Below are 105,287 nucleotides of genomic sequence, written 5' to 3' on the forward strand. Positions count from 1 at the left end.
GCAAGATCATCTGTAATGGAAAATGTTAATTACTTAATAGTTCTATTTCTCAAAAAATAGTAAAGTTAGATGTAATGGACAAATTTTAAACAAATCGCTGCAATTACACCACAATTTTACTAGTCTGATTTGAATGGATTACATGTCTGAAAGACCATCAACTTTTGAATCCATGCTGTGGTCTATTATTTACCACTTGCCAACAAAAATTTTCAAAGCAATTTTATATTTTTATGGGGAAATATATATACAGAGAGAGAGATGAACCTTCGAAAAAGAAAGGTTTGGAATAGACAGTGTAAATTTGACATAGTTCGTATTTGTTAGAACAATGAAAACATTAAACATAAAAATGTAATAAATGCTTTGTTTTTTACAAAATTGCTAACCACTAGTTGTAGATAGAAACAAATCAAAATAACAAAACTGCTATATTTTATGTTAACAGGTATTAACCAGTACATCTGTATTAATCATTTTATTTGCAAAAGGTTATTACACCAGAATGCAATTTAACTTAAAAGATTGACTTTACTAAGACACTATTACAGGCTGAGGCTCTTAGGAACAAATTTGTAACCTACAGATTTTGACTATTTTTGCACTGTTAAATGTCTAGCGCTTATTTTACATCAAACACTTTAAAACATGTTTCACAAACTACACTTCAGACATATTTCCATAGAAGTGCCTACATCCGTCAATTAAAAGAAGGACCCAGTAGTTAAGCATTGTTTATGTGGGCATTGTTATGTGAAAACTAACATGGTGGTATTTGTGTGTAATGGTATTTAGAAAAATAGCATGCTTTCTTGTGTTTTGTTGTTTTTTTTGTTAGAAGAACTAGCTGCCCATACACGTAATGTTCAAATCTAGTCAAGAAACTAAAAACCTATGCTCAATCAGCATCTCAGAAAAACACAAATGGGTGACTGTTTCTACAATAATCAATCCCCCACTACCCCAGCAAGGATGACCTTCGCCCATAATCCAGATTTCAAATTTCATTCTTGAGAAGTTCTTTAAAAATAAAAAAAGTTTCTGGTAGAGAAAAATTAGCTAGCCTAATGTACGAAGTCCCATTTGAAAATTCCAAGCTAAAATGCTAATAAAAAGGACACATGCTTCTTTTTTTTGCTTTTAGTGTCTATTGTTATTTGAGGAACATGTGTCTAGGAGCTGATTAATGATACTGAACTTGACTTTGCAGTTGACATAGGTAAAGAAAAGACATGGTAGCATAGCTTCTAGGGTTTTATTTTCCTTTGTTGTTTTTACCCCATGCTTTTGGATAAGTCTTTTGTTTAATATTTTGCCTACATACAATTTCTATGGCAAAACAACATCTCCTATTTGCACCAAGTTCATATTTGCTTTAAAATATTTTAAGTAACAAAATTCATATTATTATTTGATATGGCTAAACTTGTAGTGAACAGGCATATACTTTTCCATTCCTGTTCTGGGGATATGTTCCTTTCCTTTCCTTTTTTTTTTTTTTTTTTTTCCTATTCTTTTATTCTCTCCTATATAGTATTTGGGTTTTTTTTGCCCTTTTTAGAAGAAGAAAAAAAAGTCCTTATTAATCTACCTCCTGCCTGCTTCCTCCTTTTCCTCTAAACTGACCTTTCTGTCCACCCATCACTCACCCCAAGGTGTATCTGCCCATGTCTCAAGACAAAAGAATTACCTTGATCCTCATATTAGAACAGTGGTGTTCATTTGTACATTCCACCATTTTTCCTGCCCATCAAGAAAAGCTAATCCAGTCTTGATGGCTCACTGGCAAGTGCACAGTTAGAGACAAACACCCATAAGGCAAACTTCTTTGACTTAGTTCTATTTGACATTAGTTTTCTTCAGGTGTTTTATCAAAGTGTCACTGCTAAGATTCAATTGAAAATATTTGAATACATAAATGAAGTTTGCCTTTATTTATTTTTTGTCCTAACCCTGGTATCATCTCAATTGAAAAGTAACAACGTACAGTATCATGAACTTTTTCTTATGCAAAGTTTTTCTGCTTTCCCCAATCATAGGTTTTCATCCTGTACTGGGGCTCTGCTGTATCAAGCATGACACTCTTCCTGTGGATCTGCAGGCTTCAAGAGGATCCCCTACCACATGTTGGCAGCTCATGGGGGTAATTTTCCTTTCTGTTTGTGTGTATGCAAAGGGAGTGTCTGTAGGAATCCTGCTGGGATCACTCCCTGATAACTGTCTATTCAGAGCCAATGAGGAGGAGGGGACATTTTTCACCACAGTTCCAATTTGTCTGCTTGCTAACGTAAGTGAAAATTATAATCTACTCTTCTTCCAGAGTAACGGGTAGCTTGCACAGAGGACACTAGAGTTGCCCTCACATTCATTTGATTTTAATGAAAAACCTTACTGTACAACAAACCTTTCCCAGATACATAGATTAAGGGAGGAAGGAAAAAACAAAAACTAAGGCTGCAAAATATGGAGATGTTTTAAATGAATTGGATGTTCTTACAGTAATTAAAATTCTTGATATCAGCCAGTAGAGTGACAGAAAGTTCTCAACAATATTTATAGGTTTCTTCCTCCTTAGGTAACAATGCTTTGGAACAACCAAATTAAAAGCTGCCTGTGATGGAGGAGGAGGAAGAGACCGTGAACAGGAAGCACTTATGAAGAACTCATGCATGTGTTCACTCATATCTTTACAACTGAATAGCATGCAGTCTTCGCTTCATAAGGTTTGTACGTTGGATTTTCTTGGAGAAAATGGACAATTAATAATTTGCATATAGGCAGTTATTACTGAGAACAGCAAAATTAAGATACTTAAGATACATTTTTTTTTTAAGAAATATTGAAAAAGCAAATGTTGAAATTTCTCGTGCCAAGGAACATGTTAATGAACTCTACCTGTGCGTGTTTTGAAAATAACAGTAGCTTTCTACTATTTAAAAAAATAGTAATCAGATTTAGTATTTTAGAAATAAATTCTATAGAATATATTCTCTCAGTTAATTCTAGCTTTTCTAAGTATTTTACATCAAATGTTCTGAAACTGTAATAAAGTAGATGACATAACTACTCTTGAGCCCCAGTAGGAAAGCGTAACACCCCTAAAGATTAAGAATTTCCCATATCATTGTCTTCTGTGCCTGTCCTGACTGCTTTTGGAAACTAAACTAGCATAATGCATGAGTTTATATAACTCATTAGTTATACCACAGGATTTTTTTTTGTTCTGCAAATGCCTTTAAAACAGTACTGTGGGTCCAACTGTCTCTTTTGCTTAAGGTTAAGAGGACTCTGGCTTCACCAAAGAAGCAGCCTCAGCAAGAAGTTTAAACTCAGAGGATTCAACTGGCAAAAGAAGATACGCAGAGGAGTAAGATTGCCTGTTTGCCTGTTGCTACCAACTATGGTGTCGTTGACAAATTACAGTCTTGCTGCTCAAAGGTAGGGCACTCAATAGGTAAGACGAACTTTTATTCTGATTTTCTTTACAAAATTCATTGTTAAATGTTTGCTTATTAATTTGGTCCATGGAAAAAAAGAGCTTGCTTTTGTTTGCTGTTTCACATTAGTGATGCAATTTCTATTCACTTCTGAGCTGGACTGGGCTTTATTAGGAAAGTGACTTAGTTTGCAGTACAGAAGTTTAGTTACCAATTCAGAAAAAAAAAGAGGACAAAATTGTATTCTGTCTGTTCTACAGAATATTTTTATCACAACATCTCCAAGTACCTTGCAAACCAGAGCACTTCCAAGTGATAGAGCAAGACAAATGCAAAGCCAAAAGGTCTCCTCTGCCTTAGCCAAGTACTCTATCCAGTATATCACATTTCCATCAAAGTATTGTGAACATCTGAAATATTTAAAAACATAACACGTTCTGTTTTGCTTACAAATGTATGTATTCAATCTTTAAAAGTGAGCTGTGTTTAGTGAAGACAACCTCTCAGTTGATTATGGGGCAGGGAATGTTACAGGATCAGTTTGGTAGCACATTTACTGAAATACAACGCCCAGATAAGATTGGAAACTGGATCTTAGAGTAACAGCAGCATGAATACTACACGCATTTTCTGCGTGTACTTATACAAAAGGCAGGATGGCATTGTTAACTGATGCAGTTAACAGAGCAGTGAGTGGGATGAACCACAATTATAGCAATTGATGGTAATCAATAGCCTTAAAAGACATAAATGTCAACTCAAATGATTCACTAGCAGCAACTTATATAAATGCAAAATAGTAAAACTTTACAAATTTAAACCTTTCTTATCTAAATGACATGTACCTGGTTTAAAAAAAAAAAAAAAAAGTTTTGAGAAGAAATCATAGAAACTTTTGCTGATCGGTTCTTTGTTTTTTTTTCAAAAATGTTTCAATGGGTATGAATTGAGTTACAGCTCTTAGGAAAAAATGTGATTGCTGCAATTTTGCCACTAAAGCGCCACTTTTATGGCTAACATCAGTTAAAGCTTTATATATAAACTTTAACAATGCATTTTTCCAAGACAGGCAAAGTTCACATTATGGGCAAAAAGGGATTCAGTTTTATGTGCTATTTCATTGATCTTCTGTTTGAAAATCCAATTTTATTTTAACAGAGGGAGGCATGCTTTTTTTTTTTTTTTTTAATGTATTTTTCTGAACTACCTAAGGTAATCATAAATTATCTGCCAGTTTATTATCTGGCTTCTTATGAGTGCTTATCAGTAGCCAAATACATTAGGAGAAAAACCTGATACAGCTATCAGTAAAGTAAACATTTCCACAAATGATATGCCATATCTATATAGAAGCAAACACTGCTGTTTATCACTTAATAACATAATACTTTTATCACGTATAAATAAGCTTGCCCAAAATGATAGGACCTTGTTATCAACATTAATATTAACTAACTGGGAAATGGGACGCAGCATATGTAATTATATACTAGCCCAGAATATAAAGACTAGAAAATTCTCCAGCCCACAATTTAAATTTATTTTTCGCTACTTGAAGAGTACTTTGGTCTTCTAAACAATACATGAAAATCAACAGATATGAACTTTAATTCTCACCTGGTTTCTACAGCCTACACTAGATTTCACAGTTAAATTAGCGTACCTCTTTTGGGCAGGGCTGTGACTATTTCTTTTTCACTCTAGTCAACTTATAAATGACCACAAAGGGTTTAGCATAATATTTTGCTGGTTCGTAGTTTGGGGAACAGGTTGAACTATACTGGAAAAAAATATACTTGTTTTTGTTTGTTGTTGGTTGTGTTTTTGTCCTCCCCCTCCCCCATAGTATGAGTTTATCTCTTTTAGAAGGCTTGTTGATATTCTTAGTATAGCTACCAGGATATCTCCATGAATTACCAACAGACTTGACTTCTTAACTTGTTGCAAGAACTAAACAAGATTTCTTTAGTTTGTACCCTGAGACTGAATCTTGATCACAAAACAGTAGATCAAAAGAAGAGTTATGCAGTCTGCGTTAGCAGCAGGTAGTTAAGAATATTTTTTCAAAAGAAATCTTTATCCTGCACATTTTATTTTGCAACTCCCAGGAATTAGGTACTTTTAAGCAAGGGAAAATAATGTAGCAAATGTTCTTTCATAGTCGCTCTGCTTTTATCCTATCTACTTGTTGTCCTATGCTGCAAGCTTTAGAGAATTTAGCTGTATTTACCCAATGCCCCTAGAAACATACACATCTAAGTATACTCAGAAATGTATAAAGATGCTAATATTAAGGAGGCCAGGGGTCTGAAGATTTTGCCAAGACATAATACTGAACTAGCATCTCAGTATCTTAAAGCTAGCAGAGATGTATTTTATAAAGTTAATCACTTACTGTGCTTGCTAATATTATTAAAGGTATTTATCATTTGAAAGCATAGGGGCCAAGAAAATAACCTCTTATTGCTCAGTTAGGGGGTGAATAATGAAACAAACATATTTCATTTAACTTACCCCTGAGAGTAATACCGTGGTAAAGTGTGCATGATTCTCCAGTAGCCAACACACTCTAAAGTTAAAAAGCTGTTATTGAGTCACAGCTATTCTCCCAACTCAAGAAGGGATTTGTGCTTTTGCTGCTGGTGTTGAGTGAGATTGCCAGATTTAAGCCTGCTGTTAATGCAAGATACCTACATACAAAGAGACTTGTTATGTTTGCCTGTAGAATAACTTGAGCAGAACCATTCTTATTCTTGCATGCAAAACTTTTGATGTGCTGAAGTGTTTTCCTTTAAAAATAAAGATGGGTATGTGCTATATGGAAGTGGCGAACACATGCGTTTTACCTGGCTACTCAGCCTGTACAGAAAGGGATTAGGGTGTTCTGCGACTGGGAGGAGCAGGGCCTGCTGAGCCAGTTAATCAACATCACTGCACTTTCCCAGGAGATGGAGTCTGTTGTTAATGTGGAATTCAGTCCCTAGAGAACTAAGGACATGAAACAATAGAGGGTTTCTTGTGGAAACAAAGAAATAAAAAAACTTTCCAGTTACTACATGGAGTAAAAATATTTTGCTAATTTAGTGTAAAAATAAAAATCAGAAATCACTGATCTCAAGAAATGAGATACTCAGATCTCATTAAAAAACATTGCTAAGCTTATTTTTTTGAAAGCATATTTTAAATCTGGCAATTCTTCTACTGGAGTACTATACATGATGTTGTGAAGATCTTCTAACCAAAACAGTCAGTGTTACAGAGCTGAAATATACGCTGTGTTTATATGCATACTGCTAACTATCTAGATTTGTCACAGGTAAAAACTAAGATGCTAATCCTTATTTTGGCAAACGTGACAGATCTACATTCCAACCTATGTATAATAAAATTTCAGTATTAGAAGAAAATACTAAAATAGCTTCTGAAGTCAAAATAAGGCAATAGAGAATTATCAGTGTATAGAAAAAATAGGCTTTTACAACATCCATTTCTTGAAGAAAGCAATGTTAATAACCTAAAGACTGTAAAATACAGTAGGTATTCTAATTTCCATGTAATTTTAAAACAAATGGAGTAGAAGTTAATGGATATCCTTATGATGAGCATGTTATTTTGCTTGGAAACTTCAGCAGATATAAGATCTCTGAAGCTATGTTCCCTCATTGAATATACTGGTTCCTAATTAGACCGAGTGACTCTGGGAATCTGGGATACAATCAGAAGTCCACAAAAACCTTCTTATTTCATAAAAACTGCTTAATGGGAAAATACAGACACTTTCACATTATTTTTCATGCTTCATTTAAACTGTGATCAGCAAGACTCTGCTATTTTAAAATTACTTACTAGCATATTCTTAACCTGACTTGGGAAAACATTTTCTACAATGAATTTTGGAGATCTTACGTATGCCTCAGAGTCTGGAGCTATGGCATTTCTCCAAAATAGTTCACAGTTCTCACAGTTAATATAGTACTGCAAAATGGCACTAAAGTGCATAAGTATCAGAATGTTTGTTGGGTTAAAAGGTGCTGTGCAAGCTTAAGCTACTGCTTTGCTATTATATACAAGATCATTCTTTGGGGAGGGGGGTACTAGTTCTGAAAATGCCACTGATTTTAATTTTGATGGAGGATTGTCTACCTTTCACCTTCCTAAAAGATACAAATGCCCCCTTTCTGACTCTTCTGTTGGTCAAGAACAGTAAAAAGAGAAAATAGTACTTTAAAAATGCATTTCAAGATAATCTATCAGAAATAGTATTTTTTAAAAAGGAAGAATACATGGTACTCCAGATGAAAATTGAACATGCTCTTTGTTACTAGTTATGGATCTTCTGTTCAAATGAACATGCTCTTCATTTTTATCAAAACATGACTACTAAACTACCATAAATAAAATACATAGAGTACAGAACAATTAAAACCTTTTTGTACAGTAATTACTTACATTAAACTTACCATCTTTTCAGATATGTTGAAAATTAGGACTCTAAACATGATCATTTCAAAGTATCATTTTTAACAATCTTGCACAGGCCCGACAATCAGAAACGTGAAGCTTTGATTCAGATAGCTTGGCAGGTTTCACATACTTTGACAGGTAGGCTACTGTGAAATATGTTGGGTGTGGTTTTTTACTTACGTGTTCTATTTTTATCAAAAGACAGTTTGATGTGTTTGTTTCTTTTTTGTTGTGTGTTTTTTTTTTTAAATCTTTACATTACAAACTGACTTTGTGCAATGCCACTGCCAATGTAGCTTGAGAAAACAAAATGTGTCTGGAACACTGATGATAGTCCAAGTGTTTTCTACCTCTTAAAAAAAGTAAGACTCTAGGAAATCCAGTTTGAGTGCATTTCAATACAGGAAGTCAGTCCTAGGATAATTTTAATATTAAACAGGTACCGTTTCTACCACTGGTGATTTGATGCACTCTTCGTGCAGTCTGCTCCTTTCTGGGAGGGTTAGTGAATTCTCAGCAGGGTGCTCTTGTACACGACTCTCGCCATTCAAAGCTGAAACAAATCCATCTTGAGAAGGACCTTTCAAGTATGAGTGAAATTCCACTTGAGAGTGACTTGGCCTATGCTCAGTGTATAAACTGTTACATGGAGCACTGCTATCACCTTCAGAAGATGAGCAGCAAACAATCACTGAGGGATTTGCAGAAGGGTAATGAGGGCTGCTAAAAGTTTCCTCTGATTGCCGTGTGTAGTCAACAAACTGTTCTGAAGTCATGTTGTAAGGCACCAGAGAAAGACTACCATTCTTTACAGCATCCCTTTCTGAGTAAGTCTCACCAATCTGGTTAGCAGTGCCAGCAACATGGTTCTCTATTTGGTAATACAGATTTGAAGAGTTAGTATAGTATGAGGCGTTTTTAGAGTGGTTTTCATGCACAGCAGTTCCATCAGAGTAGCAAAGGACAGAAGGAAGAGGCACCATATTAGCATGGGAGCCCATGCTTTCTACAAAATCATCTGCTTTTTCTTCCTCCTCATCTTCCTCATCTTCCTCTTCCTCTTCCTCATCATCTGATTCACTAGGGGCTAAACTCTGAGTGCTAGAATCTGTAACTCCACTACAAAAGCTACTCCCATCTTCCTCTTCCTCCTCTTCCCCAGGGCAGTCCAAGTCCTCGGCTGACTGAGAATGCATAACTGAAGCCTGAGATTCAGTTTCAATCTCAAAATTTTCTGCAATTGAATATTCAACCGGATGGGGTCCTGGACTCATAGAACTAGTGTGTGCACTTATCTCACTGTGGCAGCCATTTAGTGCTGGAACTTGCTGCTCTCTATTTTTCTCCAATTCGAGTTTCATTATTGTGTGCAAAAAGTGAGTCCGTACACGGATAGGATTAAATTCAATTCTACCTGCTGTATTGCTACACCCTTCTTTAGTGCAACCGCATGGAAAAGACATACGATCCACCTTTTAAAAAAGAGAATACAGATTAACAATATTTAGCAGAAACCTGGTGATACAATATAACCTAGACAGCCTAAAGAAACACAGCAGTGAAGTGGGATTCAAATGGGATTCACCTCACAACTACTTGTAAGAATAATCATAACTAATTGTAATTTAGAGAGTTAACCCTGAAATTTAGCAATACTGTTGAAAACATAAGGGAATGATGTGTACCAGTGTTGCAAAGTAGGAAAAAAAAAAAAAATTTCCAATTCATGGGTAGAGCTTTACATAGTGGAACAAAAAAGCGGTTATTTTTCTATTTATGGAGCTGCTACAGCTTTACATAATATCGTGCTCAAGTCCAGGCAAAAGTATTACCCAGAAAAGTCTTAACATTTTGATAAAAGTCATGGAAACTACAAATCTATTGAAATAAAATGCATTATCTATAAAAAATGTTATAAAGTTGCCAATAGGGGGCACCTGGCGACAGAAAGCATGAATAGAAGCTCTATTATGTTTTAAAAGATACTCATTCAATTGTAGATGCAATATTTTACATGCAACGGACTGTAGGCAGAACTTACACATCCAATAATATCCATTTAAGTATGTAAAAATGTGATTGAATCCACAGATCAGGTAGTTTACTTAGATAGCTTAAGGTCTATGATTTTCACCTACACTACAGTATATCAAATGTGATGCAGAGGAAAGCCATGTAAAGCAAACTAGTACATCTTCCCCATATGTGAAGATGAAAACAGAAGTAGCAAAGGGAATACATTATTTAGAATAGCAGTGAAAATTTAGCTTGGATTTAAGAAATAATGAAATATGCATTTATGAAGAAATCAACTTGGCTGCATACTAACTCAGGAAAATTAGCAGACATCTTTTAGGAAGCATTTTGAGACATTTACAGTTGTACACAGAACATCGTGTAAATGTACAATATGCAATATCGTTTCAGTCTGCAGAGAAGAACTGCCTGCTAGGTTAGCAGATATATATTTCGTTGCCTACATGCAGTTTTTCATGCATGCATGTTAAATATCATGCATGCTAAATAAAGAACAGTACCACAGTGTCATATATTGCTTCTTATTTAGTTTGGACTGTAATTCACATTTGGACAGCATGTGAATTGTCTCTCAAACAAAAGCTACCTACCCTTGTGAAATCTGTGGGCTACTGATCCTTCTGTTGTTCCATTTGCATGTTTAGATAAAGGGCAAAGGGGAACATGAGCAGAATATTTATGTATGAACAAAAAATATTAAATGATGTATGTGCCTAAAGGATCATAAAATAAATGTGTTTAAGGAGATATTTTGTATTGCACACTATAAACTCTTAAATCTGAAACTTAAACTAGTTTGAGATCCACAAGTGTTATTGTTTAACAATTCACTTACTTAATGAGCTCCCAGTACTTACCACATTAACAAGAACAAAAAGTACAAGCACTTCTCCCTCCTCCCCTTCCTATTTAAATATTGACAATAATATAGACATTTACCTGACATTTTATGCCTGCAAGACTGCAAGTGCAAGTTTCTGGATCACAAAACACACGGCAGTCACAGCCACAATCCTCTCTGGACAGCCGGATGGCTCGCAGCTCATGTTTTTCTTCCACATCAATCTTCTTCACTCCAGAAGCTCGTAGCAGTGCCCTTCGCTTTTTTGTCGGCAGGGGTTGTAGAAAGAAGTACTCGTCTACTTCAGTGTTGTCTAGATCAATATCATCATCAGAAATGTCATCCAGTGTCAGGGTATTCGCCTCTTCAGATTCCACTGTACCATTCTTTGTCATCTGTTATACAGAACAAATAACAAAGTGCTTAAGCTATCCTTGTATATAGTTGTTATATATGTAAATATATGTAATGAACTATGAATGTGGAAAGACATCTGTTAAAAAAAAAAAAAACAAAAAAAAAAACAAAGCCTATTGCATTTCACCCTTTGTTCTGATCTCCATGAATGCCAGTAAAAATTCCATAATACAATTACAGATGGGGTGAAAAGGCAGTTCTTTCACACTGTAATTCACAAGTTAATTCATTTTTAGTTCATGTTTGCCCTAAAGCTAATTTCTTTTCTAAACTTCCAATTTCATGTCTGCTTTTTATATCCTTCATTATATATTGTAGTTTGCCACATCTTGTGCCTTTCTAAAATTCTAGTCTTTTCCATATTGCTTCATAGGATAATTCTTGAAGCCCTTAATTAGTTTTAGTTCCTTTCTCTGGGCTTTTGGAAATTCTTCAATAGCTATTTTGAGATAGCAGTTATACTACTAATGCTATTTCAGGTTAGGCCGTGTCACATCTCTAAAACAGTGCATTTCATGTATTCTATCCTGTTCCTCATGTAGCATGACAAGTTGTTTACTGTATGTACAGCTAAGGTCAAACTATAGTCTTTCCACTGAACTTGAGCACATACCTGTATTTCCTTGAGTTGATAATTAATTTTAAGCCTGGACGTCACTTAATTTTGCCCTTTTCTACCTAAATTATTTCACACTTACTTTGTATTACTGAGGCCAAGAAAAAAGGGGTAACAGCACCCTAATCAATTCTCTGTGGCCCTGGAGCAATGGAGAGTTTATTTACATAATAAATTCAATATATTAGTTCAATGAGGTAGAAAAGACAACATTGGAAGTTTTCCTTTTTCTGTGTAACTTTCACTATAAAGTTACAGTGAAACACAGGTATATCCTCAGAGCATCTTGAATTAGCTGTCTAAAGCCAGTGGGTGGGAATAACCCTCATTACATACAATTCAGCCTGAATGTTCAAATCTAGAATGGCAGCCTTGATGTTTTATTTATTTACTTATTTATTTCTTACCTAGGTACAACTAAGTACAATGTATTTATGTTGCTTTTTGTTGTTGTTGTTGTTGTTTTGTTTGTTTGTTTGTTTCTTCATTTAATAGGAGAATGGCCTACTTAAGAATTCTGACTTCTCCGGTTTTAAATATACATGGTTCAAACCAGTCCTTAAGCTGGTTAATTGTCCATCATAATTTAAATTTGAAACTGGGGAAGAATTCTAATCCCTGCTTTGGTAATTTTTTTTATTATTATTATTTCATTCAATGATTGTTTAATACAAATCAACTTTCTGGTGTCTTACCTATGAGGCAAATGCTGTAACTGCTCAGTTTACAAAAGGCACCTACAGAACCATGCCAAGCCTGTCACATACTTCTCCCCCTCCTCCTGCAAATCTGAATTGTTTCACTACAAAGCAGTAGAGCATTTAGGAATGAAAGCCAGCCAGGCGCTGAATGCTTTAGGCATTCCGCAAACTGTAAAGTCAAATGTGTGGGCATCGAGTGAGATAAGACAGCAGTCTGTAATTTCAAAGCACCTTAGCTCCTTTTGACTCAGTTGCTGGATGCTATTCTCGTCTCCTCTGATTTTTTTTCTCAATTTCGTCATGCAAAGAACAAATGAATTAATGAAATGGAAAGCTTTGACCATCTCTTAAACAAGTAATTGGGAAACTACAGAGTGAAAATTATCAAGAACCATCAAATATATTTTTCAATTCAAAACTAAAGGACAACGTTATTTTCTCTTGTCATAATATTGGTTATCTGAATTAAACTAGATATGTAGATGGGTAAAATTTCTCGCATAAAGCTAAAGGTTAATGCCGTAACAATGGGATAAGGTACCAGTCAATGAATACATGAAGTTTCTGGGTGAAAATCACCTCAACTCTGTAAAACGTGAAAAAAAAATAGGTTAGATGCCTTTGCTTGCTCTAGCTGGAAGCTATTTCTTATGGTAAGAAGCCAAGACAAAGGAAGCCAACACAGAAAATGTATTTTTAGTTTCTCCTGCTGTTCACCATGGAAAAAGTGAACTATCTATTCATTATAATTTTGTTACTACTACTGGCTTCCATTTTTACTGTCCAACTACATGATCTGAGTAAGTTAAAGACTTCTGCATGTTCCTAGACAGGACTACAAAGCTGAAATCTGAATAGTCTGCCCAAAGATTAAAACTAATTTACCAATTACTGACAGTACCATGATCAACTTGAATAAATTCAGTTAATTCTCGTATGTCTAAAGCAGTTACTTACAGTGTACTACAAGTTTCTTTTCTTAGAAATTGTTAAGCATATATGCTTCCACATGCACCACCATAACCACATTTAGGTTTCATAAGTTTACCTAGCCTATAGAAAATGGTGAAATGGCATAGATTTTTCATAGAAGCTACTCAACATTTCACCATTCCTTGACAATACATTTCAGGAACATTCCCCAACAGCTGATAGAGAGAAAAAGATAGAAAAAGTGCTAGAACGCTTTCTACACAACTTTTAAAAAAATAAAAATTAAAGATTAAAAGGCTCTAGAGTAATTCTGTTCAGAGACAAACCCAAATCATTTTACATTTGCATTTGTCTTGTTTTCAGAATAATAACAATCTGCACTGATTTGTCTGTTGGTCCACAGACTCAGGAACCTTAACAGCACCAGGCTCATGCTAACTGTTTTAAAATATCTTAATCTGAAGAGACATTATGAGTTAGCAATAAGGACTACTGCAGCTAACCTGTTGTGTTTACTCATAATGTTTCCTCAAATGACAACATATTTAAGTAAAGCCTACCTTGTACCTTTCATCTTGACAAGATGGCTTTCATGCACAGACTGCCATTAGAATTTTCACACTCTGCTGCTAACAGTGTTTATGCCACTGTCAGCAATGTTTACACTGAAGTGTTATTGCTAAATGGCTAAAGTGACTTGAAGATGATTTTAAAGTCTTTATCTGCTTTTAATTAACAGAAATTTCTTATTTGGCTCTTTACTTTTAGCAAGTAAAAACATAAACAATACCTAATATTATTAAGACTCTATTCCAATATACTCCTGTACTTCTTCTCTTTTCATCAAATTCTACAAGAGAGAATGCTTTCTACCTACAGGTTTCATATTTTAATCCTACAGAAAAAAAATTAAATGGGGAAACTGAAATTGAAAACAAACAGGCTAAAAAAAAAAAACAAAACAAAACACTGAAAATGTTACTGTTTGCTTATTTGTTTTAAAACAGAAAGCCTTTTTTGAACAAACTTTGCTGTGCTTCGGTTTCTAATTTTCCTAATTTTTCTGTGCAGATGGACAGTAATTTACATTCATATACTGATTAGTAGGTTTTCATTATATCACTGACATCACCTTAGAATCTACAGCCTTTCCTTTTTGTGTTCATTTAGAAATCATGTGAATAGCAAAACACCTCTTCCTGGAAGTCAGCCAAGGGATCTACACAGTTACAGCTCAATTCACACTTGATGCTCTGAAGATCCTGTGATGCGAGATGTTTAGAGGTATATTCTATCTCTATGATAAATCACAAGCTCTATCCTTTTGTTTCCAGCCTGTCCAAGTATCCATCTTTAATTTACCTTTGTCTTGAGTGGTTTTTATATTTGTTTTCATTATGACAGTTCAAATTTTATGAACTATCTCAGAATGTTTCACAGTTCAAATAAAAAAAAAAAAAAAGAAAAAAAGTAATTACAACAGTAAGGGTCATATGCACTTATTCAGGTATTCAGACAAAACCTATGAACAAAGTTCATTCTAGGGGAAAAATACTGTGAGATTTCTTAAACTGGGAAGGTGCCAGTTTGTTTTATGCATATGTAGCCTGAAATACCTGAAATAGAGATAATGGTATCAGAGAAGGAAAAGGAGAAGGAGAAGCTGTGGAGCACAGCAGTTCAGCTACAATTGTTGATATTGTTCACTTTTAATTACAGAATTATTCTGAAAACTAGTCCAAAACACAAGCCATCATATAGGAAGTTTTTTCATTCACTAAACAACATAACAAAAATGGAGCTTTTGCCACCACTTTTAGGGAGGCAGAAGAGACACTTCCAAGAATGCAATCCCCTTCTCTCTTCTCCTATTCTTTTTGTTCTCCTACACAATTTGTTTCCTCTGCTCTGCTAAATTAAAAAAAGATAGCTTTAAAACTATAGCTAAGATTTGCTCTGACTAGCTAAACTGATATAGTGGGTTAATTTGTCTGATGATTCTTTAACACAGACAACTTTTGGTAAAGTATTAAAGATGCATGAATAAATATTTGTATAAATATTTGTATAAATTGGTACATTAAAAAAAAAAAAAAAAAAAAAAACGTATTCTGTATTGCTGTTACCAAATTTGGTCAAGTTCTCCAAGAAAATAAGGTGTCTTGTTTTCAGTACTTAGCATGTTACCACTGCTTTCTCTAACAGGGCACTGTGCAAGGGCTCAGAGGACTTGCTCACTTCCTGGCACTTCCAGACTCTGCTAGATACCCTGGCTGAGGTTAAGTTCTGCTGTTTATCTGCCTTTGTCATCTTCTCTGTGAGAAAACAGGGAGTACACAACCATACCCTAGTAAAGCACTTTAAGTACTTTAGTACACATTAGTACTTTAGAACCATATCAGCACTTCATAATATCTAACAAAAATATATCTTCAGTAAAATAAAAAAAGAAAAAATGTCATTGTTTCCATTGAAATCAGACTGGAAAGCAAGGAAGGGGTTTTGATTAAAGCATTTACATCATGCCCATATCACTCTGATACTGTTCATGGAAATATATAAGGGCAGGGATCAAAATCAAATAATTTTTACCTTTAATTTTAGAGAATTGAGTTTTTCCTCCCTTAGATGCTCTCTTAGCATCTCCCGGTGAAGCCTCTCCTGTTCCATTGCAAACTCTCCAAGCGTGTACTGGCGCACACTGTTGTGGCGAGTGGACATTCCCAGTGTGCTTCCTCCTTGGCTAGGAACACTGGTGAAGCCTTGCCTTCTCGTGAAGTAATACACAGTAACACAGTTAAAATGGACATTTTTTGTTCTCTTCCTCTTCTCTCTTTTAAGGATTGATGAAGCTGGAACAGATGCGAATTACAACATTAATGATAACTTGTAGTCATATAACAGATGACTACATAGTCAGGTAGTTCCATTTACCTTAACAATACATATGTACATGCTAAAGTTTAGAGAAGTGCAGTCTAAATGAGGGAATAAGATTAGAAAAAATGACCATATAGATAAACCCAGAAGCCATTACAAACCATTAAAATGAACAATATAAATCCTTGTCCAGGACAGCTTTTTTCCTCTGCATTTTTTAAATGTTTATCCATTTCAATAAGAAAGGAAACAAATCCCAGCAAGAAGAGTTTCTTTTATAGTGTCACCTCAAAGCGACTGATCAGTCTACTTGTACCTCTTTAAAACCCAGTGAACAAAATGACGCTGCATATGAGAGCAGTTAGAACAGCAGACCAGTGCCTCCCGCAGATCTATAAACATGATAATTATTATGTCAGCAAGGCTCTAGTAGAGGTCTAACACTTGATCTTTAAAGTATTGGGTCACATTAACAGAAAAGATTCCTATATTTTATATTCTAAAATATGTGACATCAGTGCGTTAGGGTAACTATAAAGGTAGTATGTTTTGTGTTTCTGAAACTCTTATTATCACAGAATAATATAGGAATAATGCTGATTTACAATCAGATCCTTTTTTCCTTCACCTTCATCCTTTTCTGCTAACATCCACTGAATATGTCTGTATATATATATTCCTGATATGTAGAATTTTGACCCCCCCCAAAAAAATCTATTTTTTTTCTAATTCTTTTCTGATTCCCTTCACACTCTTGCTTGTTTTTTCTTATAAAAATATGCAGTTCCATATGAAAGGGATTTATTTAAAAATATATGCCAAATTTTAACTGTCAATTACTGTTCTTTTCCTACAGACATTCATAATTCCTTTCAGTGATACTTATCTATTGTCTCTCTCTGGTAACAGGGGTAAGCCTTTAGTGCAAAATACAAGATACAAACATTGGAGAGACACTCCTTGATTTTTAAGATGAAACAGCAGACTGATTTATTTGATTTATTGCAAAATGACAGCAGGTTGTCAAGGAAGTAGGTAATACGTTACTGCTTTGCAACAACTGGGCAGGTATGACTGAGAGACCAAACTGCCAGAACTCAGGCAGTAAAGTGATTTAACAGGTGCCTGAAACCACTTTTGAAAGATTTGAAACCATTCCATAAAAGCCGTAAGAGCATTGTGATGTACTCTGCTAATCTAAAATTGCACCATCTAGAGACTAGAAGTACTTGGCCTTCAGCCTTGGTTTCGTAGCAGGTTTGGTTTATTGTCACAGTTAAAATACAGTTCATTCCCTAATGTAGCAAAATGCTAATCATCAGAAATCTAAAAAACTCAAACTTTCATGTTAATTAAGTTTAAAAAAAATAGAATGATCTAACTATGAGAGAACAACATATTGGAAAATACATTCTTGTAGCCAAACTACAGCTGGTATACCCTACTAACATAATCATAAAAACATTTTAGGTTCCATGAAACACTGAAATAATAAATTTTTCCTAAATATTGTCAAGCAGCTGAAAATATAGTAAGTAACGTGTACTTTTTCAGAAAAGCTACAGATGTGCTAGAGTAGAAGTATAAAACAGATAAATAAGCACAAGTCCTACCATTCACTTACCTGTTCTCAGTGACAGGTGTTCCAAAAAGGGTGTAGGATGTACACAAAGGAATTAAAACAAATTGTTACATTAGGCATGTTTAAACTTACAACCACTTTTAAGCAAATCTCTCAACAGAGCCTATCAAAACTAGTTATAGAAAGGTTTTACTGGGTGCCAAGTGTTATTTTATTAGAAGAGAATATTTGATAGGTTTATGCCAATTTTGCATAATATGAAATACTGTTGTAATGTACTGTTTCTTCATTCACGTCACGGTTTCAAAACAAAACTGTTTAAAAAAATGAATAGAGTTTGGAATATGGGTATTTTGGTATCGTGACTCTTTCAATTCAGAATGAAAGGAAATGTTCTCTGTATCAAAGTTCATTGCCTATATGCTCTTACACATTAAAAAATCCTGCTCCTAGTGAAGAAGGCTTCTAAATCATTCCGGAATGTATCCTATATAATATCCTATATATCCTATATAATTACCCGATATAACAGTATTGATATTATTTGGATTTCAACTGGATCTTGCCTATATTTGGGATGAAATAGTGAAAGACACTGAAGGGCAAGCACCAGTATTTTTACGAAGTAAAAGATTCAGCCACAAATGGAATAAGAGATAAAACTATGGTAAAATATTAAAGTAAATAAAATATAAAAGGTTAATTTTACATAATTTGTCTGCTTCATGCAGAAATAGAAGGTTCCTATAGATCACACAAGCTGGTGAATGGTTTGAATTTTCAACTTTAAACTTCAGTATCTACTACATGAGGTTTAAATGTATAGCAATTAATTTTAGACCTTAGCTACGGAATTCTTGACATGGTTGCTTACTGGCAGAAATACGAAATGTTGGAATAAAAGTGATAAAAGTGTTTCTTTTTTTTTTTTTTTTCCCCCTTAAGTCTGTCAGTTCTATGGAAGAACTAAATTACAGTACTTTTTATACATAAAGAAATCAACCTGAATTTTTATTCACCCTTTACACACTAACAGTTAAATGAAACTAGGCAGAAGACCAATCTAACAAACAAATTCCAGTTGGAAAAAAAATAATGTAATCTATGACAAAAATTAGATGACATGAATAGGCTTTTCAATTATGTGGATTTAGAGGGAGGAGCAAGGATGCCCATACGTGCATGTGTGTGTTGTCAAAATTTAGAACAATTTAATACATTACCATATGTTTATGCCTAAATGTTTGGTCATCTGTCTCTCTCAGTAGACTGTAGTTGCCATGAGCCGTCTGAAAGAACCCATTAATGCATTTCCTCAACTTTTTTTTATAGTTCTTCTCACTTTCAGCAATTAAGTTATCAGCGCCACACCGTCAAATGTTTTGTTTGCTTGTTTTATATGTCACTGGCAAAAACTGTGTTAAAATGGAGCTAAGCTGAACTTCAAAGAGATACTGGGGTACTGTCACTGCAACACAACCAGCACTATAAATCCAGCACTATACAATTGTACTAAAGACAGTGAGAGCTGGCATGCATTTGTTGTAAGTCATTAAAAATCATGCTTTTATTTATTAAGATCGTAGATCCTAGTCAGACAAATTATATGCTAATCTGTGTAAGCAAGCAAGCATGTAAACAGAGACCTCAGACTATATGCAGTTATTTTTTTCTGAAACACATCCTATCTTTTGGGTTTGCTTTTGTCTCAACTAAGAGCATATTAAAGGAAGAGCTAAGGATCTATGAATAACTCTACAGTTACCTCTTCTGTGTTACTGCTAGGACCTAGTCAGAGTATATTCATATTTATGAGAATGTTGTTTACAAGAACAGAGCAGGCAGGAACTGCAAGAGATAACAAGATTTGATTTGGTTATCCAGAAACATTAATTAGAGATGTTCAGGTGCCGGCCCCCCGCCCCCCCCCCCCCCCCCTTTATTATTTTTTTTTTCTGAAGATACAATCAGCCTTCTGTCAGTGAAGGCATTGGAGAATTGTGATCACCTCAGTAACAAGGACACACAAAGAAGCACAGTCAGCGCTGCAAAGGCATTATGTTCTTGTTCTCCTGTACTTCCTTAAGTCTCTGAGTAGAGCACTGCCATAATGTGATTTCTCAAAGGTTATTATTTGATATTGAAAGGAAGTGTTAAATATTTTCCAGCATCTGGGATGGAGTGCTCTATAACTCATTCAGTCCTTTTGTTTCAAGGCAGCCAAAACTCAGATTTTTATATCATCTTACCAGGATTCAGAGCCACATGTTACTTTGCATGCACCACACCTTAAATAGTAAGTTTGAATCAGCTGTAATTACTGCTAAGGACACTGCTTAACTCAAGACAGAGCACAAGGACATACAGAATATTTATTTTCTGATATATCAGAAATCAGGAACATTTGCTAGGCATCTGTGGAGTCAGTTTCAAAGGTGAAAGAAGGCAAGAAAATTTTCAAAGGCAGGAAAAGCTTGTAACCTAACAATTTATCCAAAAAGACTGTAATCAACAGGCTTCCCTGCTTGGACAGTCTCAGAAGTACTTACAGGACATCTGGCTGTGCAACAGTGATACCCAGGGATGCCACTATCATCCGTTCTGTGCAAAAGGGGCAGTATTAACTCCAGCCAGCTTCTGTTATGCAGAGATGTGGTCGTTTAGCATCTGCTGGACACACACTGTCAACAGGAACCAGAAGGTGGTTTTTGAAAATTAATGCCACCGTCTTGGGTCTAGCAGTTTATAATGTGCAAGGATACCAGTGGGAATAGGAATATTCACCACCATCTGAAACTACCCAATGGATCACGCAATCTTTTAATATATTTACATATTACAGGTCTGATACATAAGTCAGACATGTATAAATACCTTTCCTGGTATCCTCCAGGAAAGGAAAAAAAAATACTCCATTTTCACAAAGTTAAACAATGAATATAATTTGTAGTTCCACGTTCTAGGATTATATGGAATGTAATATATTTGGCAGATACATAAGTACCATAATGCACAAAATCTGTCTGTTATTAGAGGGGAGGATGATACTGTTAGCATAATTACTGCAATAGATCTGTCCCTCAGAAAAAGTCACTTTAAAAGTAAAGTCTGAACAAGGTCTTCAGACATACATGTCTTCAAAAAGCCCTGCCCAGAATTTGTCATCTGAAATGTTAACAACTCAAATTTTGATTTGGGGGATTTGACATTTAAGTGGTTCAGTTTCTGGGTTTAGCAGAACAGAGCCCAAGATAATAACCTGCTTGCAATGAGCTGCAGCCCACAGAATCGAGCCTTCTCCCACAGGTGTCTGCCAAGCCAGAGCGGTTGTTGCACTTTCAGGGACACCGTGCAGCGCTATTCATGCAGCACTCAACCTGCACTAAGCCACAGCACAGGTCATCTGCAGCACAGGCTATTTATGGGAAATGGGAATCATCTGCAAGCAAACTTCCTAAAGGTGAGGCCAGACTCAAAGACTTAAAGTAAAACTTTTATAGGCAAATATGGATGGTTAACCCATCCTGGAAACACAGCCTGCTCTTTGTCCTTGTCCTTTTGTTATCCTTGTTCATGATATGCATGCACATATACATTGTAGGATGCATTTATTCATCTTTTCCTCAGCTGTTAGATTCTCTGTCTCTCTTAACAATTCTGTTTATCCACAGCAGTTATAATTACTTCATGACTACATATGGTAATTCTGATGTTTCTCTTCACACGCTGCTCTGGCTATCAAACATACAAGGAATGTCTATGGATTCCAAAGCTGAAGAACATCCATATGGCAAGCCAAAGAGGAACAGAACGCTACAATGCCTAAACATCAAGTTTTTTCATTATAGCCCTTCAGTTTTCCGTGTTTCAATAGGGCCGTTTTTCAGTCATTGACATACATAACATGTCCTATATAACTGTAGTACTGAACAGGGACAACTGTTCAGTAGTAATTCAAGAAATTAAGATTTCTTTCAGTGATTTTTCCATAAGGCTACACACTAACATGCATGAAAATAGCTTTGTCACCTGCAAGACAACACACTTTTCTATACACACACTCCTACGAATTACACAGGTTAAGGCTTGACTCAGTAAAGCTATCTTACCCAACATGTGGTTTACTAGACATGGAAAGATAGATCTACTAGGAAATGGCAGTAAACATAAAATGAGTAGACACACAAATGTAATCATGATCATTCCCATTAGTGGCAAATTATAAGCATGGCTGGAAACCATGCTGGGCCACTAAGTCATACCTTCTACTACCAACATTTTTATTAAAATGGTTGCAATTTGAAATGGTAACTTTTATCTATCAGAACAAAAAGTACTATTTTTATACCTCGTTGAAAAAAGACTCATCAACAAAGAAGATGAAAATAAGCATCCAAGCCATGTGAGGTTGGAGAATAATAAAAGCCTTTGTTCATCAATAATTAATAACAGTTAATAACAGTTAATAAGAAAGAATGAAGCAATTTGTAAGGCAGAAAAGTTTAAACATGTATAGAGAAATGTGTGAATAGACTAATGGTGAAAAAAGATGTAGCACTACACAGATTTTTGTAATATATTTTAATGTAACTAGGACACTATGGTTAGAGACTGCCTCCTCAGTGGCATCATTGTATGAAAAAAAACAAGTCCTGCAGCTAAATTAATTTCAAATAATGGCTGCCATCATATCGTTCTTACCAAAAGGCTCGTAAGATTTCTTGCACTTACCTTCTGTATTGCAAAGAAAATTTCTTTTTCATTTTACATCTCTTTGCAGGAGTAAAGGTTACAGTATCTGAGAATTTTATTATGAACGCATTTTTCAGTTTTTTCAAAGCTGTATATCAGCATCTCTCTAGCTTATGTAATTGTACCCCTTATTTCCTGTCTTAATTTGGCCCTCCCTACACCATACCAAGGGATTCTCAAAGCACGGAGCAGAAAATTCAGATACCCATAGGATACTTCCAGACCTCTGTACATTGGGGTGAACTGTTTACCTGTGAGCCCTCCCCACCCTCTTCAGCACCTCAAGCTATATTGTGTGCCCCGCCCTGAGAAAAAAACATTGTCAACTTGTGAAAAAAGAAAGATACAATCACAACTCATTCCACATTTGAAAAATTCAGGTTAAGCTCTTTCTTATGTGCTGGTAACACATCTTATGATGCACATCCAACTCTCATGTATGAATAAATTACAACCACAGAATCACAGAACTGTAGGGGTTGGAAGGGACCTCGAAAGATCATCAGGTCCAACCCCCCTGCCAAAGCAGGTTCCTCAGAGCAGGCTGCCCAGGTAGGTGTCCAGACAGGCCTTGAATATCTCCAGAGAAGGAGACTCCACAACCTCCATGGGCAGCCTGTTCCAATGCTCTGCCATACTCACCGTGAAGAAGTTCTCTCACATGTCAGTGCAGAACTTCCTGTGCTCTAACTTGCAGCCATTGCCCCTTGTCCTATTCCCACAAACCACTGAGAAGAGGTTGGCTACGTCCTTCTGTCCTCCACCCCTGAGATATTTATATACTCTGAGGAGATCCCTCTCAGTCTTCTCTTCTCCAGGCTGAACACACCCGGGTCTCTCAGCCTTTCTTCATAGGGAAGAAGGCCCTGTATCATCTTTGTGGCCCTCTGCTGGACTCTTTCCAGGAGATCCCTGTCTTTCTTGTACCGGGGAGCCCAGAACTGGACACAGTACTCCAGGTGAGGCCTGATCAGGGCAGAGTAGAGGGGGAGGATCACCTCCCTTGACCTGCTGGTCACAATGGATTAAGTAGGTAAGCAATACTGTAATAATGTACTAGCAGACAAAGTACTCTCATATGCAAATAATGAATGTTCTATACATCTGCACTTTTCATCTGCTTTGAACATCCTCGTTTTGCTCTGAGTAGTGTACCTAGAGCAGGGTAAAACCTGAGAAAGAGAGAGCATTTAATTCCACACATCTAATGGCCAAAATAGAACCCAGAACTCCCATATGAGGGAATAGATCCTGCTACAGCTGTATTCGTGTATGAAAAGAAAAACATGTTTCCTAATTTTACAAAATCCTGATAGGAATAACATTTTAAGCCCATAATGTTTTTCAAACATTTTTACTAAGCAAACTGGTAGTTCTTCGATTACTAAACATAAATAATCTTAGTTCTGGCTGAACTCCAAATCATAAGCACTTTTTTCTGCTGTATCAGCTATTCTCCTGATGTCAAAGACCCATTAAAATAAATGCGAACCATATGGCTACTCGGCAGATTACAAGCACTTGCATCAATGAGGGCAAAGCAATTCATTGTCACCATCATGGAAATATCTAAGGCACATGAAAATTTCAAAAGGCTGGAAAAAAAATGTATCCTTTTGTATTAAAACTCTATCTGAAACAGGAAGAAATGCTAATTTTCTTAAACCCTACAATCCCATTTGTGTACTTTTTACATATTTTTAGTGCCACATAAACCACTATGGCAAGGAGGATTAACACCATTCTCCTGCTCAATGACTTTCTCATGTAGTGTTTCATCAAGTCTAATGACACAGAACAGCAAAGACCCACACATCATAGTAACGTAGGCCAGAACATCACTGACAAAAGCCACCTTGCTTCACTGTCTTCCTAGAAAACAAAATATTCCAGAAATTTCTTATACCACTCCCCCACTGCCTCCCAAAAGGTATTTTTCTAAATAGACTCTATATACTAACTTAGAAATGTAAAACCCTTAAAAGTGAAGTGCTTCCCCTTCATGCCTGGAAACCCGCATTAAAAGGAAGTGCTGTGTCATACTATGTCCCACCCCAAAGAAACACATGGGCTTGAGGGCAAGCAGACACTTTCTGAAATAAAAACTGAATGTGGAAGTCTTTAAGGGAGCTGCATACTCAAAAAAGAGTAAATTGAGTACTGGAAATTCGATGGGACATGGACAACATTGTGGAACCTACTTTAACAGTATTTCACTGCTTCTTCCTTCTAGTGCCTTCCTCAGGTAAAATTAAAGCTAAATTAATCTGACAGGTGTGGCTGGATGGGAATGTTTGCTTAATGCCACATTTATGTCACATTTTAAAAGGTTTTTGAAAAATACTAGTTTGTAGAGAAGTTTGGCACGAATGGGACAGGTATTTTATTTGAGCTTCAGTTAAACATTTTACCTCACTGTCAGAGTTTTCTTTAAAATCTTACATAAATGTTAAATTCTTTAAATACATACTAAAAGCTGGAAATTTACTGCTAAAATTTCAATGAAAGCTGTAAGTTTCCTTCTTCATCACTCTTTATCTGATGAATGCTTTTCTTTGACATTGGCTACAACAGTCCAGTTTCTCCATTCTGCAAATATAATCAGCCTACAGGGAGAAGTTAACTGCTCTCTGCCTCAACATTTGCTCTAAATGCGACCTGCTGTTTCTTGGATGATTATTTCTGACATTGGCCCTAGCTTCAAGCACTGTGAGGAGGAAAGCTGCCACCGCGTATCCTTGCAAGAAGGCCCAAGCATAACAACTGTAATTGCTGAACTCTCCTAAGACGTTACAGTCAATCCTTTGTCCCATCTTATGGATGACTTCTGTGATTAGCCATTTGATATAAATGCAACTACCCATTTACCTGTCCACTAATTTGCATTTTCAAACATTCTGTGTATGTTACAAACATCTTCAACAAACACATCATTTAAGGCAAAAACTTCCCCTCTGTAGAGTGTGTGAAATGCACTAATTTAATTGAGAGAAATCTTCAAAAACAAAGACATAGAATTAATCACACAAATCCTTCTAAAAATCAGTGGGAGCCTGCTTCCTAATCCCTCTTTACGTTTTTGAAAAACTTCTACAATAGTCATTACTCCAGATGCAAGACAGCTGCCAGGTTTCTCTTGAGGCATACCCTGACCTATAATTTTGTATGAACATTTGAGCTAAAACATTGCACCACATTTCACTGAATTTCTTTCAGTTTCTCGGTGTTTACTGCCCAGATTAACCCACTTTTAAAATCAAAAGTGAGACTCTCTCAACTTGTTTGCATTTCCTAGTGTTAGTCAACAAATGACAACGAGAATGTATTCCTCATTAACAAGGAAATTCCAGGCCTTGTGGCAGGCAGTATAAATCACTGCAATATGCCACAAATAAAGAATGGTTGCATTTAGCTATGCTTCTACGTGTTTTCCCCTAATAAGCCAGCATCACCACATTTAAGTCATTGAGATTTCTGTCTCTTACCAGTAATAAAATACAAAGTTTAAGCTCAAGGCTCAGGCCTTATGTTATGAACCTCATACCAAATAATACTTTATCCTTCACATAAAGAAGACCTTCCTAGTGGAATCCTTCCAAGGATTTAATACCTTCTTCCAAATGCTTTGTGGCCACACAGATGAGACAGCTCAATTTGTTGGTGACCATAGAACATTCAAAACAGTAGTTTTAAGGGCATATGGACAGAAGTGCACGGAAGATTTGTTTTTGAATACTTTTGCTTATCTTTGATTGCAAAATCAAAGATGGTAAGAGTACTTAGATACTGAAGGGTCTTCTCAAAACCTTTAATAACTAGCCACATTCATAATAAGCCACATTCATAATAAGCCTCATTCATAATAAGCCTAAGGCATCTAATACTCTACAGACAGCACTGCATCCACCCTACTCAGCATAATGACAGGACTTGTGATTATGGCTGGCTGTAGGATAACCTTGTTAATGGCAGTGATAAGATTTAACAGTGAAACACAGAAAACTGACTGAAGTTCTATTGACGGTTGAAGATCATCTTGACAGACGAGCTAGTTTTGGAGATTTCATCTGCCTGAGAAGGTTCTACAATAAAGGCATTAGTCTGAAAGTTTCAGCTTCACTACACTGAAGTTGAAATGGCACAAGAAAGCAGCAGTTCCTCAGAGTATATTCCTTAAGAGATTAATCCATGATTAATTTGGTGTAGAATGTTTTTAACAGCACTAGAATGCAACAGCTCTTTCAATGGCATGTAATTCTGCAACTTAAATTTGGGTATTTTTCTTTATCAGAAAAATGGATCAAGCATTTAGGGACATGTACATCCGTAACACCATAACACAGGAAAAATCCCTCACATCTGAGCTAGTGCATGGAACCCAGTGTCCCTCAGCACACAATTGTAGGAATGGTCAGGGAGTTGTATAGATATCCTGAAGGGCAACTCCAAAGAAAACTCACTGTGGAGCTGATGAACCACAGCAGTGGGGTGAATCACAGCAGTGAACCACAGCAGTTGCGCGCTCAACGGGGCAATTTAAAGGAGCTCAAACAGTGAGTGTACTCCCACTCTACGTGCAACAGTGTCCCACAAAAGAGAAAAAAGAATGGGGTAGTAAGTGTCAAGAAACAGCTTAGAGAAGTAACTTCTGTCAGTGAGATAGTCAGGTATGTATTACAGAGGCAAGAAATCTAGCCAGCTTTTCTTCTACATTGGCTCTTTTCAGTCTGTTTACTGAAAAAAAATTGTACAGAACTTTTTTTCCATATGTCCTTAGAAGTACTGTTTTGAGTATTCAACATCAAAAAGCTCCCATCTTTTATTTTGGGAGATTAATGTGTTTAAAGAATTAACAGAACATCATTCAATGTACATAATTAACAGTTTTGTTACTGAACAACACACCTGCATGTAGTTTGCAACTAGTTTTCAACCCCTTAGCATCTCCATGCAACACCAAGATTCAGCAGGTAACTGAAATGACACATTGACAATTTCTAGATATTTTACTTCTACAAAATGCTGAGTACCTCAAAAGGATCAGTTCACTTCTTACCCCTTCCTAGAACTCAAAATATGCTTTTTCAAATAATACTGTTTAAAAAATTTACAAGTTAAAAAAAAAAAGTACATAAGAAGTGTTCCTGTCCTGAAAAACACAACACACACGACTGATGTCAACCAATACAAACAAAAATGAAAACAAATCCTGTGTTTAAAAAAAACACCAATTGTCCAATTAAAATATTGCTTCTAGAATCAAAGCACTTGAAAATTGAAGAATGTGAAAATAATAAAGTAAAATAAAGATTAAATCTCAACAAAAGAAGTTTTATTTTTTTAGACGTAGTCATTTATCAAATTTAAAACGTCTTTCAGCATTTGACAAGTATCTTTGCTCCTTTGCATCTATTTTAAATGTAAATGCAGGTATTTTTTATTGCAAACATATTAACTTTTACCATCAGACATCATCACCTTTTTAGTACAGAGTTCCTAGTATATATATCGGATGTGCCTAAGGCTACCAAATGAGTGATTTTTCTAACACTGCTCGATTGGCACATGTTGACTGTATAAACATGAAAAAACAATATATGATAATATTAAGAAGGAGCAACATCTCACTTACAGTGTCTTAACAATAAATGAATAAAGCCTGACTTCCCCATCAGATGCAAAACTGAGTGTTTTTGCAACAGTTATGAAATTATAATGCATACTAGGAGAGAATTTGGATGCAAGATGCAAGTTTTTAAGTTACAAAGGCTGTGCAAGTATGCTGTATACAATAAGAGTAAAGCAGAATGTCAGATACCAAAAGATGCCTCTGTCATATACCAGTCTGCAAAAGTCTTTTCCTTGACTCCTGTTCAAATGTAGCACCTAAGCCACTTGCTCAATTCCTTCCCTCTCAAACCAGCTTTATGTAATACTATGAATATTCTGATTGAGTTCTTGGAATTTAGGCCACTGCATCTGTATTAAAGAAAATACTGCTTAAAAAGTAGTATTAATGATTCAGACAATTTTCTTTTCCTATTTCCATACTGCCAGCTGATGTATATATGTATATGTGTAAATCTATTGTGTACAATTTGTGTATATATTTGTGTGTGCACGCATACACGTGCATGGACCACATTTATTACGCTGGCTACAAATATCTCAGTTACATGGATCATTAATCATAACACTCAGAAATCCTATAGTTTCCCTTCCAGGTATTATTGAGAAACCAAACTATGTATTGTGTCAACTATAATCAAAGCTTATTGTTATATGCATGTATTACAACTTTCAAGATGTTCCTGTGAATTACTAGCTTTCTTTGTATTTGTGTATTCACAAAAAAATTGCTGTCTTCTATGTGGGTGGCAATGACTGATGTAACAGGACTGCTTTCAGTCTGTGATGAATAATCATGTAAGTCTTTAAAGAGACACAAAGTTAAAAGAGCAGCATGCAAGTAATATTGCCACCAAACTGTTTCTTAATACTACTGAGATTTATTCGGTCGCTTACTTCTTTATAGCATTTTAATAATAGAAGATTCTGTATTTGTAGGGGACCTTAAATATAATATGCTTCATCAAGATTTTTACACATACATATTTCTGAAAAGTTTTGTCTGCATAACCTTTGCACAGAAAAAAAGAGGAGATTTGAACCTTCATATCGAAACCCTATCTCAAAATGCACAGCAGCATTTGGCAGAAAAATCAATCATAAAAACCTTCATATCACATGGTACAAACACAATTTCTAGGCACATGCTAAACCACGTATTTGTAAGGATCATGTTGTATATGGGTGGTGACAAGGAAACTCACCTACTCCTTGGCCCACAGTTTTAAGAAACAGCTTTACAGCCACTGACTCCGGTGGAGAGATTTGTATATAGCAGAGCTGAAGGATGGCAACCCCAGCTTTTTAAAACATGCAGTTCATCATTAAAACAGCATAACCACCACCAAGTATCATAAACTACAAAAACAAAACCTTAATTAATTCCTCATATACATATATGCTGCCCACATAATCTACCTAGCTTTGCTAACTTAAGAACAAATGCTTATCTGTACACAGAAGAATTGCTGAGTACAGAGATACCATCCCCTGGCTGAAGAACAAAAACTACTGCAATGATAGGTGCCTCTGTGTCTAATACACAATGTTCCACAATTCGGGAGAAAAAAAAAAAAATGTATGCTATTTTCTTTGAAGAAGAACTCTCAGAATACAATACTGTAGATAGCTGACAGCTGCATTACATTTGTCCATAGAAATTAAATAAGCTTACCTAGAGCATCTTCCCTACAGTTCCTGCTTGAAATACCTTAAGCACAACTCCCAACGTTATACAAATACATACATGACTCAAACAGCAAACAGTCAGGGTCTTCCAAGAGACTTCAAATTTTTACAGTGACAAATAGATTTATATAGATAACATGAAGGCAAAAAGGTACAGGTCTGCTAAGTTGTTCTGAACAAGTCACATACTCTGAAAGTCAGCTTTAGCATCTGTTCAATTTTAAATCGTCACGTTTATCTAACTACGGTGTTTGTAATTATTATTATAGTTTTATTTTGAGGAACAGAAATAATTGTTTAGATACACAACATTAGTACTTACGGGTAAAATGATTAGAAGTGGATGGATTGACACTATCACCACTGTCAGCACTTTCACTGCTAGAAATGTCATCATCTGATTCCCGCACAGAGGAACAAGGTGAGGAGCCATCAACTTCTTCAAACTTCCTCTTTAAAATTCCACTCATTGCTGCAATGCTGTCACATGCACCTGTAGCAGGAACAGAGGCAATGAAGCATTGAAACATCCAACTGCAGAATATGCAGTCATAGTCTCCAAAGTCATTTTTATTTAGAAGTACCAATAACTTGCCACTTCTCATCTTGAATAGCCATTTAGTATGAGATTAGGTATAATTAATTAGGAGACAGTGAAGCCACAGGAAAGAAAAAAAACTTCATAAATCATACTCTCTAACTTGCTACCTGTGGAAATGGTTAGTTACATTGTTAGAATAATGGGTAACAGACTGGTTTCAGGGTATGTATTTTGCCGTTTGGAAGTTATCCCTTTTCATGTAAAAACAAAAATTTAATTTGAAATATAGACTCTCTTCAGGTCAGGGAGAACTGTGTCTGCAACAGCCTGATGCTGTGCATGAGTTGCAAGGTGCTTAGCATTCCTGATTTCTACGGACATCAGCCCCAATCTAGGTTATGCTGTGAAACGAAATGAAAAAGTGGGAGTTTCTCTTCTAAAACTCTCATTTTGGAGGAAGAAATGTTCACAAACAGATGAAGAATAAAGAAGAATAAATCATACTGAACATTATAGTTCACACTGCCAAATATGTGATCTAATTAGTGCTCACATCACACCTAAAAGAAATCGTAAGTTAAGTATTATCTGATAATTCCATATTACAGAGAGAGAAAAGGCAATGAAGTCACGAAGACCATGTATCAGTTTCACACTCGATAAACCCTTACAATTCAGAAATTCCCCACTCCAGTCAGAGATACTAATTGCTTCCCAAACTCTCTCCTCCCCATTTTAAGAAATGAGATGCCTAATATGCCCCTGAAGTTACATAGAAGAGTATAAGTATTTAAGCAGGAATTTAGCATCAAGGGTAGAAATTTACAATGACTATCACATAATTAAGGAGAAAGTGTATCCTTAGTGTAACCAAGGAGAGATGAAGGGCAGCTGTAGCTTGTTCAGAGGACACATATCTGCTCCAGTGCCTCCTGCAGCACTGCAGAGGTAAATGGTGCTAATACTTATCCAAGGCAAGAAGTTTATCTAGGACTGATGATATCCTAGACGAGCAGGATGCAAAATCCAGAGGACACCACAGAGTACTGCCAAATCCCACTAAAATCAAATCACATCCCTCCCTCGGATAGAACAACTTAAATCCCTGCAGCTACCTCTAGGACTAACTGCTTCCAAGCCAGGTACATTCTGCTTCAGACAATGAAGCCCCAGAGCTCCCTTCCAACCCAAACTTTTATGATTAAGTTTGTCACAAAAAAAAAAAAAAAAAAAAAAAAAAAAGCACCATGAAACTGTCAGGAAACTAACATATGTCAGGCTAAATGACTACTAATAAAGGATACAAGGTCAAGGCACAGACTCCAGTTGTGGCCATACTTCTTAACAATTAGCACGTGTCACAGCTTTGGCCCAGGCCACCTAGCACTCTCCTGGATCCTGCAGGGTGCAGCTGGTACCAGAGCCATGCCCAGTAGGCAGCCTGGATGAGGGCACCCTGTTTTTGGTGGAGGGCTGACAGCCACTGTGGACAAGAGTAATAACCTGCTGCTTCCATCAGAAGCCAGAGAATGCTGTCCTCAGCCTGCATCTTCTCATCTTTTTAATTATCACAGAGGTAGCCTTACTGAAGTAGCAGCTATGTTCTGATCCTGTTCTGACAGCACTTTGATAGATCCTAAGATATGCTTGCTAAACCTCAGAGGCAGTCTAGTACCAAATAGATTGAATGTCTCCTCTGCATCCCATAGCTCCCTTCAAGCCCTAAGATGAGTTTCCTTCTGTGAATAATCAAAGGCAGCTTGTCAGAGGTTTGCAACCAACTTTTGGCCTGATATGAAGCTAGAACAGGACAAAGATGGATGTATGAAGCTGACAGCTATGAAAAACATATTGATGGATTCATCAAGTCACAGAAAGTCTGTAAGACTAATTCAAAACGGTAATTCAGCAAACAGATCTGTCTGCAGGAAATGCTAGGAAGGAGACTGAAGAATAGTACAGCTTCACCCCAGTGCAACAGAAATTAGTTCGAATTATTTGCTTTGCTTTGCTGACAAAGCATTTTACATTGCCTGCCAGATCCTAAGCACAGCAGGATGAAGTTATGGGGAAGTTTAAACTTGCTTTTGTAAGCCAAAACTAGAAATTACAGATACATTATACAAAACTTTCATTATGTTATTTAATTACAAGGGCTAGAAGAAAAGTTTTATAATAAAGGAGATCATTCACCTCTTAAGGAAGTAAAAGCTCTGAGAAGCACATACACGATTGCAGCAAGTTTAATATCCTGTCTCCAGTAGCAGTCAGTATTTAATGCTTCAGTGGAAAGCAATGGAATGAGAAATTCAGCCACAGCCCACTGCAAGATACACGGCTCTGCTTCCTCATCCTTGCAGTCAATTTCCCCTAAGCATAAGGCTGAAATGTTGCTATATTACTGTGCACAGCCTCTTAAATTCATTTGACTTGCTCTCCCAAGGCAACAAGTTTCATATTAGTTTATCAGGGAAAAAGACCAACAAAACAAATCTCCCAAAACTATAGCCACAGACCCTTCAAAATCACAGCAGTTCCAGCCTTTACGATATTTTGGACAGTAAGGAGCAGCAAAAATACACCAGTGTCCAGCAATATGCTTTACCAGAGAGAACCCCACCTATACTGGTATTTCCCACAAAGTGGAAATAGCTGAAGAGAAGTCAATGAGATCTTTTTGCATTTATATAGCGATACTTACATTTCAATCCCCAAAAGCAATTAGATTACAATGGATGTGCAGTGCACCCCATGATGTGTATGGAGTTAGGAAACACGGTTATACTTGGGGGGGGGATGTGCGGGGATACAGGGAGGGCATGGCGATGGAGACACAAACAGAACCACAAAATCAAGTTCCTCAGCCCAAAGCTGAGCCTGTCAATCCACTGAATCCACTGCAGTTGCCTGAATGTGTGTTACTGTCTACATTTGCAGTCTCATAGCTGCGTAACTCTTAACATTCTCAGCACTGAGGCCTCACTTGGAGTGCTGTGTCCAGTTCTGGTCCTCTGGTACAAGAGAGACGTGGACATTCTGGAGGGTGTCCGACGTTGGGCCACCAAGATGATCAAAGGACCGGAGCACCTCTCCTATGAGGAGAGGCTGAGAGGGATGTTACTGTTCAGCCTGAAGAAAAGGAGGCTCAGATGGGATCTCATCAATGTCTATACCTGAAGGAAGGGTGCAAAGATGATGGAGCCAGGCTCTTTTCAGTGGTGTCCAGTGCAAGACAAGAGACAGTGGGCACAAACTGCAACACAACCTGGTAGCCCTGCTTGAGCAGAGGTTTGGAACAGGTGACCTCCAGAGGCTCCTTCCAGCCTCAACCATTCTGAATCTGTGATTCTGCTTCTGGGAAACTTGCCAAAGCAGCGCAGCCAGAACAAGGAAGAGAAAGTGGGGGGAAAAATCTGCAGATCTGAAAGCACTTGTACACACAGTTACTATTCAAACAGGTTCTTCACAATTCTGAGTTAATGATTCCCAGAACAAGAAACAGATTCCCAACAGAAGGTACCCAACTCCTGAGTGTAACGTACAGGGAGCTCTGGTCCCTAACACAGCCCTCCTGATTCTGGGAACTGGTGCTGTGTTCAGTAGGGCAAGGGAGAAAAAAAAAAAAAAAAAGGCAAGCAGACCTGGTCTGCAACCTAGGCAAGTGGCAAGTACACACTGCCAAGCACACACAGTACAGCATCAACTAGTCACAGTTGCACATGCTTGTTTTACTCCTTGCACTGGCACAGGGACACAGAAATGGCTGATTACTGTCTGCTGACTGGAAAACAGTGGCTTTCTGCTAAGAAGCTCAAAACTTTTGAACCACTCCAATGCCCCTGTCTTTTGACTGTTTTCCTGAAAAAAACTGTTTTCCTAAAAACTACTTTCCTGAAAGACTCTACCTGTCACACACTTCTTCAAGGGCATCTAAGCTTTTTCATGGTCTCACTTTCAAGTTCCCCTGGCGTAAAGGCTGCATCTGCACATACTCAAAAGTTACAGAGCTTTGAGATGCTTGAGTAACTCATGTCCAGGTCTCCCTGGGAGCTGGAAACTTGGTGTTCTTCCAAGCAAGGTGTCTAAGAACAAAAGAAAAGTGGAACATGATATTGTAGTGCATGTTGAAAACTGACAGAAAGGGTTGGGCTGGACCCAATCCCATGAGTGATTGTTTATGTACCTGAAGGCTACTTAATACAACAGAACACTTGGCAAGCTACCTGTGCACACTCTCTCTGGCCTATGAATCTTGGCATTATTTTCTACAGAGTGCAACGGTCCACATCTAGACAGAGGACTAAGAGTCTCTCTAAGCTATAGCTCAGAGGCAGCAATTCCTGAAAAACAGATTCAGGTCTCTAGCGTCCTGGTGAGCTCTCTTGAACTGTTAAACTACTGTGTGAAAGATAGGACACCTATTCAGCAGCAGATTTTTAAAATAAAGTTGCTGTAAGAGTGACCTAGGCTCTGTTCTTGAAGATACATGGGCCTGCCGTCAGGACAGGGGTTTGGACTGTGGCTGCGCAGCACTGGGATCTCACATACCAAACAGCTGAGTTGGGGGTTCAGTGCTGAACGGTAGCCATCCAGAAGTTATGGATTAAAACATTCAACCATCTAATTTCTAATTACCTTGCTTCTTATTCCACTAAGGTGAGGTGACTTAGGGACTAATTTTGAAACCTTACTCAGAAGCAAAAGATCTGCAGTCCTCAAAAACCACAGGCTATCCTTACCACATAACAGAATGTATTTCGGTCAAAGAGAGTTGCTGGAAGTACAGGGTATTTTACAGCCGCCTCAACACTACTACAGAACACGTGCTCCTCCCCACAGCATGTTACTGGACTGCAGCATCAGTAACTCCTGGCATTGTACACATGACTTGTCTTTAAAAACGATGGGAGTCTGACAAATTCTAAAAGACTTTAAGAGGAAATATTTGAAAACAAAAGCAGATGTATTAAATAATAGAATCTCTAGGGCAATGATAGCTTGGCCTGCTCATTTCATAATTCATTTTCTGATCATTGATCCCCCTTCCTCCCTTCAGTAAAAGGCAACTGAATTCCATTAATTTGTTTTCTGGACACCTTAAAATCAACTCAGCTTTCTTAACACTCTTAATTAGATACTTTAAATGTTACATTTACATATCACAGTTAACATATAAGCAAGATTACAATATTTAGTCGGGAAAATACATCCTCTACAAGAGGGCTTGATTTAATTGAGAGGGCATTAACACTTGAATTTAGACAGTGACACAGAATTTTGTTGTAGCCTATAGACACTTTCTTTCAAAAATATTTCCAGCCATTATGATTCCAAACATGGAGGAAGTGAGGTGGCAACAATGAGGCTGCCAAAGGAGATGGTCAAGTGAAATGGCTACAACAACTTAAACGGCTAAATAAATACAGGCTAGAAGTCAAGTCAAGGGTAAAGATATAAATTCATACTGCCTCTGGCAGGAATCAATTATGCTGGCTATTCTGACCTCTAAATATGTTCTTCTGGAAACAGGAACACAAAGAGCTTGCTCTTATTCTCTCACTTCTTGCCCATTTATTTTAAGACTTATTTTCAGTTCTTTATTAGTCCAATTACTTTTGTGAACAAACAGCAGGGAATGTTCTATCTGTGTTAAAAAGTACAACAAACAAAACAAAATCTTGCAACTCTTGTGGTTGAAAGAACTCTCACTCCATAAGACTTTGAGGAAAAGACCTGAAATTATTAGTGGAGACATCTCTCAAATATTAAATAAGTGCCTTAACAAATGAACATTTGTAAGTTCTTGACAATTGATGGCAATACGGACTGAGTAACAGCACAACAGATGAGGTAAAACTGTAGAGAGAAAAAAGATGAGAGGATTTTTAGGCTTACGTAAAAAATTCCTACAGAAATTGGAAGCTGATCCAAAAATGCTGAGTTTCAATTTTTCTCCACTGTTTAAGAAAAATTATAAATCAAATAGTGCAGCCATGTGCTGTCATGATCACTGAAGGCCAGTTATAAAGGAGATGGTAAACAAAGCAGATATAAAAAACACAGACATCCTTGAAGTTGTGTTATCATGCCACAGGTATTCATCTATGCTATGTTTTTGATCATGTAGCTAAGGATATGCACTAGCTTAGCTCACTTTCAGCAAGCCAGCACAAACGGCAGAAGCAGATGAATTGTACCAATATACCTTGCTTCTCAGCAGAACTGATTTGTCCAGCAGAACGGTGCCCTAATACAGTCACAGTACTGTGAAATGTATTCGTAGCTTCAACAGGCATCTCTAAAGTGTAAACATACTGATTTGGATACCAAAATAAATACAAAGTAAAGGGTCATATGAGTGCAAGAATTATGCTATTTCCCAATTATTCATTGCTTTGTTTTACAAATGTTGTTGCTCTTCTAACATAGGTTTCCTTTTGTCACACACTGAAAAAATCTAATTACGTATACACATTGGATGCAGATGTTTAATATGCCTTACCAAATATTGTTAATAAGAAATTGTAGCATAAGTAGAATGAAAAATGGTCTTAGTTTATTATGCACCAAATCCTGAGATATTAAAGAGCTGCCTGTGCACAGCCAGCAGCCATTTGCGTTTTAGTATTGCTGCAGTTTGTTATACAATAGGCATGCTCAGCACGTTCCCTAATGGAGGCTGTTTCAACTTTCCTCTCCTTAATTCAGCGTTCAAATTCCAGCTTGGCAGATGATTGTGTCCAACCCAATGCCTTTGCCTTGTCACAGCCACTTAAGAAAAGGCACAGCTGCACGAATACCTTCTCATGTGCCCATGCAAGTCCTAATACAGACCTGGAAGTGCCAGCAGCTTCCAGGTTTTCTCTGAGGGAGAACACACAAATTTGCGTGGAGCCCAGATGGTTGGATCATGTCTTTTATGTCTTTCCAACTTCAACAATAAGTCATTTAAAAGTTACAGTGTGAGCTTTTTTTTTTTTTTTTGGGGGGGGGTGGGGAGGGGGGAGGAGAGGGGAGGGGAGGGGAGGGAATCTGGTAACTTACAAGCAGCCAAGCAAGAGATTTTGGTTTGTTGTTTTTGTCCCTTTTCTCTTTTTTGAAGACCAAAGCCATAAAAAAACTCCCATAACATCTTGTTTTTAAACAGAAAGAATAGAAAGAACAGTATTAAGCCAATTAGCTAATATCCTCGCAAGGCTGTGAGAATTTTTCAGATACCAAATACATATTTGTACAGTCATTAATAGTAGTTTGGTGACATGGTCACAGATTAATGTCTATGGTAGCTCAAGACACTTCTTGAAGAGATTAACTCTGACACCTTTTTCTACCAGTAAACTGGGGAAAAAAAAATACTACAAACTAAACAGCAGCTCAAAAGTATCAGAAAAAACATTACTTCACATTACTTTCTTTAGCAGATATATTTGTTGAACAGTGTATATGAAACAAGCCCCTGTAAACAAAAATAATTTTGTTCAGGAGGAGATAACATTCAATTACCACCGAAGAAATAAATGAGCATGCTCCATGGCATGAGCATAAAGTCATGTCTTCGTTCAAGGCTTAGCCAAAATTAGTGAAAAGATGTTTAAGTGCATCTTCTTCTCCGGAGAACGGTCAATAAAACTATTCAGACTGGAAAATATAAAATATTAATATCTACTGGAAGGCTGTAATGTTTTGAAACTACTATCTTCCAAAATAGCTTTACGGCCATAATAATTCAAGCTTTCATGTCTAAATCAAGGACAAAGTACAACCAACATAAAATGTTACAATTTGCAGGTTTAATGCACACCCAAGACAGTACTAAGGAGGCATTCAGGCCCACAAAAATCATACTTAATTTAAAAGAAGGTTGTTGGGTTTTTTTTTCTTCTATTATTTACCTTTTGATGTTTCACTATCTACTCAACCAAAAAAAAATGTTGTTTTTTTTTGTTTGTTTGTTTTTCTTTTTTTTAGCAATAATATGTTGATAATAAACACTAAACAAGAAAATTCACTGAAAAACCCATAAGATGCACAACTCATTACTGAATGCAGGTAATACTTAATTGATATAATAAAACAACTGACAAGTTCCCTCCTGCCACTGAAATGTATGTAGTGTTGACAATTCACCTGTTCTTCTACAACTAGCACCAGCTAAAAACAAGCTACTCAGTTATCAGCTAGAAATACAAGCAGAATTTAATTTCAGATTTAGAAAAAAATACCCTGTGAAACTAAGGGAGCCTGATTCTTTACGGATGTGCATCTTGTCGCTAGATTACCTAAGGCACAGGAGGAGGTTTGGTTCACTGATACTCTTCCCCAGAGCATTTGATGCATTCTGTGTGGTTACCTTGATATTCAGGGATTTAGTCATAATGAAAACTTTTTTTTTCATCACTGTAAAATACCATTCTCTTCTCTACCTCACCACATATTTGTGGAATACTTGAAGACAATCTACTACTCTTTGAAACCCAGCTGAAATGAGGTAATGGGTTAAAAAAATAATAAGGAAAACATAACGGACATATGGGACAATATGACAGGCACAATGAAATCATAACTGCATAAGCCTATTTCCTTAAGAAATCAGTCAAAAAGATCAGCTAAACTCAGATTTCAAATTCCTGAATTTAGTGACCACAGAATGAAAAGGTCGATTTTTAGGTAGAGGCAAAACGTGTAATCAATAAACTGAAACATTTGTCTATAATACTGTTTTCTCAGTATTTTTTTATGACTGACAAACTCAAAAGGTAGGATTTTTAAAGCATATGTTCAATTACAACCAATCTTACCCTTAATAACTTTGTGGTTTTGGCCAGCAAAAATTATACACTGGTCCTCACTCACTCATGAGATTGCATCTCAACACAACACCCATTGAAGGAAATGTACAACACTATCACAGCAGTAATATGTAAAGCTATAGACCACAATGAGATTGATCTAAAATTAGATCCTAATTGTATTAACTCGACTGTTAACATTTATTTATTTATTTATTTATGTAATATTAAAGAAAATCTGGAATTTTTGGCAATAGTGGCTTGGAATCAGAAGAAGCATGTCTAAAAATCCTTTTCAGTTCAGTTCACTTTATATTTCAAAGCCGAAAACTCTTCCAGAAGGCTGACCAAAAAGCTGCAGATCTAATAATAAGTATGTGTACCCATCCAGTTCCCAAGATACTTGCCACCAAGTCAGTGATGAATAAAAACGAAGCAGCTAGCCCACAATGCCATAGCACTGCCTGACTTGTAAGCACCTTGTGACCATTCGACATCTCAGCCAGAGGATTCTTCTGGGACAAAATTAATTATCTGCCCTATGCTCTCCTGAAAAGCCCTGCTGTGAAGGTATGTGGATTACACTTTCAAACATGGGTATGGTGTTTTTTCTTTTTAATTTGATATAATTTATTCTGCTTTATCAAATCTCTTATTATTCTGTCTTTTCCAGGGGAGCTGACGAAGGTTAATACTCTGTGATTTTCACTTTGCCATGTTAATGTTGAAGATGCTTGCTTAGAAATCTGAGTGGGTGAGGAGGGCATAATGGTAAACAATTGAGCAACTTAACCAAAAGCTACAAAGTTAAACCTTAAGCTACTCTGAAAGCAAAGGTTCAACAAAACCTCTGGTACTGCAGGAGAGCAAAACAATGGGGACTCTGCGAGCACTTTAAGTCCCCCAAGAGTCATGGGGTTTCCCTCCCCACACAGCAATTAAATACTTGAAGACAAAAACGTTGGCTTGAGAATAGACTGCTCAGCTCTCACGGTTTGTGTTGGAAATAAGGAAATAAGTAGTGGTATCATTTATTATGCACACTAAAAACAATGAATAAATAAATTTTGTGGCTTTCAACATTTTTTTGTTTACCCTTTCACCCCCAGACAAATGACGCTTGCTAGAGATTTGCTGTTTCTTAGGAAAAACAACTGGAGACAGCTGCGATCCAACTTGTTTTTTAACATATCCATGCTAGGTTAAGAGTACACTCTGTTTAATTGTAAGAAAGAGAAAACTGCAAATCTGGTAAGATAACTGCTGAATTCAGGCTCCTACTCAAAAAACAACCTCCCACCACCATGGCTGTATCAGCCGAGTTCACCCTGGCAGCAGCAGTACCCAGACACTCCCGGGCACTGGAGGAGCCTTGGCCTCCGCCTGCAGGAGCCCAGGGAGATGGTTTCAGAAGCAGCTGCAGCGCTGGTACAGAAATGTCAGCCCCGTTTCACAGTCAGCAGGGCTGTGTGGCAGCAGAAGTGGTGACACAAGGGCAGCTCCCTCTGCTTTAAGCAGACAGCACGTTTATTGCAGTGTTTTATAGATCCCCATGCTAGCTTTATGCCTGCTAGCTAGGGCACTGACACTAGAATAGCTGCAGCAGCATGGTGCTCAACACAGACCGATTTATCCTGATCTGCAGCACAGTTGAACAAAATGACTTATTTATAGGCGCATGTAAAAATGATTTACCAGTAAGAAGTAAGTAAACGTAACACCAAACTCTTCTTGATGCCCTCAAAGAAGCAGAACACTAATGAAAGCTACCATTACCCAGAGCCTTATTCACGCGACGGTCTTACCCTACATAAAAGCATCAATTGATTACATTTCCACAACAAAATCCAAGGACTCTGCGGGCTGGTGAAGCTACAGTTGGTAAATGATGTTCTAGTTGCTGCCCAGATCCCTAAGAAAGACTGGTGAGGGTCAGACTCCATACCTTGTAGCTCATGTTTTCTATTTCACACTACTTGGTGCAGGTAAATATGCAAAGCCCAATTGTTTATGAAAGAGAAGGATACTAACCAGCCCTACACTGAGTCAGAAAATGAAGATAACTATTTTATAAATAGATTTATGTAGTAGTAACTGAAAGATATTTATCTTTTTGTTAGAAAGGCTAAACATAGGTGTTCTGATACATTTCAGTGTTAAATTACAAGCAAGGATACTTCTTAAATTTTTACATTTTAACTTAAAAAAAAAAAACTGAAAACCTCAAGCAGCTCCTTTTCATTTTTTTCCTGATTTTGCTTTTAGAGAAGTTAAATATTGAATGGATTTTCCATCAACTTTTTATGTTGATACATATTTCTGTTCCTCTTCCCATTTTCCCTATTTCATTATGAAAAACAGAGACACAGCTATGAAGTGATGGAGAACTGATGCCAAGGGCCTAGAAATACAAACATGGGGGTGTGGGGAGAATAAGACTAGGGTAAGGGCATGTGCTGGAGAGAATTACATGTACAAATGAAATAGGAAAAAAAAAAAATCAGGTTGTTGTTGTTAGCAATTATTCACAGTTTCTCTTTGCTACAGGTTTCATTAGAATACGGTATCCATATTGTGGAGAATTAAAGCCCTACTACTTATTTCAGATCTCTTTAACCAAGTAAATCTTTCCAGTTTTGTGTATTTGCAGATGAGTCATCTGTCTTTTTGCTACATTCAATCCCTTTCTCAGGGTCAAAAAACCTACAAAAGAGCAATGTAACAACAGTGATCAAATCTCACTAGAAGGACTTCATATGGCATCAACATTTTAAAGCTGTGATGGTGTTTGGTGATATTTTACTGAGAAAATGCCACATTGATAAATCTAATTTTTCTCAGCATCCTAATTGGTTCAGAGCAAGGATAAAGATAGACACGGACAGACTACATGTAAGTTTATCTTTCAAACAGCTTTACTGATCTTGCAATAGATTATACCTGCCTTGCTACAGCATGACCTTCTATCTACTTGTTTGGGGAGGAAAAAACCTAAAGTTCAGGGTTCAGTTAGCAGAAGTATCTCTTAAGAGCAAGTAAGGGCTTTATAAAGCAGCATCTGTTGCTACTTGGGAGAAAATATTTAAGCTTTAGAATGAATTTCCGAACACTCTCCGCTATGTACCCTATGCCAAGATTTATTAATCCAATTAATAGTAAACTTAAACCTTATTATTTGTCTTTTACATCTGCTGAAATCAACATGTTTTTCAACAAAAGTGTACTTCTCCTTCCAATAAATAAATTAGACCACATATCTAAGACACTGAACATGATAAACATTGTGCATGCACAAACCAAAACATTATACACCAGACCTGGACTTCTCAGCTCTTCAAGTAAATTGGGAAGAGCAGAATTATCACTTAATTTCAGTAATGCAGGAGGTCAACGTTACATTTCTGTCTCCAGAATGTCTGATGCAACAAAAAGACTTGGTGCTATTCATGATGCTCAAATAAGTCCACTATCAAGTTGCAGCAAAACGTTTCTGTAAGCCAGTTTTAATGGAGTTTGGATCAGGAAAAAAAAGCATTTCAAAATTACCGTAACTTGAATATGTGAACACAGAACACCTGCTTGCTCCAGGAGTGTTTTTTTTTTTTTTCTTTATATTTTTTAAAATAACTTAATACTGGGAGAAATTCAGAGCATGAATCCCTGAACCATGATAGTTTTGTCCACAGGAAAACTGTGGTTTATTTTTCAGTGTGCTTGTATGGGAAGGGCAAGCATACGTATACGTAAAGATTCCCTTAAAACAGTGAGAAGGCTGTTCTGCAGTGATGTTCCTGTTGTTTTTAGTAGAAAACAATAATTTCATCTATGTACACACTTACTCTGAGTACCTAACTGCCTCAGAAATCTGATCTTGAAATCCATGTTTTTTGTACAACTATGGTAATTATGATAATTGCAAGACTCGCTATTATTTTTTCCATTTAAATTAGCTTGGAGTGGTAAGTTCAGCACATGCCATCCAGTCGGATGGTTAATACACCGCAGACGTTACTGGGATTTAAGTGTTCCCCATTAGAGAGACTGCCAGCAGACGCAAGAAATATCACGAAGCAAATACCTCTCTTTTAGAGCAACCCCCCCCCTTTTAGACCCATTGTCTAAAGCGCAGGCCAAGCTGTATCAGTGCTTGCTCCAGCACCGGTTTTTACAGGAGAAACGCCCGTAGGCAGCGATGGCGAGGCACCATCACGCAGGCTGGGGCGCTACCCGCAAGTGGAGCCCGGCGTTTCCCATCGCCGCGGCCGTGCGGTGCAGGAGGAGCCGGGGCCGGGCGCGATGCGAGCCCCACAGTAGCCTCCCCGGCCCGCGCCGCGCCGCGCTCGGCCCCTCCCCGCCGGCAGCGCCCGGCCGGGCCCCGCGGGCGCCGCCCCGCAGCAGCGCTGCCCTCCCGGTGCCTCGTTTGTATGGCCCCGCCCCCGCCGCGGGGCACGCTGGGCACGGCCCGCCGGGACGGCGGACGGGGAGGGCGGGGGCGCGCCCCCTCCCCCTACCCCTCCCGTAGGGGCAGCGCGGCCCGTGCCGGCCCGCAACGGGCCCCGCGCCGCCTCCTCCTGCCCTTACGTTTTAGCCGGCGGGGGCGAGCGGCGCGGCCGGCAGCAGCCGAGGGGTCGCGAGGCCCCGGCCCGGTGCCGCCGGGCAGCGGGAGCGGTGCAGAAAAGGGGGAGGCTGCGCACAGAAGCGCCTGGGGGCAGGCGGCGAGGGGACGCGGGACGGGGGCGAAGCGATCGTAGCCGCGGGCCGCCGAAGGCGCCGGGCGGCCTCCAGAGAACACCGAGTGGGGTCGGGGTAGCCGCGGCCGAGGGGACCGACAGCCGCCGGGAAATAACAACGGAGCCGGTGCTGCTAACACAAGAGCGGAGCGAACGCAGAGATGCAGCACGCCGGTGCTGTCGCCCTAGAAGCGTATTACAAACAGCACAACCACCACCTTCAGAATCAGCTGAGCAGAACCGAAAACACATCCCCGTGCACCCAGATACGCTGCGGTGGTCCGTTATTTGAGACACTTCAAACAAACGCTACAGCTCTCCCATCGAGAAAGAATTAGGCTTGAATACATAGCAGAATAATAGATTGTTGTTATTAAATATTTTATGATATTGGCAAATGATCCATCTAGCATAAATCTAATTTTACTTGCTGTCCAGGTTTCCATGCATAATTGAATTTTGAATTGCATAGGAATAACACTAAAAACATTTTTACAATGAACGTGATCACAAAATTTATACAGTTCAGCTTGGTATCACGTTACCGTGCATCTTTCCAATCCCACCTTACCAAATGCAAAAAACCTGACTTTACTAAAAATAAGGAAATAGCAAAACCACCACTTACATTTTCACTACTAAAGTGTGTGAATAATCTATATAAAAAAAAAAAAAAACTGACCTGTTCAAATTGTTGTTTTTCCAATCCATGCACTGCTTTTATTAATTAGGAACCCAAACAGATTGATCATCATTTTATAATGTGTGACATATTCACTGTCTTCCTAGTTCCAGCAGAATCTTCTTAAATTTCCCAGCCCTGTGTTTTATTGCTGGTACCATATGCTTTATTGTTCAGCGACAAGAGCTGCACTCTGCACAAAGACTCATTACCTACTGCTTGCTGAGCAGCTTCAGTCTCACTGAGGCTGCCTGTGTGATCACATGGGAGTTTTGTCTGAGAAAGCCAGGCATGCCGCTGATTTCACCGTCTATGGATTTATTTATTTATTTATTTTTAATCAGCTGAGGACTACCATGAGGAAGGAATAACAAATTGTAAAGCTCCTTTAGCTCATTAAGACATCAGACATTGTGGAAATCCCCAACTTTTTTTTTTTTTAATGATTATTATTATTATTCCTATTGTAACAAAGGTTCAAGTAAAAATTCAAGAGTTTTAAAAAGTATTTTTTATTCTTGTGGGCAGTAGCAAAAACCTTGTATTATCTGCATCACTCTACACATCATGCACACTGAAATTAATATTCTAAAGAGGTAATATTGTGCCAACACATTTAATCTGCCACTGTTTATCCTTTATGTAGAGGACAAGCTTCTAAATGAAAAATTGCTCCCAAAAAGCAGCCCTTGATTTAAATTTGTCTCGTCAGTCAAGGGCATTATCCTGTAATCTTTGGTTATAAAATTAGTTTTGCTGGTTTCAGTGAGACTACTCAGGTGAATAAGAATTGGCCATTTGAGCAACGATTATTCCCTGATCCAAATGACAAATTATATAGTATGCAATGAAGTCTGATCACTTCTTGGTAATATGTGATAACACTCAGGGTTTTGTGTGTTTTTTTTTGTTTGTTTGTTTGTTTGTTTTTGTTTTTTTTTTTAATTTGTTTTTACACAAATTATGAAGAATATATTGGCTAAAAGCTTAATATTTACCTGAGTATTTTATATTGGACTAAGTGAATAATCATATTCAAAATCACAACAACACTTACATAAATGTTTTATTTTACATATGCTATATATAAATAATAAAAAATAAAATTATATTTTTTTCCACTGATGATGCATCAGTAATCCACTATGGAATTACTGGAGATATCCTAACTACAATCTCAGAATACCAGAATATTCTGGTATTCAATTCTAACACAGAGCTAGTGATGATAAATGAACACCTCCATCCAAAAAAGAGGTACTGAAAAAGTAATTAACCCTAACATTAACACTGCAAAGGTGCAGCTATCTTATTGTGAATTATCACTGGAACAATTCATAGCATTTTGAAAACGCAAGTTGGCAAAAAGAAACTGTTTTCTCATTAACATTCCACAAATGAAATACCAACTTCTTCTATTTAAAATCCCCCTCATTAGAATAAATGACAGCTTGTTGCTCTTTGTTGGCTTTATTCTGGTCCTATGGAAGTTTTGCCACTGATTTGCATGGAAGAAGGAACAAGCATGACGAACAAATTCATGCACTTTACTGTCGTCATGCAAATCAGTGACAAAACTCTCGAATCCTTTATTGTTCTCTGCATCTTACTCAGCATGTACTATTAAGGTTTTCTATCAGCTGGTATGCAGTCTCTATGATTACACTGAATTACAATAGATGGGTAGTAAAGGACAGAGAATTACCCACAGCTAAATCCACTGATGAATCTGTTCTAGAATCTTATATTCATTTTGTTAAATAAAAAAATTCTATTATCAAGAACGTGTATATTTTAAAATGCCACCATTTTTATCTACCCAAAGACAACAACAGAGCAGATGGTTCGTGGCGGAGAACCTTCCACATCTCTTAAGCAAGAAACACTATCACATATACATTAATGAGAAGAAATGAAAGCAGACTAGATGGGTTGCTAACGAACAGCTGGTTTAACTACAGCTACGAGTATTTTTTCCCCTGGCGATATCATTTATGATGTCACGATGCTAGTGTAGGAAGACATAAACAAAAGGCAGGCATTTTTGCTGCAGTAGCACTAAGGAGAGGGTGGGGGGGGGGAGACCAAATGTTTGGCAGATGGAAAGAACAAAAACTGGTAAGGAAAAGAGTACTATTGTCACACTTTCTGGGTGCCATTATATATACTATGGAGCCCTTTTCACAACTTGAAAGAAGGTTAGAGGAAAACAGATTTAAGAACATGATACTGTTAAACCAGCCTGCAGGAATGAGTTGTTTTTACAGGGAGACAATAGCAGCAAGCAGCCTTCACACTACACAAAAGGCAGCTTCAGTTATTCAGCTCTTAAAGGTTGGGGAAAAAATGCTTCAGTCCACCACAGTGGAACTTGGAATTTCCTAATTCTAATGACATTTTTAGGAAGCTAAATACATACCATATACTCCATATATATTCCACACTCTATTCTTACTGGTATACTAAATAGAAGGAGGTCTTTATCAGAGCCATCCTGTGGAATTTCTGCTCCACCATACTATGGTGGAGACGCCCTTTTTGCCCCCAAGGAGTTAAAGATCACCCAAGAGTTTCACAGTGGCAAGAACCCACATTGACTTTAGAACCAGACCTCCCTTGCCACTCCACAGCAGAAAGAGATCTGAACAAGACTCGTCATACAGGACCTGTCCTGTAACAGACCAGACTTCTTTAGGAAAATCCAAAAACACCTCTCCTTGAAGCACCAGTGGAAGTATGATGTGCAAATGCTTAGCAATCCTTCCACCTGAAGTCCCACATCGGTGCCAAGAGGTAAGGAAGTGCTCTCTTCTCTAATATAAGGCTCCTAGTGAATCCAAATGAAAACAGAATCAAGAACCTGACAACAAATTGTACATACAGGTAACTTGTCTGCCAGATCCCACATCTGCTCTGAAAAAAGACCAATTCAGAGGAGCATTCTTCTGTTTTCATGTTCCACAGAAGCTACAGCAAAAGGGAATTGTTAAGCAAGTTTGGGCATCAAATCATCTCCATTGTTATAAAGGAATAACTGGCAAAAGCCTGCTTTATTCTAGCCTGTATGCATTTAAACTTGAGTACTTTATACACAGATTATAAACACTGAAATAAAGATCTTGCACAGAATTAAAAAAAAAAAAAAAAAAAAAAAAAACACCAGCCATTTATCAAAAAGTAGACTAAGATTTCAACTTCAGATCATTCCCACTTTATACAACTAAATTGCTTTGCTATGCATTGAGCATAATATGCTGTTTGGTATCCTGTATCACAGTTGGATGATCCGGATATGAATCAAAACAATTACTAGGACAGCACTATTCAATTTCATGAGACAAAAAGGATTTCTTTGCACTCAATATCTTGTTTTTCCTAAATGGCTGAATCCTGTAATTTAGAATAAAATGCAAGAGAGAACACCTATTCTGCTAAATAAACCAATAATGCAAGTTTCCACACCATGAGGAGAAAGGGCTTTGCTCAAACTCTTTTGCAGTCCAGTAACAAAATAGATCAGAAGCCCAGGATTTATGAAATGCATCCTATAGACCACACACATGCTCTGCTCCAGGTCTTAGAAGCAGCATGGTTTGGATGCCGTGGCTTGTATTTTATGAGCTTCAGCAGCCAAATGCCTCAGAATTGACTTCCAGGTTTGGAAGTGGATGATCTATAGATTTTACTGAAGGAACGATCACAAATCTTGCCCACACAAACTCTTCTAATTTGAGCTCAGGAAGAGGTGTAGCCACAAATTTCTCATGGAACTCTGCCATTTCAGTAGTTCTACAAAACTGAAAATGCACATCTTTGTGAGAAAATGGTGAAATATTTATTAAAGCTCTCCATCTGAAGTTACCATCGATACCACTAGGGTAGGACAACCTTAAATATAAATTCCACATCTTTCTTTCCAGACCAAATATAATTTAATCAAATACACTTCCTCATCCTGGCCTCCCAACATAGTGCTTTCTGTAGATAGATCACAGCCAAAGCTGAACTGTCAAGTATTTCCACATTAACCACTCAGTTCAAAATACTGGGGCTTGTAGGATTTCAGTAGCCTGTCAGAAAGAACATACTTTAGATTCCTGAATTTCACAAACATGAAAAACTCACACGTCCCTAAATGACATTTTCAGAGAAGTACAACCGTATTTTGAAGTAAGAGTCTAGTCAGTGAAATTTAGGAAAACAGACAAAATCCATTTGAAAGGTAAGGAGACATTCTCAGCTCAATAGATGGAAGGAAAACAGTAACAATAGCTCCTCAGAAACTGTTCTGATTTCTGGCACCTTTGTGATCTCCCCTTCAAAGTCCAAACAGTGATGACTAGAGCATTAAAACTGAAAACTGCCAGTGCCAGTCTGCACTTCTACTTCTGGCACATTTGCCATGTCATGTCAGTTTTAAGGGCAGTATGTAAAGTTTCCTTAGTTTTTCACTCTTAAATGTTCTCCTTGATCAAGAGCAACTTCCTAAATTATGTGGTGCAAATCAGCCACAGAGCAGCAGTGAATTCTCTTTAAATACTCTACAAGGTATACAACAGCATACCATTTCCTACTGATTGTCTTGAAAGCAACCTCATTTTTAATGATACAGTGTTTCTACATCTTACAATACCTGGATCTTTCCAAGATAAAAAACAAATCTCAATGACCTTCTTTCTAGGGTGATATCTCAGAGGAAAGTGTACTTCCTTCCAGAAAACAGCTGGAGGTACTTTAATGGTACTATGATTACAAGAGCTACTGTGCTCAAACAAAAATACTCCCCTGTAGTAAACATTTAGGGTTTCTTTCTAGTTCCACAAACTTTCTGAAAACTGCTGGTTAACTACCAAATCCAAAGAATATATTAACTCTGTGGCAGGCAAATTAATGTACTGAGAGGTGTATAGTAAGCAGCAAAATAATCTTGACTGCTGTTGCATTAGATTATGTGAATAATCAAAGCAATTAAGTGTTGCCGTAATGCTTGATACAGCCAATGTTAGTCTTATGCAAGATCCAAAACAGGAGCAGCGTATGGAGCTTCTCAAATAAAACATAAGGTAATTTTAAAGAGCAAACTGCTTATTATCTTTTAAAAAAAAAAAAAAAAAAAAAAAAAAAAAAAAAAAACAAGGACTTGGAAAAAGCTAGATACCTTAAGAACAGGGACTGCCTGTGCTGTCTTGTATGTACTTCATAAGCCAGCTTTGCTCCAGCTAGTTTCCATGACAGCTCAGACATAGCAACATGATCCATGCCAGGGAGTAATTCAGAACTATAAAGCTATGCCTGGTGCTGTTAGAAATTGCAAGACAGACAGAAGAAACAAAGGCGTTTCTTTAGGATTTAAATTAACTGACATACTCCCTACTCCCTTCCCTGGTTACTAAGCACACCTTTTCTCATAGTATCACTTTCCAGCTTACAAATTTCACTTGGCTGTTGACCAGCAGAAAGCTTAAAAATAAACACAATTAGAGATACCTGAAGCAAGCATAGTAGCTAATATTTTCTCTTTTTCTTTTCTTCCACCTGTTTGGTTCTTCTAGTGTCCCTTATACAACAGTAAACCAAAAAGTATTTTACTGAATCGGTGAAGTTTAAACAGGAATAAAATCTAGTCAAGAGCAGGCCATATTTACTCACTGGATTTGTCATCAGTAGAACTTTCTGAAGTACCACTGTAACCTGTAACGTCTCATCCCTTGCTTTCACACTTTCCACAGTTAAGCAGACAAGTTCTTTAGTTTTTATGAGCAATTAAAGATTCCTTCCACTGGAAGATGAATCTTTCATTGTTACAGTCTGAATTTGTTCCTGTCCACCATAAATATATGTATTTTAATTTAAGTAGAGACAGTAATAAAATATAAATAGCAATTCTTTACATTTTATAATAGCTAGGCAGGCAGTAACTCATAAAGCATCACAACTTACAACACATTTTCAATGCACTGGCAATAAAATACATAGTGGACTTTTACAGACAAGAAGATAACTAAACTCTAAAATAAGGTGTCCTCACTGAATTGCTAAAAAACTGTTTAGGATCTCATTCCAGAGGAAGTGAATTTGCTGCAAGACTTCTTCCTGGCTTTGTACATCTCATATACCACCCTACATGTCATTTAAAGTTTAAAATGACACTAAGTTCTAGATTGTATGTGAACTCTTTGCTGTTTTAAATAACCTTTAGAGCTTAGAAACTGGTTCTCCTGTAATAATTCTGTCCATTTCTATTTGGCCAGCATCGATTTCTTTCCCTTAGGTGTATCCAGCAAAGCTTGAAAATAATTTTTCTTTACTTCATTGTTTGTGTACCATCACCACTGATAGTATGAGCATAGCACTGGGAATTTTATTTCTCATGTTGAATTTTCTCTATCAGCAGAGAACAACACATTTTCCCTCACATGTTCCATGACAGTGGACTGCATGAAGAACGTAAATATATTTTGTATATCCTTATCCTATGAGCTTTCTGAAAGCTGATGGTTGAGACACGGTAACAATCTGGCTTTCTCCAAAATCAAATTTAAAAGAAATTCAATTCAAAATTTTATCATGTGTACTTAACATCCAAAATAAATTCCATAGCATATATACCAGATTTTAATCAAGTTAAAACCCGAACCAATATATTCTTACAATAAACATCTTACTATTACATGATAATATCTTGGAGATTACAGCTTTTACATAGAACTGTCCAACATTGAAATAAAACTTCAGGAAGTAAGTGCCTACAATTGAGAAATATGCTTTCCAAGGAACAGTTTTTGCCATTTCTTTCATATATGAAGACTGATTAACAATATTTAAGTAAGCACAGTCATGTTACCAAATTAGAGGACTGTTCTATGTGCTGGTATAAATCCATTACTTCAGTGAACAATCAAAATGGGCTGTTGATTTGCAGTTTGATTACACAGTTTTCAGCTGGTGTTCAAAGATACATGATGTTCTTGAGCTAACTTTCCAACAGGACAAAGAATAATTGCAGTTTTCACATGATCTGGAACTGTACAAAGATCAACATTTCAGCAACAGGCTGAAACTTGAAGTTCTTTTGTCGAAGTAGCAGTCAAGTGATTATTTTTACCTCTATCTCAAAGGTGTCAGGACTGAATAAAGACTTGTAATAGAGCACTTGTATAGCCCAAATCTTGAAAAAAGATTTCAGCATTTCAGAAATCTGTGATTTTATTTATTTATTTTTTTAATTAAACTGCTTGATACCCACTAGCTGCAGGAACACTAACATGTTCCAGTTAGATTTCTGTTCATAGTATGAGGTAGGTATGTTTATCACCCACCCTGAAGTACTGAAGGGTTTGAGTTATGTCAGGCTACCTCTAAACACTGCATTTTTGTCAGCCTTTTATGTTGCGTTGGTGCATTTTCAGTTGAGAAAAACTTTTTGATTTTCTTTTAAAATCATTATTCAACATCTTTTCCAATACACTGATTCAATAAGCAAGCACACCAACCAAACAGACTTCCTACCAGGTTTATATCCAAATAGTTTGAAAAAGGCTCATCAATTTACATCATGGACAAAACTTGGGCTCTGAGGATCACTGATATTACCTGCCAGGAAACTGCATCATTTAGCAGTTTTCTATGTTGCAAAAAAGAAGCGATTATTACTTCAGTATGATTTTTGGCATCCCTGCCATGACTGTGGTTTCTCAACTAATTTATCCCTTTGGCTGGGCAACATTAAGCACTCTGTCACAATATTTTCCCATCTAGTAGCATGAGGACACTGTTTATATCTGTTATAATAGATGGAGATAATACCAGTTTTGTCAGATATTTAGAAAGAGTCTACTCAACTTGTATGTTTTGACCTTCTAGGTTATAGCAAAAGGTGCAAGCTGACAGCACCAGCTGTCATTTGCTGTTAAAAGACTTTTACCAGACCAACAGCTCCAAGCTCATGGAGGAACTCACCAGTTCTGTGACTGAGAAGTATGAAGTCAAGGTCCTTGGCTGTCTCATTCCATCTCTTCAGGTGGGTGTCCTTCTACTACAGTTCTAGCTGCATTCGTTTAAGTGCTTTCATTTCTGTGCTAACTCCACTGTCACTAACATAAGTCACCAGACATCCTAAATGTAGACTTGCACCATTTCAGATTCCAAGAAGCATAAGCATTTACCAGGGCCAACTGTTCTATTCCTCCAGAGCAAAAGACATTTTCCCTGACCTGGATGTCTTGATTGAGACACAGCAGTGGCCCCATTTACACACAGGAAACACATTTCGTATTGTTTACAATGCCTATGAGTTCATAACTGTGTATTGTGTATCCTGCAGTTTTCTTATTATCTCCAGTACTTAGAGAATTCCTGAGTTGTCACATTTAGCTTGTGAAATACTTAAAACAGCAAGTTGCTACACACTCTGTGCTGATTTTACTATTCTTTTGCTGCAGTTGCAAACAACTCTTCAAAAACTACATTCATAGTCATACTGGAACAGACCCAGATCAACAATTTCTAGCCTCTTCATGGCTATAAGCAGAATTTGCAAGGAAAATCAATATCTTTAAAAAGACAAGTGGAGATGGCTTCAACAGTTGAAGCCTCTGAGAATATGAGAAAGGAATTACTTTCCCCACAAACCTTATCCTGGTGGTTATCCTTACATTATCATACCGTAATAACAATAGCATTAAGAGAGACTAAAGCGGTCTCTGCCTTAAAAGCTATGTACCTTCAAAGTCAAACAGGTAGATGAAAAGTCAAGAAAAGTCAGACAGGTAGATTCAAAGAACTGGGAGTACAGAGAAAACAAGAGATATCATTTCTCATCTCAAAACAGTTACTTTTACATACCAGGTGAAAATTTGGTAGATCTAAAGACAAACGTTTTATGAAAGAAATTGAAAAATGACATACATTTCCAGACTTCCAGGAACTCCTCCAAAACCTTAGAAACAAAACAGGACCTGAAGATTTCAAAAGTTACCAATGCTAATGAATGCTGTAAGTGGAGAGGAAAAGACCAAGAACTTGTTTCTCTGCCAAGAAGCAGAGGCTAATAATATACTTTCATGACAGCTTTAAAAAAAAAAAAAAATGCATGCTGCTAAAGGGGATATAAAGAGATGCATCATCAGGTCAAGGAGGCATTACTTGTGAAGCAGCACTGGTATACATGAAAACACATTAAGAAAACATTTGTTAAGGACAGAATTTTGTGATACTTGAGATGGGAAACATTAGAAATTTTGTTTCACAGCTGAGTTCAGTTAATTATCTTGCAGGATACATATGAGACTAACCACTCAATGGAAAATGATTGTACAGTAAAAGTCTGGGAGAGATATATCTTAAGTTCATTGCAAATGTTTTTGCAATTAACCAGAAAAAAAAAGTACAGATAGAAATGAAAAGGCTACTAAAGATATAAATGTATAAAAAATGTAGGGTGAGGAAGGAAAAAATAAAGTACCTTTTGAAAAATAAATTGAATAGCAATTAGAATAACTGAAGAACCAAGTCTGGGAAAATGCACAGGCAAGCCAACATTTTGGAAGACGAAACGTGGTAAACTCTTGAAGATGGGTAATAGAAGATGGATCCAGAATGTTTATTCTGAGATCTAGGAAATGCATTTGTTTCTAGTCCATATATGTTGAAATTAGGGCACATGGGTCATAAAGTAAAGACAAAATTCACAAAGTGAAATATACACTGAGCAAGAAGAGGAAGATATGAAAGCTAATGCTTAGCTACATAAAATCAGAGAATTTGGTGAAGAAGGACTAATGACCTCAGACTATTGTGAATGGGGTGGTAAAGAAAACTAAAAAAGCCAAAATCCAAGATACTAGACAGGCTGACAGCTGAGTCTAATCTAGCCTGAATTAGAACTGGAGTGAAAACTCCTTCCTGTCCACACATCTGGTGTTATGTTAAACTTAAGCAAACAAACAAGGTACCCAGGTGACTCCACTAGTGGCAGCAGTAGAATCTCCTGTCCAACACCCAGTTGTCAGCCAAAGGCAAATCTTCAGACAACAAAAACAAGAATTCAGAGGTTCCAGAGGTATATTTTAAAAAGTCAAATACAACTTCGGGGAAATTTTACTAAGCAGGGGGTAACCACTGAGAACTCTGAAGCCACTGCCTGATAGCATACAATTTACAATTCAGCAGTATGAATTAGAACATGCAACAAATAGCACATATTATATAAAGAGAGCAATTGCTTAGAAATGACCAAGCACTTACTAATTGCTTTGCTGCTATTATTTTCCTTATAATATAATAATTAAAATATTAGTGATACCTGTATAAAACTTTTCTTTGGATTATAAAAGGAAGCTGTTTACAATAAATAACTTTGTGAGACCTTCAGCAATTTAGTTATTCCATGCCTTGCTTCTCTGCATGAAAAAATTCAAAATATCCTATTGTTACTTATCCTGCAATTGTGCTCTTGGTGACTAAAAGTACAAGGTATGCTGGAAGACCACTGGTTACAGAGAACCTGTCTGTCTCACTGAACAAGTCAAAGTAATTACAGGAAAAAAATAATGAATTATTTTGCACTATTGATAACAACAAAAAAGGAAAATTATAATGGCAAGCCTGAAAATTTAAGCCTCATATGAACTTCACAATTCTATTTATGTCTAAGTAACATGCAGTAGGTGGATGGGAAAGTACTGTTTTTTCTGACATAGGGTGATATCCTACCACTTGAATTTACAAAAAGAGCTAAGAAAAATTTAAACCAGCTAGCATTATTTTAGTATCCACAAAGGAGTTAAAAGCCATTTATTTCTCTTCTCAGAGATAATCCCTGCTAATTGCTCCAGTCACAGAAATACATTCTGTGGGAAAGGATAATGAAGAATACTTGTCAAATTGGTAATGTCATTATTTCACTGCACAATCCAAACAGTATAATCTGACCCATTCCCAGCATGCTGAGTATCAGCCTACAGAAAAGGAGCCATGCATAAGCCATCCTGACCTTTCTTGCTAGTTTCTTCTGACCTTTCTGACCTCATTAGACTGCTGGGTAGGGAAGCCTAAATAAAGAAATAAAAGAGCTGTTGGGTACTCTTGATGGATTAGAAATAACAAGAATGCTTCTAGGACTTAAGTACTAAACCAGACCACTGAATTTTAATTTTTTTCAAGCAATCAAAAGGACAATATGGATGCTGATGAAGAAACAGAGGTAGGGAGAAACAGATTGTTAAAGTATTTAAGTATGAATAATATGTTTCTTTGAAATTGTTCATCAGGGTCCTTAACCATTTATTCCGCTGTAATTTTAGGTGGCTGGATTTTTAAGGCTCCCTTTGAGTGAGAACAGATATTAAAAAACAATGGTCCCAGCACAGTTATTCTCATTAAGCATGAATATAACTTTAGCACCATGCTGAAAAAGGGCCTTAATCTCTACTGGCCAGATCTATTTAATGAATCCTTCAAATTCCCAAAGCAAGGAAACTCTAGAGCCTAGAATACAAGTATCCAGAGTCCCCACATCACCTTTCAACCACTATATCATATAATCAACAGAATGTGTATCTTAGACAAAAGAGAATAGTTACTCTGAAAATGTTTATTCGTTAAATAATATACACTTTCTCCAGTGGAATTACTTAGGATTTTTAAAATAGCTCCCAATCCTGAAGTAGTTGACTCATGCCTTTTTTTGTAACTTACATAACAGTAAGTACTAATTACATAAATTATTATTATTATTATCATTCAGAGCTAATACTACTGAGCAAAACTCTCAGAAAGGAAACCTGCTCCGCAGCTCACAACAGAAGCCCCACTATGAGAGAAATCCTGCAGTGGTTGTTCTCTACATTGGAATAGGGGGCATACTTTTTATCTTCTTTTTCTCCTGTATTTCTAGCTTCTGGGGAGAGAAGTACTATAAGGGAACTTATAGTCAGATAAATCTTTCGCACTCCTCTTTAATGCAATTTCTGATTTAAAACTGTCTTGCACTGGAAGATTTTTAGAAGAGAATTTTTTTTCTTCATATCCTTAACTACTCCTAAAACAAGACACCAGTAGATACGCTGACCTCAGCTGTGGGGTTCAGGCTTTATTATGCTGTGCATTAAAATGCAGCCACTGTCATATAAAATTAAATGATGTCTGATTTAAAGATAAAACTAGTCCATTAGTTCCTGAAGTACTGGCTATGAGACATCTGTTCAGTTGTCCTGCAGTTTTATAGATCCTGGCAGGGGAAAACTGTTACATTTGTGATAGCAGGGATCATCCCCTTCATCAGTTTAAAGCATTTGGTAAAGCTTTGTATGTCTTGCATTTCTCTGGTGCTAACCAAGTGCACATGCTTGCATGAAGCCAGCACCGTCAGAAGATGATGTATACTGCACAAATGCAGTAACTCATGAAAATACGTTGAAACGAAATGCCCAGCAGAAAATGCCTTAAAACAGCCACTGAATCCAGACACTGATACAGCACACAGAGCTCTTAGATGACACAGTCATTAGAAAAAACTGAATCAGATTTTGTGGTTGCTATATGTGGGCTGCTATTCCAGCTCAATGGGATCAACAATTTATGCTGTTTTTGCTGAAAGAAATTCAAATCCAGTAATATACAAAGAGGGGAAACCACCATGTCGTGTAACAATGGCAGAATAAGCACTTCTAAAGCTATGTTAAATTAACTAGTTAACACAAAAGCCTTTACAAAAGTTTTCATCAGTAATTCTATACAGATCCCCCTCAATCTAAGGTTAAATTATGAACCTCATCAGCTTTTTCTTGTCTTGTAATTTGTTTATTCCTGTGAATTACATACAGAAAGTTACACTGCAATTTAAAAAGCACATGGAACAAACTCCCCCTCCAAAAAAGGAAGGGCAAGGAGAAAATACACCAAAAAGAGAATGGAAAACACAACCTGAAGATGAATAGGACAGCTACATGGTTATCATGTTACTTATTTATGCTATTATCTCTTGTATTAGATTATTTATTAAATAAAGCCTGGAAAAGGAAACCCTTTTCAAGTGATCTCTTACATAGTTCACAAACATAAATCCAAGTTCCAAAATGAGATGGGGTGAGGAAACCCCACCCTTCCTCCACTTCTCAAATCAGAGCAACATGGCAAAAGTTTTGTTTCTGACTGCAAGACTGTGACACATAGCAAGGCATACATAGGAAGCAGGAATGTCTTCCAGTGCCTGAAGAAAACCCAGAACTTTAGATCCAATAATATTAACAAGTTTTGCAAGTTCAGTAATATTTAGGCATCTAGGAAATTAATTCCAGAAATCTGATGCATGTTTTCATGCTTACTGAAATAAATGAAACATTTTGTTTATTAAGAGCCAATTTTTAAATAAGCTCAAGATTCTTATCAATTCACATGGTCACATCAGGAATCACATGCTCCCCTCTTATATGCTGTACTGTGAGAACCAGAAGAACGGGAGGGGGAAAGCTGTCTTCTTATCCAAATGCCTATCCACCATAGTGAATGAAAATATGAACTCCTACACTCAGTGGCTGTGTGTTACCAGCAGGCAGGAGGACTAGAGTCCAGATTGCTGCAAGAATTGGGTTCTGCTCTTGGGGGACAGCTTCAAGTAGTTTTCTTTATCAACAGATTTGGCAGTAAGTGAAGGGCTCTCCTAGACGTAAATGCTTTGCAGGTGACTCCTAAAGTTTCAGTCATAGAGTCTGCAAGACACATTTTCCATGTAAAATGGAAATTTTGGCAATTGGCCCAATAGCATTGGGCCTACCTATCATCCGCAACTGCATTTTATGAACAATAGCATTGTCTGCATTTGATCTAGGTTGCTTTGCAGGATACACACACACACACACACACACGTATATTCTCCTATTTCCATTTTCAACAAAACAAATAAAATATGACAAGATAAGGTCAGAAACTGGAGGTACCTATAGGTTAGGGCAAGTACTTCAAGTAAACTGAGGTAGGACACTGGTTCCTTAACTGTTCCTTTATTGTATCATTTGTATCCTTCTGGTCTAAAATACTGCTTTTACACAGAAGAGGTTGAACAATGTGACACAATGTTCTTTTACAGAAATGCGATAAAAGTACACAACTGAACAAAAAGCCTTCATTCTATTAAAAATGATTGAGGTTTAGATTCCTCCCCTGTGTACTTCTAAGAAATCCTAATACATCTTTCCTGTGAAATAAACATTAAAAATTTGAATTAAAATCAATTTTAATATAGAATGTTGCTACAGTTTGTTAACAGAAGATCAGTTTATCTATCACAAAGATGGAAAATCTCTGCATAAGAGGGAACTGAAAATCAGCTCCTCACTGAAATTCTTTTCTATTAGAATACCAACGTTCAACTACAGATTCAGATATCTGATATCGTTACCTAAAGCATTTTAATACAGCATGAGGTAAAGGAAACAGGAATAAACATCACTGCATTTAGGGCATTGGTTTCAGAGATCTCTCAAGGAATGATTCAGGGGTTTCTACACATTTTGCACATCTACATGTATTATATGTCAAACTTCTCTACAGATTTGTTATTAGTCCTAGTTAAGCCATCTCTGATCTCTAAAACCCACTAAGAGTTAATGAAGCCAAGAAAAGAATTCACCAGAACTCCAAAAAGGTTACATGTACAGCATTACAATGTAGGTACTAAGCTTCATTCTCAAAAGTTGTTCAATAATGACTGTATGATTAAGCCTTATGTTGCAAGGTTTAATTGAATTATGACAAAGTTGAAATTGTTATTACACTTCAACGCAAACATACCACTCTTCTGAAGATTTTCACAAATTTTTACATATACATCCCATCTGTCTAGAGAAGGGCACATCTTAACAGTGCCCTAACTCAGTTTGTCATGTGAATTACTTGGTACTTGAAAATTCCCCAAAAGCACTCTCTCTGATGCAGCCACTAAAGGAATATGTGTTTATTTAACTTTCTAAATTGCATTTTATATTGCAACCATCAGTGGAACAATGGTAATACCAAAGGTCACTTTGGAAAGTTTTCCTGCAGTGCTTACCCATCTAAATTAATGGAGAACCCCTTAAGTAAACAAAACTGCTTCCTGTTGTGTGTTTTTTTTTTTAATTGTAATTCTACCTGACTACATGCTCATCACGCAAATGACAATTTGAGTATAGCAAAAGAAAAACATTTCAATATTGAAAGTGTTATCCTTTCTGAAATTAATGTTACGAGACAGTTATAATCAATTTCTCTTCACTTGTACACTACAGATGAGGAAAGCTGGGCCAAGTGAGCCTTCATTAAGCAGTATGTGTCCTCTTCACTGCAGAAACTCAACACAATCAAAAATCAGACATGACATGATTTAAGGCTCTAGCTATTGAAAGAGAATCAGCTTTCAGTTGCCTTCAGTAATGTCTTAGAAAGATAATCCAGGTAAAGTAAAAAGAAATAACATACAAGTCTCATTTTAGGCTATAAAAACAACCAACAGGAAAAAGTGATCAGTAACTGCTGTCATGGAACACTGCCCATGTGTGCATGCCCACATGATACAGTGCTGTACCTAAGCCTGACAGCTACACTTAGATCCACAGTCATTTGTGAAAAGCCAGGTTTGGTGTCTACATTCACATCATGGTTTCAGGCCTTTCAGGTAAGAATTAACTATACTTATGCTTTCTAGTTTTTCCTTCATCAATACATGTAGCATTTAAAAATCACATTCTAATAACAAACACCTGAAAAGATATAACGATTGTACAGATTCTCTAGTATCTGAGCAAAACTTACAACAAATTATGAACATGTTATCTGAGAGATTTTTTTTTTCCTCTTCTTGTTTTAATTAAGCATTTTAAATTACTTTGTGAAGTCCTTATAATACTATACTGATTACACACAGTTCTTTGAACACATTTACTACTTTTTAAGTAGTAAATAGTAGTAGTAGTCCTCGGAAGAAATAAATCACATCATGATGTGACAAATTAAAATACAAGCTTTGGAAGTACCTCTTCAGAAAACTTTGTTTCCTTTTCCAGAATATTAAACAGCTTATACTTTTGCAAGCAAGTGAAGAAAGATGCAAATATGCAACAATTAATTCATTTACAAACAAAGACAAGAACTTAGGAACATTTCTCCCCTATAAATCTAATTACAGTGGAAGCTGTTGATGTATATTAATCCAAAAGCTTTTTAAAATTATTTTAAGCAATTTTAAACAAATTTGCAGCTGGAAATTGGAATATTTTCCCTATTGCTGTTGTAAAATTGCTGATGAAAATCTCTGTAGATGTAAAATATAACATATTTTGTACCATCAAATATAACATATTTTGTACCATCAAATGGTAGAAAACTGAAACTAGGTCTGCGTTATTGTATAGATAGATGCATGTGAATAACTGCTACTGTACTACTGACCTTGTGATCTCAAAGAACAGCAGTTTCTCTTAGGAGATTTTTAGACCTCTGAAATCATGTTTTCAGTCTGTAGACATTTCCTTAATCTGTCCTTAAAAAAATGAAATTCATGTCTCATTACTGTTAAAATGATACCAACAAACATTTAGAATTTCTACCTTAGTTTTAGTGATGCCCTATACAAACTCACAGAATAAACAGCAAATTCAGTTTGTCTGCAACAAAACTAATTAACGTGAGGAAAAAATTTCAGAAGAGCATGTAAGTCACATGTATGAGTTAGTCATACAAGTTATTTAACCAAAGTATTAATTTAAGATTGATCTAAATTATTGAATACCTCATATAACTAACATATTTCAGAAGGAACAAATGTGATTTTTTATTTTAAATGAGTGTGAAACCTTTGAGCACACAGCCAGTGTGCATATTCGGGTTCCAGTATACACTAGACACTTCTGCTCAGACACAACAGGAAGACTGAACACCTAAGCATCTTTTCACTGAACAGAACAAAATTCAGTAACAGCAAGGACAATTAAACATTACATTAATCTTGCTTACCAAGGCAGGTGACAGACTTGCCATCTGTTGAAGTACTTAAAGCAAGGTTTCTTATCTTTCTAAAATCCATTTTTGGATATATGTTTTGAAGAAAAAAAAAAATCCTTGATCCATACTGTACGCTTGTGCATTTGGCTATGGTAAAGGGAGAAGAAGAGAACAGGAGCACAAGCCAGTGACAGCTCTGACTTTGCAATTACAGGTACGTTAGTTTATTTGCTTGCATCACTTTCCATTTTGCCCCATAACACTTGTGATCAGGCTTGAAAATAACTTCATATTCATACCTTGGTTCAGTATTTCAGCTCAACTTGCAGAGGATCAGAAAGGAATATTCATTTCAACATCTCTGAACTCAGAATCTGAGTTTCTATGGCTTGACTGATAATTTCTCACCTTCTTCTGTGGCACTGAAAATTGAGCACTGCTGGAGACAGGCTCATGGCCAGACATAGCGAGAGGCATTGTGTTTGTGCCTGGAAGGTATTCTGTACTCATTGCTAGTTCATAACAACATGATTGTTAATAAACTATGATACAGACTCCAGATAGACCTCTGGCACTTTCCATATCCTCCTTCAGCACAGGGCATGCTCTGCTAGCTGTCACTCTTCAGACATATAATTTCTACAGTGTCATTATCTTGCCAATTCGTCTTTACCTCAACAATATTGACATGTCTTGATCTTGAACTTCAGTGGTACAACTGATAAATACTATTCTCTATTTAAGGCATGCTTATGATTTTTTTAGGATCTAAATAATTTGGAAAATAAGTTTTTGATCATGATACAAGAAATTCAGATGATAATTGAAGCCCGCGTCATAAAGGCAAACTAAACTACATCAGTCCCCAAAAGCATTAAGAACTCTGTTGTTACACAAATTGGTATTTCTTGCCAATACTGCTGCTGTTTGGTATTTCTTGCCAATACTGCTGCTGTTTTCATGCATCACAGTGTTGGGAAATGGATACAGTGCATGCAACTCCATCAAGAGCAAGAAAGAGGTTAACAAACAAATATATATATATATATATAGTGAGATATGCAAACGAATTAGTCAGCTAATCTAATAAAACATGACCAAAGCAATGGAGAGAAGCATGCCAGGCAGCATGGAACACACTGAAGAGGTTGTATAACTTCAGAGCAATAAACAGGGCTACAAAAGATGCACAGGCAGAAAGGGGAAAAGAAAATTCAGGAGAAGTCAAGAGGTGGTTCCTGCATCAACTGCCAGAGGCATACGACTTTGTGCATGTGAATAATTTAACATCATGTGCTGCCATTGGGACAGTAGGGATTGCAAACAAGAACTGTTAGGGATCTATATAGCCCCCCCCACCTCAGCCTCTAGTAATTCAATATTTTTTCTTTCTTGTCCTTAATTTCTATGAAACTAAGATTCCTACACACTACAGATAAAGTACATTAAATATTTCAAAGTGGAACAAGGTTTTTCTCTAAATAACAACAAAGTCTGCCAAATAAAAAACAAGACAAATCCTTTCTCTGAAAACCTATTTTAACCATTTTTTTTCCTGAAAATCATAGTTCTAGTCAAATCACAACAGTTAATGACTTAATTAGTCACACGCTCTAGCCCAACACTTACCTTTCTACATTAATCTAATTGTCTGAAATGTGTATTTTAAAATGTCAACTCAAGCTTTAGTTCAAATGTCACAAACCGTCCTCTCATCTGGTAGCTTTTTTCCAAACACTCTGCACTATATTCTTTGAGGAGCCAGAAGCATGCTTTTGACACTGAATGCTCAATAGCTTGAGTAAATTTTATTCATACAGTAGGCTAGTGACTTGTGTCCACTCCACAAATCACTCAAAACTAAGAATACTACGAGTAAAACAATGTGTAAAAAGATGAAAAGCAGTAAAAGTCAATAGGTGTGCTTCATTTAAAAAAAAAAATCACAAAACTTTCTCACTTTTTTGGTAGAATGTAGGTCACCTACAGTTTCCATAGTAACCACTGCTGAACCCGCTCTACAGATGACCACTGCCTATGGTTGCTTTCATTGATAGTAGGTGATGTACAAATACAGCTATGCCTCAGTTTGAATGAGAAAGAGCTAAAAAGTGCTTGGAATTGCCCTTAATTTGCTTTCAAATATAACTCCTGCTTTAACATTTTCAAAAGCATTACCTAATATCCTTCAGTAGATAAACTACCCGTGCTAACCCGTTGGAAATGCACAAAAAGTAACTTTCAGTACTAAAAGCTTATTCTTTGTCTGCATCAAGCCTGGATTCTCAAAAAGGGAGACAATAAACTTTACAAGTTTATGAAAAATATTTATACACAGCAATCCACTGAACATCAGTAATACAGGAAGTTCAAAAAGGACCCACAAGTACCTTAAGCTGTCTTTGATAAGCACACAGCAAATTCTGAAACTGTGTATTCAGTACATATTGCAAGTGGGAGTTAAAGACTTGGCAGAGTATTACTTTGCATGCAACCACACAGCGAAACCCACTGATATAACAAGAACCATGGATAAGAAAGGTTAAAGCCTCACTGGGGAGAAAGTGGTACAGGATTCAGTCAAACTGATGGTGAAAATCCCTTTCTCACCACTATTACTCTAGGGCATATAGAGTTGGCGATGAATTAATTAAAATACGAAGACTCTATATTACAAAAAGACACTAATTGGCTTTGATAAGGAATTGGGAAGTAACAGGACAAGTCAATGCCCCTGACCAACCACAAGCTGTTTTCCCCTTTAGAACAGTCGTTTCACTGTATTATGAGCTCGGACTGAACCAGATACTTATCGTTAGTTAACGCATTATGAAAGCTCTTAAACAAGGTTCAAGGTCTGGATGCTATACATATGCCTTAATGCTACTACTGCTACAAACACATTGTGGTGGACTAGAATCAGTATTCACATACACAATTAGAACACGAAAAATGTTACATATCCAATGACCAGAAGAATGACAATCAGTAGTATGAATGGCATTGAGGAGACTGTTTCTGATATTTTGTCAGTCTCAGATCTTAATTATTTAAATACTACAGTTAATAGAATTATGTGCATTTCTAAGATTAACAGAATAGCATCTTAGCACCTGTCAACTTCAGCAGTTTAGCAAGCAAAAAAGATAGCCTCTTCAGCTGCCATTGCCAGAAGTGCAAATCGCCGACGTGCAGGAGGTGTCCTTGAAAGACAGCACTGCTGAAGAAGAACTGTGTCATAAACAGTTTCTTGGAGTTCTGATACACCACAACCGAGAATATTAGGCATACTGCCCACTTTTTAATATCTCTGTTCAAAACAAATGTGTATGAGAAAGGTAGGAATCTTCTGCAAATTTGTAGGAGGCAGTCACTTATAGATCTTACTGATCTGCTTGCTTCTCTCATTGTATAACTTGCATAACTACCTTCCTAATATATCGCACTCTACCTTACTTACTGTTTATCTGATCAGATATAAAGCTTTCCTCTAGCAGAAAGTTCCAACTGAAAACAAAGAATTAGCTCACATGTCTCAGGAGGTACTCGGCATCCTAGTACTTTATTCATGTTTCCCGGTCTTAAATAATGTATTTCTTACACAAACAGTGTAATTTGTTAAAAGCACTAAATCTAACTTGGCTTTAAGTTTAAAACCATAATTAAAGACTGGTATTAAAAACTTGTAAACCAGTATAAAATGCAGAATATGTACTAAACATATGAAATGAAAAAATGGTACTAAATAAGAAAAAGGAGGTTATTATAAGAGTCTTTCTGAAGCTTCACTTGCTTTGTAAGAGCACATAAAGAAAATCCAAGGGAAGCTGCTGAAGGACCATTGGGACTCTCAGCAGGAATAAAAGCTAGCACTAGGACAGAGCAGCCTTGAGAAAGAAAGCATCAAGAAAAATTTTCAGGCAAAAATGAAGCTATTAGAAGTTATAAACTGGTAACAGAAAAATCCATTTTCGTTCTTTTATGATTTGATTCATCAATGATTTCCCTACAGAATTTAATGTAATACTATCAGACCACCCTCAGCTTTCACTGGTATCCAAATGTCATAATGTTTCCTCATGTCTGAGAAGCAAGTCTGCTACTTTTAGCATCCAAGACATCTAAGTTTTCACCTTTATGAAACACATTGTAAAATTCTGGTATTATTTGTCAAAGACCATGGAGGAAGACTGCATTAAAATAAAGCCCATCTACATGCCAGCATTATAGTTTCTCCAGAAAAGAATGTTGTGTAAGACTAGATCAAATGCAAATTTAAAATCGGTTGAAAAGAAGAACTGACATTAAAGACTATGGGTTTAGGTACATTCCTCTTCATGACAAAAGTCAGAGTCATTATGATTTAATGTTTTTAAAATTCTATATACATGTCACAGATAAGAAAAAACAGACTTTATATTCTATGTATATAAATGATTTTCATTTATCGGTAAAATTACTGAAGTTATTTTGCAGATTAGAACAGCATCTGAAGACAGCAACTACTAAAAAAAAGTATAGAACTAGTGCCTTGGATTTTATCCAATATACTACTTCAAGTGTTACTATAATTTTTGTTCTGCATCATAAATCAAGGACAAAATCCAACCATCAAGTTTAACTTTCAGCAAACCTCACAAACAAGAGATCAGCAAATCTCGCTTCTTATATCACATTACTATCATTCTGAACTAGGAATGCCAGTCAGTACATAACATACTCCTACTCAGGAATGGACCAGGGCTTACACACCTGCAAGACACCTTTCTCTAACAAAAACAGAACAGAACTCTAAGTGCTACAAAATCCCAATCAACATTTTCCAGTAATTTTCTGATGTGTTTTTAAAATGTGTTCTGCACAGTAATGTAGTGAAAGGGGATGAGTCACTTTTACTGACTAAGAATTTACGAACTGCCAGAACATTAAATTCCTTTGATCTTGATAAAACTGGTTTATTCTCATTTTGTTCATTAGCCCTCCCTCTTTTCCCAGTTATGAGACAGCCAATCTGTGGCCCTTTCTGCAAGCTGACATATTTGCCAAGGAAAATCTGTTACCGGCACTTTCTTGCTCTTAATAAAAAACATCCTGTTGCTTGTCAAACTCCTCCTGCCTCAGGGAACCTCTTCCTCACTTTTAGTTCATATACGGTATGATCAACAAGCTGTTCTTCCACACCAGAAGTTATTAGCTCCTCTCTGTATTTCTACTAATTGTTCTCCTGTGGATTATGACCACTTTCTTTATTCTCTTACAATCCAGAAAGTCATTTTCTTGTTCTCTGCTCCCACCTTTTTTTTTTTTTTTTTTGACTCCCACTTGATGAAATTCCATCATCAGTCTCTAATACTGTTTTGCTGATGATTTGAAAAATTGCCAAAGAATCTCAGAAAGCAACCTGCTATGTAGCTTTGAGCCATATCCTAAGTACATTCCTTTTAGTGTTAACATGGTAATGTAAATATCCATGTGATGAAAAGTAAGAATGCCTTAAGTTATAAATTATCATTAGTTTTCCAAAAAGTTATTTAGAAACTGTAACAGAGTTATTTTCTCACCTGTTCTATCTGAGAAATTACTGTACATGGAGTCTGCCACAAGCAGGTATCCCTATTTAGGCGAAGATTCAATTACAACACTGATCAGTGAAAAGCTTCCCTGTGTTCCCTCTACTCTGCTGATAGAAAAACATTATACAGTCCAAAAAACTATTTCAGCACTTTATTTTTACTCTTCAATAATCAAAAATCATGGTTGTCATAGAAACTGTAAAAACTGAAGTAAATCATGACATAACAACGGGATAATGGAAAATGTCTGCTGGCTCAGGTTTTCATGTTGGAAATGCCTCAGTGAATTTACCTGGGGAGTCAAGTAGTTCCTCAATTTAACACAATCTTATAATGACAGGTACGATTACTGTTTTTAATAATCTGGTCAGAATTTGGAAAATATTAGTATTACTCCTGCTCTACACATTGGTTATAGCAAATGCACAAAGACTGTTCCAAAAAAAAAAATCTGTGCAAGCCTCTAGGTTAAGGGGACAGAATTTCTTTAATCCAGAGTCTGAAATATCCTGGAGGGACTTCTGGCCAACATTCTCAACATTTCAAAGGTCCCATTTGTAGCTTTTTTAACTGAGACAAATCAAACATCACTTTAGAAACACACATTGCCATTAGCTTCAGTCTCTTACATACTCTATTCAAAAAAAGAATTAAGCTGCAAGGCTCTAGCCCAACTGAAGATGGTCCAGCTCCATGTAAAACACTATGTTAGGTTCTTTTCATGCAACACAAAAATCAGTAAAATAAAACCCTACTCTTAACTAATAAAGGCTAGAAGAGCCATTTGCTCTCCACCTCCCTGAGCCACATCACAGACCAAAATCCACACACTAGAGTGCAAAAGAGTTTACTGCAACAAGGTGACACTTGGTAATTATTAATTGACTGGAGTGCCTTACTGCAACCATTTGCCCTTTAAGCAGAGCCCAACCTGACGAAAATAATCATAATACATAGAAATATTGTTAGGCTATCCCCAGTGTAGGTGAACAAATCAAGTAGTTTAATCATGAATAATCTGAAAAGCAGCAGTGTGAATGTAGAAGTATTCAGATGTTTAAAAAAGAAAAAAGAAAAAAAAAAAAAAAAACAAAAAAACTAGAAAGCCTTGTATTGAGTTTTATGGAGAAATTTGAGGGGCTTTCATTTTCTTCTTTGTTTTTCACATAGTTTCCTTAAACCATTTTCATTGTGTAGCTTTAATTTATTCTTTCAAATAATGAGGTGCATATATTTTGAATAGACAGCGAACAAGCATGCATTGGTTTTCCCTATGCTTTCCTAAAATTACCTTTTTTTAAAAAAAATATTACTATAGGAAAAACATCTAAAATCATTCCCTGTGCTCCCTGAGCATGAATGTGCATGAACACATAGAAGCAGAAAGACTGAGGTATTGAAGAAGTGTTCAGCTCTGTTTTGTTTGACTGCATTGAGCACTTTTCAGACTTGGGTCTTACACATCTTCAGTGACCCTCCTTGCTTAGGGATTATGTTTAGTGGAAAGTCTGCAGTCTGCAACATGCTTCAGCAATCTGCAGAAGGTTAACTGACATTAGAGCAACTTTTCCAGCTGCATCTGAGATAAAGGTTGGGCCTGCACAAATCAACCGGTCAACCTCTCTAACCATTAGTTTAGAAGAAAGTTCTGATTTAAAACAAAATGAAATCCTGCTTCCAGTAAAATGAATAACAAACAAACAATGAGTGAAAGAGTAAACTTTCTTCAAGGGACTAAGAAACAAACACCATTCACCTTTCCTTTCCAAGAATGTCATGAATTAATTTGTTTGCTGCATACATAGCACAGGCTTCTTACACATATTAAGTACACAAACATACACTTCTTCAAACTATACACATACATAGTTTACATACATATATAGTACACATACACTGTTATGCTTTTTGAATACTATAAATGTATACAAACATGTACACAGACATACACCTTTATTTACTGAAGAAGGTACACTCACTTCCAGGGATGCCACTGGGAACATGAAAAGCAATAAAATGCTACTGTAATCATTAAATGCTTCGGATATGCCCGACAATTATTTTTGATTAAAATATGCTACCACAGGAAAAGAAATAAAAAGATTAATGTAAAATGTTGAGTATTAATTATTAACAGCAGTCTTAATCTATATGCAGCTTATGAAATACTGTTAAGAATATTACATTTGACTGTCACAAAGAATTTTTATGTACTGACAGGGATTACGGGAGCTCATGGCATAATAGAGGATTTTTTAGATTGCAGTTGTGTCTCAGCAGTCCCTTGGAGATGCAATGAATCTGCGTATGTACTGATAAAGAAGAGTGAGAAGAATTTATATGAATCTTTTGAGATTTTGCTGAACAGCACAGTGGCTTTGGGCACACAGTAGGAGCCCAGACTTCAGGGAACATGTGTACAGAATAAACACACCACCACACAGAGTGGGCTGAGGAGGAAAGAATCCAACACTGATCTCAGATGATGTTAGAGCAAATATACTGTACATATTATAAAAGCCTATTGTTGTTCATATAACATAGACTAGTGAGGATATAGTTGTATACAGCAGCAAAGCATGTTTTCATGTTTTGCCCTATATTCAAATATTACACAACCCAATCCTGCAACTTTATCACATAATTTTTGTTTGTAAATAATCATATTTATTTCAACATATGCATCTAGAGATCTTAGTCCGTTAATAAATTTTGACATCTTGGTTTTGTGGAGAGTGGTGACTCGTGAAAGTAACAATAGAAAACGGGAATCTGTTTTCTACCAGTATCAGGTCAAAATATTCTGATTAAATATGCAACTCCAGATCCTTTTGTAAGGAAAAATCCTTTTTAAGTAGTAATCTGTTGCTGTGATCATTCCAACACACATATTCTGCCCAGAAAATAAGTATACTTCCAAAAACAATGGCTGTTAGGAAAATTGGGAAAACAAAGCAGTGAATATTGTATCATTGCATAGGGCTCACAAGATTTTATTTGAAGAAACAAACGTGAAAGTAATCACAAGCACCTCAGCTAATTTACAGGAAATATTGCATTGTCTGGGACTACAGGCCTGATTCTCCACCACCCAATACAAACACCACTGCAAAAAGTATATGTGGCTTCTATTTTGACTCTATTATAACGTCCAAGATTCCACTATGAAGAGACATGCTCCTTAAATTCAAACTTTGTTGTTTATTTCTACTTTACAAAGAACATTTTAATCAGTTTATTTTGTGATTTATAAGTCTGTTGTAGCAGTCAGGGATTGTTTTTGTGGGTGGTTTTGTTGTTTTTATTTGTTTGTTTGTTTTGTGTGTGTTTGTTTCCCTAACACAAACATTACAAAGCAGTTACCCAAACTGAGCTGTATTAAAGAAATACTGCCGTTGCCTATAGAAACCACGAGCAAATAGGTTGTGGCTTTGTCAAGAATGAAACAAAATGAAAAACAACAAAAAACACACAACAATGGAAAATAAATGAAAGCTAAGCAAAATAAACGCATCTACATCATGCCCTGAAGCCTATTCACGCTAGACTAAAGCTCTGGCAGACTGCCAAGTGGAAGAAATTCCAGACTGAAAACCGTATTGCTAGGCTGTAAGAGTTCAAGTTCAAGAGCCACCAGCAAGAGCCTGAAAAGACAATCAGAGCAGGGTAATGAGTTGCAGGGGGTAGAGGAGGGGGGTGGACATTTCACATCTACCTGTCTTAGATCTTTGTTCCTCTCACTGTAATTCTAAGTTCAGTGAGAAGCCTAGAGAAAACCTGGGCTTTTCAAAACCGCTCTACTAGCTACCACCTGCATGCTGTTCTTCAAGTGTCTCATACAGACATCAGGTATGAATATAATATCTTCTCCAAGAAAATTACACATTTCTTTCTCTGTTTACTCCTGTATAGAGCAGAAGAAAAAGACTGATGGCTGTTTGGTTACACTGGATGAATGGTCATAAGGAATAACTGTTAAGCCACGGATTGTGCAGGCTACTCTCAACACTGAACTGACAGGAACAAGCAAAAGCATTTGTTTTAAAGCTTAATTACTGCTGATTTTCCCTCTTTCCCCAAATCATCACCCAAAATGGAAGATGTTCTCCCACACATTCATAACATTTCAGGTTCTCTAGATGAAAACAATACAGTACAAAAGTTAAGTTGCCTCAAACTCATTCTGACAGCTACTAATTTTTACAAAAAAAAAAAAAAAACAAACACAAAACCGACTAGATGAAAGTGGTTTTTAAACAAGAAGTATTTCCTCAGTGTCAGCACTGAAATGCAGTAGAACAGGGGGAAAAGAAACACACATCAAAGAAATCCAGGTAGCCTACATTGTATTACTTCAGAGTAAGATGAACCTTTCTTAGCTGTTATAAAAACAAGGATCATGTCTTACATGCCACTTTAGTACTTACGGGTAAAATGATTAGAAGCTGATGGATGGACATTGCTTCCACTGTCAGCACTTTCACTGCTAGAAATGTCATCATCTGATTCCCACATGCAGGAACAAGGTGAGGAGCCATCAACTTCTTCAAACTTCCTCTTTAAAATTCCACTCATTGCTGCAACGCTGTCACATGCACCTGTAGCAGGAACAGAGGCAACGAAGCATTGAAACATCTGCCTGCTGTCCAAGTCTTCAAATTCATTTATCATGGAGGAGTTTATATACATGTATAAATCTGATACTATCACCTTTAGTTAAATGGTTCTTTAACAAGAGTTTTTAAACAACTTTTGCAGGAAGAAGTCCAAAAGACATTCTGACTTTCTTACAGGCAGTTTTTTCTTCTTAAGACAGAAGGTAAATGCCACCTGTTTTCTACCAGCACATCCGAAGTATTATAACTAATCTCATGCATAAAATTAAATAATAAATATTTCAGTTTTGGAGCAAGCTTTAGCTAAGCATAAAGTACACATAATCCAATATAGTTCAGTAGAAACGTGCCTTCATGTAACATCTAAAAACTTAGCTGGCACCAAGAAACATTACATAGCAAAAATCAGTGTTCCCTACCAAATATAGTTCAGAAATACATGCTCAGCACTATCAAATGCCCATATTTTCAATTAGATTTCAGAGCATGAGATGCTTAGCATCTTGACAGGCCAAGCCCTGCAGACACAGTTCTGGCTCATTTTGCAGTTTTAATTTATGCATAAGTTTGTTGCAGAGCATTTATGAAATTAAGATATGAGTAGTGGTACATACGTAGACTATTTCCATTCATATGAACAAACTATCAAAGGACTGAAATTATCTTCATGAGCTTTGCTTCCTAATAATACTGTCCAATATAGCCAGAGTCGGGTTGACAATTCCTCAATGTTTCTCCTTCGTTTATAACAGCTGACCTTCTTATCTCCATTTATGGAATAACAAGTAAAAAAAAAAATAAGATCAAAATAATTTTAAAGCAATTCCTAGATCATGCTAACGCATCTGATAGGCTAAAACATTTTTTTCTATATCTTTAATTAAAAAAAAAAATCTTAAATTTTCTGTCACTATCATTACTGATTACATCCTTGTGAAGATGGAAAATTAATTCCTAGATCTTAATTTAAAAGTTACAGATAACATCTACACTCTGACTACTAATCAGTGGAAAGTTGCTCTAAATAGCTGTGGGGAAAAAAAAAAAAAAAAAAAAGTTGCTGCTTGATGCTTTCAAGCATACAGTAGCAAAAAAATCCCATTCCTCTGAATGCCACTCGTCTGCAAGATGCCAGTATAATTTATTTCATAATGAAGTTGTTTTCCTCTGCTAAGTTTTGTTCTACCTTTTTGGATGTGTCTAATTGAGAGAAAAGATTTCAATATAGATGTGGAATGCTAAGATAATGCAACATAATGCTCAGAACAGATGCTGCATAACATGATCTTCACCACTGAACTTTTTTGACTGCAGAGCACACAAAAAGTTAAATAACGAATACATTAGGTTCTAATACTGTCAGTCACTCAGGCAGTTTTAAATGCATATGCTTGTCTAAATCTTCTCAGCTTGTTTTATTATTTATGAAAAACCTGTTTTCCTGAAAGGGATTTCTTCAGCCTAAATGCATGACAAACACTACAGGCTTAGATCTCAACCTTTGACCTTTTGTCTAAAAAGGAGTTATCACATACTACAAAGAAAGCATTTTAATTTTTCATGCTGAGGACAAGGAAAGGTGCATTCTGTATCATTTTGGAAAAAAAAAATAATAAAATAAAATAAAATAAATTGTTAAGAATCACCCATTAATATAAAAAATACACTTTCAAAAGAAAAAAAAGGAACAAAACCCAAACACACTGGAAACCTAGAAAAATGGAGAGAGGGCAGAAAACCCCAAAGGATAGGGTCAGAAACAACTCCTTCAAACTGCCCTGTGTCTTCACTATATCTATTGCCAACCACCTTTTCCACTGCCTCCTGCAGTGCTTACAGCACTGAATTTGTGAAATCACAATTATTTCCATGGCAACTGCCTGCAATATCAAAACCAAAGGATTACAGCTTGACTGCAGAATAGGGTAAAGAAGCAGCTGGAGTGTGAGAAAGAAAATGCTTACACTCAAACATCTCAGTGAAGAGACAGAAGAGTGAGAAAAGGGCTGACAGTTTACTGTGCAAGCAAAACCTAGGTCAAATCCACATCTAAGCACATTGAAATTGTGGCTACGGAGTCTTAAAGCCCAAAGAACCTCTGTCATTACTACACTACAAGGCAAACCTAATAGCTATAATCATCACTAGCGTGCAGACCATCAGAAAGAGCTAATTTTCATAGCCTGAGACAGTTACCAGACAAAAGCCCTTTTGCCAGACATTGTCTTCTGCAAGCATACCACACAGTGCCTAGATGACTAACGTACATCTTGCCCCTCAGTAAAGCTGTCACAGATGGTGAGTGTCTCAGTCACTGTAACTGTTTACAGCTAGTAGCAGCAACAAATATTTTTCACACCAAAGGGTTTTACATTTCCTTGTGTTTAGCACAGCCTACATTTGCATCATGTGCCATGACCTGGCAGCAGTAAAGCCACTGTATTAATATTTCTGGAACAAACCATAAGAAATGATTCCCAGGATCCCTGAATGGATGGACAGAGTAGTTCTACAGCCAGCTAGCTGATACAGATAAGCCAGGAGGTATGGGAACACTGCAGAAGATGAGTATCAACACGACACTTAAAGAAGGCATAACTATCCATTTAAAAATGTATGTACAGTTATCACTGCTGCCCAATTTTGTTCTGAATCTCTCTTGCGGGAAGATTATCTTATCAAGAAGGTTGCTTGACAAAGCAGTCGCACTAAAATTTAGGTGTTGTCACTTGTCTAGGATCTGTTGATTCATGTCTCTCTGGTATCAAGTCTCTGCAGGAAAACGCTAGATGGGGAAAAGATATTTACACAACTCAAGAGCTTGGATATCACACAGATAGATTACAGGGCGTCTAAACCTGTTTGTACACACTACGTACCAGCAGGAGATCCCCTCAGAATCACATCTGTATAAACAGCTGCCATTCCAGAAGCAATATTCTTCAGAAAGAGGCACATCTGCGCAGGAGTGCAGCATGTTCGATTGGATACATTTAACCCATGCCTCGTTTACACAGACATCGTCCAGTACCTGCATGACACATCCACACCTCCTGGATCAATAAGCCCGGCAACATACAACCCAGTACTGGTTATCCAAGCGTCACTTCGCACTGTTGATCACGTGATACATCCCAGTGGAACATGGAGCCCTACTTCTGACAGCAATGAAGCCACAAAGTTTGTGTTATCTATAAAGGTTCCCAAAGTCCAGAATCAGGGAACTAGGACAGGGAACTCTAAATTGTCAGTCTTTCTGCATCACAGCTACAACTGAATCAGTAGTTTCAAATTTTGGGGGAGTCAAACTGAAGCTACTGCAGTCACACGGCAAAAGCAAAATAAAGCAAAATATCCAAGACAGTCCATCACACAAAACATGATTAATCTCTTACACACAGAAGCACTACAGCAGTATGTATATTCTGAAGAAAAATGAGCAAAGGTGTGCATTTCTGCATCGAATCCAGTACACAAATGTACATGACTCTACGGGAACCAACCTATGTCATGTGACTGAGAAAAACAGATGTCCAGAATAGAGTGAACATGGAAATTAAAAAATAAGTCACTATGCTCGAACTCACAGTAAGATACCAGTGAGTTTCAGCCTTCAGAGGCAAATGCTGAGACAAGAACCAGCTAGTCAGACAGCAAACTGACAGTTTAGGTGAAAAAGGAAAAAAGATGGCTTGCAGAGTTCAATTAAAAACAGACCTTTGCGGATGATCATTAAATAGCTGTCTAAAAACTCAGATGGACTTGGACCAGCACCCTGCTGTCTCACACAACCAAGTAAGATGCAGACAGTGGAAGCTTCCCTGTGTGTTGATGTATGCTTCACAACACAAAGTGCTCACGCAGTGAAGTGCTGCATCATCCTCTGCCACGCTCCTCACCATGCTAATGGGGCACTAATCTACACCAAGGTGAAGCACAGCTCAAACTGAGGTAACAGTATATCCGAACAAGGAAAATCAGCCACATGTGCCTTGTCATGAGCTGCAGGTCAGGCATCAAATACCCAATGCAGACAAGGGTTATGAGAGAAAATGGCAACTTGCCTCAGCAGAAGCACAGGATGAATGCCTGCTGGAAGGAGAATCCATTTTCCTCAATCCCCCACATTCATCCTTTCTCCTTCTCCTCCTCTCTGAAAAAGCTACAGGCACATAGGGACAGTTTGACCAGCTCCCGGCTGCAGGTAGCTGCCCGGCGAAGCGAGGCCTCAAGGCACCATGGCAACGGGCTCTGCCTTGCACGGTGCCAGACAACTGGCAGACACCCCACATCCGCAGGCTCAGAAGCAGCGAGCTATTACTGGAAGAGAAAAACCCCATGCGGGTGCGGGGGGCATTTAAAACAGTCACAATGCTACCCATAACCTACAGAGTGAAATAATGCAAAAGCCTGGCTAGATTGACTTCCTCTTGTGCCTGAAAAGGCTGGAAATTTTAGAAAACCATGGTAACAATCTCATTACAGCAGTCCTGCAGATAGCAGGAATCTCCAAACACCAGCAAAAAGCCCCAGAAGAGCTGGTAAAGAATTACTGGTGAGTGGAAGGGAGGGGTGACACTGCAGCATTATCTGTGGTACTAGGAGACATTTTTGCTGTGATGTTCCCCTGTAAGACATGCTGCCACCAGTCTTTCACTGCCACCCATGGACAGAAAAAAAAGTAAAACAAAAAACAATCCACAAAACAAAAAGCACCGGTACCTTGTGAGATAGGAGAAATGCTTTAAACTCTCCCTGTGCTGCCTAACTTGCACTTCTGCTATCTGTTTGAAATGTGCTAATAGATGCTAAGAAAACACACAACAAGCTGCAATATAGAAATAGGGAATTCACAAAATCCTCAGTTAATGACAACAAGACCAAGACATGCTCATCCTACTCATACTCTACAAATAAATGACTGTGTTGTAAAATTCAGCACTAGATATATATATACAGCTCATGTATCATCTTATGGGAAATAGAACAAGTACAGAGCATACCTGTGAAGTCATAAACATCAAGTATGTACCATATGCAGTAGCCACAACATAAAATGGAACAGATATGCAATAATAAAATAGTTCCCTGACTCAGATTATATATTTTCCTGCTCGCTATAGGAAACTGTTACTGACTAAAGCTCAGGAAAAACAAGATACAAATCCAAGAGCACAAAGGCATTTAGGCTAAAATAAAGTCCAATTAATTGCTTCTTTTGTTCACTTATGAAATATTATTCTGCACTAATTCCTTCTTGAGAGCTGATCACATACCATAATAAAATCTACCTAATTCTTACCTGAAAATGAAAATAAAAGGCAGCCATCAAAGACTCGACCTATGAGTCACACAGTCTTTTGCCTCATCTCAACTGTATCAATTCAAAGTATGGAAAAACATAAGGTAAACTCTAATGTAGCAGTACAGATTCTCTTCCAAACAAAACCCACTTCTGTGTAAATGACTGCAAACAGAACAGGAGGATGCAGAAAACAGATGTTACACACAAAACATTACTGCAAGTACTCATCACAAACAACTCCCACCCACTGGCCAGTCAGCATGTACTGTAACATGCTAGGGAGACTTGGCAAATCATTTCACATTTAAATCATGAATATTGATGCTCACAAGCAGAGATGTTTGGGTTATTTGTTGTGATTAATATTCTTGTTGAATATATGTCTATTTCTTAGCTCACAAATAACTTGATATATTTTTAAGAATTTTTCTTATCTGCTTAAAAACATCAGTAACAGAGATGGTCATGAAATAATCAAGGTGTTTGCTTAGTTACACATATCATGCTTTATTATTTTGCTCTTTGGGTAACTGACAGTTTGAAAAGGGAAAAAAAAAGGAGTCATAACTGAAAGCATCTATAGCGACAACATCACTCACACAAAGAATACCATTTGCTTGTGAAAATGACTATTCATGTAAAGGACTGCATTAATGCACACACAAATCCATTTGCATGAATGCTTGCAAACAGTGAACAACAGAGGTACAAGAACATGAATCAAACAGCTGTTCAGAATTCAAATTAATGTTTGCAATACATGTTTTGGTGTATTTGGCAGCTCTAATCACAAGCACCAGTTGTCAGAGGTAGGCTCTGATACTTTCACTAGTACAGCCTGTAAAAACTAAAACCACATAGCAAGATAATTCTACTTTGAGATTATTGCATAGGCAACAAGGAATACCATTAGTATAATCTTACTCATAAATTTGCGCTTATAGCAGTGGTCAAGTTACACAGTTATAAACTAGGAAAATCCTTTACTTTCTTGCTTCAGTCTAGCTAAATCCATAGCACTAAGTAAATGCCATAGGAATAAGGCTGTGTATTTCAACCTAGGGAATTTGTTCCGGCATTGCAAGCCAAATCCTGCCAAGTCTGCTCTTTGCAGGGTTTCTATACCATTGCTTTAGAGCACTCCTGATTTCACACTTGAGTACTAATCCACGAATCTTCTAGACTGCCTACACATTGTTGTACACTCCACTGTACGCGCCACTAGCTCCACCAGCAATGAATTTAGAATGCCATAGGGATGCTGGCATATGCTCACCTCCTCTCCCTGCACGCAGTATGGATGCAATAGTCAGTGGTAAATCTGTCACCCTTAGCATGCCATAAGGTCTCCAAGAGCATGCCATAAGGTCCTACATACACCAAGTGTGCACATATCCCCTTCTCCACCATACAAATATAAAATGTCCGTATATAACAGTATTAAAGCAGCTTTCTGATGACTGAGTTCAACAGTTACAGGAAACACACAAACAATTCAGTAAACAAGAAAATTCTAGGCTGGTTCTCCTAGGTCTTCTGGAATGCCTTCTCCTAGGCATGGTGCCTGAAGAGCAAAGAGAGAGGGGGTAAGAGGCAGTGATAATTCAAGCAGACATCCAGGAACTTTGTAGTCAGGCCTCCAGGGTGCAACCTGGCAGAAGTAGATTCAGAGGCACTCAACAATGAAAGAGACATTCCTTTCCAGATGAGATTTGCCTACAGAAGGGACACGGTTCGAGGCTGCATTTCATTCATAACAGTTTTTTAAATTTGCTGCATCAAAAACTGCTTCCACATGAGTGAATGATGCATAAACGGTACTGTTTCCTACAGGCAAACAGGAGATCAAGAAGTAAGTCATGCTGAAGATGGGTCACAAACTCAGGCTCATAATACCTCACCTTCATCTAAGTCATCTAGGACACTTTTAGCTGGGCCTGTCACAAAGTCCTCACCAAAGTTTTCAGGTAAACCACCAGCAACCTGGTGCTGACCAATTATCTTCTGTAAGGCTTTAAGCTTCGATGATGAAATTTCAGTAATAATTAAAATCTCTTCATTGAACAGTATTGCAGAAGATGTTCCCTTGCTTCTGTTTGAGGAACGGAAACAGTGCAACTTATTTGGCTTCCATTATTGAAGCATCTGTATCCCAGAATAAAATTTTAAGATTGTATGTGAACCAAAAAAAGGCTTATTACTTTTCAGAATGTGCTGCAGAAGGACAGTGTATGGCAAAGCTCTGGCCAGGAGATGTCAACTGTCCACAAAACTGAGATGTAAGCAGGACACTGCCACCTGACAACTGACTTTTATGGGTACACAGCCTTTTAAAGAAGAGTGAACGTGGAAGTGATGGAAGAACTGGACTGTTCGCTGTATGAGACAGCATGCTAGCAACACATCATTATTGCATCTGTTTGCAATTGGACAGAGCGTTTGGTTTGCTTAACCCCTCACTAGCATTCCCTAACTGGAATGTGATTCTGAGACCACCAGCAGTGTTTTCAGCATGTTTTAGGCACAGTGCCTTTGCATTAAGCTGCTCCCAGCAACAGGAATAGCAATAGGGTCCAGCTCTGTAGTGGAGATTGGAAATGCAAACAACTTAAAAAGCGCTGAAAAATGAATGTTCTTTAATTTAAATTTTGCATATTAGACCAGGTAGAAACATTAGTAGACAAGCTGCAATCCATCCTCATACTATTTCAGTACTCATCTTCCACACCCTTCTTTTGTGAACATCTTGTACACTGCCTGCTGAGGAGCTGCACAAAATGGTAGGAAATCTTGTACATCTCAGGATACTCCTGCCAACATACACTATGGATTTAGCCAGTATGTGCCAAAAGGGCGTTCAGACCTCTCCAGCTGAGACAGCATGCAACAGGGCGCAAATCAGCATGTATTTAAACACAGCCTGTCTGCTTGTTCACCATTGCCAACAGCTAACAGAGACAGCACCAGTTCAGTAGTTCTTCCTTTCTGCCCCATGATTCCTGCATTTTGGTACAATGTTTCTTCTGAAATCTGTAGTGCTTAACAACAGAGTTTTGTTTGTTTGTTTAAAAAAAAAAAAAATGAACCTGAACTACAAGAAGAACCAACATAAGCTAGTGAAACAAAAATGTCTTAGAGCATACTTGGAAAAGTAACTCTGAACTATGTTTTCCTCTTTTACCCAAAAAGACATGAGCAAACTCTTCCAGCTTAATGGTTTTTGTATGAATGGGGACATGCATGTGTATGCACAAATTTTACATATCGAAGTAACAAATCCTTCTTACCTTGCTTTTGCAATAATTATTGACAAAAATGATGTTACCTATACATGAGAGGATGTCTTGAAAATGTCTGATGTCAGGTGATGAGGGGTTAGAAACATGAGAAATGGATGGGTTGGTATTTTGGGGGGACAGGAGAGCCTGTCTTCACCTATGTAGTCTGATACCAGCTGTATAGCACAGAACAATTAAATTCTCTCCTTTTTCAGGCATAAACATATAATGCAGAAAAGAACTGGAGGGAAACAAAAAACAAAAAACAAAAAACAAAAAACAAAAACACTAACCTGGCAGAAACTTCAGCTTATCTGTCTACAACTTGCTATTAAAAAGAAAAAAAAAGGCAGTACTCTCTCCGTATTATTATCCCTGTCTTCCACAAATTCTGCGCAGAGACATGCAATGTGTGACAAACTTTCTCATTACAGTTTTCAGCAGATGAGAAGTTCTGCCTCTATACCCAGAAATCAAAGGAATCATGTCAAATTGGCACAACTCAGCTACAGCTGTAAAAACACACTGATGTTACTTCCAATAACTTATCAGACCTTTGCTTCCTTAAATAATGATCAGATTTACTTATTATCTCCATGGAATTTTAAATTACATACTGTAGGAAAGTGGTCTTTAATTTTACTGTGACCCAGCTTTTCTCACCTTAATACAAAAAAAAAATCTCAACATGAAAGCCTGCTATGATTAATTTTTATTGTCCTCATAGAAAAGTTTTTATAATCCATTTACTAATTTGCCTTATTAATATGTTAATACTCTCTTATAGAATGAAAGATACCAGATCCTTTCCTCTTACTCATTTCAATTAATCAAAACCAAGTGCTCAGCTTTCACTTTAAGTAACCTTTGGTACTCGTGTTGTCAGCTAAAAATGGATTTTAGTATTAATTTGCAGAGGATTAATTATTTATCTATGTAACAATACCACGTAATATTTTAATGTTGCCTTTGAGACACTGCAGAACAGGGAAAATGCCTCATTCAATGCTGGAAAATTAATCAGTGATTTTGATCTATGCCAAAACAAAGCACATATATACTAACTAAATAAAAAAGAGGCACATTTCGCCCACCACGCAGCACTAAGGAAACATCTGTCATTTGTTCTGTTTTCTTGGCACAGTCAGGAAGCCAACCAATGGAAATGAAGAGAGAGAAAAATAAATAGAAGAGTGGCATTTTTCATATATACTGAATACCAGCTAACAACAAAAGAAGTTGTAATATATGCAGGGAATCAGTAAGTTAGAAGTGGATAAAAAAAATAAAATAGTGGAATTAATTCTTTAAAGGATGAAATTCCTTACCAGTGCAATTACTTGCTTACAACAAGCGGTTTTTTAGTGATTTAGTCTGGAGCTTTTGTTTAAGACAATTGAATATTTAACTTAAAATAATTTCTATTATTTTTTAGTCATCTACACATACAGCTGATGAGAAAATCTTCACAAAAGATTTGCAATGTATTTAAACATATATATTTTATTTGCACAAAGGAAATGTACAAAGGCAGGGCTTAAACATGCTCTTCCTGAGTCCACTGGGAGTAAGCCTGTATCCACAAGTACATTGCACAATGCATGCTCACACCCCCACCAGGAACTTTTTTCCAACTTGCTGCCTGCTTTCTAATTCTTCAGCTGTCCTGCCTCCCACTCTCACGCTCGCTTCTCAGTAGGGTCTGCAACCAAAGCTAATGAGTTTATCTCATTTCCCCCAAGCTGATGAGTGCTGGCAGCAGCTGATAGGGAATACTGGATAGAAAGTGTAAATCTGTAGTTCAGTAGAATACCTGAATCATTAGGAAACTTTAAAACTAGTGACACGCATAGTGGTTTTATCCAGTATCTTTCACATTGTCATTATTAAGTAGGTATTTTTAGCCAGCAAAAGCAAAATCCATCGGCAGCAGCGGCGTTTCCAAGGAGACAGAATAATTTAAATACATGTGGTACTAGATCTTTGTTTTCATCAACTCCTCTCTGTTACTGGAGCTGGTTTGAGAAAAATTTCTCATTTCAGGAAAAAAAAAAAAAAAAAAAGTGGGGTGAAACGTACAAATCTGAGATTTAATTCAACGTTTTCCTTATGGTTTCAGATACATATCAACTGCTTACAAATAATCAAATATCAGGATGCATCTCATCTATTTTTCACTTATTATTTACCAGTGTGCACATTCCAGTGAATAGCAGATATAAAAACAGTTTCTCAGTTTTTCAGAATAATTTTGTGAATCACTAAGTCTTACTGATTTTTTGTTTAGCAAACTTACATCAGGCTCCATTCTCTGAAGAAATGGCTAGAAGAAAATGAAACAACACCTTATGCTTACAGCTGGTTAGGTGTACAAAATGTGGACAAAGGACAGAGTTTCTTCCACTCTTCTTTAGCAATCAGTAAGAGTTTTATTGTCCTTCTCCAGCTAATTTTTAATTAAGTCCCATTTTGAGAAATTTAGGCCTTCTCTAAGTGAATACAAGAAAACTGAATATATGCATTTACTGATTTTAATCTCTCAAATCTAGTAAAACTAACTTCTAATATTTTAGCAGAATCTAGCTTTATGAATATACAGTTATATAATCTCAAACTAAGCTGAAAACTTCTAATCCTTCCCTTTATTTCAATGGGGTATAAATGGACTGTGACAACTAGATAATCCCCTGACTATATTTTCAGTGGGGTAGGAAGATGAACAACTAATTAAAAGCTAGCTGTTCATGAAATAACACTCCCAATTTTTCTATCAATGGATTAATTCAGAATACAGTATTGAAAGACACAGGTAAGTCTCACAAAAATTAACAACTGCTAAGGAACAATCGATTATTTAAACAGGAACTTCTTCCATAAAATACTTGATATCAAAAATTGCTTAAAAATTAGGTATTTCTTTGATTATTATAACTAACTTCAAGAAATTCCAGGAAAAAAAAAGGTCACATCAGAAATATACAGTGGTTACTCGAACATCTGCAGCAGCTCCTTTAATATAATAATGAGATTAAATTTAACAAAAAATATAGTTATCTGAATCAACTCCCACCACAGTGCTATCTCCACCAGTAATGTCAAGTAATGTAAATGACTGTTTAAAAAAAAAAAAAAAATCTATACATCAGCAACAATATATAATCACAACTCATTTATTTCAATCAAGATTTCTGATTCACACCAGCATAATGGGGTCCTGTACTATAATAGCTATTTGCTACATGTAAAGCATGCAGAAATAAGTCAGTAGAGTACACACATTGAAATCTGCACCCCAGGGAGGCAAATACTGGTGTCTCCAAATTTTTCGGTGGAACCAGGACTGTAATTCTATACCCTCAAATAATGTATCTTGATAAACAATCCTGTTTTCTGTAACAAGTGAGTTATTTGCTACTTGCCATCCTCAGTTTCTGTGAGCTTAAAGCTACTGGTAACACGTAAAATTGGTAAAATATGTTTCATACAACCTACTTCAACAGTTTATTGAATCTGGTTTGTAGCTGCATTAAGAATTACAAGATTTGTCTATCTTGTATGCATAATTTAATTATATGCACTTTTATGACAAAAAATGTATGACTGAATTATAACCAGATACATTCCTAATAAAGAAATAATACAAAAATCCACAATACAGCCTTCATCCTTTAAGAATTGCTCTGAGGAGCCACTCTTTCTGTATGTTCAACACTAAATAAAAATATGTACATTTTTTGAAACAGTTTATTTTTAAGTCCCTTTTCCTACCCAAACTCAAAGAAAACATTTTTAGATTTTCCTGCACTGTTTTACTGCTGGTAGCATACACTGTATTTTCAACAGTATTTCCATCACATGTAAGATTTCTCTTCCTATAGCCTTATGAACAACTTCAGCATCAATGAGATGCAATATCCATACTGTCAAATGAGAGTTATCAGATTGCATTAGGCATGCCTATGATTTCAATGCCTATGGATCTCATCTAAGTTGAAATCTCCTACAAAGGAGAAATAATAAGCTGAGAAGCTGCTTCATAGTCATTAATGAGGAACAAACAGTAAGATGCTTGCACATGCTTTTTTTTTTTTTTTTAAGCCAAGAAATATTGTGGCAAGGATCAAGAACAGCTATTAAGGATTTTTTTTTCCTCCCTTACCTGTAAACTGGCTTTCTGTGTTTCAGCTCTATCAATGCAGACTGAAAGGTTTACTCCTCCTTTTTCCATCCATCAGACAGCAGTCATCCAATAACTGAAGTCATCCTGGCATCCTCTGGAACATGCTCTCTCCTCGCCCCCTTATTTCCCGCTCCCAACCCCCATCTGCATGCTAGCAAAATGGGAAAACAGCAAGCAAACAAACAAACAAAAAAAAAAACCCACATCTGAAAAACAGTTTTAATATGCTACTTAGTAATCACTGAGGATGCTCTGTACTGGCAGGTAATGCCAAAATTTAAAGACAAGAAAAAAAAAAAAAAAAACAAGTGTACTAATAACCTTCAGCTCCAGTAGTAAATTGCAATTCTCCCCTTCAGCTTCTTTTTCTAAGAAAACCCAAGCAAGCAGCTGTAGGAACAGTTACTGCCTATACACAGTCTTTGATATATTTTTGCACGTCAGCTTTGTACTCAGCTATCCAGATTTGCAGTGAAGAGTGCTGCTGTGCATTTAAGAAATTTTGTGATTATCAAAGTAACAATGGTGCTTTTATCCAAAGCAAGACTCTGAAATCTCAATGCAAATTACAATTCAGGGATTGATGACAGCAATTTCTTACTACTCTCCAATGCTGCAAAGGAATACCAATTGTAAAGGCTAAAAATAGCCCTAAGGTACCAAGATATGCAGCATCAGAAGTTCCAAGGCCAAAATAATAAAGGGAGAGGAGAACTCAGATTTCCCGTGGTTTTAATTTCTATCAAATTGTAACTGTACTTCAGCCATTTTAGTATCCCTAAGCATCAGCTAAGCACATTTTCTTCCTGCTTAAGACATCATTTATAAAATATCTGAAGGTGAATAATCAGTAGTAACCTTCTCCTTAAAGTTTTACCTGTATAAAGCTCTACCTATTTAAGTGGTGTTTATGGCTCTTCATTATTTATTGCAGAGAATATGCCAAGCTGGAAAGGACCCACAAGTATCAAATCCAACTCTAACAGCCAAAATCTACTGCCCAAAGCCAATGCCCTAGGTGAACTTCAACCACACAAAACTTTCTGCCTAAGAACTCAAATGCAGAGAATGAGTGGGCAAACAATTTTCAATTTGTTTGCCTCAATGATACTGTCTACTTGTAGCCTCATAAATCATGATTAAAAGATGTTTTCCAAGACAAATTCCAAAGAGAATTTGATTTTTTATATAACTATATCAATCGGGTATCAGCTCAGCTGAAGACATGATCATTAAATTAACGTCACGAGAGCTTAAAACTAAAATCAAAATCAAGAATGAGTCTTCAGTCCCGGCTAATGTAAAGTTTACTGCCACATCAAAGCATTTGTACTCCAGGATTTCCCTTTGAAAAGAAAATGTTAAGAAGTAGAAGCTGACAAGTACCTTTCTGTTTACAAATTTCTATCTTCGGCTATGGCTTTCCAACGAAATTTACTGTGAATTCCTTTAAAGAAGAGCATCTATACTGTTCGCTGAATTATTGATCTTTAACCATAGTAAGGCCAATTTGAACTAGCATACTTCCACTATGAAGTAATAGCTGTTTTAGCTTCTGGAAAAATTACCTGTCACTCTTACCATAACGAACTGCCAGTAGATCCTGTGCATAACATTCAGATTCTATAAGACACCTACAAGAAAAGTGGGTGGCTTTTTATCCAAATTACAGCTATTTAACATAAAACCTCTTCCTCAGTGCCTAGAAAAATGGAAATTCATTCCTGCCTCTGTTCAAAAACTAAAATAACTCCTCGATGACAAATCCAGACAATCAATATGATTTTTTTTTTAGTGGTTAAGAACTTTCAGGAACACTGAGGGAAGACTAAACAGACGTTTTGCCCCGATGAGAGACTTGGTTGAAGACATCTTCATCCTTACTTTGTTATCTGCAGAAACAAATTTAGAGCACTAGGGCTTCACCTCTCAACCAGCCTGGCTGCTGAAGGAGATGCATAGCATCTGAGAATTGTACTCTCATAACTCGTTTTAATATAAATCTTTTCAACACAGATGCAAGATGCAATGCTGTTCTAGTCCTGAAACACTATTAGAATAATTAGTCACAGAGAAATGGGCAGTACATATAGACAAGTCAGAATGTCTTGATAGTACCTGCTATGAAATAAACAAGTTAATAACAACAAACACAACAGAAACTCTAAGATAAAACTCCCACACTGAAGCAACTATTTAAGACAGGTAATCGGGATCCCTAAATTAAAATGCAAGCAGTCTTCATGGAGAAAAAAAAAAAAGAAAGACAAAAAAAGTTAAGTAAATGAATTATGTTTCTAAACACCAGCCTACTTAACAGAGAAAGGTATTTTAAATATGTGAAATGCAACTCTGCCAGTATGTCTGGGCCCTGAGTACAAACCCGTGTCCTGGGGGTTTGGCTAGGCACAAGGCCAAATTATAGCCAGTGCAGCTAGTGGCCTTGAAAGAAGATGCCCAAAGCAGCTTCATTGAGTGGCTGCCCACTTTTTGCCAGGACAATGCTTTTAAAGGGCCTCTTGCCCTTGACCATGCTATGACTGTGCTGCCACACCCGGCCACATGCCCACTTGATCCAGCCCCTGATGCCAAGCATGGACTGGACTTCCCTGGGTGAACGCTCAGTTTCCCCCCAGCTGCCATCCCTGCTCTGTGCTGGGGGATTTGGCCCCTGCCCCGCTGCCACCCTCAGTACCTGCCTGCATGCCCCTTTGAAGCCACCAGCTACGTTGGCCACACTGGCATGGCACATGAAGCAGGCTGTCCACCTCCAAGCCAACACTTTCCAAGTCTGAGCAATGCTACCCGGCTGTGCAGTGCTGTTACTGGACTAGTAGGTCACATATACACAGATGGAGGAAAGGAAAGTGGCCTTTTTGAACTTGTACCCAGTCTCTGCTTGTGACTCAAGTGATTAGTGGGTGGGCTCATAATCCTCCAGCTATTTCACCTTTCTTTTTTTTTCTTGAATGTCTGTTTTCCCTCTTTGCTTAATACTTCTTAAAATATACCTTGTTTTTTCCTCCAGAACCATTACATTGCACAAAAGAAAGGCTTCATCTGGAAGCAGGCTCCTGAAATAACTTTCTGCACTTCTTTTCCTGCTCATGTCTGTTGCTACTAAAATATTTGCTTCCATTTTCTTTCAGTCTACAAAGATTAAAGCTTCTTTTAGCAATCCCTTTACGCAAGGGTGACATGTTGAAGGATCACCTCCTTCATAGAGGACAAAAAAAAATCTTCAGAGAAAAAAATGTAGAAAGTGTATATAAATTGCATCACAGTAATCCCCTCTGCTTTACCATATAATGGTACTAAGCAAATTAAAAGAGATGCTGGTTAAAAAAAAAAATAATAATAATGATAAAATAAAACCCATGTTCATCTTAATGCTTTAGACAGCCCCGATTGTAAAGGTGAGCTGACACAGCTTAGTGAGTAATTAGAACCTCAAACAAATCTCTTGTATTTCATAACATCCACTGCTAAAACTGAACATGATCCTTCCCAGAATATCTTTCTTCAGCCTCTTTCTCTAGCAGAGCTAATTGTTCCACTCCCCTCCCTCAGCAGTCTCTAATAGTAATCCCATTTTCTTTCCCTTTAGACCTTATACCTCTCTTTATAAAAATAAAAAATAAATAAAAAACACAACTGTTCTATTTTATCTAATAAAATAGATTTATTTTCCTCTCTCTCCTTTACTTTATTCGATATCTGGTCCATAGCTGCTTTAGAATCCATACTGATTTGCTTCCTGGAATCACGATGGATTTACTTATCTAAAGATAGTTAAAATTCTTTAAAGCTAAATCAATAGTTCTGCACACAGTTTTCTGCTAGTGGTCTTTACTTCATATTTTGAAGAAACACACAATAGTTAGTGAGATGGGAGCAACAGCTCATCAGTTCCTTATGGTTCACATGTACCTTCACACCAAGACTAGACCACTTTTTCTTCCTGCAACATGGGATAGGATGTGATGTGTCCTGTCTGTTCTCACATTTAAGATTCTGGGTAGCACATTCTGCAATTTTTTTTTTTTTATTTTTTTTTTTTCCTGAAATGCAAATATTTGCAAGTGGGACAGAAAGGAAGGGAAAAGATGGCTGGGGGAAAAAGCTACTTGCAGATTTACATGTGTCAAAGAACTCCAAATACCAGTAAGTGACGTCTCTTTATCTTCACTTGATAATCCACACAGGCACTCATATCATGGGTGACTCCCAGCAGCTCCCCTCAGGTTATGTAACTTTTTGATTGGTCATCACATTGTCCTTCATTACAGAACTACAGTAATTAGATTCTAAATTGTGAGATCAGCTCAGGCATTCTGCTTAATGAAGACACAGATGGAGGTTGGTATTTGGAGAAAGCTACAGGCAGACATTTGAGACATACCCATTTTTTCATCAGACTGCCAACCAGGGGAATCAGCCGCTTGCCTAAGAAACATCGCACGCTTCGTTGGGTTAGAAACTGGCTGGATAGCCGGGCCCAAAGAGTCGTGGTGAATGGAGCCAAGTCCAGTTGGAGGCCAGTCACTAGTGGCGTCCCCCAGGGCTCGGTGCTGGGGCCGGTCCTCTTTAATATCTTCATCGATGATCTGGACGAGGGCATCGAGTGCACCCTCAGTAAGTTCGCAGATGACACCAAGTTAGGTGCGTGTGTCGATCTGCTTGAGGGTAGGAAGGCTCTGCAGGAGGATCTGGATAGGCTGCACCGATGGGCTGAGGTCAACTGCATGAAGTTTAACAAGGCCAAGTGCCGGGTCCTGCACCTGGGGCGCAATAACCCCAAGCAGAGCTACAGGCTGGGAGAGGAATGGTTGGAGAGCTGCCAGGCAGAGAAGGACCTGGGAGTGATGGTGGATAGTCGGCTGAATATGAGCCAGCAGTGTGCTCAGGTGGCCAAGAAGGCCAACGGCATCCTGGCTTGTATCAGGAACAGTGTGGCCAGCAGGGCTAGGGAGGTGATCGTCCCCCTGTACTCAGCTCTGGTGAGGCCGCACCTCGAGTACTGTGTTCAGTTTTGGGCCCCTCGCTACAAGAAGGACATCGAGGTGCTTGAGCGGGTGCAGAGAAGGGCGACGAAGCTGGTGAGGGGCCTGGAGAACAAGTCCTACGAGGAGTGGCTGAGGGAGCTGGGATTCTTCAGCCTGGAGAAGAGGAGGCTCAGGGGTGACCTTATCGCTCTTTTTAGGTACCTCAAGGGAGGCTGTAGCGAGGTGGGGGTTGGTCTGTTCTCCCACGTGCCTGGTGACAGGACGAGGGGGAATGGGCTTAAGTTGAGCCAGGGGAGTTTTAGGTTAGATGTTAGGAAGAATTTCTTCACTGAAAGGGTTGTTAGACATTGGAACAGGCTGCCCAGGGAAGTGGTGGAGTCACCATCCCTGGAAGTCTTCAAAAGACGTTTAGATGTAGAGCTTAGGGATATGGTTTAGTGGAGGGCTGTTAGCGTTAGGTTGGAGGTTGGACTCGATGACCTTGAGGTCTCTTCCAACCTAGAAATTCTGTGATTCTGTGATTCTGTGATTCTATGTGGTCTAGAAATAAGAATCTTATTCGCCATTCTGCTACCAAGATTCCAGGCACATATGTCATGTTCCATCTATCAGACCTCCTGAAAAGAGAGAGACTTTGTAACCCCTTCTTTCTCAGTGTCCTACATCCTATGTGCCTCTCAGAACATGAAATACAGGCCAAGAGCTCTGCAAACATGCCTTGGAACCTGTGAATATCTGGCACTCACGTGCTGGCTCCATTCTTCCTGAGGCATTTGGCTTTTTGCAGTTACAGCATTAAGAAAAAAAAAAAAAAAATCCCACCTCACTCCGGGAAAAATGCATCTGTTGCTATGAGCTGATAAAACGAGAGTAGCAAGGTTAGGAGGAAGGCTCCTGAAAACACCGCATGTGTCTTGCCACACTGGAAGGTGCTGTCATATAATTTGAACAACAGCAAGCTGTTTGTTGAAAGATCAGTCAGCAAATTACAAAGCGCAGCACCTCTAGAGGTAGCTACAAAAGCCTGGCACAGAGCACTATTTAGGCGTCAGAGACAATGTGGCCGAGAAAGACAATCGCTCTTAGTACCTGGCTGAGAGATCAGCTGTGGAACTGAAATACAAAATGACCATGAATATGACCAAAAATGACCAACCTGCCTAGAATAACAATGGCTCCCACGGCTAGGAGCCAAGAGTTAAGCCAATGGCCAACACAGTTTGTGAGAGGAAAGGGCCCAACCTCTCAAAAGACTCTTGAAGATGGAGGAGGAAAAAAATAATAATAACAAAAAAAAAGGAGAATTGAAGTTTCTTTCCCACAAATGGTGGGCAAATGCTGTCGTTTACAAGCCTCAGAAATTTTTCAAGGCACGTTGGATTCCAACAATCCAAGGTTTAAATAGTGACAGGCTCCGCACAGAACCTGTGTGAGTCTCTGAACAAACCAGCACTCAGAAATCAGAAGTAGCACCATGCAAAAACGCAGCACGCATAGAAGTTATATTGGCTGGAATGCCCTACTGACTGCGTTTACTGAAGCCTGAAGGGATGACTGCTTAGCAGCAGCTGGATAACTGCAGGCGATGCGGAGTGGAAACATGTCACTCTATAGTTCAAGAATCTAAACTCTTTCAAGAAAGAGCGTGATTACTTCATCGTAACATTCAGACAATTTTACTTTTTAACAGAACATAGAAGACTGCTATCTCTGAAGCAGCTGTGCCTAACAATATTTGTTTCAGTTTACAACAGTATAAAAAACAAGCCTTTTTTATATAGCATATGAGGATGCTAAAAAGTGGCAATACTGGTCAGTGGACCTGACACTTGACAACATGTTACATGAGGTGGAATTTTCAAAGAGCTGTAAACACTATTCTAAGATGGCAAGGAAAAAAAAAAAAAAAAAAAAAAGAATACACTGCTTTCTGTGCAGCTGTAAAAAGCTAGTTCCTTTCTCAGTTTTAAGGGTAACAGTACTGCAGACCTCTGTTATAATAAGCAAGTTTTTCTTTAGCCCTTGATAAACAAAACCAAAACAAATTCTCCTTTCCTCTTAAAAAAAAAAAAGATACAGTTCATATAAAAAACACCAGAAACCTCCATGAAAATACTGCCAGGTGGGAACAAATTTCAAGGCAAAATTGAGAAACATATTCAAGGCAGACTAATTTTCACCTCTTCAAGTGCAAGTTGCATAAATTTCAACTCCTCAGACTCCCACCCACTTACCAACATCCATCTGTATTCCTTCAATCAGTTTAAGAGTACAGTCACCTGCCTTCAGTGAACTCAGAAGTGGAATAATAAATGAAACATGGGAGAGAACAGGTAAGCAAATAAATTCAGCACAAGAGTATATATGATTTCACATTAATTCATCTGTGACTATCTTACAAAGCAGCTTTCTAGCATGGAAATTATTTCCAGTTCCAGTTATTTACATACCAACATGTTTTATAGTAACAGCCTGAAACATAAGATTTTAAAAACAAGACTCTTATAAACCATAATCTAGATGTCATGACTGAAAGAAAAAAATTAAGCAAACTTAACAGAACAAAACAAAAACCAACAACATTTTTTTTTTTTCAAAAAAAAAGTTTGTAGCCATATCAGCTTTGGTAAGGAGTATAATGCTGGAATGGCAAGGTAAGAAAAGAGATGGGGTACTACCCCTTTTGGATGGGGCACAGACAGACTGGCAGCAAAAAGGTAACTAATAGCTAGTTCAGGGAGGGATAGAAATTTTTTTTTTTTCCCCTGTGACAAGTTCATTATGAGACCATACTTAGTTACCACTGAGTATCTGAAAAATTAATAAGCGTTCTTTTTCTTTCTGCTTATCTTGCAGGTTATACAAGTTTCTTCTTTTATTTATATTCCATCTTTCTCTACTAACACTCTGACTTGATGAAACCTTTAAGCTGATTTTGAATCAAGCCAGTTCTGACCTTGCTAGCAATTAAGCATATAGATCCCCCCCCAAAAAAAAATTAAAAAAATTGCACGGCCCAGGCTGCCTGAAGACTTTCATTCTTTTGTTAATTACTTTAATAAATATCAAAGACCATTTGTACTTTGCAAGTATAAGATTCCCCCCTCCATCCCTTCTCTTTTAGAGCCACGGGTGAGATATTTTATGGAAGAAACTACAACATCAATCTAATCCCTGTATTTCCATCACAGAATCAAAGTTCCAAAGTTTGACTCTCTCCACCCAGCACAGCTTAATGCATGACTCCACAGCTACCCTGTGCTCAGCCTCACAGATTGAACACGTGCCCTTAAAAGCAGCTTTACACTCAGATGCAGTTAATGCTGGGTGACTGGCCATAAATCACTCTACATACATTACTAGAGAGCTCCTAAGTCTACACCAATATCTTAAGGCCAATCTTCTCTAACAGATTTCAGATCTTCCGGACATCAACACACCAAGCAGTTATCAAAGAGAAGTGATCAAATGATGATTCTCAAGTACACTATATGCATAAACAGCAAAGTTATTTAAAAACACTGTACACAAATAACTTGATAGATCAGTTGCCCTTTCTGAAATTCAATAGGTGCCTGATTTGTCACAATTCTTGCAAGTTAAAAAGTTCATTATTTACCTTTTTATTGTGTCATAGCTAAGGTGGAGTTCAGAATGTCTGCACTTAGCTTTGCTGATAAATTAAAACGTACTTGGTCTCCACCAAAGTTTGTTCAGCAAACAATCCACCTGCACCTCCACATACAGATCTGCAGAGGAGTTTAGAAGAGGACACTCAGGAGGAAATGGGAGTCTGGTCCCTATTTCCAAAACGTTGTGTACAATACAGAAACATTGTGTGAACATGAAAGCAAGCCCAGCTGAGTGACCCAGTAATGAGGCTTGAGTGTTACACCCCTTTTTGTCCCTTTTCACCCAGAAGACACACTCCTCAGCATTATCTGCTCCAAATTATGTTACAGCTTGTCATTTATGGCACACTTCTGGAAGATGCAGGTGCAGACTGGAACACTTTCAGACTGAGGGAAGAACAGTAACCAAGTCTCTCACTTTCTTAGGAAGTGCTCTCAACTACAAAAAAACGAGTGCATGGCTATCTTTTGTAACAGAAATGATCCTATTATATCAAGAGTCCACCCACAGAAGAGGGATCAGTGTTGGAGATTCTCAATGTACACAGCTGCCTATACTCTAGAGATCAGAAATTCAGACATACTACTTTGCTAATATGCTCACTTTAGCCATCTAGAAATCCCAGTGAAATGCAGGATGACTGAACTTTACTGTGTTTTTTAGCATAGGAAATAAAGCATTACATTAAAGGTTAAAGCAGTAGAGAACCGCCAAATTGATTTCCTGAGTTGCAGATGCCTTTTTAATCACCTCCAGGGCAGCATTGGGCATTGCAAAAATGCTTCCCTAAATCACAAACTTCACAGGCAACACACCAAGAAAACATCATGCTTGGCAATGAGAAGCAGCACAGTGGAAAGAAAGCACTGGGAATAATTTTAACCCATTTGCTCAAGCCATGTCAAATAAGGGAAAATAAAATTTTGTCACTGAGCACAAAAATCTCTTTTCAGACAGATGAACTTCTCAAGAGAGATCCTATAAAAATACCAAAGTTGACATTAGAAACAAACAAACAATCAAAAATCAGCCTTTCCTATGCATTAATTCTTAAGCCTTAGTTAAGGGCAATTTTTAAAACAGTGACAGAATCTGCTCTATTCTGCATCATTGTGAATTGATAATAATTCTGGTGAAGTTAATGAGCAATTGAAGCTGGCGAATGGGCTTTTGTTCAGTGTTCAGAGACAAAGTCAAGGAATCACATGCAGTGACAAGTCACTCAAACTCTCCTATATTTAGAACTTGTTATATGCATTTATATTCAGTATGTCTGTGTAAGGGAGTATAGAGGGAGCAAAACACTATTTTAATCTCTAACTAGTGGTACTTCTTATGGGCCTCCTTATGCAAGCCAGATCAGAATTTGTCTTAAAATATGGCTAGAAAGGTAGCTGCATCCCCTGATGAAAGATGTAGTGCTTAAAACTCATTATACAATGTAACCAGAGGGCAATCGGTGTGGAAAAAAATAATGCCTTTATGTCTGACGAATGGACGGATAGAAAGTATCTGACAGTTAAGTGTCGTCCTGCCACTGAATAAACAAAGATGACACCAACAACAGTTCTCTTTTACAGCTGCAACAATAGGGGAAATACTGAAGGTCAGCCATCAGTCACATCAATATTCATGTTCCGCACAGAACACAGAGCAACATAATGTTAAGTGTGAGTGAAAAATGTGTTTATAAACAAATCAACTTCTGTAAGCTACTAGCATGGGCATTAACAACTTCCTTATGGTACCATGGAGCAATGCTAAAGGCGGCCTTTCCATACATTACATATGAGACAGTAATATATTGTTTTTGTTTTTTACCATTCACTGTTATGGATTAAAATTTAATAGAATTTGAGTACAAAATGGAAGATACAGGAGAGCCATTTCAAATATTTATCAAATGAGTGACTATTTATGATATTTTAGCCTACTAATGCACTGTTCTCACTGAATACTTCAACACACAAAACAGAAATAAAATGTTTTGCAACAAGTTAAAGTTCTAAACAAATGCTGATTGAATGTATATCAAATATACATTCTCTAGTCATCTATCATTAGAAGTAGGTTAAAACAAGGCTAAATATTCTGAATTTAAGTCTGTTTAAAAGTCAAATAACCTAATACTGAGATGCAAGTAATTTAGGCATTAAAATATATCCTAATGAATGTGATTTTCCATTCTGGTGTCTGTATACAACAAGAGAACAAAACATTTTCTTTCATAACACCAAGCAATTTTAGCTATATTCATGGTATTTCTTCCACCTCAGCTGATATTTACAGACTTAATCTTGTACAAACCTTAAGAAAAATGGTAGTTTTGAAAATAATTGACTGTTTGTTCTACAAATAATGCATAATTATAAAAACTGATTTTCCCTCATTTTATTAGGAATTTTAGTCATACCCAAGATCAGAAACAGAATCATGTAGCATATTTCATCAGTAATATACCAAATACTGGCAAGAAATCTAGATGATGATCAACACATGAACTGCTGAAAGTCTTTAAATTACCTTTATTTAGCACTAAGTATGATTTCTTCTTAATTAACATTTTTATCAGACCACTCCTAAAAAAAAAAGGATTGAATTAATTCCTTTTGATGTGTAGTGTGGCTAAGCCACACTACATTCTGAAGACAATGTAGGAATTTTCTTTAAAATCACTATCCATAAGGGAGGTACCATAATGAACCTCTCCATGCAAACACCAATTCGGTGTGATCACGCACTGACACCTAGTGCATACTTGCAGTTAAGAAATGCTGCTGCTGCTTTTCTAATTGCCCATGCAGGACAAATGGTGCCAATATATTCCTGCTGACAAGGTGTTCCACAGATGGACTATGGTTTCCTTTTTCCAATCAGAAACACATTAGGGTGTGTAGTATTTCATACATGAGCGTGAAAGCACACATAGTATAAAAAACATGTATGTCCTCATGCATAAGAGATTACCTCACTTTGTTTTCCACCCACAATGATAGACCGGTGAGTAGCACCCAGCACCCCAACAAAGCCAAGCAGACAACAAAGTTCCCAGGGCCAGACCAGGGCTTCGTGCACCTCCTCCTCTACTCAGGGAGGCCAAGGGCTCACATACAGCAAAACTGCTCTGTTTCCATTATGGAGCAGATGGTGATAGAGATGAGCTGAAAAGCCCTTAAACGTGAACAGCACATGTTGAGGAACAGCAGAGGCTGCAACCGCAGGATTTATAACCCAGAACAACCCAGGGTCAGTGACCGCAGCGTTGTATTGTTGCCTCCTCTGCTGCAGCTCAACATTAAGGCAGATGCCAGCCACCTGACCCACTCATCCAGCTTTCCACACAACCACCAGCCCTGCAGCCTCTCCACATACAGCGGAAGAGATCTGAGATTGCAACTCACAACTCTTTCTATTCTTTAGTTGCATTTAAGGGATTCTTCCTCCCAAATTTTACACGTTTCTCAAGCATAACGCCTGAGCCAGCAATTACCTTCTCTTGAATTTTTAGGGAGCACTGGACAAATGGTTCAGTGAAAAACTCTGCTGCCTAGTATTACGCTATCAGAATAAACCGCCAAGCCCACAAAAATGAGTTTGTTTCCAGAGGTGGTATGCAATACACTACCAGATGCTGTCAGTCACCATAAAGCTTTGCATACCCATGTTCAAATTTTGAATATTCATATCCTGATTTTCTTGAATCCCCAAATGTAAGGATACCCAAAAGCCACTTAAAGCGTTCCGCATGACACTGCTGCAGGCTATAAGCTACCATTCAACCTTAGTGCCAAACTGATTCAAGAATTGTTCAAGAGAAGAGAGACGCAGAGATCCAAACTACACGCGCCTACCTTGTTTAATCTATCCACTAGGGGGTCAATAAAGAGAAAAAAAAAAAAAAAATCAATCATTTCAGAAATTTTAGGGCAGTTTAGGCTTCATTTGAGAAACCTGATGCTGCCTCACTGTAGTCATGGATAGGTCTGGGTGTGATCCGTGGTTTCTCTCTCACATGTATGCCACTTTTTGATGCAAGCTCAGACACACCCAGGTGACAGCACTAGTGAAAGGTCTTTCACAAAGGGGTGTCTCTCAGCTACCCCAAGAAAAGGAACACTGGAGGAAGCAGTGGTGCCCCGCCACCTCCATCACCCACACACTGCAGCCAACAGGGCATCTTCAGACCTCAGAACCAGCATTCAGGAAGTGCCAAAGCTCTGACCATGACCCTGATGTTTGCCCTCAGCCTTCATAAACTATTTTGAGCAAAGCCATCAGTATACTCACCTGAAAAGGTGAGGGGTAGGCATACACATAAAACATACACAAGATTACCACCACTGTTCACAAATTTTAGTATGTGAACTACGTATATTATTTTAGGATTCTTGTGTTAAAGCATCTAAGTCCATTTTAAAAGTAGCTGTTTTATCAATTCATCTTGGAAACAGTGTCCATCAAGCCAAAGTAGATACTAGTGGAAGACAATGCAAATCCCGAGCAGCTTTAACTCTCAGTGTTTTATATGCATAGATGATGTTTACAAATGTGGCTTTTTGCTTGTCAGGATTCCACCTGGAGCATATTTTCCAGGCTATGATTACAACAAGCCATTACAAATTTTCTGCCATCTCCTATACTATGACAAAAATGAAAACTGGTAACCACGTTCCTGTCAAAAAGGAATTCACATTTACATGTAATCATACAAACAAAACATGGATTATTAAAGGGGGGATGGGAGCAGGACACCAGGGAGCCTGATCAGCTCCTTTCATGGATCAAAATTGCTTCTGTAATAAAGAAAATGTGTACCCCCTCAAACCATACACAGTGTTCTGTTTTGCAGATCAAAAATCCTTGTTGCCATGGGAACTGCAAAAAAAGTCAGTCATGACATAGCAAGGCTGTAACAGAAACATGTCTGCTGGGAAATTACCACTAGTTCTGGTTTTCTTATCAAAAATGCTCGTGTATTTTCAACCTGAAAACAAAATGCTTCCTCAGATCTTACTTCCGTACTCTCCCCCACAATTATCTACCAAATTTCCACTAAAAATTGATGATATATATATATATCATTTATACAGAATAAGCTAAGCAAAGTACTGTTTAAAAAGATGTACTATGTACAACATAAGAATAGCAGCTTGCCAGCTTGCACATTTCTTTCCCAGATATACTTGGTACAAAATGTGTACTCCTGATTTACATTGCTCAGTCTAAAAAAAAAAAAAAAAAAAAAAAAAAAAAAAAAAAAAAAAAAAAAAAAAAAAAAAAAAAAGCACTTGATGAGAAGCACACACAAGAAAAAGAGTATTGCATAAAACAGATTACATAAAGCAATATTTACAATGCAATTGTTTTAAGCAGTATTTCAAGGTTACTTATACATACAGTTTGCTTTTGTACCTGTGTTCTCACCAGGTAACAAAAATTAACGTTTGATTGCTAGAATAGAAAACCATCCCTTTTGAGAATGCTGTTGTCACTTCAAAGCAAAGTGAAAAATCAGAGTCATGCAATTCCCATTTGAGCACAAACAGCTCCCAGAAGCGTGAATAAAACAACAACAACAACAAAAACACTGATCAAAGCATCTATGTAATAACATGGAATTCACAATGCAATCAAACATGCCCTTTTCAGCACCCCATTACACCCCATTATAATCTTACAAAAATGCTAGACTTATTTTTCTGTCAAGCATGTGTAATGACGTAAAACATCTTGAGAACACTGCACAAAAAATATTACATGTAAATACTGTTAAAATTATTTTACCTCTGTGCTGGTTTGTAGCACAATGAAGTGGGAAAGAACCCTTGAGAAAACAGTTTTGCAAACATGATCTGCAGAAATTGCTTTTGTATATAAAAGTAGTCTCACTCTAAATATACACATATATTAAATACATCTTTATTTTAACACAGCAATTACTTAAACATCAGATTATAGCAAAATACTTCTAAAAGAAATCTTGGAAACTAAGTGCAAGTGTAATCTGCAGAGTGGCTCACGGTTTTGGATAGTTCTGAAGAGCTATTAACTAGGAAATAAATTCTTTTTTATCTGTTCAAACCACACTTGCTTATCAGGCTGAACACTATACAGAATATAGGACTACCAAAACCACTTAGTTTGATTAATTCTTTGTTTCATGCCACACGGAGTGCAGATTTGGGTAGCTATCTGGAAACATAGTCATGCCCCCTCTCCTTCCTATCTTGGTCTACCTAGCCTGGCACAGAACCATGCAGGTCTCATGAAGTCCTCAGATAAGCCATCAAACTGCTGAGGATGATCAGAGCAGTGGGAGTCATCTCCAATGGAGACTGAACTCATCCAGGAAAGGCAACAGGTGTTTGTTTTTTTTCATGATAAAGCCATGCAATAAACAGGATGGTTGAAGGATGGGGTAATACCCGCATCCTTACTACAGTTGGAAAATCTGCAAATATATTTAAACCGAGCTTAAGAAATCAAGTCATTTACAACAACAAAATGAAAGAGTTCAGTGTTTAATACTTGGTATTGCAATATTTATAATGCCGTGTATAATAAATATAATATCATGTGCAATGCAATGCAGAAAATTTATATTCACAATAGCATGGCATTATTCATTTGATAAATTGGTGAGGCAAAACCAACTGTGGACTAACAAACCAAGTAATGTAACTAACCCAACTGATATAATACCACAAAGTATGCTACAGTAACAGTAAACAATTTTAAAAAAGGAAAATAAAACAGGAAAATATTTAATATTCTAGATCTTATTTGTGTATATCAGTCCTTCACTTAAAGCTGTATCTATCTGATGAGTCACTACTTCAGTAATAAGGATGCTTGGCATTTGTCAGATTCATATAGACATTAGGCAGACATCTTTGCTGCCAGGGTCATCAACCCTCCCCCTTCATCAATTCATTGTTCCACTAAATTAGTCACTGCCAACCACCTGTAAGGATGCCCTTATTTACATTTCACTATTAATAAATAAATAAATAAATAAAAGAAGCCACAGCAAGGTTCAGCCCCATTTACTCCCCTCTCCATCTTGCACAAACAGATCGATGCGTTACATCAGCGCAGTGGTTACAGGGTAACATCTGCCTGTGGCTGGGTGCTGCTACTCCTGCTACTGGACTGCCAGCGTCACAAGCACAAAACCAGGCTGTGTTTGGATCTGTATCCTCTTTACAAGGCTTTTTGTTTTTAAATTACACCATTCTACAATAGTGGACATGCGTTATCACAATACAATTACAATATCCTGCAGCTGTTATTGCTTATTTCCCCCAGCTATTGCTATGCAATCACAAAGGCCAGAAACTATTTAATATTGTCATTAGAAGGACCTGTCAGAATCCAAAATCTAAACAGTTAGGCATAAGACAGCAATAAATTCACAATAACATAAAACTGCAAGCTGTAAACACTCATCGCTGAATCACATAAATAAGGGCTCCTGTAGCGTGCGATGACAGCCGGTATCTGACTGCTTTATGTTCCTGAAAGTGCCTGAGACCGAGCCCACTTCACTCAAATTGCAGACAGGTTTCCCTAATACCAACCCACTTCACACCACACACAGGTGAAAGCTGTGTTTCTTTCAGGGTAGATAAAGTAAACAGATCTGAAGAGCTACACTTAAGATCCCTAGGAACATTTTAAAATAAAGGATGTTTAGTTATGGAGATAAACAGAAACCATCTCTGAAGGTCTCTGTTTTTTAATTTATTTTCTATCTTGCGCAAACAATAGCTGCAATTTTTAGTGACTTGTCTTCAACTAGTGAGGTACGCTGCCGAGCTAGCCTGAAGCACGCTTCACAGGATAAACACCACAAAGGTAAAATACCGAAACAAATCATCAGCCAGGAGCAGGCGTCCAGGACGAGCAGACCCCTCCTTGCAGCCAGGCTTTAGAGCAGCGTTTCAGAGCCCTCAGCTCTTGGAGCTTGCTGCCCTCCGACAAGAGCAGCGCAGAAGCAGTCCGGGAGCCACCACCTGCGCTCACGTACCTTTCTTCACTCGCCCCAACGCCTGCCAGAGTACCCACGCGACGACGCTCCAGCTCCTCGCAGCGTTACGCCTCCCACACGCGTGATTCCAAGGTGCCAGTCTCCAGCCGCCGCACTGACGAGACAAAGGCGGCCAACTCGGACTTCGCAGCCGTGCGGGGCGGCGCTCGGCGCACAGCGGCACGGAGCGGTGCCAGAGCCGCCGGGCACGGCACAGCACGGCACGGCACCACACCACCCGGCTCGGCTCGGCTCGGCTCCTCCAGCCCGCTCCCCCCGCCGCGCCTCGCCCCACCTCACGCCGGTGCCGGTGCCGCTGCCGGCCGTTGGGCTCGCGCCGCTTCGCGCCTCCACCACGCGCCGCCCTGGCAGGGCCGTTGGGCTCGAGACGCCGCTGCCAGAGCCGGGGCCGCCCCCGGACGTGTCGCACGCGCCTCCCCTCAGCCCGGCCCCGCCCGGCTCCCCCGCGCCTCCTCACCTGCCCCGGGCGGCCGCAGGCGGGTGCCGAGGCCCCGCTGCCCGCCCGCCTCAGCGCCGTGCCCGAGCCGGGAGGGCTGAGGAGCGGCGGCGGGGCCGAGGGACCAGCCTCTGGGCAAGGGGGAGCTGGAGCAACAGCACGCCTGCCTGCTCTGAGCGCGCTGCTGGTGCTGGCGCTAGGCTCCTGCTGCGTGCAAGTCACTGCAGGAAGCATGGATCGGTTCTTGAATGGTATCCTCTATGCAGACGTGTGTGTATCTGCTTATTTTTCACGGCTCTCCTGCCACAACACCAACGAACAGGTCGTAACGTTGGTGCTTCGGTGATGGGATTTCAGACTTTCGCATTTCTTCCTTTCTTAGACCCTATCCTGAGCACTGAGGTTTTCCTGGCAGAGGGGAAAATCTAATTGCAACACTGCGGCCTAATAGCTTGCTACAGTAGCGCTGCAACACTGATGTGTGGAATTAAAAATCTCAAAAAAACATTAGTGATTGAAAGCTGTAAGAGTCGAGATGAAAGAAGCTGTCCTCCTGCTTCATTCGGGGCAAAGACCATTCAGAAGTTTTTGCCCTGATCTCGGGTCCACGCTCAGGGGTAAGACACGTCACGTACGTGATCAGGCATGTGCGGTTGTCCTGATGTGCCACAGAGATGTACACAAGTTCAGGCTGGGATCACAAGACAAAGGCTCCTTCTTGTGCCCAGAGGAGCAACAAGGTTGAGATTTTGCCTAGTTTTTAATTTGTTCAAGATGGTACTTGAAATTTACAACAGAGAATTTTTATTTTTATTTTTTTTTTTTTTAAATAGCACTCAAATGTGACTGCAACCTAAAAATTTGGCTCCCCTACTTTCAGTGTTGCACACGCTATTTTTTTAAGTCCATGGATCACAGGATCACAGACAACTGCAAGAGTGTAAATGAACTCTTGCTCATTTTAATACATTGAAAGGATAGCCGTATCTTGTAATTAAATATATATACATACATACATATATATATATATATGTGACAATTTCTTGCCCCTTCATTTTACAGAAAACTGCTTTGTTTGTATAGGAAGCACAGGAAGCTTTCCTGGGAGAGAAAAAATACTTTGATACATACATCCAGACATCTCATAAGGTTGAGATACAATTAGGAACTTTGCAAGACAAGACTGACACAACAAATACTTGTATTCCTTCCCCCAAAATGCAAATTTTTTCTCAGTTCCACTGCCACCACACTTGCAATGCATGTTCTACACCTGTCTTCTGCATTCTCATACCAGCACTTCCACAGGTACATGCACAACACTTAGTGCATATGCCAGCTCCTTTGCAGTGAAAAGCACTGTGTATAAATTCACCACAGAAAATTAATATTATTGTACTTTGAAATTGTAATTGCATTCAGCACGCTAAGATTATTTTTTAAGGTATGAATTTGATGCTTTAATAAAAGTTCCAGCAAAGTTCCTGCTGGCTTCCACACCCTCATGCCTTGAAGTAAAATAATGAATTATAAATATTTTACAAATTATGTAGAAAACAAAATTTTCCTTACAACACACACAAAGTGATTTCTAAAGTAAAATATCATTGAAATTATACATACTGTTCTGTAGCCTTGGTAGCCAGTTTCTTTAACATCTGATTTTCTAGTTGTCTCAGAACACCTGACATGAAAAAGGGTTTTAGGTATCGTGTACATAAATGTTATTCTACTCTAGAATAGTTTTTAATAGGATTAATAACCTGATGAGAGTAAATGGAAATCATAGTAAAGATCTTCCTCAAAGCATACAGCTTCAATATTTGACCTTTCACAATTTTATTATTGAGTTTTAGTCACTATTCCCTACTTCTAACATTTTATATATTCACATTTTATTGTTATAGCAGTTCTTGGAGCCAATAGTTTTTAGTGATGAAAACAAAGACAGAACAATTGAATACAATAAAAAATGAAGTCTTTATTCTTTTGGCTCAACTGTAATGTGGTTTACTGGTCGTTATGGTAATAGCATTTTCCTGCATGCAGTTCACCGACACACAAGTCAATATTTTTTGTAAAAGGAGGAGTCAACATCAAATTTTTGCTTGTGTAAGAAACACAAAATGTCCTGATGTGATTAATTATACAAGTTTGTTATTTAATCCCTGTGGGAAAAAAAGAAAAGAAAAGAAAAAAAACCAACATCGTGGATCCCATATTATATTTAGAACAGTTCTAGTGCAGCATGAATCAACAAGAATAAGAATAGTCTATGTAAACAAACACTGGTAAAGATTTTATGAATAAAAAGACTACCTTGAAACTTCTGATGCAGGCAGTGCTAGAATTTTAAACAAATCTTCCCCACCACATTTCAATTACAAGTTATATCTATTTGGAAGCAAGTGCATTTTGGACTCAGTTTGAAATGTATTTCACATTAAAATGTGTGCAAAAATACAGTACTAATAAAAAAGCAGAAACCTAAAGCTACCCCATTCTCTCCTTTGTTTCTTATTTTGTGAAGTTCTTGAATTAAAAAGTGCTATGGATAGAAAGTAATAAAAGTGACAGTGACATCAACCTGAAGATAATTCTCATTTCTTATTTTATGTACAAAACGCTGAAAAATAAAATAAAATGATATTTTTACAATATTTATATTTTCTTAGAAAATTCTATCCATGTATTTTCAACAGATTGAGCAGTTTGCAACAAATCCTGTACAGTCTGACTATACACCGTACAGTATTCACTTAAAATTTTAGAATGCAAAGCAAGAAGCTCTTCAATAGCTGCAAACTATTGCTTGATGTCATGAAAGAATGATGACTGATTGAACAATTTGTTTCACTTAACCACTGAGATATGGCTTCCCATATTAGACTTTTAACAGTGGAAGGATTAAAAATTACAGCAGCAAAGGCAAGATAAACATGCATCAGTGATAGCTTCCAAACTATCTATAATGGTACAGAATACTTTATATTAGCTGTTAAAAGCTTGCAAACTACACTTGTTGTGGTACATATTTGATGCAATAAATATTGTGCACAGGTCATTATTTGTTTGCTCAAACATGCACCACAGGATAAAATAACTATTTACATAGACGGTACTTTTTTAATCAACACATACGATGTCAACCTTGCTGAGAGCAGAAGATGGCTAAACAATACTGCAGGGTGAAGCAGAACAACTTCATAATTCTTAAGTTTTGTGTTTGTTTGTTTGTTTTTGGTAAATTAAATTTCCCAAGTTCAGGTAAGCTATTTTCCACAGAAGAATACTTAAACATGGACTTCATGTCCCTCACTCAATTTTTTTACGCAGAGTTCATTCAACTACAGTTAAATGACTTATGAAAAAATAAAACATCTGTTCTATTATTGTAGACTCTATGGGACTTTACAGGCACATTAAAATTTATCTGGATGAGATACTAGATGGATACTGTTATTAAGCACCTCAAAATATAGAGCCACCCTGAAACATGGAAGTAGTCAGACTC

General features: G+C 37.5%; 1 protein-coding gene across 1 annotated transcript; it reads right to left on the reverse strand.

Moving 5' to 3' along the window:
- Window positions 1-8,332: 8,332 nt before the first annotated feature.
- Window positions 8,333-84,696, reverse strand: CSRNP3 (cysteine and serine rich nuclear protein 3; the record flags this gene model as incomplete). Its single annotated transcript, XM_084288848.1, has 6 exons — window positions 84,628-84,696; window positions 71,697-71,867; window positions 30,300-30,470; window positions 16,039-16,298; window positions 10,878-11,174; window positions 8,333-9,373 (listed from the first exon to the last, which is right to left on the reverse strand). The coding sequence occupies exons 2-6, from the start codon at window positions 71,842-71,844 to the stop codon at window positions 8,333-8,335; spliced, it is 1,917 nt and encodes a 638-aa protein (XP_084144974.1). The 5' UTR covers window positions 71,845-71,867; window positions 84,628-84,696.
- Window positions 84,697-105,287: the final 20,591 nt, after the last annotated feature.

Source organism: Netta rufina, assembly GCF_964035555.1.
Source record: "Netta rufina genome assembly, chromosome: 6".
Taxonomy (NCBI): domain Eukaryota; kingdom Metazoa; phylum Chordata; class Aves; order Anseriformes; family Anatidae; genus Netta; species Netta rufina.